At 41.0% G+C, this 144179-nt stretch overlaps 2 protein-coding genes and 1 long non-coding RNA gene across 3 annotated transcripts in view; 2 read left to right on the top strand and 1 right to left on the bottom strand.

The window, feature by feature from the left end:
- The window catches only part of TTL (tubulin tyrosine ligase), a 13628-nt gene extending 4099 nt beyond the window's left edge, over window positions 1–9529 (top strand). Inside the window, exons 3-7 of the mRNA XM_063443679.1 lie at window positions 2046–2278; window positions 4326–4461; window positions 6420–6689; window positions 7476–7619; window positions 8191–9529. Of these exons, the coding sequence (XP_063299749.1) occupies window positions 2046–2278; window positions 4326–4461; window positions 6420–6689; window positions 7476–7619; window positions 8191–8305 (898 nt within the window). The 3' untranslated portion in view covers window positions 8306–9529. The remainder of the gene's footprint in view (window positions 1–2045; window positions 2279–4325; window positions 4462–6419; window positions 6690–7475; window positions 7620–8190) is intronic.
- A 27651-nt stretch (window positions 9530–37180) lies between these two features.
- On the top strand, window positions 37181–52675 carry LOC134585892 (uncharacterized). Its single transcript, XR_010086555.1, has 3 exons — window positions 37181–37269; window positions 47758–47878; window positions 52385–52675. It is a non-coding gene; the product is annotated as an uncharacterized LOC134585892 (long non-coding RNA).
- A 4387-nt stretch (window positions 52676–57062) lies between these two features.
- ZC3H6 (zinc finger CCCH-type containing 6) lies at window positions 57063–109561 on the bottom strand. Its single transcript, XM_063443678.1, has 12 exons — window positions 109299–109561; window positions 100641–100827; window positions 78280–78396; window positions 73385–73598; window positions 70152–70288; window positions 68721–68837; window positions 65702–65813; window positions 64264–64373; window positions 63575–63642; window positions 61931–62322; window positions 60711–60806; window positions 57063–59717 (listed from the first exon to the last, which is right to left on the bottom strand). Exons 1-12 carry the CDS (start codon window positions 109385–109387, stop codon window positions 58198–58200), a joined length of 3159 nt encoding a protein of 1052 aa, XP_063299748.1. The 5' UTR covers window positions 109388–109561; the 3' UTR covers window positions 57063–58197.
- Window positions 109562–144179: the final 34618 nt, after the last annotated feature.

Genomic DNA, 144179 nt, shown 5'->3' with positions numbered 1-144179 from the left:
CTGTACAATGCCATTCAGAGGTATCTTACCTCTTAAATTGAGCTATACAAGTACATTTTTAGATTTAGCAATCTGGGGTGATATAGCTGTCATTTACATATCTATTCCAGTCTAGAGCCATGATTATTAAAGGGACACTGTAGACAATGTAGCTACTTCATCTCATTTAAGTGGTTATAGTGTCTCGAGTCCCCGGCGCTCTCCTTCCATTCAGCATTAAACTGATTTTAATGTTTCAGCGCTAAACATAGTCCAGAGCAGCCCATCCCATCTGTGCTAACTTGGCTAACGAGGAAGCATTAGCCAGAACTGCAATTTGCCAAATACAGAGAGAGTCCAGGCACAGAGATTGCATTTCTCACATCTCTCTCAGCATTTGGAAGTATTCTTGGGGATTTGCCTGATCCTGAAAAATCAGTATATTACTTGGATTAATTACCTCATAGAATGTGTGCAATCCCTGCTGGAAACATATTTGAACAGCAGTGGGCGACTATGATTGTCTCCAAGTGTCAGTTGACCTCGTTCAGTCTATCACAGGGCCATTGCAAGTATGGATTAGTAAGGCTACAAGGAAGTGTGTAATCTCTGCCTTAGTTATACCTCAAGTGGAGGCTGGGTGCCTCTTGGAGGCCAGGAATGCTTATTCTCAAAAATGGTGTAACACTGAATGGAAGGGCAGTACTAAAGAACTCCAGGCACTGTAACCTATTCAGTGAGATGAAATGGTTATAGTGCCTACAGTGTCACTTTGACTAAAATATGAATTCTTTAGAATTCAGAGTAAATTTCATATTGCCTAATAAATAAACCTTCTCCAAGTCAGCTTGATTATTTCGATTTCACCTTAAAGGGCTCTTTGGGAAGAGCATGGAATTCTATCTATACATTGTGCTATGCCTATGATTTGACAGTTGGATCTTCTGCTCTCCTAGTCATAGCAACCAAAGCGCATGTGCTGTGGTTGCTCTGGAAAATCCCTAGCCGACGCTGCTTGCGCTGACTAGGGAGTATAGGAATGGAGTTACTGATATCACGAAGATGCTGACATGCTGGCAACAAAAAAAAAAATAAAAATAAAAGAAGACCAGAGGAGGAGTGGAGGACCGAACGGAGATGGGTGTTGCATGAAGAGGAACACCCACAAAGCTCTGAAGAAGACATAGCTGGGACTGAGGTGAATATATCTCAATATTTTACATTGAATACATAATGTATCTTTACAATGTATGATGTATTCAATTTATTTTGGGGTGATTTAAGGTAAGTTCTTTTTTTCATAACAGGTTCACTTTAATTTCCTGACAGTTCATGAATAACCCTGTATATAGGGCAGTAAAAAAAAGTATTTGCCCCTTTTCTGATTTTCTGCATTGCTGATCATTTTTGGAATAGAATATTATCAGCTCTACAACCAAAACTATATATTGGGTAATATTATTATTTTAATGTGTGTTAATATTTGTGACGAATGGCGTTCAATAAGCGCACGTGCAGTCAGACACAAGGATGAAGGACACGTGTACCTGGTGCAGAGCCACATGTGTAGAGACCATTGATTTCATTTCTAATTACTGAGATTCCCCTCTGTTTACATTTACATAACAAATCTGTATGATGTGTACATAACACAGACGTAAAGGAGCACTCTAGACATTAACGAGGTGTCTGCAGTCTGTCATTTTTTGACCGTTTATAAAAGTAGATCTGCAGCTTTTACAAGTTGTTTATTTCATGCACCCCCCAAGAAAACATGCCAAAACAAATGCTTTATTTTGGGATATATCTACTAAATAGTTAAAAAAAATAAAATTCACTGTAGTGTCCCTTTAACCTTTCAACTTAAACTGCAGTAGATTTCACATTTAAGGGAAGTATCACCTCTATTTTGGGACATACACCTCATTTATACAGAACACATTTACACCCCTACCCACCTTTTTATTAAACAGATTTTATTTTTCATTCAAAATGTTTACATGCCTGCAACAGAAGGAATATAATATCAATGTAATTGATTATTTCTCTCTCACTGTCCGATACAGATTAATAAAGACCAGTCCAGAACTTTCAGAATCTTGCACTTGGTTCCCAGAATCCTATGTGATTTATCCTGTCAAGGAAAAAACACAAGTTGCAAGAGCAAGCAATGGACTTCATGATCTCATCAGCAGCACACGAACGGATGAGCGAGAAGAGTTTTTGACATCTTTCAATGAAAAGAAGGATAATGGAGAGGGAAACGTGTGGATCGCTAAATCCTCCTCAGGCGCCAAAGGTAAGGCCTAGAGCTCACACTTTATGCATTTGTACTTTCAGGGGTTAAGTAATGTATTTGTACTGGTTATGTTCATTATTTGTAACACTAAGCACGATCCATTTTGTTATAAAAAGAGACACTTAAAGGGACACTCCAGGCACCCAGACCACTTCTGCTCATTGGAGTGGTCTGGGTGCCAACTCCCACTACTCTTAACCCTGCAAGTGTAATTATTGCAGTTTTTCATAAACTGCAATAATTACATTGCAGGGTTAACTCCACCTCTAGTGGCTGTCTACTAGACAGCCACTAGAGGTCACTTCCTAGTTCCTAGCACAGGTTTCCTGTGCTAGAGCGTCGCTGAACGTCCTCACGCTGTGTGAGGACCTCCAGCGTCGCTCAAAACCCCATAGGAAAGCATTGAAATGATTTTTCAATGCTTTCCTATGGGGAGACGTAATGCGCATGCGCGGCATTTCCGCGCATGCGCATTAGGTCTCCTCGGCCGGTGGGCGAGGTTAGTCTCGCCCACCGGCCGACGTAATCACAAGGAGGAGCGTCCCGGAGGCGGAGACAGCGGCGAGGGACATCGCCGCTGTCCCAGGTAAGTCACTGAAGGGGTTTTCACCCCTTCAGTAACCGGGGATTGGGGGGTGGGAGGGAGAGGGACCCTCCAGTGCCAGAAAAACGGATCGTTTTTCTGGCACTGGAGTTTCCCTTTAAGATGGCTTATTCTCATTTTGTAACTTTTTTTACAGTGCAGTTAACTGCAGACCCAGGATGGTGGGTTTTGTTTTGTGCTTAGTTATATACATTTCCCGAGACAAAATTTAGATTATATTTCAAATTTGGTGCAACTTCAAAACAAGTGATTTAACTAAAAAGGTGAAGAAGTCCCCGAATGAGCATGCCGAATTACAAGCAAATATTTGCGTCTTACCTGCTTAATATCTGTGTAGCATTTGTGTCACAGATGGTTCCAAGTCCGCTTGTCTCACAACAATACATTTATTGTTCAAGCAGACAACATTCCTTACTAGGAACTGCAATTAATGTAGAGGTATATGGTGAGAACAAAACTAAATGTACATGTGTAAAAACTATTTTCATAAATGAAGAGGAGGATCTTTGTTCAGAAGATATATCTGCCCACCCAGTAATAATAATATCTTCAGAACCAAGATTAGGAACTCTGTCTCCCTGCTGTCAACAAAACATTTGCCAAAAATAAAGAGTATTGTTTGCAAGTGAATGGTAGTGGTTTTTAAGGAAACCTTACAGTTCCTGAGTGTGTGATAATGTTTTACCAGTTTTCTAGATAAACATTTGGGTTACATTGTGTTTCCATTTATAGACATTGATGGGTTTAGGGATCTAAGGCTCTGCTTTCCAGATGATTAAATCTTTACATGGTATTAAACGAAAGAATTAAATCTGGTCCTGTGTGGATTACAATTAGAGCTGGGCTTCTTAGGAAAATGGTTTCTTCTCTGAAAACGTGAATATCTGAGTCTTCATGAGGACAAACTCGGAACACTTTACATTCTGATTTGAGGTGGAGGGAGGGTGAATAAATCGTTTCTATGTACTTCTTTTTTATTCTGAGGTGAAACAATTCACCGGTTCTTCTGTAATTAATTGAAGAATTCTAAAATGATTAGAGCCTCAATATACAAGTAGTAAAAAAGTAGTAAAATTTTAAAATGGCCTGAATACATGCTATAGGAATAGTTTAATTTGTGGTAAGCGCTCAAGAAACCCTGGAAATGGTGCATGTGACTCCAGACGTGCCATCCTGTTTGCACAATAGAAGAAAATAGATTCAAATTTAGAAAATGGTTTTCTCATAATAAGATTAGTGTGCTTTGTCAGTAGAGTACATTTTGCTGAATCTTGCAGGAACATTAATTTCTTTGTTCACTTTACATGTGTTTTTTCTGTGTGCAAAGAGTTTTTGTTTGTTTTTTTGTGTATAATGGCTTCCTTGACCAGGAATTATTATTCTTCCAGAGAAGCCTTATATCCTGTGATATAGGTATTAATGTATATTTTGCTTCTTTGATAGGGGAAGGGATTCTTATATCCTCTGATGCCAGTGAGCTTCTCAATTTCATAGACAATCAAGGCCAAGTGCATGTTATTCAGAAATACTTGGAGCACCCCATGTTGCTGGAACCTGGTCACCGGAAGTTTGATATCAGGTAATATCTTTAATGCATCTCAAGCTGGAACTATTTAGTTTTGCTAGTTCTGCTGTTCCCATGACAACTGCATACTGTGCCTGTGTTAGTGAAGTAGTTAAAATGCACCTGAAAACAGGTATATTAACATATGTATAGAGGAAATCATATCTTTTAAGGGCAGGGCCAGTGCAAGCATTTTTGCCGCCCTATTCAAAAACAAATTTGCTACCCCATTTGCTTCACCCAATCATGCAGACTAACACACACGCTGATTCAAGTAGACACACACTGACCCATGCAAACTGACACACACGCACTAACCCATGCACACTGACCCATATACACACACTGATCCATGCAGACACACACATATAGACACACTGACCCATACAGACACACACTGACCCATGCAGACACACACATATAGACACACTGACCCATGCAGACACACACTGACCCATGCAGACACACACTGACCCATGCAGACACACACACTGACCCATACAGACACACACACACACACATTGACCCCTACAGCCACACTGAGCCATACAGACTGACCTACACAAACATACATTGCTGTTCCTTGCCTGCGCCTGGCTGTCATATTTCTGTTATGTTCCCGCCCACTTCTCCCCACGTACACGGGCAGGGGCGGGAGCGAGGAATTGAAGCGCCCTTGCACTGCGGCCACCGTCGCCACAATGGATGTCTGGGAGTGGGCTCCGGGCTGAGTGGGCTAATGTGTATGCCACTGGACCAATCTTCTACCTGGCACTAGTGAGCAACTGTGGCCAGCAGCCTGCTCAAAATAATCTAACTTGATGGAGGGGCAGCCGTGGAACAAACTATCGTTTAGCCAGGGCGGACGCCCTCTCTTAAGCAGCGCTCTAGGTGGGCACCTAATTTGACTATAGGAAGCGCCGGCCCTGTAAGGGATACTATAAGCACTAAAATAACTTTACCTTAAAGGAACACTCAAAGCAGCTTACCTAATAGAGTGCCCTGGTGTCCCAATGTAAGGAATCAAACCATTTAGTAACAGCTTGAGTTCTTACCTGCCATTCCCTGGACTACACTCCATAGCTCCTCTCTGCCAGAAGGAGCTTCCATTAGCTCTGTTCAGCTCATTGCTGATCACTCTCAGTCAATGAAGAGAGCTTCCGGCAAAGAGGAGGTGTTACTATACGGTTTCACACCTAACACTAGGGTTGAGGGGTTACCAGGGAGTGTTTGGCATCATGACTACCTAGTACCTAGTATGGTATCGTTTTTTTTGTTGATTGAACTTTAATCACACACAGGTGAATGTTGCGTGCTCTAGTAGGCAATTAAAACAGGAGATAAGAAATTCTAAAGTAAACACCCCGCAACTGGGAAGTTCAAAAATTAGACCTCTTTTTCAGGGAGTGTGTAGAGAGGCTGTGTGAATCACAGCCAGGTGAGGGGTGCATAGAGTGTCCCTTTAATCATTTAAGGACCAATGTCCATTTTCGCTTTCTTAACATTCAGTTATTTTAGGATCCTTTTCTAAACTGGAATTTACCACTCAATTTAAACATCCATTTTTCAGAAATTACAATATTGAATGAAACATGGAAAATCACCTGAAACTTGTGTTGCCATTTTGTAATGTCATGCTGTTTTCTTTTAACTGTATATTCAATATTTAGTAATTGACATCACAGGTTAGTTCATCACAGGTCAGTTCAATCACTGCCAGGCCTCACAGTGCATTACAGGATGAGAACCAGAAATATTGTGTTTGCTTCTCCTCTTCCCCCTAAGCTCCCTCTATGATGACTGACAGAAGCAAGGGCACGGTTTTAAACAATGATTGTCAGGAAGTCCGAAAGGCAGTACGCTGTTCCAAAATAGTCAAAAACAACAACACAGAAAGTATTTGAAATTAATATGAAAAAAAAGAAATAAGTTGGTAAAAAAGATGGTAATAGACATTGTTTCCAATTATCTAGGAGCTGGGTTCTTGTAGACAATCAATACAACATTTTTTTGTATAAAGAGGGTGTGCTGAGGACCTCCTCTGAACCCTACAATGACTCTGACTTCCAAGACATGACCTCCCACTTGACCAATCACTGCATCCAGAAGGAACATTCTAAAAACTATGGACGGTATGAGGAGGGGAACGAAATGTTCTTTGAAGAGTTCAATCAGTATCTTGAGACGTCTCATAACACCAATCTTGAAAATGGCATCTTATGGCAGATAAAACAAATAATAAGGTAATTGTTTACTACTGACTCTGGTATTGAAAAGCTGACAAGCTAAAAATTCAATCTGACATGTATTCTTATTAGTAAAAACATTTGTATAAATACAAAGTAGAATGTGCTCAGGCCATTCAAACGTATACAAACCACGCCACTGCACGAAATTACACCATAAATTGTTGCCTTGATTTGAATATTCTCTGTTTGTTTATCCCACTTTATGTGATAACTTGTTACCTTTTTACCTTTCTCCTGTTATGATGCACCAAATGTATGTACTCACCTTGAAAACGCAAAAATAAAGAGTAAAAAAAAAAATGTGGAATGTGATATCTGGTATAGCGTAGTGACTTTCCAAAAAAAAAAAAAAATATTTCAACTTATTTCAGCAAGGTAATTTGCTTAAGAACTGAATAGTGTACCTTTTGCATAACGATGAGGATAAAAAGTTGCCAGGTGGCTATTTGCAGCTGTGAGACTGGTTTCATTCATTATTTTGTAGAAATGAAGCACATTAAGGCTTATCACACTTATGTGTGTGGCATTGGTCGCCATAGGTAATGGGTGTATCCCTTTGACCCCTTAAGGACCAAACTTCTGGAATAAAAGGGAATCATGACATGTCGCACATGTCATGTGTCCTTACGGGGTTAAGCATCACTGCACTTAATTGTGACCCTATACTGGTTTGTAGAATAGAGTCTCACTTGCTTTTTTCATTTCCTGCATGAGATCTGTCTATTTGCATTGACCATTATATAAGATGATGTAGGACTCTCTTGTTCTTTGCCCACACAGAATCTGTCTGACCTGCATCGAACCTGCAATTAGCACCAAGCACCTGCCCTACCACAGTTTCCAGCTGTTTGGTTTTGACTTTATGGTTGATAGGAATCTGAAGGTCTGGCTGATCGAAGTCAACGGTGCCCCGGCCTGCGCTCAGTAAGCCATCTGTTAATTATTAATTTTAGAACAAGGGCAGCAATGGTTAACACCGAACACATATAATACATTCTGACTATAAAGCCAAATCTGTAATATTTATATTTTTGATTGTCCAATTCTCCTCTTGCGAATATGTGAACTAAATTTCCCAATATTTAAAAACACATGTTAGTTGGGCATGAAGTGCCTTCAGCTCTTCAGTTTGTTTGTTTTTAACTTGTCTCTACCTGTGTTTTTTTTCTAATTTGAAAGCCATAAATCATGTAATATTTAAGGTACATTTTTCTGTGTACAATGGTTGTGCTTGCACTTTATCTCCAACGTTTATTCTACTTGATATTCATGAACACAGTCACCATGTGTGTACAACAGTAACCTGCAAGGGGGGTTGTTTAGTTACCATGGCACTGAATATGTTTGCAATCTACATTTCATGTGGTTGCTGAGTATTAATTCACGTTAAACCACAGTGCTATGGTTATCAATCACTGCCCTGTGGTGTATTCGCAAATGTATGTTAAAGATTACTTTGGCTTGACAGACATTTTAATGGTTTTTCTTTTCATAGAAAATTATACTCCGAGCTTTGCCAAGGTATCGTGGATTTAGCCATTTCCTATGTCTTTCCAATGGATGACACTGTTCCGAAGCAGACCCCTGACACAGCTTTCATCAAGCTCTGAAGACAATATGCTATCTACGTACACACACACACAAGCTTGGCTGCCATCTATTTATTGTCCGAGAACTAGATTACAAATATTTCACTTTGTATCATGTCCAAAAAAGGATAAATGAACACATTTTGGGAAATGATATCTACTGCAAAAGACTCAAGGATGACCCAAAGTGAAAAAGACAATGCTTTGCTTACTCATGCCAAACCTTATTTTGTTTTGTATATGATTTTTTTTACACTTATTATCATTGTTTTTATTATTATTATTATTATTATTGTTTTTATTTATAGGTAGAATGAAGGAAATGTTTAGAAAAAACGTACAGTGTTGTAAGATGTGGAGACAGAATGTGAAATTCTTCAATTTTCTGTCTTCAAACCAGTAAAGTTTTATTGACAAGGTTTAGAGAGACTTGTCATGCATTTTATGGTAGAGCCATATTCATGTCCCTTTGTTTCTTTAAAACTATATATTATGCTAGAAAACATCTCTATATAGCAGTTTGATTCATTGAAATATTTATTAATTACCATACCAATACCATTAATATCCTATTTGCTTGTGTGCCTAAAGGGACACTATAGTTACCCCCAGACCACTTAATTGAGGGAATACTATAGCACAAGGAATAGATATGTGCATGCCTTATGCTATAGTGTCCTTGTCACGCTTTAAGTGACCGGGTTCTCTCCCTGCACATCCCCCCTTGGGAAAGTATTGAGAGGCTAGTGCGCATGCACATCAGAATGCCACACTGCAGCAATCATATAGGCTCTACGAAACCGTCTGATTTGAAGTTGCCAAGTTTAACTCCGCTATTTCCGAGGAAGTGCCTTTAAACCCTGCAATGTACGGCAATGTTTTAACTTGCCGGGTTAAAATGAAGGGGGCATGGCACCCAGGCCACATTACTGAGATGAAGAGGTCTGGGTGCCTATAGTGTCCATTCATGTTCATGCTTTCAGTAACTAGAGATACTTCTACTGCACAGACTGAGTAAAACCCGGCCCTGTGATATAGAAGCCCATAGGAAAGCAATGAATACAATGCTTTGCTATAGGGAAGCTGGAATGCGCTTTAGGTCTCCATTACTCCACTATGAGGAGGATTGGATTGGACCATGCTGCAGGATGCCCTGCCTCCTCTGTGTCGTTGCTGGATCAGTGGTGAGCATTGCCCTGGGAGGTTTTCTTTTTCTAAACTGGGGGAATGAGGGTGGTCAATATAGATCTAGGGACAGGGGAACTATAGTGTTAGGAACACAGGTTTATATTCCTAACGTTATAGTATTCTTTTAAGCATACATACCTTGCTCAAGGGTTAAGTTGCAGAGGATTCTGGGTTAGACTCCGGATGAGAAATGGAAGTGGCATGGTACAATAAATATTTAATTCACTCCATATCTATACCTCTGCTATACGTGTGGCTAGCACAATACATGATAGGTAATATAAATGTGGGCGTTTGAACAGGGCTCTTTCATTTTGTACATGGCGTAGTCCTTTTTCAGGATCATAAGTAAGTGTATCAACTGTGATGTCTGTCTTCATGAAAAGGGAAGGCGTGTGAGAATAACCTCTCTAGCTGCATTATAGTGCCTTAGAATTTTAACTCTGAATTGTCCTCCTTTTCTTAATATCTCCTTTAGAATTTGTTCTTGTTGATATTTAATATGATCAATTTTCTAAAGCAAGAGATAACAGGCACATTTGATGCCCTTGTGTCGTGTGCTGAATAACGTACCCCGCTTTGCATTGATGGCCACACCAATGCTGATCCTTGAAGCAGGTTTATTTGCAAGATGTTTACAATCTCTTAAACATTGTTGCTAAGTTGGAGCAGTTTTCCTTGCAGACACATCTCTGCACAAACAGACATTCACCAGGATGTTCATAAAAAAACAACAACCCGCAAACAGTTGCAAATAATATCAAACTGCCGGACGTTAAAAGAAGCATTGTTAGCAACTTCTGACAGCCAAAAGGTCAAAGCTGCATGCTGCTGTGGCCTTTAGATTATTCTATATAAAACCATCTGCAGAATAAAATAATCGACTATTTGGAGGCAGGTGCTATTACTAACAATATTCCTTTTTGTTTTTATTATCAGTATGATAGAATATGTGTTAGATGGAAAGTGATAGTATTCCCAAACTGCAACAGGTGAAAACTTGTGGATATATATTGGTCACAATAGCCTTTTATTTTAATCAATAACACTCTGAGATAGCATGGCAGTTTAAAAAAAGAATATTCGCTCCCCTCACCATATCACTGTACTATTTTAGATTCTCCCATCAATAGCATATTAAAGGAACAGTCTATGTTGAGATAAACAAAAAAAAAACTAGTTATTTTTTTGTTTTTTACGCTATAGTATTAAGATTATTTTTAGCATTAAAGGAACACTATAGTGTCTGCATTACAAACGTAGGTCCTTGACTCTATTAGATTGCTCTGAAAAAAGCGATTTAACTCACCTCTTATGCCGCGGCTGACCCCGCCTGTCTCCACCTCCCTGGCTGAGAACATCAAACTTAATGATTTCAGCCATTGCAGTGGTTTTCCATAGAAAGCATTGGAAGGCCATGCTGCGCCAATCATCATGTCCTCATAGAGATGCATTGAATCAATGCTTATTTGTTGGGAACATTCAGCGCCTCCATGCAGAGCGTGCATACACTAAACGGCAGATTAGGACACCTCTCTAGTGGCTGTCTGAGTGACTGCCAATAGAGGTGTTACTAAGCAGTAATGTAAACACTGCCTTTTCCCTATAAAGGCAGTGTTTACACTGAAAAGCTTGAAGGGGATATAGGCAGATACCCTAGTGACTGAATGACGGCCACTAAAGTAGTGGGCATTACAAAATATAAACCGTGCCATTTCTCAGAATTAACACTGGTTTTATCTCCAAGTCACAGGTGCATCATCTATGCCCCAGGATAAGTGATTTTGATGCTTAGATTTTTATTTTCAATGAATTGCTTTTCTGCTTTAGCATTCAGTATTTTATCTTGAAAAGTATACATGCGCAGATCACAAAGCATACTATATTTTTAGTACATTCCCAAGGAAAATATTTACACACTAATGTTAGCGGGACATAATTGGAAAGGGGCTAAATATGTTGGAATATACTAAGAGGAAAAGTGACACTTCCAGATTACTTAAAAAAAAAAAAAAAAAAAAACTATTTTGAACCACCTTAAAAAAAGATAAACGTCAGAAAACGTTGATAGAAATCCTGCATTGCATGTACAATTCACATCAGGTGAGAAGAAAAAAAATAAAACCTAATGTAACTGGACCTAAAATCCACAATATTGCCCACTTTTACAATATTTTAAATATATTACACTTTCACAAAATACTACATTCTGAAAAGTGTTTTATACCTTGAATTTGTGATTCACACGTTGGGTCATTATACAACAAATGTATCTCACATTATTGTATTCACGGAATATTTGCAAAGCGGCTTTCTTGTTCATTGAGAAAGTGAAACCCTTGAACTGTTAATAATATATTTATAAGAAGTTGTGTGTACTGGACAAACTTAATGGATTTAATAACCCTTTTTTTTTTTTTTTTAGTTTCCTGCATCCTGGCAAAGTTGACTTCACAAAGCCAACATGCTGTGGTGTCCTAATTTGTCCCCACTTTTACAAAAACCTGTGCAACTGAACTTCTGACACTGTCTACATTGTGCATTTTTCCAGTAAGATAAATATTTACAGGGTTATTACCTACCGTGTGAATTGTCCGGAATTCACGGCAAATTTTCAGGAACAGCCAATACAATATTTTGTGTGTCCATTTTCGCCCAAATAAAATTGAAAATTTGTGTTAAATTCCTAATAATTAATTTCTTTAATAATTAAATGCCTATAAGGAACACTTTCAGCCCCACTGAATTCCCAGCAACAGGCATCTCTCTCTCCTGTGAATATATATTGTTATAGAAGAGAATAGCAGGTTGCACATTTGAATGTATGGTTGAGTCACTCACAAACATGTTGAATTTATAAATAAATAGAATGTAATAAAAATCACCAAAATGAATTTTAATACTGAAGTTCACAAGACATGTGAAAAATAAACATTATCATAACTTTATTGTCTTTCTTTTTTTCTTGAACTATGTTTATTTCATGTAATACAATGTAAGTGTCTCTTTAATATAGTTAAGCAAATAACTATGTTGAGGTCATGCAGACATCCTACATTAAAGTTTGAAATGGTGACAACATATTTTAATAAAGACTGCAAGCTTTTAGTGATGACACAGTATCTTGTGTGTGAATCACAAAATATTACTGTCACAGAGCCATAGACTGTGTGGACACTATAAGCACTTTTTTTTTTTTTTTCATTCTTTATTTTTGCTGTGCATGAATAACATCCGCTTGTCAGCAATGCCACAACAGCTTTCTCCAACAGTTTGAACATACAGATTTGTTAACTGTTATATAGCATTTAGATGGATCGTACACATTTTTAGGTTAATAAGGCAGGCTAGGTATACGTTGGTTAGTCTCCTTAGTTATGAGTTACATCTTCGTTTGGTAACAGTAGTTTAGGGTTAACATTTCTATTGCATGTCACCACTTTAGTGTCACACATTATTATAGTTATGCTTAGCTTGGCTTGAATGAGGGATATGCATTCCATACAATATCAGTCTGTAAACAATCATAACAAATGGTAAGCAAGTCATTTAAATCACCCTTCGAGTTTTGTTAGAGCATTCAGTGTAGCTTAGAGAGGGATATGTTGTTCTATTCGCGGTACTGGTGGTATACTAGGTGTCTGTGTTGCCTGTCAGGAAGGTCTTGTATTTGCTAAGCGGTGTTATCCCTCAGTGCAGTTGTGAAATCTCTTCGAGGTGGTGTTTGTTTGGCCCAGAGATTTAAAAGACCACAGGTATCGGCCCATGCTGTGTGTGAGGCCGCCGCACCTGTCGGCAGGTATGCACCATGAGTACAGTGCCGTGGAGTGTGAGTAGTTTTGGGTGCTGCTATTTGTGCCGTCATGTGATTACCTGTGTGTGTTTGACATGTGCCTATTCCGTGTTGTATTGTGTCAGTGGATCAGTGCTTACAGGTGGGTATTTAAGTCCACGGTGGGAAAGTCCCTCTGGCTGCTTTAGGGTGCCGATCTCCGCTCATCCGATACCCCTGCTTGGAAGCTGGTTGGGGGAGTTGCATGTCCGCGGGGTGCAGTGTTCCGGTGTCTCGTCGTTGGTACCTCGTGTATTTGAGGAGTCCTGCTCCCGGAGGCCGTAATAGTGAGCCCACACATGCGGGGTACGGGTCCCCTCCGCTTGGGGGTGGTAGGATGTCCTGGTGTGGTGGTACTGGCTGTGAGGGTGTCTCTGTCGTAGCGATGGCATTCGGGCCAGGTACCTCCCTCCGGTGGTCTGCAGCCTGAGTGGGCCCTGAGAGTACCCCAGTGAGTCACCATTGTGAGGGTTGATCTGTGGGGTCTTGCTTGTTTTGTTCCCCGTTTGTCCTTGTGTGGTGATGGTGATTTGAGCCTTGGGCAGCTCAGAGTTGTCCGCCGGCATCGCCCTGGAGCTTGTTATTGCTATGGGCAGTTGGTACAGGATTGTCTCTGCTGCGTGCAGCCCCTTCATGCTAGCGGGTCATGCACATGGCTGGCGTGTGGCAGCCATCTTGAGGGGCGCTGAACAGCGGGTTATCTGCGGCAGGGCGGCCGTTGGAGCCCAGGTTGGCGCTGCAGTAGCATCCCGTGGAGACCGGGATAACCCGCCGGTCCAGAGGGAAGGGGGGTAAGTGAGACGCCGGTCGGAGACCCGGGAGGGCAACTGTCCCATCCCAGTTCAAGCTCCAGCGAGCCTCGGGCCCTGTCGGGTTACAATTGATGCCAAGCAGGATCTTGGGAGGTATCCCTGTGTACCCCAGCAGCTGGAGATTTGGGTCAGTGGTAGCTTTTGGTTCCTAGTTAGCGCCGATTATCAGGCCCCGAAGCGGGAGCTCAGACAGAGCACATCTGATCCCATGGGCGGTCAGGCCCCGCCCCTATTTTTCATGAGCTGAACTCAAAGATCTAAGACTTTTTCTATGTACACAAAAGGCCTATTTCTCTCAAATATTGTTCACAAATCTGTCTAAATCTGTGTTCGCAAGCACTTCTCATTTGTCCAGATAATCCATCCATCGCACAGGTGTGGCAAATCAAGATGCTGATTAGACAGCATGATTATTGCTCAGGTGTGCCTTAGGCTGGCCACAATAAAAGGCCACACTAAAATGTGCAATTTTACTGGATTGAGGGGTTTCGGGGGGATCGGAAAACCAGTCAGTATCTGGTGTGACCAACATTTGCCTCACACAGTGCAACACATCTCCTTCACATAGAGTTGATCAGGTTGTTGATTGTGGCCTCTTCAGTGGCTGTGCAAAGTTGCTGGATATTGGCAGGACCTGGAACACGCTGTCGAATACGCCGATCCAGAGCACCCCAAACATGCTCAATTGGGTGACATGTCCGGTGAGTATGCTGGCCATGCAAGAACTGGGATGTTTTCAGCTTCCAGGAATTGTGTACAGATCCTTGCAACATGGGGCCATGCATTATCACGCGGCAACATGAGGTGATGGTCGTGGATGAATGGCACAACAATGGGCCTTAAGATCTCATCACGGTCTCTCTGTGCATTCAAAATGTCATCAATAAAATGCACCTGTGTTCGTTTTCCATAACATATGCCTTCCCATACCTTAACCACCATGGGCCACTCAATCCGCAACGTTGACATCAGCAAACCGCTCACCCACACAACGTCATACACACTGTCTGCCACCTGCCTTGTACAGTGAAAACCGGGATTCATCCGTGAAGAGAACACCTCTACAAAATGCCAGATGCCATCGAATGTGAGCATTTGCCCACTCAAGTCGGTTACGATGACAAACTGCAGTCAGGTTGAGACCCTGATGAGGACGACGAGCATGCAGATGAGCTTCCCAGAGATGGTTTCTGACAGTTTGTGCAGAAATTCTTTGGTTATGCAAACCGCGTGTTGCAGCAGCTGTCTGGGTGGCTGGTCTCAGACAATCTTGAAGGTGAAGATGCTGGATGTGGAGGTCCTGGGCTGGTGTGGTTACACATGGTGGTCTCAGACAATCTTGGAAGTGAAGATGCTGGATGTGGAGGCCCTGAGCTGATGTGGTTACACATGGTTGTGAGACTGCCAAATTCTCCGAAATGCCTTTGGAGATGGCTTATGGTGGAAAAATGAACATTCAATTCACGGGCAACAACTCTGGTGGACATTCCTGCAGTCAGCATGCCAATTGCACGCTCCCTCAAAAATTGCAACATCTGTGGCATTGTGCTGTGTGATAAAACTGCCCATTTTAGAGTGGCCTTTTATTGTGGCCAGCCTAAGGCAATAATCATGCTATCTAATCAGCATCTTGATATGCCACACCTGTGAGGTGGATGGATTGTCTCGGCAAAGGAGAAGAGCTCACTAACACAGATTTAGACAGATTTGTGAACAATATTTGAGAGAAATACGCCTTTTGTGTACATAGAAAAAGTCTTAGATCTTTGAGTTCAGCTCATGAAAAATGGGGCAAAAACAAAAAGTGTTGCGTTTCTAATTTTGTTCAGTGTATGTATATACATATATAAATGATATTCACCAAAAATAAAGGGATACATTTGCAAGAATAGATTTGCTTCTCACTGCTTTAACTGCAGGCAATACATATTTCAAGATATTAAAAAAGATAAAAAAGAATACAGTAGTGCAATGCATCACATAATGACAAACCGCAGAACTGAAATAGAAGACTTCAAAGCTCTACGTTTATACCCTACTGCTAAGTGAAATCAATCAGCAAGGTGACATTCCATAATGCAATCCATCTAGAGGAACAGGAAGGCATATTTATCTAAAGACTTGACCTGATTTTAGATGTAGCTCTCCCAAGCTATGTACATCTCCCTACTGTTTATCTGATCACTGTATGTCCTTGAAAGGTTGTTGATTCCATTGGTATAAATCAGTACAAATGCTGCAGAGATCTATATTATAAAACGTGGGTGTTATTGCATGAATACATACAGTTGCAAGAAAAAGTATGTGAACCCTTTGGAATGATATGGATTTCTGCACAAATTGGTCATAAAATGTGATCTGATCACCATCTAAGTCACAACAATAGACAATCACAGTCTGCTTAAACTCAGGGCTGCCATCAGAAATTTTGGGGCCCCTGACAAAGCACAAGGTCTGGGCCCCCCCGACCCCTCCCTCCCGGGCCCGCCCACGCCCAACCTAGTCCGCTGACAATGATGCGGGACTGAATGTGGTGTGTATAGTGGAAGTGAATTAGAATGTGTGTAATGGATGTAGTGTTTGTGTGTATTAGATACTGTTTGTGCAGTGAATGCAGAGTGTGTTAGTGTAGCGGATGCAGTGTGTATAGTGAACGCAGAGTGTGTTTGAGTAGTGGATGTAGTGTGTTTGTGTAGTGGATGTAGTATTTGTATGCACTAGATGAAATGTGTTTAGTGGATGCAGTGTCTGTAGTTGATGTAGTGTGTGTATTAGACGCAGTGTCTGTGTATAGTGAATGCAGAGTGTTTCAATTTGTGGTGGATGTCAGGGCTGCCATCAGAAATTTTGGGGCCCCTGACAAAGCACAAGGTCTGGGCCCCCCCTCCCCCGCCCCCTCCCTCCCGGGCCCGCCCACGCCCTACCTAGTCTGCTGACAATGATGCGGGACTGAATGTGGTGTGTATAGTGGAAGTGAATTAGAATGTGTGTAATGGATGTAGTGTTTGTGTGTATTAGATACTGTTTGTGCAGTGAATGCAGAGTGTGTGTTTGTGTAGCGGATGCAGTGTGTATAGTGAACGCAGAGTGTGTTTGAGTAGTGGATGTAGTGTGTGTACAGTGATGTAGTGTGTGTTTGTGTAGTGAATGTAGTGTTTGTATGTACTAGATGAAATGTGTTTAGTGGATGCAGTGTCTGTAGTGGATGTAGTGTGTGTATTAGACACAGTGTCTGTGTATAGTGAATGCAGAGTGTTTCAATTTGTGGTGGATGTAGTGTGTGTACTGTGAATACAGGATGTTTGTGTAGTGGATGCTGTGTGCACAGTTGATGCAGAGTGTATGTTAGTGTAGTGAATGCAGAGTGTGTGCATAGTTTAGTGAATGCAGAGTGTGTGTTAGTGTGTAATAAATGCAGAGTGTGTGTTAGGGTGTAGTGAATGCAGAGTGTGTCATTGTAATGAATGTAGTGTGTGTGTAAATTTGTAGTGAATGCAGAGTGTGTGTTAATGTGTAGTGAATGCAGAGAGTGTGTTAATGTGTAGTGAATGCAGAGAGTGTGTTAATGTGTAGTGAATGCAGAGAGTGTGTTAATGCGTAGTGAATGCAGAGAGTGTGTTAGTGTAGTGAATGCAGAGAGTGTGTTAGTGTAGTGAATGCAGAAAGTGTGTTAGTGTAGTGAATGCAGAGAGTGTGTTAATGTGTAGTGAATGCAGAGAGTGTGTTAATGTGTAGTGAATGCAGAGAGTGTGTTAATGCGTAGTGAATGCAGAGAGTGTGTTAATGCGTAGTGAATGCAGAGAGTGTGTTAGTGTAGTGAATGCAGAGAGTGTGTTAGTGTAGTGAATGCAGAAAGTGTGTTAGTGTAGTGAATGCAGAGAGTGTGTTAATGTGTAGTGAATACAGAGAGTATGTTAGTGTGTAGCGGATGCAGAGTGTTAATGTGTAGTGAATGCAGAGAGTGTGTTAGTGTGTAGCGGATGCAGAGTGTGTGTTAGTGTAGTGAATGCAGAGTGTGTTAATGTGTAGCGAATGCAGAGAGTGTGTTAGTGTAGTGAATGCAGAAAGTGTGTTAGTGTAGTGAATGCAGAGAGTGTGTTAATGTGTAGTGAATGCAGAGAGTGTGTTAGTGTGTAGCGGATGCAGAGTTTGTGTTAGTGTAGTGAATGCAGAGAGTGTGTTAGTGTGTAGCGGATGCAGAGTGTGTGTTAGTGTAGTGAATGCAGAGTGTTAATGTGTAGTGAATGCAGAGAGTGTGTTAGTGTGTAGCGGATGCAGAGTGTGTGTTAGTGTAGTGAATACAGAGTGTGTTAATGTGTAGCGAATGCAGAGTGTGTGTCAGTATAGTGGATGCAGTGAGTGTGTTAGTGTGTAGTGTATGCAGGGTGCATGTTGTATTAGTGAATGCAGTGTGTGTATTGTATTAGTGTATGCAGTGTGTTTGTTGTGTTAGTGTATGCAGTATGTATGTTGTGTTAGTGTATGCAGTATGTATGTTGTGTTAGTGTATGCAGTGTGTGTGTTAGTGTATGCAGTGTGTGTTGTATTAGTGTATGCAGTGTGTGTTGTGTTGTGTCAGTGTATGCAATGTGTGTGTGTGTGTGTTGTGTCAGTGTATGCAATGTGTGTGTGTTTTGTCAGTGTATGTAGTGTGTGTGTGCTGTGTCAGTGTATGTAGTGTGTGTGTGTGTTGTGTCAGTGTATGCAGTGTGTGTGCTGTGTCAGTGTATGTAGTGTGTGTGTGTGTGTTGTCAGTGTATGCAGTGTGTGTGTGTGTTGTGTCAGTGTATGCAGTGTGTGTGTGTGTGTGTTGTGTCAGTGTATGCAGTGTGTGTGTGTTGTGTCAGTGTATGCAGTGTGTGTGTGTTGTGTCAGTGTATGCAGTGTGTGTGTGTGTTGTGTCAGTGTATGCAGTGTGTGTGTGTTGTGTCAGTGTATGCAGTGTGTGTATGTGTGTGTTGTGTCAGTGTATGCAGTGTGTGTGTGTTGTGTCAGTGTATGCAGTGTGTGTGTGTGTGTGTTGTGTCAGTGTATGCAGTGTGTGTGTGTTGTGTCAGTGTATGCAGTATGTGTGTGTGTTGTGTCAGTGTGTGTGTGTGTGTTGTGTCAGTGTATGCAGTGTGTGTGTGTGTGTGTTGTGTCAGTGTATGCAGTGTGTGTGTGTGTGTGTGTGTGTTGTGTCAGTGTATGCAGTGTGTGTGTGTGTGTGTTGTGTCAGTGTATGCAGTATGTGTGTGTGTTGTGTCAGTGTGTGTGTGTGTTGTGTCAGTGTATGCAGTGTGTGTGTGTGTGTGTTGTGTCAGTGTATGCAGTGTGTGTGTGTGTGTGTGTTGTGTCAGTGTATGCAGTGTGTGTGTGTGTGTGTTGTGTCAGTGTATGCAGTGTGTGTGTGTGTTGTGTCAGTGTATGCAGTGTATGTGTGTGTGTGTTGTGTCAGTGTATGCAGTGTGTGTGTGTAAATGTGCTGGGGTGTGGGGGAGGGGGGGGGCATTTTAACATAATTAAAAAAAATAAAAAAAAATTAAATTGTTTCTCCCCCCTCCCTGCTTACCTGTGTCTAGGGAGGGGGGAGATTCCATCCCTGGTGGTCCGGTGGCATGGTGGGGCCCCCCGGCTTCCCAGTTACCGCAGAGGGGGCCCAGGCAGCACACAGCCTCCTCTCTCCTCCAATAACTCTCGCGAGACCCGCGGAGCGTTGCCATGGCAACCGGGTCTCGCGAGAGTTATTAGCAGAAACGAGAAGAAGAGAAGCTGTGTGCTGCCTGGGCCCCCTCTGCGGTAACTGGGAAGCCGGGGGCCCGGGGCTGCACACATAGATAGCGATATTCGCTATCTATGTGTGCAGAGAGGGAAAGTGGGGCCCAGGACTGCCAGAGCAGTCCGGGCCCCCCAGGGCCGCCGGGCCCGTGACAACTGTCACGGTTGTCACCCCCTGATGGCGGCCCTGGTGGATGTAGTGTGTGTACTGTGAATACAGGATGTTTGTGTAGTGGATGCTGTGTTTACAGTTAATGCAGAGTGTGTGTCAGTATAGTGAATCCAGAGTGTGTGCATAGTTTAGTGAATGCAGAGTGTGTGTTAGTGTGTGTGTTAGTGCAGTGAATGCAGAGTGTTTGTAAATGTGTAGTGAATGCAGAGTGTGTGTTAATGTGTAGTGAATGCAGAGTGTGTGTTCATGTGTAGTGAATGCAGAGGGTGTGTTGATGTGTAGTGAATGCAGAGGGTGGGTTAGTGTGTAGCGGATGCAGAGTGTGTGTTAGTGTAGTGAATGCAGAGTGTTAATGTGTAGTGAATGCAGAGAGTGTTTGAGTAGTGGATGTAGTGTGTGTACAGTGATGTAGTGTGTGTTTGTGTAGTGGATGTAGTGTTTGTATGTACTAGATGAAATGTGTTTAGTGGATGCAGTGTCTGTAGTGGATGTAGATGTGTATTAGACACAGTGTCTGTGTATAGTGAATGCAGAATGTTTCAATTTGTGGTGGATGTAGTGTGTGTACTGTGAATACAGGATGTTTGTGTAGTGGATGCTGTGTGTACAGTTGATGCAGAGTGTATGTTAGTGTAGTGAATGCAGAGTGTGTGTCAGTATAGTGAATCCAGAGTGTGTGCATAGTTTAGTGAATGCAGAGTGTGTGTTAGTGTGTAATAAATGCAGAGTGTGTGTTAGGGTGTAGTGAATGCAGAGTGTGTCAGTGTAATGAATGTAGTGTGTGTGTAAATTTGTAGTGAATGCAGAGTGTGTGTTAATGTGTAGTGAATGCAGAGTGTGTGTTAATGTGTAGTGAATGCAGAGAGTGTCTTAGTGTAGTGAATGCAGAGAGTGTCTTAGTGTAGTGAATGCAGAGAGTGTGTTAATGTGTAGTGAATGCAGAGAGTGTGTTAATGTGTAGTGAATGCAGAGAGTGTGTTGCGGATGCAGAGTCTGTGTTAGTGTAGTGAATGCAGAGTGTTAATGTGTAGTGAATGCAGAGAGTGTGTTAGTGTGTAGCGGATGCAGAGTGTGTGTTAGTGTAGTGAATGCAGAGTGTGTTAGTGTGTAGCGGATGCAGAGTGTGTGTTAGTGTAGTGAATGCAGAGTGTGGTAATGTGTAGCGAATCCAGAGTGTGTGTCAGTATAGTGGATGCAGTGAGTGTGTTAGTGTGTAGTGTATGCAGAGTGCATGTTGTATTAGTGAATGCAGTGTGTGTATTGTATTAGTGTATGCACTGTGTGTGTTAGTGTATGCAGTGTGTGTTGTATTAGTGTATGCAGTGTGTGTGTTTGTGTATGCAGTGTGTGTTGTGTCAGTGTATGCAGAGTGTGCTGTGTTAGTGTATCCAGAGTGTGCTGTGTTAGTGTATGCAGTGTGTGTTGTGTTAGTGTATGCAGTGTGTGTTGTGTTAGTGTATGCAGTGTGTTGTGTTAGTGTATGTAGTGTGTGTGCGTGTGTGTGTTGTGTCAGTGTATGCAGTGTGTGTGTTTTGTCAGTGTATGTAGTGTGTGTGTGTGTGTGTGTGTGTTTTGTGTTAGTGTATATAGTGTGTGTGTTGTGTCAGTGTATGTAGTGTGTGTGTGTGTGTGTGTGTTGTGTTAGTGTATATAGTGTGTGTGTTGTGTCAGTGTATGTAGTGTGTGTGTGTGTGTGTTGTGTTAGTGTATATAGTGTGTGTTGTGTCAGTGTATGTAGTGTGTGTGTGTGTGTGTGTTGTGTTAGTGTATATAGTGTGTGTGTTGTGTCAGTGTATGTAGTGTGTGTGTGTGTTGTGTCAGTGTATGTAGTGTGTGTGTGTGTAAATGTCCAATGAGGAGGGGGAGGGGGGGCATTTTAACATTATAAAAAAAAAAATTAATTTAATTAACTCAATTGTTTCTCCCCCCTCCCTGCTTACCTGTGTCTAGGGAGGGGGGAGATTCCATCCCCGGTGGTCCGGTGGCATGGTGGGGCCCCCGGCTTCCTGTTACCGCAGAGGGGGCCCAGGCAGCACACAGCTTCTCCTCTTCTCTCCTCCAATAACTCTTGCGAGACCAGCGGAGCATTGCCATGGCAACCGGGTCTCGCGAGAGTTATTAGCCGGGAGGAGAACAGGAAGTGTGCTGCGTGGGCCCCTTCTGCGGTAACAGGAAGCTGGGGGGCCCGCGGCTGCACACATAGATCGCGCTATTCGCTATCTATGTGTGCATGGAGGGAAAGTGGGGCCCAGGACTGCCAGAGCAGTCCGGGCCCCCCAGGGCCGCCGGGCCCGTGACAACTGTCACGGTTGTCACCCCCTGATGGCGGCCCTGCTCATTGATAGTATGTAAAATGTGCATTTTTATTTATTAGTTAATACCATAGGCAGTTACAAAGGGTAGATAGTTGCTAAATTAGAAAAATAAAAATAAGTAAATAAAAAAAAGTGAGGGGTATTCAATCAGCAATTAGTGACGGTGTCACTATCTGCATGAAATCTGAAACAGCAGCTTTGGCCTAGTTATAAATAAACCATTGTTCGTGTCGGGTTATAGGACCCCGCAGTGATGTCACGTTATCAGTCATCTGACACAGGTTGCTATGAGACCTCAAGGTTTCTATGGTGCATGACTGGGATGTTACATTTACCCATACTGATGGAATAAAGCAACAAAGAAAATGGTAAGGAAATGCTTTTATTTCTAAATAAACATTCGTTCGTAACCTTTTATTAATTTTAGATACCTGACAAATATTCTGCGTTGATAAGAACAAGTCTTAGTTTGCATCCCGTCCCACCATCCTGCAGAATTTAGCTTTATTCCAGATTATAAGAAGACATTATTTTAAATCATCGTTACGATTTTATATTTTTGATCTCTAAAAACACAAATGATGTTCTTAATTTTGCTTCTTGCTTAGTACAAGGCAGGAGGATGTATATTACACATTACGGATGTTGCTCTTCTATAAATTATATTTATTATATATGTTATATTAAATAAATTACATTATATGGGTTTATGTCAGTTTGTTTCTCATGTTCTAACGTGATTTCATATAATAGTTAGTGCTGCAAATTTCAGTTCTAGAAACAGTATCTGCTTTATGTCATGCCGACGACAGAGTATGCTACCGTTTCTCATCTGCAGCCCATTAACTTTGTTCTAATATTATGGCAATAATTGTGTTTCTAATGATCTACGCAGTTGTTCTAGTGATGAGTTATTTGCACGTAGTAACATAATTAACGCCAACAAGAATAATGAAACAGGAGATGATTAAAAGGAGAGAGAGAGAAAACAGTTCAATTTGGAAATGTGATAGTAAAGGGTCGTAATCCCTGCGTTTTTTTTTTTTTTTTTGTCAATCTTTCTTTTATTGAAGCATATAAGATGGGGTACAGAACGAAAAGGGGAGGGAAATGTAAAAACAATTTACAGTAAAGGATTAGTACATCGATATTTTCAGAAAATTACATTTCCTGGGTGACAATGCTTCATTTTTTAAGTAGGTAAGTTAACTTATAGCGAATCTAAAGCACGTTGTAGCTAGTGGCTGAGCCTATTCTGATAGACTATAGGAAAGTAACCTTAGATTATACAATAGCTTAGGCACACAGTGAATAATAACAATTTGTGCGTGACGTTTCTAGATTAAGTAAGGTAGGTATTTAGATCTACATGACTAGGTTCATGCTAACTGGGTCATCACTAAAATCATTGAAGTAGTTGAAACTCCTATAGGTGCATCTAACATCTGCTCTTAACAGTTGCCTAAAACAGTAGCCTTATCAGCTCCGTATAGTATTTGCGAGAGAATTAGTATGTCGCCTGAGAGCAGGTGAAGCAAAACATAAGGTGAACTATGTGTGGTCGCCGATTAAATCGTAAAACTGTAAAAATTGTTTAGGCACTAAAGTAAATGGAAATCCTACCATTGCATATATCATCTGCCCTCAGCATTGCGTATAACAATAGCTTTATCAGCATCATATAGTATTTGCATGAGAGTTAGTATACAGCCTGAGAGTAGGTAAATCCTATCATGGGACAAAGTATGTGTTAATTAGCTTCTAGAACTGGAAAAACACATATCATGCTTAAATATGACTGGCTGTGCTTAATAATAGTAATCTCTCAAGATATTATGCTCTACAGAGTAAGAGAAGAGAACATGGTAACACCATTAACGACTAAACAGTTCCTAGCCAAGCGTGATGGTAGTGAAACTGTCCATTAGTGGGGCTGGGTCAGCCTATACCGTTGCTGGGTAGATCCTCCGTGCGCGTCTGAGAGGGGAGAAAAATGGCCTCGGCAATTTGAAAGTTCCATAGGGGTGGGACTTGGTACGGGCCTGCGGTAGCCGTCTGCCAGCCCCAGGTTTCCGTGAAGGCCGTCACCTGTGTTCCACTGACTCGGTAGCTCAAAGAGGCCGGGTCTTCCCTATTTCGGGCGCCATGTGGGGCTCGGATGTTTCGCCGCCGCCAGCGGCGGGTGAGCCTCTGACGGTGTGGTCGGTGCCTTGGAGTCAGACTCCATGTGGTCTTCAGCCTGGGAAGGCAGTGTGGGCGGCCCCCAGGACAGCGTCCCTGTCGTTGTAGGTATAGCTTCGGGCCTTGAGGCGCATCTTTAGGCCTGGTAGAGACTCCGTTGCCTGAGTGAAGCGGTCTTAAATGTGTTTTGGGTTTCACACGTCTCCTCCGCCTCTTGTCGGATGGCGTCTCATAAGCCTTCCGACTGATCAAGCTTGGAGCGGAGCGGGGAGGGTGCGGCGGGCCAGGTGGCGGTTTCATGTTTCGCGGTTTGCTTTCAGGCTTCTCCCAAAAGGCTGTGAATAGCTTATCAAGGCGGACCTCCAGCGGCTCCAGTAGGTCCCATGTAGTGGGAGACCATGTGGAGTCCGCCATCTTGTCTGCAGCTGCACAGATTGGCCGTCGTTTTCGGGTTACCCCTTCATCGCTTGGCAGCAGGTATTGGGTCGCTGGGACCGGGATAACCCCCGCCGGTCCATAGGGGGGGGAACATGGACCTAGGCTCTGTTTGTAAGCCGTCGCCGGCAACGGAGGAGCGGCCGCCTCCCCCATGCCGGCCGTGCTTGTAGGCCTCAGGTTACTTTGCCGGGTGTTCTGTCGTCAGTACCTGGTATTTGGCACCAACGCGTAGCCCTTGTCAGCAGCTTTCAGTTGGTGTCTCGTTTGACGGGTTTTGGAGTCGTTTAGTGGCATTTTCCCCCGACTGATTCAGCATTTGGAGCGGGAGCAGCTTCGTCCTGCGTCCGCTCAGCTCAGCGTCCAGGCCACGCCCCCTATCCCTGCGGTTTTATGATGTCTTTCAGATTGGATTGATGTAAAGATGTCTCATTGGTGTCTATTTCTGACAGGAGTGTTTAATTAAAATTTAGAGGTGGAGAGGCTCTGAGTCACAGATATCTGTATGGATGTTCTTCTCATTCTGTATGTGTGATATACAGGCCTGACAGATGCATTCATTAGATGGAGCGTTGTATATCCCAGCAGGTTGCATCACTAAGCCTTGTTCAATGCAAAGACGTTACAGATATCTATGTGTGCCTAAAAGATGTCGACTATGTTTTCTGCACCTCTTCTGACATCAATGAGAACCAGAGTATGAGTGCATAACACAGATTGCAGCTGGATGTGTATACATTTGCAGACAGCACATGTGCATTTTATTGCTCCCTCCCTCCACATGGCACCATGGGGTGTATTTAATAACACCAAACTTTATTAAACTAAAAAACAATTGCAAATTATAGGCAAAAAGTGATAATTTGGAAACATTTTCAACTCAGCTATAGACATAGCTTGGCTATTTTAGTTAAAATTTTGCAATATGATTTCCACTACAGTTTAGTGAAAAAAAATCCCCTATAGCAGAAAAGGTAGATGAATATGGATCCTAATGAAGGTCCCCAATGAAGATATATTGCTTATGTTAAATATTTGTTGCAACCTTAATTAGGATTGAAGGTCGCTGAACTAATTTTACAGCCTGAATTTGCGGACATTCTATCTGATTTTTTTTAAAATTGCAATCCAGGATTCCACAGATCCCTTTTCCTACTGCGACATCAGTTCGGTGTTTGTCACCAAAACCATCGAGCGAGTCATTTCACCAATGGCCGTGCAGCTTTGTCACTTGATCATTTCCCTGGAATGTGACAGAGCTAACTACAGTGGAATACAGTGGGATTTAGAGCAAATTGCAGACAATCTATCCAAATCGACCGAACATTTTGCACACGTAGCTATCAGGTAAAGTACGTTAGGATTCTTTATACCATGCGGTGTGTATAATACTGCACAGACATCTTTATTGTTACACGTAGAATCATTTACCTGCAAAAGTAAAGGTCTTTTTCTGTCCGCTAGCTTGCCTTTTTGGTTAGTTCTGTTAGTATTGTATTATTTGTATTCTCTATTGAAGAATAAATAACTATTTCACAAAATGGTTCCCGTATGGTATTAGTTATGTATTGGAATATAAACAACCAGAGCTTAAATCAAGACATATTGCCACTACCCCACATGATAGCCAAGGATGTAAGTATAACATGGATGAAGGGCACCCTGGGTGGGCCAACCTTTGCCCATCCTATGCCAGTCCTCATTGCTTATTTCCCAGTAAGTATGCTCTTTGTGATAGAGATCTGTATTCCTGAAGGCACATATTAATGTACCTCAGGTTTTAGTATTATTTACTGTACGTCTGTTCTCAGAAATTCATTTTAGAATGGGAATTAACTACTTCAACCATTAAAGAGACACCATGGTCACCAAAACAACTTTAGCTTAATGAAGCAGTTTTGGTGTGTGTAGATCATGCACCTGCAGTCTCGGTGCTCAATTCTCTGCCATGCAAATCACTTTGTTTATATAGCTCTAGTCACACGTGTGTAACTTACAGCCTTTCTAAACACTTCATGTAAAGAGAGATCTAATGTTTAAGATTCCTTTATTGTACATTTTGTTTCATTTATAGTTTATTATCTCCTGCACTGTTAATAGCCTTCTAGACCATGTCAGAGCCTATTGTGTGTGATTAAAGTTAAATTTACAGAGCAGGATATTAAAAAAACACTTCTAAAGTAAGTTAATATCTGATTGAAAATGAAACCTTTTTTTTCATGCAGGCTGTGTGAGTCACAGCCAGGGGAGGTGTGGCTAGGGTCGCATAGAAAAAAACAAAAATAATTTAACTCCTAAATGGCAGAGAATTTAGCAATGAGACTTCAGATGCATGATCTATACAACAGAACTGCTTTATTAAACTAAAGTTGTTTTGGTGACGAGAGTGTCCGTTTAACCCCTTAAGGACACATGACGTGTGTGACACGTCATAATTCCCTTTTATTCCAGAAGTTTGGTCCTTAAGGGGTTAAGGACCAATAATATTAATTGAAGAAAAAACAAAACAAAAAAAAAAACATTCCCTCCACACAGGCTGCAAGCTCAAGACTGAAGCATTCTTCAAGCAACATAGAACTTCATAAGCCCCTGCTGCTTCCCCGAGGCCTGCCTGGTAAAGATATTACATACATTACCGGGCAAACCTCATGGGACTTTGTTCGAGTAAATTAACCTGTTTATGTGCAAGTGGCATTGAACCCTAGTATATAAAATAGAAAAAGTAAAAATTATTTTTAACTTTGAAAGAGTAGATTATCAGCAGAATTGTCATAAAAAAGTGCAGATATTAATGTTCTGTTTTCTTGGTTCCTATTTTGCAATGTTTTCGAAGAAGGAATCTTGTTTTCTTATTCACATATGTTTATATGTTTTTATTTTAAAAGTAAAAGACATAACAATGTAGGTTTTCTACGCAGGCTAAATGCTCAGTGTGATGACAAATGTCTTAAAGAAGAAATGGAACAAGCTGCAAACGCAGTTCTCATCATCGGAAAAAACATGTTACTGGCCGTCCAGAAACTGTGCATCCAGCCCAGTGTTCCGAAGCATCACGAGGAGCTGATCATTGCAGCCCAGAGCATCTTGCTAGGAACCCTAAAGGTGTGATGGTTGCTGGGCCCTGTATCCAGACATTTGCTAAAGCAGGAATCATGGGGAACGTATCCATTTTCACCTTACCTTTTGCTACTCTATATTTTGTCATGTCTCATCAATTCTCACATAGCAAGTAACTTATATTGTTGCAAAAACACTCATTCACTTTGCATTGGAAGTCAAAATTGCTAACTTTTTCCAGTTTAGTAGGTTTGCCATCTTGGCTATTTTAGCCTACAATATGATATTCTGTTTTCACGTCACCACAGTTCACTGTTTAGTGAGTAACCCCTTAATATTTCTGGAGAAGTAAGTGCAATACATATAGTGAACTGGTATTCAATCATTATTACAATCAGCACAGCACATCAAAAATCCTCTCCAAATGGCATTAAAAAAAAAAAAAAAAAACATTTCTCAAGCCTACATTCTACATTATCATACATTAGAAATGTTTATTGATCTAATAACATTTTCCTGGCTAACCCTGACAACATGAACAACCGGGTTTGCTCTGCCCGGTCGATGCCAATAGGAATGGAAAACATAAATAAATAAATAAAAAATAAGAAGGCCTGTTTGCCACAGAACCACCAGGATTTTTTTTTTCTGTCCCACAGTCCAAAAGTAAGAAAGAAGCCTGCTTTTGCAGGTAAAGATATTTAAGGCCCAGCCAAAGCCCAGACTCTTCACTGAAGACAATGTAAACATTACTTAAGCAGAGGTGATCACCTTTTTTAGTGACTGGTGTTCTGACCTTATCTCTCTCCTTGAGGATATGACAATGACAGGGGCGGATCCAGAACCTAATCTCGGGAGGGGCACTGGTAGGAACAATACTGGCACAATAACCACTACAGCTCTTTGTAGTGGTTATGGTGCCAGGAGTACCGTGGCACACTCCCAGAGTAAATAGTCAAACCGTTTAAGAACAGTTTGCCACCTTACCTAGCCCTCGGTCAGGCGCAACTGATCCAACAGGAACAGCCAATGTTGTTGTTTTGTCCTACCAAGTGTAAACGTGCATTATGTATGGAACATGCTACTTCTTATTGTAATAAATGCTCAGAAATTGCTTTCGCCAATGTTGTACAGCAAATGGAATAATAAACATGTTTTTATTTGAGTAAAAAGTTTGTTTTGTAAAAGTGGCCTATTAGGCACAATGCGCCCGATCCTGTTCTTACTCACATTGTGCCTGACCGAGGCCTAGGGTCTGCCAGGATAGGAGCTGTAGTAAGGGAAAGGGACTATAGTAGGGAATATGGGTAGTAGTGTGTGTGTGTGTGTGTGTGTGTGTGAGGGGTGTTGTGTGTGTGAGGGATGCAGTGTGTGTGTCTGTGTGTTTGTAAGAAGGATGCAGTGTGTATGTGTGAGGGGTGCAGTGTATGTGTGTATGTGAGGGGTGCAGTGAGTATGTGCGCAGGGTTAAGTGTGTGAGTGAATGGTGCAGTTTGTGTGAGTGAAGGGTGCAGTGTGTGTGAGTGAGGGGTGCAGTGTGTGTGTGTGTAGGATGCTGTGTGTGTGAGGGGTGCAGTGTGTGTAGGGTGCAGTGTGTGTGAGGGTTGCAATGTGTGAAGGGTGTAGTGTGTGTGCAGGGTGCAGTGTGTGTGAGAGGTGCAGTGTTTGTGTGTGTGAAGGGTGTAGTGTATGAATGGGGGTGCAGTGTGTGTATATAGGTGCAGTGTGTGTATGGGGGTGCAGTGCGTGTGTATGGGGTGCAGTGTGTGTGTATGGGGGTGCAGTGCATGTGTATGTGGGTGCAGTGTGTGTATGGGGGTGCAGTGTGTGTGTATTGGGGTGCAGTATGCGTGTATGGGGTGCAGTGTGTGTATGGGGTGCAGTGTGTTCATGGGGTGCAGTTTGTGTGTATGGTGGTGCAGTGTGTGTGTATGGGGGTGCAGTGTGTAAATGTGTATAGAGTTATTGTGTGGGGTGGGCAGATCCATAAAATATATGTAAAGGTTTAGATTTTTTGTATTAAAAATAAATATACTTTATATCCTCCCTCCCTTCTTCCCTTTGCTGAGGGAGAGGGGATATTTTAGCTGGGGCTAGAGTTCACTCTCGCAAGATCTGGAGCGGTGCCATGGTAACCACGGCAACGCTCCGTTCTCGCGAGAGGAGGACCCGAAGGAGCTACAGGCTGAGCTCCCGGATCCTCTCTTCCTCCCCCGCCGGGTGACAGCAAAGTGCTCTCTGATCTCTGATCTCCCCTCCGGTCCATGAAGGTACACAGCAAGGTAGGGGCAGAGCTTCGGCTCTTTACAATTTTCTCGGGGGGGAGAGGGGGAGGAAGGGCAATTGCCTTGTTGCCCCCCCGGATCCGCCAGTGGACAATGATACTGGTAATGCATAAAATAACCCACAACACTGGTGTCCTGTGAAGGATGCCGCTGGGTGGGGTAAAAAGGAACAGGCCACTGACGCATATTGCCTCACTGGTGCTGCCCAAAGGGGGTGGACTCACTCAGCTAGGGGTAGGTCATACTGAAAAATTGCCAGGCTACCTGCCAATCACACAGTCTGGCCCAGTATGTGTGGACTATGCAAGGAGCACTGTTTCAACACTCTCTGCAGGGTCCTAGTGCCACAAAAGCAGTTTGTTTGCATGTTCTTATATATTTCTATGCCAGATAACAAACTTTCCCTTTTAACAAATGCCTCACTGTAATTTACAAATGCAATCTTGGGGAAGATAGCAGTGGTCTATACAAGATGCAAGATTACTAAAATATCCAGTCAATGTACATAACAATTTGCTTTTTCAATAGATCCTCCAAATTCAAGATGATGCAGACGTACGAAAAATTTGTCAAGCTGCAGATTGGGTCCTGGACTGCCTGATATTTTTACAGACAGCAGAAAGTATGTCACACTTATTAACATGTTTCCGTGAATTTTCAGAGGCTTTGCTTTTATTGAACAGTTTAACACAAAGACGGATAATGGACCTCAAAGATTCCCTACATCAGGAGAATTTGTCAGGAACACTGCAAATTCTCCGAAAGTGTGTCCCAATGCTACATACAGCAACGCAGGGTAATATAACACACAAACAAAATGAGCAAATGATCGCTTCAAAAAAATATGTGTTTGATCTAGCTGCAAAAACAGTACAGGAGTTAAAGCTTTTGTTGACTAATGGAATAATCAAACAGAGTCAAGTTACCCAAAGGACAACATTTTCTCAACAGATACACCATTTAACTGAGATACTCACCAATACAAGACCTTCTGAGCTGCACAGGAATGACATTGACTTCAACTTTGGGACCATAGTTTTCTACTCCATGTTTGTAGCTGATTTTTCAAGACCGAAGGTAAAGTCAAGGCTCGTAAGCCACTGTCAACATATTTTAGAATTTCGGAAAAAAATATTTGACCACTTAATAGCAACAAGTGATAGGTCACCGCAGGCAAAAAATTATTTTGAATTAGAAAATGTGTGCTACTCTATGAAAGATGAGTTGAACTGTCTCAATGAAACTTTGGTCTCTGCTATATTTTATCTCATCCTAGATACATTTTCAGACGCCAAAGATCCTTTGAAAAGATTATTGAAAAATTCACTAAAGACAGGCAGGAAAACAGACCATCATATTCAAAACCCCTTTGCTTCAAAGTCATTCCCACCTCTTCTCCAAGAATTTCACAGTCACGCAAACCAGCTATTAAAGGTAGCAAGCCTTGTCTCAGCTCATTGTGCTGAGGAGAAGACCAAAGAGAAAATTCAAAACTCTGCTGACTACTTATGCAGAGTTCGAGATGACCTGGTTGCCCTCTTTGTAGGAATTAGTAAGACTCATTGTGTAAGTAAAAACTTGGAATGGTCTCAATCCATCTATCATAGATGGGCTCACACGATAGACAATTTGCTGATGAGTTTTGATGGGATGGTGTCTGTGAATACATTTGTACAACTGTCTGTTAAGGAAATTGAGCAGAACAAACGTAGCTGTGAAGAGTTGTTGGGAAGTCAGGACTATGAAACATTTAAGCAACATGCAGCTGATCTATGTGGTTTGGTAGTACGTGTTATACAAGTTGTTAGCCGATATGTTGATCAAAGCAAAGACCCCATTTTTAGAAATGGTTTGCGTGTCTTAGTTAGGCAACTGGATAACTCCTTGACTGAAACCAAATCAACCATAGCAAAATGCTCAGAATTAATCTCACGTGCTACAGCTCAGAAGTTTTTCTTGGAGAAAACAAAATGTTTGTTTGAAATGTTATATAATGTACTAGAGGGAGTAAATGGCTATAAGCATCCAGACTTAATGAGCCCTTTAAGGACTGAAGTACATCCCAATCTTCAAAAACCATTGTTTATTGATTTTTGTGAATCTAAAGAGCCACCAGACAGCCAAGAAAAGACATACAAGGACTTTAATACATGTTTATGTTCACATGAAGGGTTTTTAAGCAAGCCTCTTCCTTTATCCTCCTCTCCAAGCAGTGACTCAACGAGGAGCTCAAGTACCATAAACAACATGGAGCTTACAGACCTAAAGCTGATGGTTGATAACCTAACCATGGCAGCACAGACACTAGATAACAAAGAAGTCTACACATATTGTTCTTCTCTTGTTGAAATTGCCAAAACGTATATTGATACATCCAAAGAGCTACTCTCTCTTGATGAGCTAACGAACTCTGAGACACTGAACTATAATGATATTGAGGCCCTGGTCTCACATCTTGTCCAGTTTGGTAAGAATGGGAATATTAACTCGGTTTCAAACATGGGTAGCCTAATTCAAGCTGCTGTTTTCCTTTCACATCGTATTGAAGAAACAAAACAGAATCTTGTATCCAAGGTAAGGTTTTGGTACGATTTGTCTTACCAAGTGTTCTGTTCTCCTGATAGAAGTGATGTAGCTAGAAATGTTCAATTATTTAGCAGAACTATGCAAAGCTTAGAAGCAATTATTAAGATATTAAGTGAATCTTTTAATAGCTCTCACCATGATGAAGAACCTGCACTGTTCTCTGGAAATCAAGAATCCCATGATAAAATTAAATCTGGATGGACAAAGTTGCAGGTTATAGCCAAGTATTTGTTATCAAAAGGAAGCTCCACCAGACTTCAAGCAGACAAAGCAAAACTGGACGCCAAGTGTGTGCTCTGGTCAGCTATTCTACAACAACTATTAAAATCTGCAGATGAGTTCACTGGAGTCACTACTTTATTTGTTCTTGGGACAATACATTTAACCAATTTAAACATTATTGAGAGTAATAGCCTTGCTCTTTTGTGTGAAACATCGTTATGGCTGCAAGAAGCAACAACTTTATTGACTGCCAACTGTACTGAAGAAGGAGAACGTAACAATATTGTCTGTCTAAAAAAACAGGTTGAATTATTGACTGAAGCTATTTTGAAAGCTAGGGACGATACTCATACTTCTACATTTTCATCTATATTCTTAACAGCAGTGATTGTGCTTCAACAAAGAGAGCTTACAGTCAAGTTGAAATTACTTATGTACCATCTGAAGACAATTTACAAAAGATATCATAATTCAATGCATAAAGTGGTGGGTATTGCCATCTCATCGGTGAACATTTCATCTGGCGACAAGATAAGCATAACAGAGACTTTTGAGAGGGAAGCAAGTTTACTGGTTGATAATATAAAATTAACAAAACAAATACTTGAAGACCTTCTTCCTTTAGGAAAGCACAAAGACTTAATTTTTCTGTCGGAACACCTATTTTTTTTGACTATCCATATTCTGGCGAGGGCAAGGGCTCTTATTAAAACCCAATTAAGTTGGGAAATGTTTATGCTAGAGGCGATTTCACTAAATTGGTCAGCCAAAGCCCACCAATTAATTTTACACCTTAAATTGTACACTGACTTAGATGATACAACATTGGTTCTAATAAAACAAAGTTTGCAAATGGATGAGCCTTCTGGAATGAAAGACAATCACAGTTCAGACTCATGCAGTAGTAGGAGTCTAAAAGACTCTTTAGTTGAAAGAAATGTAAGTGAACAGAAAAAGGTTGTAGAGAATGAGCAGAACCATTTCAACAAGAAAGAAGAAAAGTCCATTCATAGGCATAGCAATAATGTGGTTTATGAGCAAAATGCCTCCTGTGGAGACAAACTAATAGAAATACATTCCATAAAATTCAACAGTGTTTGTCAAGAAAAGCAATCAATCAAAATACAACAAAGTGAAGAAATACAGCAAAAGCAATTGAATGACCCGAATTCAAATGTAATACAAATATATGAGACGTTTAACAGGATGCTTAAGACGGATGATAATAATCAAGAGCAGCCAACAAGTGACGGGAAAATTCTATCGAACAAAGAACTCGTGCAAACAATCAATGAGCAGTCAAATGTAACCTTTATTAAGGATATGGGAAATCCACAAAAGGAATTAAATAATCAGAAAACAGAGATCATCTCTATACAAGAAATTACCAATAAACAAACTGAAGGTTTAAACAAGGAACCAAGAATAGAAGACCATATAGTGCAAGATCAAGCCAATTTTAAACAAGAAACGACATTTAATGTGACAAAACAAGAATTAACACCTATTAAAATGCATGCAACCTTAAAAACGAACAAAAACATAAAAGGACAAATACAAAAAGTCAAAAAGGAATCAAACATTACTCTCATTGTACAGGAAATAGAAAACTCACTGAAAGCATCAGGAATTGAGAAACTGGAGACGGCGCCAGAGAAAGAACCCACTAATGAATCAATAGGAATTTTCAAAGAGCAATATGAAGATGAAACACAAAGAGAACAAGAAACAGACGAGATGGAAAGGAAAAACACACATAATAAGGTACAGCAAAATTTGGTATTTGCAAAAACTCAAACAGCTATTAAAAGAGATAGACAAGTGAGTGAAATGAAGGAAATTGCTCATAAGGAATCAAATTTAACTTTAATTGAAAATGAAATCGAAAGCTCACTGCAAACATCAACCAATCAAACGGCAGAGATATTCCTTCAGAATGAAAATGTCAGTGCACCAATCAGAGTTTTCATTGAGAAACCTAGAAATAGTATGTGCAGAGAACAAGAACTGGACAATTCAAAAACACAAAAGAAACCCAATAGGGTACAAAGACATTCAACATTTGCAAGACCACACACAGCACCAAAAAAAGGTTTGCATGAACAAGTTTGTTGGTTGAAATCAGCATTGGTTAAAGAAAATCAGCAAAATACAGACCGTGGAAAACCTCAAATTACTTATTCTGGGGTAAAGAAAAAAGGCACAATCATTGGTGAACAGAAAAAGGTATCTCTTATTGTATTTTTTGATAGTGAAACCGAATTAGGAAGAAATATGTGCTAAACCTCCAAATATAAAATATGTTTTATGAATATTTGCTCAGCATAGTTCAAACGCAAAAGCAATCAGCACGATAAAAAAGTTTACCATAAATTGTAAGTGATTTTCAATGTTCTTCAGTGGCAGAATTTGCAGGGAAGTGATACTTTCAGTATATGAATGAGCTGAAAAGTTTAATTTAATTGACATTGCGATAGTGGAATGAAAACAACACTATGAAGAACGGAAGCAGTATGGGGGCGATTCTGGAAAGTGTCAAACCATTCACAAATAAGTGATGAGATTGTGCCAGAGCACCCTTAGCACCACTATAACCATAACCAGTATATCAAACTCTGGGTTTCTTTAAGTACATGAGTAGTCTGGTACAATATTTTTGTTTTTTGACTCAGGCGTGTACCAAATGGATTTCTTATAATATAGATTATGAAAGGATCCAGATTGAGATATTACACAAGTGTATGGTGACGTCCTAATAAGATGACAGCGGCTGAAGATCTGCTTAAAGGTCTTAAAGGGAGACTATAGTAACCCAGACCACTTCATCTCAATACCATGTCCACCCTATTTTAACCCTGCAAGTTAAAGGAACACTATAGGGTCAGGAACACAAACATGTATTTCTGATGCTTTAGTGTTAAAACCATTATCTAGCCTGACCTCCCCTTCCGCCTAAATATAGTAAATTCTTGCTTTTGTTCAAGTCTGCAGCTGCTGGCTCTGCCCCTGATTTGCCTGCTTGGCTGACATCATCAGAAGTGATTCTCTGAGCCAATCACAATGCTTTCCTATAGGATTGGCTGAGACGGTCAAAGAGACAGATCAGGGGCAGAGCCAGCACAAGCCAAACACAGCACTGGCCAATCAGCATATCCTCATAGAGATGTATTGAATCAATACATCTCTATGAGGAAAGTTCAGTGTCTCCATGCAGGGGGTGGAGGCACTGAATGGCAGTGTAGCACCCTTCCAGGAAGCACCTCTAGGAGCCATCTAAGGAGTGGCCAGTTGAATTATCCCTAGGCTGTAATGCAAAACTGCATTTTCTCTGAAAAGACAGTGTTTATAGCAAAAAACCTGAAGGTAATGATTCTACTCACCAGAACAAATACATTAAGCTGTAGTTATTCTGGTGACTATAGTGCCCCTTTAAAGCATTGCCATTCTGTAGAATAGCAATGTTTTCCTTGCAGGGTTTAAATGTCTCTGCTCGCTGTCACTCAGTCAGTCACTAGAAGCGCTTCCTCCAAAAAATCGGAGTAAAACTCTGCTATTAGAATCGTATGGTCTCATAGAGACTGATTGACATTTGGCCATGCATGCCCACTAGCCTCCCAATGCTTTTCTATGGGAAAGCATTGTATTGGCTGAGATAATCAATATCGATGATCCAGTGCTGTGAGGGGGAAAAGGTAAGTAATATACTTTTTTAATCCATAGAGGTGGGCGCTGGTAAAATAAATGACCACCGGGGCACTATAGTTCTAGTAATACACATTTTAATTCTAAATGCTACAATTTTTCTTTAAACAAGAAGCTTAAAAGTACCTCATAGACTCTAACAAGATTATTTACTAAAGTGAGAGTTCAAATAGAATTCAAGGTAAATGTTAAACTTAAGGCCAGAGTAGTAGAACTGAAAGCATAACTTACTTAGAGATTTTTTTCAGATTGGCTATTTTGACCTTACATTTGAAATCCACCGCAAATTGACTTTGACTTTTTAATTAAATATATTGATGTCACATTGTTCTTTTTTTTTTTTCACCCAACAGTTAAACTGTAGACCACGTGAAGAAACCCATGCACACACCCAAATGATGGCTAAATATCCTCTGGCTGATAAGCTGGAGACTTGGGAGGGTGAGAACAATGTAGTTGTACAAGTCACCAGAGAAATGGCATCACACATGTCTTTCATGATACAGTATCTTAATAGAAAAGGACCTATTAAGGTATTTCTAATGGTAACCTGACAGAGGCACCAGTGACTTTATGAAGACAAGGTCCCTCTGTTTCTCTCCAGCTGTGTTTAGGCTAGAGCAGGGGTAGGCAACCTTTTAGCAGCACTGTGCCGATATAGGAATGTGATGTCCCGTAGCGTGCCGGTCTTATTTATTTTTTTTTTTTTAATTGAGGTGTGTATGCTGCCGTATTCTGCTTGTGTTATTTTTACTGTAATTGCTTTGTATCGTTGTATTTGTGCGTATATGCAGGGCCGTCTTTAATAGTAACTGGACCCTGGGCAAAGCATTTGCTTGGGGCCCCCTGGACCCTGTCCCCCCTCCCCAGGCATGCAATCACGTCCACCACCTCAATGCAGTGGCGGACCTAAAGTAGAGAGGTGCGAGAATTTTTGGGGGTCTCCCTGTTGCCCGGGTGATTAAAAAGGTAGATCCCCATCTGTCGTGCAACTCCAGAAATGCATTGACAGCTAGGGCTCTACCATTTACCCATGTTTGCAGGTCTGTATTTAGCACTAAGCAGTTTTTGTGTGTTTTAATGTAAACAGGTTTTTGTATGGAATATGTTTGTATGTGGTGTTGGCGTGATTGCAAGCATGTATTTGCGTAGTGTTGTTTTTTGAATGCAGGGGTGTATTTACATATAATTTTGGTGTGTAACACAGACATGTGTTTGTAGTAAGTGTTGAAATTTGAATGCAGGGGTGTATTTGTGTGTAGTGTTAGTGTGTGAATGCTGAGATGTATGCACATATACACACACACAGAGATATATACACACTGAAATTTGCATACACACACACATACTGACACACACTAAGACATACTGACACACACTAAGACATACTGACACACAGACATGCTGACACACACACACAGATATACTGACACACAAAGACATACTGACACACACACTGACAGACATACTGACACAGACATACACTTTAAAACCCACCCTCCAGTTTCCTACCTTTCCTGCTGGTGGCTGAAGGTGTTGGGAGTTGGGGTCTAGCGCTCTTGGTCAGTCCCCCTCCAATATGCCTACTCTTCTTTCCCGCGCGCTCCTCTCTTTGTGGGAGGAAGTGATGCGCGGCCGTCACTTCCTCCCAGCCTGCTGCCGAAAAGGGCCCGCTTGCGCTGTTAAAGTGCCTCAGCGTGCAACCGGGCCCCGGCTGACAGAAGCCCACCGGGTGGTCCTTTGTGCATGGGCCACCCGGTGGGCCTCCTTAGCGTGCAGATTACCGGCCAGAGGGTTAGAAATAGTTGAGGCCAGCAGAGCTCACGGAGCAGCTGGCCAGTTTGCCCCGCGTTAAAGGGCGGCCGTCACTTCCTCCCAGCCTGCTGCCGAAAAGCAAAGGGCCCGCTTGCGCTGTTAAAGTGCCTCAGCGTGCAACCGGGCCCCTGCTGACAGAAGCCCACCGGGTGGTCCTTTGTGCATGGGCCACCCGGTGGGCCGCCTTAGCGTGCAGATTACCGGCCAGAGGGTTAGAAATAGTTGAGGCCAGCAGAGCTCACGGAGCAGCTGGCCAGTTTGCCCCGCGTTAAAGACGGCCCTGCGTATATGAGCTATTATATTGTATATGTTCATGAGTAGTTTATGGTATTGTGTATAATACATATGTATGGGGGCTGCTTGTGGAATTGTGTGTGTGGGGATGGATATGTCACAGTGTGTGTTTGGTAGTGTGTGGGGGCTGTTTGGGGTATTGCATGTGGGGTTGTGTGCATGTATGTGGATTGTTAGTGGTGTTTCGTTTGTGCGGATTGTGTGTGTTTGTTTGTGGGCTGTCCGTATTATTTGTATGAGGGGAGGGTTATTCTGCATTTTTGTGTATATCTAGCAGTGTGGGTGGCTTCCAGTGGAGACTAGGCCGGCCAGGTACATGTCAAGGACAGGAGCTGCAACAGCAACTGCGAGCTGCTCTACTACAGTGTGGATTCCCATTCACAAGTGCTGGGAGGAGGTGATCTGAGGTCACTTCCTCTATGTGCTGCAATGCATAAACTGAGGATTGCCCTTCACCACCTTTTCGGATTAGCAGATATCTGAAGTTTTACTGGGACTCCTGATAGGCCAGAGCCTGTTTGGCTCTAGCAGCCTTGAGTGCCGTGCAAAGACACCTCGAGTGCCGTGCATGGCACTAGTGCCGTAGGTTGCCTACCCCTGGGCTAGAGCATTCATTGATTGTGATAGGATCATGACTACACATAATGTCACAGATAGCTGGAGAGAGGCAGATTGGACAAAATGTGCTTTATGATAGTGAATTGTCCTGATTTGATGACAAAACTATTTATCGTTCAGTTCTAGAATTGTCACATAATGATTATGCTGTAGGTAAGACTATATATTGCGCATTACCTGCATATCACTCCAATTATCTAATATTAATATTTCAATTGAAAGATTTCAATTTTGACAGAGTAATGTGCACTGTATATTCACTTTTTAAAGATACATGTTTTTTTTACGTTCTATAGATTTTATTGTCTAAAATGTTGACCTTGGTTATTAAAGGGTATATTAGATTAGATTTAAGTAGAGGGTATATACACTTAGAACAGTGTTTCTAAACCTTTTATGGAGAAGTAGCCCGGAAAAGTCTAAAAAAAATCATAAGTAAAGTACCTCTGCCTTGAGAAAGTAATTTTGAAATGTGTAGACATTAATGTTTAAGTTAATCCCATATTGGAGAAAAAATGTGATTAAAGGTAGTAAAGAATATTTCTAAAATAAATAGGACATAGTCTAAAAATTGCGAATCCATGGAGGAGTGTATGAAATATTAATCTGAAGTATAAACATCCCAAAATGAAAATATAATACACACATAATAGTTACACACAGAGAACACAGAAAGAAACACAGTTACACACAAAAGGACACTGTCACACAAACAAATTTACACACAGAGGAAACTGACACACACATGCTCACTGACAGACTGTCACGAGTACTTTACGACTCAACACGCAAACTATGTAACACAAAATGAACAAGGACAACGTATACCGGGCCTTAGAATGGCCGGACTTAAAGTAATAGACATGTGCAATTTGTTTCGGTGCGAATACGAACTTGGACGAATTTCAGACAATTCGGACATTCGGGTACTTCCGAATGACCGAATTTCCAAAGTGTCGAAGTGCCGAAGCGGTGGGTGGGGGCCCTAAATCAGAATAAGGGGGGGGACCTAATGTCCTCCCCCCTGGCCCCCACCCGGGAGTGGTGGATGGGGGCCCTAAACTATAATAAGGGGGGGACCCAATGTCCTTCCCCCTGGCCCCCACCCCTGAGCGGTGGGTGGGGGCCCTAAATTATAATAAGGGGGGACCTAATGTCCTCCCCCCTGGCCCCCACCCCTGAGAAGTGGATGGGGGCCCTACAGTAAAATAAGGGGGGGACCTAATGTCCTCCCCCCTGGCTCCCACCCCTGAGCGGTGGGTGGGGGCCCTACAGTAAAATAAGGGGGGGACCTAATGTCCTCCCCCCTGGCCCCCACCCCAGAGCGGCGGGTGGGGGCCCTAAATTGGAATAAGGGGGGGGACCTAGTGTCCTCCCCCTGGCAGGTGGGGGCCCAAAAAACAATGTCCCCCCAGGTGACTAGGGGTCCCCAAACCCCTAGTCACCTCTCACCCCCCCCCAATAAAAATGATCCCCCTACCTACCCCCCTCACCCTAAAAATAATGAGGGGGGACCTTTAACTAAGAACCTGTAAAAAAAAAAACTTACCATTCAATGTTTTCTTTCTTCTAAAATCTTCTTTTTTCAGCCCCAAAAAAGGGCAAATAAAAACCCCATAAGAACCGACGCAATTATAAAAACAAAAACAAAAAAAACGAGCGCAAAAAAAAAAAATCCATCTTCACCCATGGAGGGCTCCGCGCAGACTGAGCTCTGCAGGGCGGGGGAAGGCCTTATAAATCCTTGCCCCGCCCTGGAATTAGGCTCAGAGCACTCTGATTGGTGGGTTTAATCAGAGAGTTTTGAGTCAAATTACACAGCGTGGGAAAATTCCAAAGAACTTTCCCACGTGTAAAATGACACAGAGCACTCTGATTGGTGGATTTCAAATCAACCAATAAGAGTGCTGTGACAGGTAAATGTAGAGACTTACCTGTCTAAACCCACCAATCAGAGTCCTCTGAGCCTAATTGCAGGGCGGGGCAAGGCTTTATAAGCCTTCCCCCGCCCTGCAGAGCTCAGTCTGCGCGGAGCCCTCCATGGGTAAAGAAGGATTTTTTTTTGCGCTCGTTTTTTTTTTTATAATTGCGTCGGTTATTATGGTTTTTTTTTGGCCTTTTTTTGGGCTGAAAAAATAAGATTTTAGAAGAAAGAAAACATCGAATGGTAAGTTTTTTTTTTTTTATAGGTACTTAGTTAAATGTCCCCCCCTCATTAGTTTTTAGGGTGAGGGGGGTAGGTAGGATACTTTTTATTTGGGGGGAGGGGATGACTAGGGGTTTGGGGTCCCCTAGTCACCTGGGTGGGAGGGGGCATTTTTTTTAGGGCCCCCACCCGCTGCTCAGGGGTGGGGGCCAGGGGTGAGGACTGTAGGTCCCCCCCCTTATTAGTATTTAGGGCCCCCACCTGCCGCTGAGGGGTGGGGGCCAGGGGGGAGGACATTAGGTCCCCCCCTTATTAGTATTTAGGGCCCCCACCCGCCGCTCAGGGGTGGGGGCCAGGGGGGAGGACATTAGGTCCCCCCCCCTTATTAGTATATAGGGTCCCCACCTGCCGCTGAGGGGTGGGGGCCAGATGGGAGGACACTAGGTCCCCCCTTATTACAATTTAGGGCCCCCCCCGCCGCTCAGGGGTGAGGGCCGGGGGAGGAAATTAGGTCCACCCCCTTATTAGTATTTAGGGCCCCCACTCACCGCTGAGGGGTGGGGACCAGGGGGAGGACACTAGGTCCCCCCTCTTATTCTTGTTTAGGGCCCCCACCCACCGCTCAGGGGTGGGGGCCAGGGTGGAGGACATAAGGCCCCCCCTTATTCTAGTTTAGGTCCCCCACCCACCGCTGAGGGGTGGGAGTCAGGGAGGACATTAGGTCCCCCCTTATTCTTGTTTAGGGCCCCCACCCACTGCTCAGGGGTGGGGGCCAGGGGAGAGGACATTCGGTCCCCCCCCTTATTAGTATTTAGGGCCCCCACCCGCCACTCAGGGGTGGGGGCCAGGGGGGAGGACAATAGGTCCTCCCGCCCCCATAATTTTACTTTAGTGCCCCCACCCGCCGCACAGGGGGGGTCCTATTTTTTTTTTTTTTACAGTGAGCAGTCATAGGCTGCTCACTGTTTACTAGACATGCCCCTACTCGCGGTATAGCGAGTAGGGGCATAATTTACTAATACTAAGTAATTTTTACTTAGTATTAGTAAATTTGGCTGAAAGACCAATTTAGGTCTTTCAGCCTTTTGGTAGATAACTCCCTAATACCGTGGGAATTAGGGAGTTATCTACCAAGCGGCTGCAAGAGAAGTCCCAAGGTGCCGAAGTCCCGAAGTTCCGAAATTCCGAAGTGTCGAAGTTGCCGAATTTCTGAAGTGTCGAAGTGCCGAAGTTCCGAAGTGCTGAAGTTGCCAAATTTCCGAAGTGCCGAAGTTCCGAATTGCAAAAATCCCAAATTTCGGAATGCTGAACCGAACTGAAAATTTTCCCCATGCACATGCCTATAAAGTAATAAATAATGGTCAAAATACTAGCCGAGGTCAGGGACATAGAAAGAGACACAACGAGGAAGCAAGCCAAAAGTCAAGGATACCAGAAATAAGGGAAAGTCAAAATACAAGCCAAAGTCAAATACCAAAAAGAACTAGAACGCACTCTCTGACAACCAACCAGTGGAAACCATGACAGGGCACTGACCAAATGCTATTTTGAGTTTAAATAACTCTTCTAAGATTATGATTGGTTGTATATAGCCTTTGACCCCAAAACGTGCGTGCATGTCGTTTGCGTGACATCACATGCACGTTGGCGCCATCTTTGTTGAGGACGGAGACGGGGCTATATTGCTTTGTGGGACCGCAGCGGCCGGCATTCATTATAACACTGCACCGGTCGGGGATAGCTCCACGAGGGTGCTGAATGGCAAGCTGACTTGCCTCAGGTAAGTTATTATTTTAACAGCATGACCACAGCGATTGGATGTGACTACGCTGTGTTGAGGCGAAGGGAACGTGACACAGACACTCTCTCTGATCTGACTGACACACACTCACTGATTTCACACACACATTCTCTCACACACACTCTCAAATACATTTTTAAAAATTATTCTTATTTAAGTCCATCCAGCCTCCCTTTCTTTGGGACAACAGGAGTGGATCCTTTCTGTGGGGTCCAGTGTGACTTGTATAATCTTTGTGCTCTTCCAGCACTGCTCCCTCTCACGCTATTTAGTGATGTCGGTGCTGTAGTGATGTCATAACCCATTTCCCAGCATTGCTGTAGGGTATGCGAGGGAGTAGTGCGGGAAGAGCACAGACATCAGCGTTCCCTCGCCGCCCACCTCATTCCCTCCTCCGCAAACAGCACATTCGGGCATAGTAGGTACTTGCCATCTGCCACCTGCTTGTGGTGCGCATACCCTGGGGGTACATGTACCACAGGTTGAGAACCTGTGATTTACAAGGAAATAAAACCTGAATTGCAATATATAAGCCAATAATTCAGGGTGAATTATTGAGTTTTTCCTCTCCTTTGACTCAACTTTTGCAATTCAAATTTTTTTCTAATGGATGTCAAACATATGTAATACATCATGTATAATATAATTTTTTTTTAAATTACGAGTAAAGAGCAGCAATTCAGATTTTTATTTCAACATCATGCAATTTGTTTTTGTTTTTTTAATTCACTATAGATTTCTGTTTACCTCCTTGTAGATTTAATATAATGAAATAAAATAAAACAAATAATGAACACTACTGTTTTTGAAAGATGATGGTAAAATATGGATTTTGCAGAGCCATTACCAATTCTAAGTAACAATAAGTCTAAACCAAACTTGTTTTATATAACATTAAAAACCTATAATTATACCTATATAAAACACATTTAAAAGGTGATAACATCCCATAGGGATATCATGTAGGAAAAACTTGATATAGTTATATTATGACAATTACCACCACTGAACGGTAACAGTTTCTGTATTCTGTGTGTGTCTTGAATCTTTTGCTTTTATAGAGATCATCACTGATATTGAGAAAGCAACAATTTGATGATCATTCAGTTACCAGAAGTATGATATTCCTGCTAGGATGTGTGATCGGCTGCCAAATTGTTAATTTATCTATTTGACTGCAACACGAGCACTCTTTTCTATACACCTATGTTACTTGCCTACATTTTCAGATTTCGATATGATTGGCCATTAATTATCATGTTCTGCCATGAGTTTATCATTATAGCAATAATACTTATTTAGTGAAAATTATTTGCAACAGTGTTGATGATTCTTTAGAAAGGAAGTAATTGTCTGGGATTCTAACTCCACGGTCGGTTGTCTTTTGGTACATATGAACAGGTGCTTTAATATGCAGCACCTTAATAATGCCTGAGCAGGAAAGGGATGGGGAATCGTGCTTCCTAGCATATAAAATGGTGTGCTAAAATCATTTGGGATGGCTCCCATAGGGACTCTTTGCATCTATACTGAGCTGTAGTGGTTATGGTTCTTAGAGTGCAGAAGTATTTAGAGTGCAGGGTATTTACATGCCCGGAATAATGGATTTGGCTTTTGTTCCAGCTTAGTGATTGTCTACAAACTGAGCCAGTCATAAACCCCACAGGAACGTCTATTGATGTCCATTTCGGATACACGTTTTGGGATACATTTAGACAAACATTTTGCAATGATAATCTTAAGATGATATAAGGCAGCTTACGTTCCAAAAATCCTTACTATACTTTTTACCTTCTTTAACATTAAATATGAATACTTATATCCTTTAACTTCACCTCCAACTCAATACATACTACTTTATCTGATCCAATGAAAGATACGTGTCCAATATGGAAACAAGAACATGTTTTTTTCCATTGATACGTGGTCTTTACTAGACTAGAGGATTAATTTAATGAGTTCTATTTTATGTTGGAGAAGGAGTTGTCCCTGATGAGATATGTTGGCTCAACATGGCGAGACTACCCTTTCCTGAACCCATGATGGAACTCTAATTGGATATGTTGAATCCAAATGAAATTCTAAAATGCCATGAAGTATTATAGCTATCAATTCCACTAATCCCAATAGGTATATGACTATTTCTTCTTGCATGCTTTGAAGTGAATAGCATGCATTGAAGTGATCCACTTTCTTAAAACTGGTTTATATTACTGGAGTTAAGGAACATTAATATTATTTGCAATACTTTCTCAATGTAGACCACAGACCAGCTCATTGCTTCTGCTAAATGTATAGCTTCAAATGGGCAAAATTTTGTAAAATTTGTTCGGATAATGGCTAAAAACTGCATAGACAAGAGGAGTTCAGCAGAGCTGCAGTGTGGTATGGAACAAATTCAAACAATTAGCAATCAACTGAACATCGTTTCCAGGTAAATATTGATAGAAGAAGACCCTTTTGCAAGTTTTTGTATCACAAAAGTATTGATTGAGTTATACACGGGGATATTAAATGGGACGGTCGTTACTTTCGGTATAGAACACATTTGCAGAACTTGTGTGGAACCGATACTTGAGAACAGACTGGAACCAAATATGGAATAAATGCCTTACTTTTACATTTAACAGTTAAATCACTTTTATTACCGTGTATGCAGCTGTCGCCACAACTGCCCAGGCTGTGACTTACACAACCTGCATGAAAAATATATGGTTTCATTTTTAGTCAGATGTAACTGAACTGAACTTTAATTACATGCAGGAGGCTACTGCAGTCTAGCAAGCTAATAATAGAGCAGGATAAGACATTAAACAGAATTTGCATTAACCCCTTAAGGACCAAACTTCTGGAATAAAAGGGAATCATGACATGTCACACATGTCATGTGTCCTTAAGGGGTTAAGGGAAGTGTAAATATTAGATGACTCTTTACAGGAAGTGCTTAGGAAGGCTGTGTAAGTCACATGCAGGGACTAGGACAGCAGAAACAAAGTGATTAAACTCCTAAATGGTAGAGAATTGAGCAGTGAGACTGCAGGGGCAAGATCTATACACTAAAACGGCTTTATTAAGCTAAAGTTGTTTTAGTGACTACAGTGTCATTTTAGGTTCAATCCAGAGATTCGATTCCTTGAAGATTAAAACTGACTGTGTGCCTAACCAAGTTGTCCTTCACTTAACTAGAAATGGTGATTCATTTGAATACACATATTCCAATGGCTAGAAAATACCAAGCCTTCCTAGTGTTCTAATACTTGATACAGGACGATATTTATTAAACGAGTAATGCTACATTGAAAAAGTACACTCAAAAATATATCTAGGATGCTTGACCCTGGGGTATCATGCACATTTTCCAGAAGCAAATTCAGGTAGTGTTGATTAGTAAAGAAGCTTTATCCACCAGGGAGCTTAGAACAAATTGGAATTATTTTTTTTAAAGATTGGATATAAAATACTTGCTTCCTCTCTGATACACGTCACTAGTTAGAAATTACATGACAGCATTTATAAACCCTTACAATTAATTCCACATCATACAATATTTAAATTTGTGTTTTCACTTTTGGATAATATTTTAAGGTCCCAAAAATTGCACTATGTGTAGTTATTATATCCATGATGTGGCTTTGAAAGAGCATTTTCAAAACTATATATTTACTGCCAAAATGCGAAGTATGTGCACTATATTCATTAAAGGGACATTCCAGATCACTAATACACTTTAGTTTCCTGAGGTGCTTTATGTGTGATAAGTGTGTCCTCTTTTTTTTTTTTTTTCTCAGTTTACAAAAAGTGATTTCAATAAAAATTGGTACTTTTAAATAAACCTTGTTATATCACCCTGGCTAAAAGTCAGGCAAAAGTTCCTGATACGTCCTGGTTTGGTTAGCTCAGTAGAGCTAAATTTAAGAGGCATCAATTGCTGAGAGCACCTGTCTTCTCCTTGAACTGCATTGACAAGTCTCTATTTTGACAGCCACTAAATGTTTGGCCCGAGGAAGAAGAGGTCCTGAAAAAGGCTGCAGACAAGAGATCTGCAGCTTTTGCAAGATGTGTTTAAATATAGCACCAATAAAAAAAATCATAATACATGCATGCATATTTTCATTGGTGATATCTACTATATAGTGATTAGTAATTTATTTTATATATTGGCAGTGTAGTCTCCCTTAAAGTGCTAGAATGTAATAATTATTCTGAAAAGCATGAAGTATGAAACTCATTCTTGTTTTTTTCATCTCCTGTACAGTGTAAAAGCAGCTACAGGATGTGATGATTCCACCGGGGAGGATGTTTTGGTGAAAAACGCACAGAACCTGATTCATAGTGTTCTGCAAACTTGGAAGGCTGCAGAAGCCGCTTGTCTTACGGTGAGCAAACCCCGATGGTCAAAAAAATAAAACGTACAAAAATAATATATGAAAAGAAAGGTTCTAACGTTTTCTATAGTGCCAAAAACTGATTTTCAACTGCTGTAGGTACAATAATAAAGCCCTTTACTGCACTGATGAAGAAAAAAAAAAGTACATTTTTTAAAATGCCTGTTCACGCATCAGCGTAAATGTCTCTTTAACCTGTGATCACTGCATTAATTTAAGATTTGCTCATGTTCTTAAAAGTAAACTATACCTTATGTGATATTGCTTGATATTTTCATACATACATACAGCATTTCATGGTTCACTCATGACAATCTACCTGCGAATAAACCTATATTTGGAAAATTCCAAGGATAGAACTGATTTTCAGTTAATTGGCAGCGATTCAAAGGGTTTATTCACAAAATGCCATGCTGATCAAAGAGGACCCAAGTAGTACTGAGTCTGTGAAAAATTTACTAGGCTAATTATGCCAGATAAACTCTGTCTTGCATCATTTTGGGCATTGCAGAGAGGGCCGGATTAACATAGGGGCTGATGGAGCTGCAGCTCCAGGCCCAGGCCCAGGCCCATTGAATAGGCCCATTTAAAAAAAAAAAAATATATATATATATATTTTTTTAACACACTACGCTTAGGTTTGCCACCTGACTGGTATTTTAAGGCACAGCTGGTATTTGAGGCTGCCTGGCCGTGCCGGTATTGCAGTAATACCGGCAATACAAATGCAAATATTTTTCTTAGTATAAACAGAGATTACTCTGCAATACCAGCACCGCCAGTAGGGGTCACTGTGTATGCAGAGAGGCAGGGATAGGAAGTTACAGCATCTCCCTCCCTGCCTCTCTCTAATCACTGATCCGCAGGGGAGCAGCTACACAACACAGAGAGTCCAGACAGCAGCTCCCAGCCTGCAGATACAGACTACAGCTCAGGTATGTGAAGGAGGGGGGAAAGGCAGCAGGGAGACATGGGGACACTGAGAAACATGGGAACGCTGTGAGACATAGGTAGACACATTAGGACATGGAGACACTAGGGACACCGTGTCTCCATGTCTCCCAGCCAGTGTCCCTAGTCTCCTAGTGTCCCCTAGTCTCCCAGTGTCCCCAAATTGCTGTGCCCCCACGTCTCCCAGCCAGTGTCTGTGTACCCATGTCTCCCAGTGTCCCCAAGTGTCTTAGTGTCCCCAGGTCTCTCAGTGTCCCCTAGTAGCCTAGTGACATGGGACACACTGAGACATGGGGACATTGGGAGAAATGGGGACCCAGACACTGGGAGAATAGGGGGCTGGGTGACATGGGGACACGGACACTGTGATACATAGGGACACTGATGACAGGCTGGCCTTCCAATTATTTGGACAGACATGCCCCCTTTTTGGGCATGTTCACCCCTGTTGGCAGATTTGGTCAGTGGCCCATTCTTTTACCCTACCCATTGACATCCTGCTTCACTGGACACTGCTGTTAGGGGGTATGGATTTACTTGAAAGATGAAAGCATAAGTTATATAAAGAGATTAGCATAGAGTATGTGTTTACTTATAGCTGCATCCTTTGAGTTTCCCTCCAACACCAACTCCATTAGATACATGATGCTTGAGAGGTATGACTGTTTTAGTGTTTTTGGTTGATAAGATTCTGTAATTAGGCCCCATCATAATTGTCAGCACCAGGCCCACGGGGCTCTTAATCTGGCCCTGATTGCAGATACGAGTGGAAATCATATTGAAAGACTGTAAATTGGCTAAACTTAGGGAATAGGTCCAAATTTGGAAGCAGCAGAGTTCTGTCAAATACTAAATTTTCCATTGAAAATTGATCCATCAAGACCATTTTGTGTAAAGAAGTCTGCAGCAATGACATTTCACCCCTATATGGCAGAGCTACTCTTTATAGAGCCCCATATAATTACTGCATTACAAAGAATTTAGGAACAACAAAGTTTGTAGAATGCAGATGTGAGTTTCTTATATTATATTACACATCACACCCCATTGCAGCTGAAATTTCAGTGAGTTATTATTAACGGGACACTATAGTTCCCAGAACTGCTACTGCTTAATGTAATGGTTCTGGTGTCTATATCATGTCCCTGCAGGCTGAGCCTTTGAAATGCTGAATTTTAGGAGAAAAGGCAGTGTTTACATTGCTACCTAGTAACACCTCTAGTGGAAGTCACACAGATTTTTTTTTTTTCATGCTGACTGTGTCAGTCACAGCAAGGGGAGGTGTGGCTAGGGCTGCACAGAAAGAAACAAAAGTGACCTAACACCTAAATGGCAGATAATTGAGCAGACTTGCAGGTCAGACAAGGCACACCAAGGCAAACTCTGCAATTGTGGAGAAGCACAAGCAAGGAGAAGATAACAAATGCCTCCATCCCACCCACATTGCACTCCTTCCATTACCTTCAGTGCATTTATTTTCTATTAGAAAAAACAGGAAAAAGAACGAAGCCTCCCTCGCTAGCCCAGAGCCAGCACGTGCTCTGAGCCGGCAAAACAGACCAATCACAGGCTTATTTATGAGAAACCGGTGATTGGTATGTGACCGGTCTCTGTGACATTGAAGGGGGCGTGGAATTCAGCGTCGGGCACGTAATCCAGCATTGGATTCCACTGGAGTAAAACTATTCCGGCCCAATAGGGCGTTTTATACCAAAAAAGGTCCGCTTTTTGGAGTAACCCTTTAATCTCCAGTGGTAGTATGGAACCAAGAAGTAGTATGGTTACCATAAGCAACAATCATTAAACAAGTTTGAAATCAGTATCAGATAAACTCATAGTCACAGCCCCAGTCCTGCAGATTGAAGCTTCACAACTTTTCAACTAGTCACATCATGAGTGTTTCAGGTCCCGGCTGTAGAGTGACTGAACACACAAATTTTTTTTTTTTTTTAAAAATGTGTACGTGCATTAGGAGTTACTAAAACTCCTGCACACAAAAATGTTAACAGAAGAGTGGCTACTAATATAACAAGTACAATATATTTGTGCCTATATGTGTCTGCCAGTTTATGTTTGTGCGCATGTATATTTGTTTGGACAAGGTTTGTATTTGTGTCAGGGGCATTGTAGGCGTCAGTATATTTATATGTGTGTGTTGATGTTTTTGTATATCTGTGTAAGTATGTGTGTGGCAGTGTATGTTTGAATTAGCATACATCCTCGCAAACACCAACGCAATATGCAGACACACCCCATGTAATCAAACATTACAAACACACACCCCTGCATTCAAACTCCAAAATTATATACAAAAACCCTTCATTCTAACACCAACAAAACACACAAAAGCACACCTGTCTATAATAGTCCACATTACATGCAAACATAAACACAACACACAATTACACCACTGCATTCCAATGGCAACAGTACATACAAATATGCCCTTTCATGCACACACATAATCTATGTAAACACATGCTTACATTCAATCACACCAACACTGCTTACAAGTTCAACACTGGAAGGATGTGCAAATGGTATAGCCCCACCTGGTATATCACCATGATAGTTTGACAGATGGGAATCTACCTTTTGGCCACCCTTGTGTTCGAGGGAACACAAACATTTTCTTGCACTAGGGCACTCTCTACATATGTTCTGCCACTGCTTACTTTGTATATAGTAATTACATATTTGAGCAAATTATCTTGCGTAATCAGCAGGCAGTCACTGGGTATAAAGATAATATACACTTCCACTAGGCAGGGACCAGGAGATGCTGCTGTTCTGCTCTGCCTGTGCTGCTTCCAAGTTGGCTTCTTGCTTCTCTCTCCTGTGGGCACTGGAATCCCACCTCTTGGTGCTAAGAGCCAATGGTGGCCCCTGAATAGAGAGGCCAATAGCACTCACGGGCAGCTGACGCTGCTCCCTGAATCACAACTCAATGGAAATCCCTACTTCCTCACAAGAAGGGCCCTGCAGAACTGAACCCTATCACAGAAATAAAGAAACATATCCCCATATTTGGCTGACCACCCTCCCCTCTAGAAAAATAATCTTAGTGTTTCTAAAGTACCGCAAATATTTCTTCCCCACATACAAAAGAGCCTCCACTGGTGTGCAGTGAAGGGTGCTGGGACTATGTATCATTTCTCTTTCTCTCTGGTTACTTACTGCACCCTGCTCAGAGCTCCACTGTCTCCCATACTGCATTCATTTACAGCCAAACTACAAAACTGGTAGATGGTTGAGGGGGATTCACAACATGTAAGGGAAAGATGTGTTTAAAAAAAAAAGTGTGAGTGAGGTGGGTGCAAAAAAAATAACATATGTATTTGAAGACTTTTTGTTTTGTTTTTGGTTCCCCAATCCCAATTTGTTTTTCTTTTTTCATTTTCCATACAGTACACAGAAAAATATATAGAAGGAAAAATATAAACAAACAATATTGCATTGCAACACATTAAGACAAACACCTATGGTTTCTACCATTGTTTTACTTTTTTTCCTTACAAATTTTTATATTTCTCACTTATACAACAGGGCACTGGAAATCCAGCATGTAATAAAGAAGAGGCAGATGTCGCGGTTTTCTGTTCTTATTTACGAAAGAAACTGGGTGAAAGAAGTAAAGAGTTTTCAATCTTCAATATGTGAACTTTAATTTTACATATGTATGCAGCTTTAGGAAACAGATACCACTCATTGTTTTACATACAACAATCCATGCTACCTGTCTATGTAGTAATCTTTTCTTTTATAGTGTTAATGTTTTTCATAACATTTGCCTAGCATTAACGACTACTTGGCACTTTCCTTACATGTCTCCTTCAATAAAATGCAAGAAACTTGCTTTGAAACTGTATTTACTTGAAAGCATGTCCAGTATTCATTTAACATTTTTTATTTAAAATATTTAAACATGTAGGACTTTATCCTTCACGTGGTCCAAAAATCACCAAGTTTAAGGAAGCCACAATATTTCACTTTACATTTAACCACTTTAAATTCAATGTAATATTCTATTTACTGAAGCAGATTTAACAAACATGTGTTATGGACAATCAAGCAAAAAGTGTTAGAAGTTTGACTTCCAAAGACTTTCACTGCAATTTAGGGGATAGGATTAAAAAAACAAAACAAAAGCACAACTTTGATGAATGCCAATGCAAGGTGTGAAATGAAAACAAGCAGAAACAAATATTTTGGTGTGAGGGGTCTCTCTCTCACAAAGCTCAGCGTGGTGTAATCTTTTTCTTGTGTGTATTGTAGATTGACACCAGAGCTGGTATTATGGGACGATTCGGAGAGTAGTATTTTTACAGTGTGAAAACCATTAGCTGGTTCTTAAAGACCCGACAAAAGGGAGCTAAGCAACCAAGCAGCCCAGACGTGTCTGGCGAGAGCTCCCACGTCTGGGGACAATAAAACGGGGAATTCTACCTGAAAATCGTGGCTGACAGCCGGCAACCCACGACGACTGCGACTAGGAGAGGCTGCTGCATCGATCGGTGCCTCTCCCAAGCTCCGGCACAGCCAAACGGACACACCGAGGCTTGCGGCCTACCAGGAACTGAGCCACGGGGAGACGGCCGCTCTCCAGGCACAGGTACGGCGACTGCAGCCTAATACACACACCTCCCCCCCCCCCCCCGGTCCAGTGGGGGTTATCCTGGACCACACAGAACCGCAGTGGAGAACCTCTACCACCAGCGTACAGCAAGGCACTAAACAAGCTCGCCTCGTGGCACGTCCAAGATGGCGGCTATAGATTCACCACACACTCGCAGCCAGCCTCAACACTACATGCCCAGCCAAAGTAATCCCACAGACATCCTGCAACGCCTTGAGGAAATCTTTCTCCGGTTCTGGGAGAAGCTGGACCAGCGCATGCAGTCAGCCCAGTTCATCTCACAAACCAAGCCACACGCCGGTGAGTCGGGGCACACGCGACAGGGAGTGAGGAGGGTGTCCTCGGGCACAGCGGTCACACAGCCGAACATCCCTACTCCACGTAGCCCACCTGGGCTGAAGGCCATCAGGGCTAAAGCCCGAAAGCATCTTCCACATCGGCGGAGGTCCCAGCGCCGTAAGCGGCAGCAAAACACCAGACCCCCCCAGCTCTCCCACAAGAGGAGTAAACTCGGACTCTGGCAGTCACCGGGTTTGTGGCACAGTGATGCAGGCCTGCTCACCAGCCTGGGGCTGGAGGATCACCTCTTCCCGCACCCGCACAGCAGTGGCCCTATACAGCCCGCCAGCGTGGGCCAGCGCCCCACCGGAGGCGAAAGTCAACAGCAAGAGGCAAACTCCTGCACTGGGTATAGGCTGAAGCCGACTACTGTACTAAGGACAGGCCGTATCTACATTCAGAAGGTACATTTACTGCCGCCGCGGCATAGACTCTTAACCCAACAACCACACGGAGATACATCTTTTGCGAGCAAACAAAGGTTTTGGAGTGTTTATCTCCCTAAGCACACTCGGACTGGTATACAGCTAATGTTATGTCTTCATTGGACTTGATCGCTTAAACTTGGTATCCTATGTGATCAGACGGCCTAGCCTGTAACAATGGCGACACTGACACTTTTCAGATTAAGCATGCTCAAAAGCATTATAATGCCCGACCTGCATAGCTAGTACTGCAAGGTTAAACTGTTTATTTCGTTTATGCTGTTTATCTCTCCCTGACGCCAGCTGAAATTCATATGTCCTTGCTAGCTTAAGTTTCATCTGTCATTTATTTCATGTTACATAACTTAAGCCGACATTGAGTTTTCCATGCCCGCAACAATATCATAAGGCTGTATCGTCAATAACGTTGCATACCCGCAGCCGCACTTAGTAAGCTTGTGTCATTTAAGTTTATTCATGCATGCTATGAGGCTCTGATTATCCGTACTACCTGGCGGGCACTGTAAGTGAGGAGCTATATATTACTACTCAGAATGAACAGTATGTTTTGCTTTACGTGTATGATCACAGTTAATCTAGCAATGTTTTTGTTTTTCTCCTTTTCTCACTCACTCTAGCTAGTGAATTGAATACAGTTATGATTTATGCTTACAGTTAATACGTGCCTATCCTTAAAACTGGCCCATCCCGTACCAAAAGCGCCAGTGTTACCACCACTCTAAACCTTACCATTACATTAAGCCTTCTTACGTGTGGTGATGCTTCAGTCGGCAATAGCCATACATTGAGAGATTATGCCAATATAACACTCTGATGAATCTTAGCTACGGCTACTTGAGTGTCACAAGTATAACTGGAACTCCGTTACAGACCAATCAACAAGGTTTAATAGCCTGCTCTCCTCTTGTTACATATGTACGAACACTTACTCATGTTTTATGTTTAGTTCAGATAAATGTACGTTAAGCGACTCTTAAAAGATAAAAATGAGGCATTGAAAATAATGTGGAAATGTAATTAACGTTGCTATCGTTGTATCGACCCTACACTGTGAAAACCTTTGCATTTCCCTCTCTTTATTTTGTACCCTTCATCCGTGCCTTAATAAAAGAAAGATTGACAAAAAAAAAAAAAAAGACCCGACAAAAGAACAATCAACTTAAATTTGGATACATGTAATAAACCTGTTAAAATGCAGTATTTTTGGTGTGTCCATTTAAAATGATACCAATACTACACATCAGACTAAGATACTGAGATGTATTTTAACCGCAAAGATTGTTTGGCAAAGTAGACCAGTTTCCATAGTCCAGAGAAGATTTTGCCCAATTTATAGAAAGGCAATACTCTGCTATTCTTGGTGTAGAATCCTGAATGCAAAAGGAATTACAACGCATGTCTGTGGAAGCAATCCCCCTCCCCCTATTTTTTTTGCATACAAAAATTTGATATATGTCAATTATCTAGCACAATATTAAACAAAACAAAAGGCATTGATCAGATAGTACACAGTTGTCAGTTATAAGTAACTGTAAAAGTAGGAACAGCCTGTAAACCGTGATTTAGACAAGTCATTTAGTGATATATTATAGGGTTATTCACTAAAGGGAGAATTGTTAGGAATTCAGAGTGAATTTTAAATTTAAGCTTAGAGTAGCCAAACTGTAAAAATTCTCTAGATCAACTATGCTTTCAGTTTGGGTAAAATTGTAAAATTCACTTTGAATTCTTACTTTAGTAAATGACCCTTTTAAAAAGACATGGGGTTAAAGGATCACTATAGGGCCAGGAACACAAACATGTATTCCTGACCCTATAGTGTTTAACCCACCATTTAGGTGGCTTGCCATTCCTTAGCCCCGCTATAAAAGTTTAAAACTCACCTTATTTCCAGCGCCGTGCGGTTCCGCAGGCACTGGCTCCGCCCCCTTTGTGACATCAAAACGACCGATTTTTAGTCAATCCAATGGGAAAGCATTGGATTGGCTAAAATCGGCACAGGGCGGGACCAAATGCCATTTTTTCCAGTCAGGACCTCCTCATAGAGATGCTTTGAATCACTGCATCTCTATGAGGAAAATTCAGCGTCTCCATGCTGAACGTCAGGGCTGCTTTTTCGGCAGCATTGACCCAGGAAGCCCCTCCAGTGGCCATCTAAGGGGTGGCCACTTGGAGGTGTCCCTAGAAGCAATGTAAACACTGCATTTTCTCTGAAAAGGTAGTGTTTTCCTGAAAAAAGCCTGAAGGGAACTATTATACTCACCAGAACAACTACATTAAGCTGTAGTTCTGGTTTTCCCTTTAACATTTTTTAGGTCTGGGTTGGAGTGAATATTATTTAAAACTACTCTCCTAATGCTTTTGTTTTGCAATGCAGATTGTTCAGTGCTGTTAGTGATAGATTTATGTACATATATTCATAAGGAAGACTAAGGAGGCAGGATTATGTTGCCACATTCTGAAAAACATGACTTTTTTTGTGCAAAAACTATAACAATTTGAACATGCAAAAAAATACAGCATATTAGTGAGACCAAATCAGATGCATTAAAGATGTATTGGTGCCCAGAGTATCCATTTTAAATATGCTTTGCAGGCCAGCTTAATAATTATTATAACTGGTGAGCCTGCGGCTTCATACCCACCTCTTTACACATTCCACATTGTTCAAAAATATCCATTATTCCCGCAACTCAAGTAAGATCTATTTTAATTTTTTTTAAATTTAATATATTTAAATCATAGCCTTATAGTACATGGGTACTAAAAACAGAATTGCAATGTTTTTGTATTTTTTAAATATTTAGTTAAAATGGTATAAACAATACATGTACTGAAATTACATGAACAAAAAATAAAATAAAGAAAATAGTGGAGTACAAAATCATCATGCAATACAGTGACACCATCAAGTAAACTACAGTACTAGCTAGTAACCGTGTTCCTGTGTGTAGGGGGAGAGGGGGAAGGATAATTAGACCCTTAAAGATGAGATATCAGGACTGCCCATATAAGTATGGTTCCAACTAACGCTTGACGTGAAAAGGTTAAAGAAAATGTTTGGACAATTCATGTTTATTGTACATTAATATTCTAGAGTTCTGTACTATGCCTTTATTCTATGTACAGTGCTTGATAAAAATGATTTAAAACATAATTTAAACTACAAGAATACATGAATGTGATCTGTTTATACATTACATTTATCAACAGCAATGAAATGTGACTGACACTAAAGTGTTGTTTTGGAAAATGAGAATGCAAAGTGATTTTCAATTTAAGGTCAAAATAAAGCAACTGGAAAAATTCTCAGATATTTTTCAGCTTGGCCACCAAGCCTTAAAATGTTAAATTCCTTTTAAATCTATACTTTAGTAAATAATCGTTTAAAGATTAGATTTGTCTGAAATGCAAGCTTAAAGCTAGCTTATTATACGCTTCTGTTGTTAAAGTTAGTTCCCTATACTTCCTGCATTTGCTATTGATGTTCTTATCCATAATTTACACAATATTGCTTAATACCATATAGCCATACAAATGTGTAAACATTTATCAATAAAGATAATGAACAAAGACAGTTTTAGAATAATATATAAACACACATACACACCAATATCTATATATACACATATATACATTGAAATATGATACAAGCACACACTTGTCTATTGTTGCATTATGTTCTATGTACAATGAAAGTGCTTTATGTAATCTACATCTTGTGTTTTTAACACAACTACCAAAATACACAAGGTTGGTAAAATACCACAGATTTGCAATCAGCATAACATACATCTGTATGCATTTCAAAATGAGGTGTAGCAGCTTACAGGTGTTTGTTTATAATTTACAAATAAATAATAAAAATACAGAAGTGAGCCTGCTCCAGACTAGCAAGAAAAATAAAAATCGAATGTACCCAAGCTACTTAAGCAACGCTAACAAAATGGTGAAGCTGTGGGGTCAAATGTCTTAAAGACCTCTTTTAAGGACTTGTCTTCTGGCTCCATTTCTGCATTGTCATCTTGCACTTGATTTGTCTGTCCTGTTTTTACTTGCCTTGGCTCATTGTAATGTGATCGCATGAGTCCAGTTAAAGCCTGAATTGGCAGGTTATGCACTGCTGGTGTGGTGGCTGCTTGTGAAAGGACAGGCAGTGCAGGAACAATTTTTTCAGTTGCATCATCAGATTCTTTCTCTTTACTTTCCTCTGAAACCTGGGTGTTTGATTGCAATGGTATTTCGACATCTTTACATTGTTGCAAATTGTCTATCTGTTCAGCGTCATTTTTGCACGGCTTGTCAGAATGTACAGTGGTTTTCTGGTAATCGCCATTTTCTCCTGCACTGACTGGACCAGAATCTAAATTAGGTGTATTATCCCTTGGATCATACAAACTGATATTTTTCAGGATGGAGACTGGAGCTCCTACTCGAACATTTGAAGAAGATAGTTTGGAGGCATAAGGAGGTAAGCTGGGGAACTCATGTTCCGATTTAATTGGAACAGGTGGTGGTGACAAACCAGTTCCTGATCGAGCAGCCCCGTGAGTATATACTTTCACTGAACCAGAATCTTTCAGATTACCAGGTTGGCTATCTGTGCTGGATGTTCTGTGTAGCCTCGTATTAAGATTTTTTTGCAGCCGAGGATCCCCCAGTTTGTTACTGATAACATGTGATTCTGTTTGTTCTGGAAAACTACTTCTAACAGGGACACCTGTCTGCTTAACTTTTGTTTCTAGTCTTGGATCTAGCCGTTCTAATCTTGGATCGACAGCAGAGTGATGCAATTCACTTGCTAGATTTCTTGATTTATTAAGCCTTTGGTCGGCTATAAGTGGAGGCAATGGTAAGTTGATGGATGAAACCGGATCTGGTTTAGGTGGAGGTACTGGTAATAAATCTTCAGGTGCCCACACAATCAGTTTTGCAAAGTTTGGCTTGGCCAGTAAAACATCCATTTTAATGTGACTAAATTGTCGAAGTTTACATCGGGGGTCTCTTAAACTTATGCCAGGTGGCATTTCTAAAGGTATTAGAACAGCTTTCTCCCTCAGTTCTCTTTCTAAATCTTCTTCCTCGTCATCAACTCCTTTTTGCTTTACTTTTCCTGCAGGTTGTGCAAGAGGAGTATCAGATCTCACACTACTACTACATGGTGAGATCTCAACAGGTTTAATTTTTCTAGGGTCACGGACAACTCTTGGATCAGTGCTAACTATTTCTCCAGGACTCCTAAGATTTTGTGTTTGAGGGGGTTTTATTCTGGGATCAGTAGTTTGCATTCCTGTAACCCTATCTTTTGCTAGTCTGGGATCAAATTGTGGAGCACTAACTTGCTGTTCAGTTGAATTATTTCTTGCAAGTTTTGCTTGATTTCGTAATGTTTTTAAGATTGAAGACACACCACTCCCATCTTCTTCCTCACTGCTTGTGTACCAGTTTGCAATATCATCTAGAAAAAAAAGGAAAAAAAAGTCAGATTCTCAAAACAAAAAAAACTTCAAAACACTAAACCACAAAGAACATTACTCCGTTCACACATTAAAGCTATTGAAGCCTCAATAAGAAGAGTCCATGGTATTTAAAAGATTTAAAACTAACAAGACAGACACACCACACTGATACTGATACATTCACACACATTTTCTTATTTTAGTTTAGGTCCACTTAGCCTCCCCACACCTTTGCGGCTGCTGACATTTTCAAACTCTTCTTGCTCTGCTATCTTGCATGCTGTTTATTGATGCCTGGACCGGAGTGATGTTGTATTCAGTCTTCCGGCATCATTGCCGCATGCACGAGGGAGCAGAGGAAGATTACATCAACCTCGCCGTCCGCCTCCATCATGTGGTTGCCGATTCCACAGCCACTGACTGGGCTGACAAACAGCAAGACGCCAGGAGAAAATTCCTAGTCCCAATGGTGGCCTGGGATTTTTTTGTGCCCTGCATAGTTGCTATCAATGTAAAGAGCAGCTAAACTCATCCTGTGGAGCTGCGGCTAACAGATAAACAACTTCTCGAAAACACATGCTGGAGAGGAGTTTATGAGTTAAGATTAAGACCCCGGATCAGAGTTAGAGGTTCTTAGAGAAGACTTTCCTGATCACAGAGGGGTCTGTCCTCATCTGCAGAGTATCTCTTTAAGCTTTGCTGATGCACAATTTTGGTGGAGAGCAAATTTACTTTCTATTTTCTTTCCCCATTTTAATGCATTATCTATAAAGTGCATAAAAAAACCAAGGTAACCAATCCTTACTTATTATTCCCCTTGAGAATTTTAACGCCTAATATATCAAACCTTTAAAAGCAAATTATTTACGTACTTTGCATCTCACTTCAATTAATAAACCTTTACAACATACTACAGGTTCAGTTAAAAAAAACAAAATTCCCTTTATGAAGAAAAGGTTAAAAGTCTAGAGATGCAAATAAGTGATACATACCTTCCTCCTTGCTTGTAGACCTTGGCAGTGGATTCATATTAGCTTCTCCCATGTCAAGATTTTTTCCAATTCTTGAAAATAAAACATTATGCATTGCTGAAAGAAGAAGGAAGAAAAAAAAAGAAAAAAGGTTACATTGGCAGATAACACAAATTATTATTCACTCAAGGTTCACTGCCCTACACAAATTCATTTTTTTACCACCATAGACTGTGTGGTGTATAATTATGCACCGATGACACTCCAGATTTGCTCATCTCACCTTGTGCAAGCATTTACATGGTACATGCATTTTTAACTGGATTTTATTTGAGGAAAAAAAACAAAAAAACCAAATATAGAGATTTAGATTTTCCCTACTAAACAACAAATAAACATACAGTTTTGTGACCAAACAACTGACCGATCATGCCCAAGCTACGTCAACTCCTGTTAAGAAGTGTACTCCTTTATCTAGATTACAGCCTATTAAACAAGACATAAGCCATTTGGCTGCAATTTGATTATACTTATGTGATTCAAGTCTAATGAGCACATAACTAATTTGTCAACTGGTACACAGATAACTGTGTATTAGTTTAAATAAGCTATGTGCAACAGGGAAGGGTAAAAATATATCCTAAACAGAATATGTCCTAAAATATTTGAAAGATGCATGTAATGGGCACGTCACTCTAAGGAAGAGCAATTTCTAACAGAATGATGCCAATGTCTTCAGCACAAGACACGTGATACTGGTGTGGAACATGTTATGTAATTTGGAACATGTTATGTAATTTCAAAAAAGTCTGTTAGCACAACCAAGGTTTTACTGGTTATGATGCTGTAGAAGCTGTCCCTGCAAATCTTTCAAATGTTTACAATTTTCTAATACAGGGCTGGCACCCATATTTTACCTGTCTTCCCAATTCATGAGGAAGAACTTGTTCCATGGAAGTCAACCTTTTGAACCTGAAGAAGCTATGTTGTGAGCACTCTGCTTTGAACCTATCTTAGAGCACTGTGCATGCATGAACTCAAAGCAACCAGCACCGGCCATGCAGGGAACAGTGCCGCTTGTGTATGAACTCGCTCACAGCTCAGCTCTTAAAGTTTCAGGAACAACTTGCACAGAATTTAGTCTACGCACCAGAGATTTAATAAAGAAGAAAGAAAAAAATGCCTCACAGCTTCTTAGATTTATAAAAGAAAACAAAACAAAAAAGCACATCACTACTTACATTCAGCAGGGTTCGAGGGTTGAACATTATGAACGGCTTGCTGTGAATAATAGTTATCATAGAATGCAGGTTGATTCTGCATAGTCTGATAGCTGTTCTGAGATTGCATAACATGCTGTGGGTCATCTGCATTCTGAAGAAAGGGAGGGCATGGCAAACTGTGACCATCTCTGTGGTTGTTTCCCATATGGCCTGGCATTCCAGAAGTACCAAATGGTGCATTCATTACCGGCATATTTGGGCTACAATACCCAGCAGCAGTTTGTATTGGTGGACTTGTAGTCACAGGCAAAACATTGGATGGTGGTTCTGGAAGTGGTTCAGAGTTGTACATTGATGGAGGATTGCCTTGGAATTGCATTCCCATGTATGGAGAGTTGTAAAACTTTGCTCTGCATGAAAGTGACAAAATACAGGCGATATTAAAGATATTTTTAAGTTTTAGCCAATCATCCTACATTAACCTTTATTTTATATTAAAACCGTAAAATATGACAAGATAATGTTTTCAAATCCTTTGATGCAAACTGGATTCCATCATACAAAAATATAAAAAAAAATGTACTGCATGATGTGACTGACATTGTGTGGTACAATTCTCTCCTAAAATATCTCCAAATGGGCTGAATTTAGGACAGCAACCAATAATAGAAGTAGCTGCCCTACAGTGCCAACAGTGTAGCATTAGCTATAATACAAACCAAAGAAGCATTTATAAAAAGGTACAATCATGTCATCTCAGGGTTCTGATAACATTCTAAAACCACTCTAGAGCTTTGGCTTCTGGTTTATTATGATGCCTCCAGGACCTTTTGCTGACATTACACACACATTCATACATATCTATGTTCTTCCTTCACTTAGATGTACATTACATGTAAGTACGTGAAGACTCTGCTTGCCATAACAAGTAAATAACTGATATACCATGATCCTGGCATTCCATCACAGCAAGGTTGTACTGGAAGCCAACACCCAGATGTGCGGTGGTGGAAAATTACTTCAGCGTTTATTGAAATAAACGAAAACATAGATATCGCCAGTTAAATTATGAAAGTTCCTTTTTACATTATGTACATTTTATCCATCTATAGAGAAGACCATACAACAGTGGTTGCCAATCCAGTTCCTGAAGGAATACCGAATGTCCTTGTTTGTCAGTGTCCTCAGTGGAAAAGAATTTGAAAATCCCTAAATCCTCAGCTGCTGTTGTGGCTTGATGACTGGATAGGGAATCAATTATTGTAAGCCCGTATGTTAGCTGAAATGTTACTTGTTGCAGGCTTTTGTAAATCCTTATCCAGGGTGCACACATACCTGCATTTTGATCATCATGTCGGTGTTGGTCATTGAAGCAACTGAAGTACATGGGTTTAATAAAACACTGAGTTTGTTTGCATCCTATATATTGCCCAATGACATTTGCACTGTAGCAGTAATTTAATTTTCTGTAGCTTACTTTAAGAGTGCAGAGTGGCAACAGAAGCCCATACAGGCAAATTATGCAGTACAAATAATTTCCACTTGTAAAAAGATATACTGGATACATCCACCATATAGAAGGATTATATACTGGATATATTGGAATATCGCTCCCAGGAGAAAATTATGTTGTAGCATTACTGGAAATAAAAAGGCACCTACCCATGTCGTCGCATGTTGTCCATGTCGTTTTCTTCTTCATGCTGTGGCTCTTCTTCCATTTTTAAATGCTGCATTAAGACATATATAAAGGCATGTATTAAACATAATTGGATTTTATTAGCAATTAAAGAAGTGCTTATACTGGTTACTTAATAAAAATACCAAAATGCTTAAAAGGAACACATACGTTAGGAAAACAAAAAAGTTAGAGTGATGTTAGGGCTACTTTTTTATTTCATTATTAAAAACACAACCAGGAAGCACATCTTGGGTCTGTCAAGAGTGAAAGCCACTACGGGTGGCATTAGGTAGCAATGTAATCACTGCCCTTTCTCGGAAAAGGCAGTGTATACACTGCTGAGACTATAGGGGCAGTCACTTTAAAACACCCGAACCACTGCAGCTTAATGTAATGGTTCTTGAGCCTTTAAAGTTTTACAGCATTTTGTTCAGTTTTATATATATACACACACACATATATATATATATATATATATATATATATATATATAAATAATAGTTTACAATTGGACATATGGAAATTATAAAATTGTGATAATAAAAAGTGATAATATATGCAAGATAAAACGCACAAAACATTAATAAGCATTATAAATGCTATTATGTTACTTTTCATGTCAGATGTTACCATACAAGTTCCACCAGAGCAGTAAACATTAAAAGATTACCTTATGCAGTAATTCCCTCATGTCGTCAGTCAATTGTTCATGTGAAAACTTGCAGTTATCTCCTTGGTAGCATTTTACTCCTGTATGGAAAAACTTGCATGGAAATTCATGTATATAGCCATTAAGGATTTAAGAAACCATAGCAACTCATAACCATTTGTAAAACAGGACAAAATGCACTGATACAAAGTAGCTTGTTTTAGCTCATTTCAGACACATAACAAATGTGCAGTCAGGTGTGGAGTATGCTTAGGACAACTTTCAGGTTCTTGAAGGCTAACGCTATATTGATAGATTATGCCCTATCCAGGAGTCCAATCACTACAGTGTAGTAAAGCTGTACCAATAGATACTAGCAGTGGCAGAGCCTGTATTTAGAAGATATCAATATTAAACATAAAAAGGACACTACAAGCACCAAAACAACTTTAGTTTAACCCCTTAAGGACATGTGACATGTCATGATTGTCTTTTATTCCAGATGTTTTGTCCTTAAGGGGTTGATGGAGTGTTTTTTTTGTGCATAGATCATGCCCCCCTGCAATCTCTGCTCAATTCTCTGCCATTTACCAATCCATTCATTTTGTTTATGAATCCTTAGTCACACTTCCCTTACATGTGACCTACACAGTCTCACTACATATTTCCTATAAATAGGGATGCCTGCACGTTCTGTTGCACTACTTTCTATCTACCTGTTCTGTTTTCTCTATAAATAGGGTTAAATTGTTTAAAATTTCCTTTATAGCGCATTGTGTTTAATGTAGAATTGCTTATCATTGCGTGATTACAGTTTACTTACCAGAGTAGGAGTTAAAACTTCTAAAGTGAACACACTTTGACAATTCTTTTTCATTCTGGCTGTACAAGTCATTGGGGGTGTGGCTAGTGATATATAAACAGGAACAAAAGTGATTTAATTGCTAAATGACAAAATGGAGTAGTGGAACGGCAGGGGCATAATTTATACACTAAATCTGCTTAATTATGCTAAAGTTGTGTTGATGCATAGAGTATCCCTTTAAAGGGAAATTCTAAATACTCCCTTTTAACCCCTTAAGGACCAAACATCTGGAATAAAAGGGAATCATGACATGTCACACGTCATGTGTCCTTAAGGGGTTAATGGCAAACAAAATGTAGATAATCTGGTCATAAAGGTGCCCATCTTGGTTTTCACAAAAGGTAATATTTAATAATATTTAAAAATGTTGCTCTATTTTCTTGACCAATACTTTCAGTTTCCAATTACTACTGTGTCTAACCAGTATATACTTAGAGCTTTACCAGCAAAGAGCAAGTTTCATTCATTTCATTAAAGCTGCTACAGATAAAAGCAGCCATTTTGTGATAAAGCATTTATTCTTAAGGGCTTGAATAGGGTGTTTCAATTTCATTAAATTAACAATCGAAAATAGGAACCCTAGTAAAAGGATATTGTGCATGTAAAGGCAGTTCTCTCCTTTGGTACAGTATCCCAATATATAAAACTTGCAGATTTCTTTTTTCTTTTCAATCTCTGCGTCGTGATCAAATTTACACTGGTCTCCCTGGAGAAAGAGAAGAGGATTAAAACACTAGCAGTCCTGGGCCCCAGCTGTTGCAGAACTGCAATGCCCATGACATTCACAGTCTTAAATTAGGAGTTTTTAACCAACATCTGCTGTGTGTAAAGTGGAATACCCTGTACACACGGTTTGGCCGAAACCCCTCAAAAAGAATAAACACATTGTTCTGGTAAATTTTGCCACAGCAACAAATTAAAATCCAGTATCCCTTAGGTATACCATGTCTATAAAGAAGATACAGAAATGGTACAATGTAGTTAAAATATCACATGTCCTTATATTTTTTTACTAAGACAGTAGTAATAGTTGCAACCGGTAAATAAAAAAAAAAATGTATCCAGTCACAACTATGACTAAAATACAAAATTATACCGGTAATAGAAAAACAACTTGCGAAGTAAAGTCCTTCATAAAAACTCCAAAGGAAACCTAATGTGATCAGACAGATACACTATACGCGTAGTATGCAGTACCAAGGTAACGCGAACAATCAATCCCAAAGCTACTAGTTTCAGGTCTTATAACATCATGAGTGTGTGTCCTTCCTTACAGTTTGTTAGGGACCCAAAGCATGCTGCACTCACCATACAAGGAGTATTTGAGGTGGGAAGGTTTGGTAAGGAATGCTCTAAAGCACCAAATAAACCTGCTTAATAAAAAGGAGTTTATGTGTACTGATGAAAAACAAAATGCCTTTCTAGGCAAAATACTGCTACCGGTGGTTATGTCTATCAGACGGGACTAAAGTTAGAACTCAAAGTGAATTTCAAATGCAAGGCCAAAGTAGCCAAACTGGGAGCATAACCGACTTCGAGAATGCTTGAAATTCACTTTCAATTCTCACCTTGTGAATAACCCCGAAACCTAAATCTTCCTGGATTCAGTGAGTAGGTGTTAAGGATTTCCCCCCCAAGTAACCAAACCCAAACGTTTAATCAACAGCAATAGGTTGCTGTGTTTTTTTTCTTTTCTGTGTGACAAGATTTAGAAGTGCAATGTGTTTGATAGGTTTAAAAAAAAATTAAATTAAGTGTTATGAAAGAATTAAAGCTACAGTGATGGAAAGCAAAGTAAAAGTGTACAATTATGCAGGCTATATAAATAGCTAGAACCGAAATAATGGTGGTTATTACTATTTTACACTACATTAGGGGGTCTCGTATGTATTAAACCTTCAACTGGCTAACCATGGTCGGACCAGACTAAGTAGCACAGCCAAGCACATAGAATACAGTATTTCCCCCAGACTGCTGACACATGGGGGCAATGGTTTGGGTATGATATCCATTAATACTTGCAAAAACAGAATATTCAATTATATAATTTTTCAATGTAGTGTAATAGCTTCTTGATCCAAGGATTAATCGGACTGCCATTCTGGGGTCAAGGAAGAATTTTTTCCTAGTTTGTTGCAAAATTGGAAGTGCTTCAAACTGGGTTTTTTTGCCTTCTTTTGGATCAACAGCAAAAACAAACGTGAGGAAGGCTGAACTTGATGGACGCAAGTCTCTTTTCAGCTTTGTAACTATGTAATTAATGAATATAAGTTTAGCTATTGTTTGCCCCAATTAAATGATCAGCAAATGCAATAAATAATTACATTTAATGGATGGACACAAATAACCAAAATGGGTATTTGTTTTAATGGATTCAAACATGGAGAAAAAGAAGAAAACAAATAAATAAATCTCAGGGAGAGCAAGCAAATTCCTATTAAAACGTAACTTTTAATATAGTAGGTTTAAAAATAAGTATAAAGCGTATAGCAAAAATATTAAAAACATATAGTGAAAACAGATAGGTTTTCCTATGTGTAAATCTGTAGAGGGCTATGGTCTAGAGAAATCGATCATGATACAGTTTGTAAAATAGGAGTGAACTGCAGTATGGTCCCCGTTATTTCACTATAATTCGGTTGAATTACCTATATATCGTTTGGTATATTCCTGCAGCTCCTATTGCTTATCAGACAAAGGAGAGATGTGTAGTTCATATGTGTAGAATAAGAAGTAGTGTAGCCTGTTCTCCTATAAGTGGAGGCAACTGTGCCTTCGAGGGCACCTCTTACCCCAAATTTTACTCTTTTAGTTATAACGAGTACCCAGACCACCCAGAATTAAAAGTCTTAATAAGAATTTGCTTGCTCTCCCTTTGACAGATTACAATCTGAGATTTGTTTTCTTTTTCTCTGTTTTTTGAACTTATCAAATCAGGGGTTACCCCCCAACCACCGTTATAAATCTCTAGTAATCGGTTTCCATTTACATTCTGGCTCAACTATTTATTTTCGTTTCGTTTCTTTTTCCTTGATGATTTGTTTTAATGGATAATTAAACTGCAATACATTTTAAAAATAAATATGCCAAGCAATTAAGAAAACATAGGCATGAGCTTGGTAAGTTAGTATACAGGGTGTCCAGTGTGCATTATGGGTCCACTCACATTTTCAACTGGAAAATATACATCATAGCATCCAAAACAAGTCTCAGGATACAAGGACAACAGTAATCGTCAACCTGACTCAAGCAATGGTTTATGTAAATAAAGAATTTCAGTGTCTGGCCTGTAATTGGCTTCAACACACAAATAAATTAACATAGTACAGCCATCTGAAGCTCACCACTACTGTTCCAGTTATTTTGGAGATTTTTGTTGTTTAGGTCTGTGATGAGACATATGCATTGTGAAATACAAAGACTATTTACAAGTGACATTCCTCTCTCAACATATGGGACTTTCTCTAAAATCTTTTCTTCCAAGATGACTTTTGCTTTACATACATATACATATATACATATATATATATATATATAGCTTACAATCACCCTTTGATATCTTGTGTTTTGGCCTAGGCTAGTAGTAGTAATACAATTCATATTATTAGTTTACCTTAATACACCTCTTCTCCAAGAAGTATTTGCAGATTTGTTTTCCCTTGTGTTCCACTGTATGCTGATTAATAAACTCTTGACTCATAGTAACCCATTTTTTAACAGGTTTATTGTCCTATAATACAAAATAGAAATAGATTAGTTAGGTACCAAACACATCTCTAAATTTAGGGTACATATAAATATATTTTTTAATATTATATACACTGAACAAAATTATAAACGCAACACTTTTATTGCATTAGAGTGGCCTTTTATTGTGGCCAGCCTAAGGAACACCTGTGCAATAATCATGCTGTCTAATCAGCATCTTGATATGCCACACCTGTGAGGTGGATGGCTTATCTCGGCAAAGGAGAAGGGCTTACTAACAGATTTGTGAACAATATTTGAGAGAAATAGGCCTTTTGTGTACATAGAAAAAGTCTTAGATCTTTGAGTTCAAGAGGCTGCACTCACCTGAATATACATACATTATATACAAGCTCCAGCGCACTCGTGAGTGCACTGGATCTTGTATGTTATATTTTCTCTCACACAAATTCATTGCCCCTTTAATTTCCCCCTTCACTTTATCTGACCCTTCCTACCATCTAGTTCTGTTCCTTTCCACACACTCATCAATCTTCATGAGTAATGGCGGTCAGATACTAAAGACAACTGGTAAGAAACTTTTTTTGGCCAAGGCAAACTTGAACAAGCAAACTTTAAGGCAAAACTATTTATTTATTGTACATTCATCATCACCAAACGTCTTGTGTACTGCTCTATTAATTAGGTCTTATTTCAGTCTTCATGGCTCACAGTTTTTTTTGCCAAATAAAACCAGTACCATGAACAAACCGAATATTGCGGCTAAAGACAATCCACCTATTATGGGGCATTAATCATTCAAACTATCTAAAAGAGGACACAGGAAAGGGCAAAAAAACAACAACATTTTTTAATAATAATAGTTAAAAGCAGCACTGTCACCCCATCTATGAAAAAAGGAGCTTTTCAAAAAGATAGAATCACTGAAATTTCAACCAGTCAAGAGATACAGAGACAAAGTAGGGACCTTTGTCTCCGCCTGACTTTCTTAGACTCTGAGTCTAAGTGTCAATCCCGACAGCAGTCACTAGTGACAGCTGCAGGGAATTGGCTGAGTCTATGGAGTATCCCACAGTCTCATGGGATCCTGCATATACCTCCATGCTGCAGTCGAACGCATGCAAAAGAGTACAGCAGTGATGTAGGAGCAGCCCGAACAAGATGGCTGCGCCTTAAAAAATGTGTATCTTTAACAAGATGGCTGTGCTTTAAGACTGATCTTGTACACAGAGTTAAATATATAAATAAAAAAAATACAAATAATTTGCTTTGAACCTGTGGTGATGCCTAAATAAAAACATATGTTTCTTCAGCATTTAAAGGCCAGTGTGCCCACCTCTTGAAATCCATCTTGATAGTAAGTGTTTGGTCCCTTATGAGCACCTCTTTCTCTTCCACGATCCTTCATATTCATCTTCTTCTGTGCGCCACGACCTCTCCCATAGTAAAAGCCCTTACCTTGCTGATCAGGTCCTAAAATAATAAATCACTACATTTAACATATGGTCACCATTTAAGACACTCAGAGTATTAAGAACATTTAAATTCCCCCATCATGCAGGCTGGCCAGGTTGCTAGAATTCACTTAATTTCAGAATTTAGAGCTTTTTGACATAAAATAAATAATCAAATAGCAAACTCAGTTTCACCAGGAACAATCCGGAATAACATCCTTTAAACATATATAAGATGACACTAGTAATCAAGAAATTAGACCTGTGTTAATATTGGTCTACAAAATATAGCAAAAAGAGCTAAGCTGGCTTACACTTGGCATCAACTCTTCCAGGAGTCTTCAGATTTCAGTCAGCAAACTACTTTGTCTTATTTAGCATATAGTGCCTACCATTCTGAGAATGATCCTTCACCAATGACAATCACGGTCTCAATGTACAATTCCTTTTTAGATTGTAAACAATCAACAACCCTAACTGCTCTGATACCTCTCTAGAACCTCCTCCATTGGACTCACACAGTGGTCTAATTCATCCACTCATCGAGCAGGAAACACTCTTCACCTCCAATCTCCAAACCACCTCTAATCTCTCCAATGTTCCATTTCTTCTACCTGACCACCATCTGCTGTCCATTGACATCTGCATACCCCGTACCCAAAGTACACCACCCTCACCACATCAGTCTTGCAGAAACCTCCATTGTCTTGACCTACAGCAATTCTCCACCAACCTCCAAAGTCTCCTTTCACCTACTCCAACTCCACCAAGCTGATCCGATACCTCCAAAAATGTTCTAGAACTGCTGATCGCTGCTGGAGAAAGTCTCACTCTGTGTCTAACTTCCTCCACTATAAATTTATGCTGCGCTTCTCCAGTCTGGCTCTTTCCTCTACAAAAGAGAACTACTTCAATACACTCATAACCACACTCTCCCGCAAGCCCAAAATGTTTCATGCTTTCAACTCTCTTCTGCGCCCGGTCTTGCCTCCTCCTCCTACCAACTTGACAGCCACAAACTTTGCAACCCATTTCACTGAGAATATTTCTGCAATCAGGGAAGAGATTTCCCATCTCTCTCCATCCACTACCAACTTTTCCCCTAATCACACTCCCTCAGCTGTCCTATTTGCACCAGCTACAGTAGAAGAGGTTTCTGCTCGGCTCCGTTCCTCCCATCCCACCATCTGTTCCCTTGAATCTCATACGCACTTTGTCTCCTTCTCTTGTTCTGCCTCTCACTAAAAAAATTAAATCTCTCCCTCTCCTCTGGCACATTTTCTCTACCCTTCAAACATGTAACCCTGATTCTGAAAAAGCCCAACCTTAACCCTAATTCCCCGTCCAACTACTGCCGTTTGTTTTCAAGATCCTTGAGAGAGTTGTGTATGCGAGATTGACAGACTTCCTTGAGTCCAACTCTCTGCTTGACCCGCTTCAATCTGGATTCCACTCTCGTCACTCTTTTGAATCAGCTGTGACCAAAGTATCCAATGATCTTATCACTGCAAAATCCCATGGCCAATACTCTATCCTAATTCTCCTCGGCCTTTCTGCTGCTTTTTACACTGATCATCAACAGCTTCTTCTCATCCTCCGTAATCTCGGTCTACAAGATACCGCTCTCTCCTGGTGCTCTTTCCAACTGAATGTCTGCTCATTTCCTTAAACTGAACCTGTCCAAAACAGAACTTCTGGTCTTCCCTCCCTCAAGTGTTGCTACTCCCTTGTCTGTGTCCCTCCAAGTCGATGGTGCTACCATCCGCTCTACCTCTAAGGCTCGCTGCCTAGGTGTTCTCTTTGATTCCGACCTCTCCTTCACCCCTCATGTCCAATCAATTGCCAAATCCTGCCGCTTCCATCACTCAAATATCGTGTGCATCTGTCTATTAAACGCCTGATACGGCAATGGTGCTTCTCCATGCCGCTGTCCTCTCTCGCCTTGACTACTGTAATCTGCTTCTCAGTGGTCTTACAAATCTCTACACAATGCTGCTCCGACCTACTTAGCCTCACGAATACTCAAATATATGTCCCGTGTAGGCCCCTACGCTCTGATGGAGACCTACATCTGTTTGTACTCCTACCTCTGATGCTCACCTTAAAGACTTCTCTAGGGCTGCACCGTTCCTATGGAATGCTCTTCCCCTCTCTGTTAGACTTTCACCCAATCTCCACTACTTCAAAAATATAATATATTTGAAAATGTACTTCTTTAGGAAAGCATATTAAACTGATCAGCTTTCCCTCCTGATTCCTCTCCTGAAACGATTCCTCTCATAAAAACAAAACACTAAGCCCTCAATGAACAATATCCTAGCAACCTACTTTTCTACCCTATCCTTACCTTTTGTGTCACTTTACCCCACTCTCTCTAGCATGTAAGCTCATGGAGCAGGGCCCTCAATCCCTCTGTTCCTGTGTGTCTAACTCATCTGGTTACAAATACTTGGCTGTTAGTCCACACATCGTACAACACTACGGAACTTGTTGGCGCTTTATAAATAATAATAAAAAACTCACAACGGCCATCTCCTACTTTTGTTTCAGTTTGTCTAATTAACCCGTTTATATACGTACCAGTTATTTCTGCATGAATTGTAAAGTGCTCTGGTTAAGAGCACTATATAAGCACAATATAAGAACTACAGTATAATAATGCCTTTATATGAAACTTCACCTTTAGCAATCATTCCCTGGCGCTGTTCCACGTTACAGTACTGTAGGCCTTTATTCACACTGTGGAGATAACCTTCCTCTGTATCCTAGTTGCCATTACTTCAGTGTGTAATAAAGTGTTCATAAATGTTTTTTTTTAAAGTGCATATGACAGACCTATTAAATTTAATTTGTGGCACAAAGTCATCACTTACGCTAGCATGTGTATAAAGTTTGTATTTTACACTGCTCTTAAATTTTTTTTATATTTACTACGAATTGATATACAAAGTCCGATTTGTGGAAATCCATACTCCTGTAGCTAAAAATACACCTTACACCTTGCCATTAATATATTCTATTTATTTCACTTTTATATGTTAACTTTTGAAAGACCAAAAGGATTTTTTTTTTTTTTAAAGAATCACGTTTTACGGTCCAATTATTAAACAGTTACCTTGCTGAATTCCTTTTGTACAAGGGTTCTTAAAAGGGGGTTCAGAGGTATTTGAACTTTCCTTAGCTTGTCGATAGTGTTTAAGCTGTTCAGCGAAATCATCCTCTTCATCGTTATAGTCGTCATCACTATAGTTTCCATAATCATCATACTCATTCATAATCTTCTTCCTCTTTGCTTTTGGAGACGTGTAGTTTCCTAAAAAAGGTGGAGGCTAAAAATAAAAATATTCATAAATATATATATATTAAAAAGGAAAAAAAAAACTAAAAACTAAAATGATGTAAAAAAATGCAGACTGCTAAATGCATATAATTTCAGATGAAATGCATAATACACATTGTACATTTAAGTTTAACAAATCAGCAGCTGATTAATAAAGGTTATAGCCATTCTAACATCATGGAAGTACAAAAGACCTGAATAAAAATGTTTCCTTTTTTGCATGAGGACTTTCAGCGTCAGCTAGAACTCAATAGGAAAGCATTGGTTCAGTGCCATCCTATGGGGAAGTCATAATACGATTGCCACTATGTGCATTGGGCCCTACCCCCATCTTGTGGAGGAGGAGGAGCCGGACCTAGCGCAGGTGAAATCAAGTAAGTGACAAAAGGGTTTTTAACCCATTCAGTACTGGGAGAGAGGGGTCTGCACCCAGACCACTTCACTGATATAAAGTGGTCTAGATGACTTAAGTGACCCTTTAAGGACACAAGCAATTTTGGAATTTTGCCGTGTGTGTGTTCAACGGCAATGTCCTTCGTTCTCATTTATTGCACCAACACATATCATGCACTGTTTTCTAAAGGTCTATAGTTAGATCATGGTGTAAGCAGGATTTTATCCTTGCTAAAACTGGGGTGATCCGGGTATCACTCAATAGCTAGCGCTCCACTCTGTAAGCTTGGGTCATGTTTTGAAGACGCTAGATTGACCAATTAGCTGAAGTAGCGCTGTAGAGAGCCCTTTAAATTCATTCAGAACACCATGGCTGAACAATGGCACTGCGTGGCCGTCAAATAAAATTTTCCAAAGTAAGATCATTTAACTTATTTTTCAGCTTATCTGTATTTCTGCATTATTTGGAGCTTAAAAAAAAAATAAAAAAATAAAAAAAAAAGAGTAAACCTGCCACTGGAATATAGACAAAAATCTGTTTTATAGTAATAGAGGGACATAAAGGGTCTCCCTGTATGTCCCTAAGACAACTATGATTGGTGCTGGGCTTTGCCAGCTGCCTAGCAACGGTCAAAGCACGAAATCGTGCTTCATTCAGTAATACAGGAAAATCATCCGGTAATACTGAAAAAAGTCAGTAGATGGCTGCAGTACAATTAATTAGAATTACTTTAGGTATTTTACAATCAGGACTGATATATTAATCTACTTTAAGTTCTTTTTATTTACCGTATATACTCGAGTATAAGCAGAGTTTTTCAGCACATTTTTTGTGCTGAAAACCCCCAACTCGGCTTATACTCGAGTCAATTGTCTGTATTATGGCAATTTGCATTGCCATAATACAGACAGGGGCTGTGGGGGCTGCAGAGAGATGTTACTTACCTTTCCTGCAGCTCCTGTCAGCTCTCTCCTCCTCCGCCGGTCCGTTCAGCTCTTCTGTCAGCTCACAGTGTAAATTTCGCGAGAGCCGCGGCTCTCGCGAGATTTACACTGGGAGCTTACCGAGGTGCTGAACGGACGGCGCGGAGGAGGAGAGAGCTGACAGGAGCTGCAGGAAAGGTAAGTAACCTGTCTCTGCAGCCCCCATAGCCCCCTCCTACACAGTGCCCATCCACTGGACCACCAGGGAAGGAGAGCCCCCCTCCCTGGCCAGCTAGCAAGCAGGGAGGGGGGGACGAAAAAATGTATATATATTAATAAAAAAATTAAAATAATAAAATAAAAATAATTAAATAAAAAATAATAAAATAAAATAAAAAAATGTAATGAAACAAAAAAAAATTAAAATAATAATAAAAAAATAAAAAATGCCCACCCCCCACCAAGGCTCTGCATCACACTCTGCATTACACACACACATACACACACTGCATTCATACACACACACTGCATTCATACACACACACTGCATTCATACACACACACAGCATTCATACACACACACAGCATTCATACACACACACAGCCTTCATACACACACACAGCATTCATACACACACACAGCATTCATACACACACAGCATTCTCATACACACAGCATTCTCATACACACACTGCATTCATTATATACACACACTGTAAATAAATATTCAATTAATATAATTTTTTAAGGATCTAATTTTATTTAGAAATTTACCAGCAGCTGCTGCATTTCCCACCCTAGTCTTATACTCGAGTCAATACGTTTTCCCAGTTTTTTGGGGTAAAATTAGGGGCCTCGGCTTATATTCGGGTCGGCTTATACTCGAGTATATACGGTAATTGCATTTGATATGTAAAAGGTATAAGCAAAATGTGAAAAATTAATGTGTTTTCCTCCATACCCCCATTTTTAAACATTTTATTTCTACATAATGTTTTGTTTAAGCCCTTCTTGTCCTTTAAAAAAAAAAAATAATAATAATAATAATATGCGTAATTAATCCAAGAGGCACTTCAGTGGGTTAACAAACGTTATTCAAAATAAATGTATTCATCCTGATTTACAGAACCTATCATAGGTCTAGGATTTCAATTTATTTTTGGTAGTTACTTGTCACAGTATACATTTTCAATGTGAGGCGATTTTTAGACGTTGGTATGTTTGTATTGTAAGTTTATTAGCCATCACAGAAAACAAACTTGCCACACAAAATTATATATTAATATAAAGTAGACATGACAGGCTCTTTAATTAAGGGTACTTTGTTAAATGGCTATGTAACAAGTTTTAGTCATTCCTGGCTAAAATGTCTACTTTTAAAATGTATTTTATAAACCTGATGTGTGCTAGGCCTACACAATCATATTGTGTTTAGGTACATCTTCGGAGTACAACCAATCTCCCAATGTATGCTTTTACCACTATCCTGTAATGCTACAGTGCCATATAAGAGAACAAACCGTGCTATTTATTTTTAAAGTTAGGATTGTGATGGATGGATTTGATGGGGCTTTTTGGGGGGCATCATAGCAGTTTGACTGTTTAAATTAGTCCAATCCATTTGTGAAAGTATACACTCCAGGGTATCTCATATGGTGAATATTGTCCCTTAATGTGCGAGCATTTTTTAGTAGTTTAGGTCAAAGTTTGTGGTAAAAACTATTTGCTATGCATGTTTTTTTAATTTATTTATTTTACATACACACATTACATCTTTGCTGGGCATTTTTTAAATCTCGTGTGTGTCTATGATTAAACCCTCAATTTATGCGCAGGAAGTTGTCTGGAGTAAAACAATATCTCCAACGTATGCCTTTGTCCCTATCCTGCAAAGGTAAAGCGAAGGTAGAGTAACATAAGAGTCTACATCTCTGACTAGTTCGTTTTTTGCAGATTTCCAAATTTGCAGCATTTTGAATGATGGATTTCACGGGCCTATGTCTTATTTTGGAGCAATGTATAGGTTTAACAGTTCAAATGATCTCATAAATGCGTGCAGTTACGAGTAGACACCACCGAGTATGCATATTGCAATCAGTAATTTGTTCTCAGCTATATATCGTGAGTACAGAATGACCCCCCTTAGCATACCCATGTCAAGGTTTTGTAAAAATACAGGGCTAAATTAATAACTGACCAGTGCAGTTTTTGATGGTGCTTTTTTGTTTTGTTTTTTTTAAGTGGCAAACTCAATTACTCCATAAATGCATACCAATATGGAAACTATGGGGACTCTCACATGATATGGTAAGTTTTATTGAGGTGCTATATTTTCAAAGTTTGTGGTATTAATGTATATTTTACAATTCTTACATACGCATTTATATTTTAACTCTAGTTCTCCAAAATATAGGGAGGCTGGGTGGAGTTATTTTAAAATAAAGAATAACAATTTTGTAAGTGTTTACGAAAATGTGTATGTCTGTTTAGGTTACCAACCCCCTGCGATCACATGGGAAAGGTGTTTTTTTTAAATGTATGCCACTGTAAAACAATTCACTGAACTGTACTTAGAAACATCTTCTGAGTACAACATTACCCCCTATGCACATCTTTGCCAAGTATCAATCTGAACCCAACTCGAATTCTAACACAACTAATAAAGCTGGAAGGGTTCCCCTCTGCCAATGTCAGCAAATGAATCCCCTAAAACAGGGTTAGTTATCCATAGTGTGTCTGATTATTAAAAAAAAACAAAAAAAAAACAACATAACCAGGATTCTGGTGGGCTTATATTTTTAGGCATGCAGAAAATGGGGAACATTGGATTGATATTTTATAAAATTAATGGGACACGAGGTGGGTGTCCATATTGAACACTAAGCCCTGGGGGGACTAAATGTTGATTTTTTATTTTATTTTAAGATTAATACGTATGTATGCTTTTATAAATATTTTACAATTTTAATATTATGAATTATATTCTTTATAAAATACATATTTTTTTATGAGGCTTTATCTTTATTTTTCTTCAGGGTTCATCCCTTTAACTCATTTACATAAAGAACAAATATTTAAGTTTTTAAAGTTAAGTGGGGTAAGACACTATTAGCGCCAATTTGGTCACTTTGTTTGAGGTTTATATATACACATGCATGCAACTAGTATAGGAATAATTAATGAAGGGAAAAGGAAGAAAAAAAATAATAATCCAACAACCCCGTCTGAGCTTTATAAGTATAAAACATGGTTTACTTCATTAACAAGGGAAAAAAAGTCACAAATGGGTTAAGAAGATGGATACTTTTGAGTCCAAAAACAGGATTTATAAATAAAACCAGTTTAAACATACCTGAGCAAACATGGAATCAAAATCTTTGTGTATCAATTCTTTGTGCGGTCTTTCTGCATGATCAGTGTCAGAATCATAGCTGTAGTCTGAACTGTTATCACTGACGGGAAAATTATGCTGTAAAAAAAAAAAAAAAAAAAAAAAAAAAAAAAAAACATTTATAATTATATACCACTTTGAAAATAAAATCTGACTTACCCCAGTAGTAAAAACTCACAAATATGATTTTTTTGCACTAGTAACGGTGCACAAAATGCCTGTACATACTAGACTTTGTGTTCCATTCCTGGCATCATCTGTTTGCAATTAGAAGTGCCAATACAATAACATGTCAGTGCAAATCAATATATAAACCAACCAAGAGAACACACTGAAACAGAAGCCACAACAAATCAAGATAATGGGAGAAAACAAGGAGCGAGAAACATGTAATTCTAGGAGATAGAGAACTGGAACATTTCAGTGATACATGACGCAAAGGTCTCCAGTAATTTAACAAGTAACTCAATCGATTTCAACAAGGGGTCAAATTATGTACATGTAACATAATACGGCATTAGGATAGTGATCAGTTTTTTGATTGGAAAATTGGCTCAGAAAGTCAATCTTAAGATTTAACTCAAGTAGAAAAATATGGATAAAACCTTGAGAAAGTCTCTTTGCAAAATGGAAGTGTTGGCATGTGGCTCTCTTCGAGTGTCTTTTAAAGTATGTGTGTGAGCCTTTCTAGCAGGTGGTCAGGTAGAACAGGGTCATAAAGAATTTTAATGGGAAGGACAAAGGCTTTGTCCCGGTCTTCAAAAAGGGGTTCCCGGACGTCTGGGGAAAGGAGTGCTCTTAAGATCTAGAAATCCTTAGGAGCAAGTTTGTTTTAAAACTAAGGTTTATTTTCAATAACAAAACTAAAATTCTTAAAGGGACACTATACTCATTAGAACCAGAACAACTCAATGTAGTGGCTCTGGTGTATATATTCTGTCCTCGTAGTAATTTTTATGTAAACACTGCCTTTTTAGAGAAAGGGTAGTGTTTGCATTACTGCCTACTAACACCTCTAGTGTCCCTCAGATGGCAACTTGAGGGGATTCCTAGACCAGTGCTGCACAGCGTGGAGAAAAAAGGAGAGTATAAAAACAAAACAAAAAAAAACCCACACCTTTCCCATGTGATCGCAGGGGGTTGGTAACCTAAACAGACACACACATTTTCGTAAACACTTACAAAATTGTTATTCTTTATTTTAAAATAACTCCACCCAGCCTCCCTATATTTTGGAGAACTAGAATGGATCCTTTCCCTAGGGTCCAGTGTGACTGCTGTAATCTTCCAGCAGCTCTTGCTCTGCTCTCTCGTAAGTAGTTAAGTGACACAGGGGCTGGAGTGATGTTATATTCCAGATCCCGGCATCACTAAACAGCATGCGAGGGACCAGAGCAATATCTGCTCCTCAATGCCTTCTTGCTCCCTCGGGCATTTCCATCTGCTGAATTGGGCTGACAAACACCCAGGCACGAGGACAAAATTCGGATTTGCGAAGCCCTGAGATAACATAATCAAGTCCCCAGACAGAGTGTGTGTGTGTGTGTATATACATACATACATACATACGTACGTATATATATATATATATATATATATATATATATATATATATATATATATATATATATATATATATATTATAAAAAAATAAAAAATAAAAAGAAAATGGAAAGCACAATAAGTACCACCCAAACACAGTGTAATACTTTCATACAGTAAAGGAATAACACACGAGTTCCCAGACAGAGTGGTGCCAGGAGAGACAATTGTACTGTCCATTTCATTGTATGGAGAAACCCCTACACGGAGAGTCACCAATGCGGTGTATAAACAGCTGTGTTCTGCACAAAAAAGGTGATTCTATCCACTACATTTAGACTAGTCTAATGTGTGCGGGAAAAATTATAGTCTCTGCTTTACAGGAGCTATATTCACTGCAGCCTATTACGGTAGAGGAGGACCTTAGAGACCATAGTCAAGCTTTGGCGACTGTCACTCCAAATTCCCCGGTAATAGCAAGGAAGTTGACCAGGCGGAGGAACTCAGTCAGAGTACAGGAACTTCATCACAATTCCAAACTAATTTTTAGGCAGGTGACAAAACCAGAAACATAGGGTGCACAGTGAAGGTTTTGGAGATCAGTGAAATCGAGCTAATTACGTTTGATATTTTTCTTGAAGACTGTATAAAAAAAAAATCTTTTCCCTTATCATTTGCCTCGGACATCATCCTCCTAACATTTTGAGTGATCCTGGGTAAGAATCAACTGTTATTTGATACATCTAAACTCTCCTCACTGGCTGCTGTGTACTCACAGAGCAGTGCACATCCAGCCACCTTTCACAACAGGCTTCATTTCTTCTGTGAACTGAGCGCATGAGAATCGTCTTGGCTCGAATAATGCCTGATTCCAACCAACTTAGCATGGCAGTGAGGGCAGGGGGCAAGTGTCAGAGGCAAACCATAAACAAAAAATAATTTACATGGTTATAGGGAGTTCCTCAAACTGGAATACAAACAAAAAAATACACAAAACCACCCACAATGCTGAAACATGTAATAGGGGAATACCACATGGTATCTAAACTTTTGCAGTAACGCATAAAAGAAAAAAATATAACGTCGACAACCGCAATGTGTATCAATGTACAATCAGGTATCAAAGTTACAACACAGTCAGTGCCCAGTTCCCCAGGATGACAAGAGAAAGAACTAGAAATATACATGGGTCTAAAGATGACTAACACTGCGTAGACATTTAAAGGACAGGTTGAAATGGGTCTGGAATGAGCACCTTCTGGGTGAGCAAGTGTCAGGGTTACCCTTGCCGTTTTAAACAGCAACCCTTTCTTACACTGTGTCTGGGCTGTTCAGCTGTTTAACGATCAGTTCCTTTTATTACGGTTACTCACCTGGTTGCTATTAGCCAGCCCCTTTTGCTAATCAGTGCAGGGTATTTAACCCCTTAAGGACGGCGTGCGTCCTATGCCGTCTTTTTCGGGGTGGCTCTAAATGTCAGGGTGGCATAGAACGTCCCCACCATTCCCCCGATGGAGGTCTCGATGCTCTGCCCGATCCGGTCCTCCCGGGCCATGTGATCGCAAGGTCCTCGCGATCACATGGCCGGAATAGCCGGCCTATGCAGTGCCTACAGGGGGACTGCCTGAAGCTCTCAAGCGGTCACCCTAAAGCCTGTAAAAGTTTTAATTTAAAAAAGAGTTTTAAAATACTTTAGAAATGTAATAAAAGTACTTCTAATCCAAGTACTTTTATATGTACATACATATACATAAACTATTATTCTAAGTGTATATAATACTAAACACACATAGAATGATGTTAATTACATATATAATTATATAAAATCAAAGTAATAAATACATAAAAAAAAATCAGATACCGTTTTAATTTTTTCCTCCACCTCTATTTTGATATTCATATACATTTAGAAAGACGTTATCAATGCATAATATTATATATATATATATATATATATATTTGTGGTCGGTTAATATCGTATTGTGAAATACCTTGTGATTGGAATTAGGCGTGGTGTGCCGGAACCGACGTAGGGGGTAGGCCTGTAAAAGAGGGCCTCCCCGAATGAATTGTATAAGAGGGAGAGGTGGGTGGGGTGAACAGCGTGCGTACGGCAAGGTAGGAAGGGGGGAGTAGCGTTTATATAGGAATGCTAACTCCTCCCACAAATACAGGCCTTAAACTTGTGGTCGGTTAATATCGTATTATGACCTTGTGATTGGAATTGTGTGTGTGTGTGTGTGTGTGTGTATATATATATATACACACATATAATATATATATATATATATATATATATATATATATATATATATATATTATATATACACACACATATATATGCGCGCAAACGCGCGCACACACACACACACACACACACACACACACACACACACACACACACACCTTCTGAGGCCACAAGTGTGTCTATAAATAGGAGGAGTTTTATAGTCATGTCACTTTTATTATTTTCTTCTTGCCGCACAGATATTATCTGCAAATGTGAGTATACTCATTCAAGCACCAACACTTTAATTGTTTAGTTGCTACACTGTTTTTAATTGCTTTTATCACTCTTTATTTTTGTATACTCACTTTGCTCTTACAAATAAATTAATTTAATACACTGTAGCTTGTTTTTAGCACCAGTACTATTTAGTTAGTCTCCCACATTTTGTAATTAGTGTAGGACCGACTAACATTGGGGTACTTTGAAGCAGTGGTGGGCTTAACATCATATGGCCATATGGTGGAACCAAATCCCCATATTTATTCTCTTAGATAGGCGTTTTATAGTAGCCTTCTTAGTTATGTATTTTTAGAAGTCTGAGTGCGCCTTCACTAATATTTTTCCCCACCATAACCTATTTGGATTTTGATTCCCAAGCACTACCAAGCCTCAATAAGCAAACCAGTAACCAACCTCATGCTGATGATTTGCATTAACAACGAAACAGCTGTCCATGAGTGGTTCACTGGATTTGCATCTTTTCCTAAGTTGTGTTCCAAGCTGTTGTATACAACAAACACAGACTAAAAGGAATCCATGTTTAAAATGGAATGAGGCAAAAATGTGATTCTTTGTTAAACTAATTTGCATATGCCCACCCAGAATCCTTTGCGGTAGTAATATCACTGCAGATTTGTGATTTCTGTGGGAAAAGCAAGTTTTATGGCTTGACTGGTGTGCAGATTTTTGTTTAACATTGTATTATATACATATATATATGTACACACACAAGCCACATATAACTACACATAAAAAATAAAATAAAAATGTATATATATATATATATATATATATATATATATATATATATATATATATATATATATATATATAACCGCACTCCAAGGTGTGTGTGTGTGTGTGTAATATATATATATATATATATATATATAAAAAATACCTTGTTGGAAGTGCACTCACAGGACTCTATACGGTTGCCAAAAATGTGCCATTTATTCAAGCGTCAAAAGTTGATTATATATATATATATACACACACACACACACACGTATATACTCTAGTATAAGCCGACCCGAATATAAGCCGAGGCCCCTAATTTTACCCCCAAAAAATGGGAAAACGTATTGACTCGAGTATAAGACTAGGGTGGGTGGGAAATGCAGCAGCTACTGGTAAAATTAGACCCTAAAAAAAATTATATTAACCCCTTCCCGCCGTTACGACGTTCTATGCCGTCACGCATTTAGTGGGCTTTAAAGCCGTTGCGACGGCATAGAACGCCGTAACGGCTTTAAACCCTGGAGCGCCCGGGATACTTACCTTCCCGGCGCTCCGCTTCGGGAGGACTGCCTCACAGCCCAGGCAGCCCCCGCACGGCAAATCAGGCAAAGAGCGATCACATGGCCCCCTATAGCTGGCTGTGGATCTGCCAGCAGGGGGACTGTCTAAAATATTAGACAGTCCCCTGCTGGTAGGAAAGTATAAAAAAAAAAATTCAACATGTTATAAAATAAAATAAATATTTTTTTATATAATATATATGTATATTATATATATTTAACGTCATACATAGTGTATTTTAATACTAATATAATATACATATATTAGTATTAAAATACACTTAGAATGACGTTACATATATATAATTTACATATATATAATATACATATAATATACATATAATATACATATATATATATATATATATATATATATATATATATATATATATATATATATATATATATATATATATATATTTGTGTACGGTACATACCGAGGACGTACGGAACAATAATAATTGAAGCAGAAGTAGTTAGAGCAAAGTCAGTTGAGGTGTGCCGAAACTGACGTGAGGTTAGACCTGTAAAAGAGGGCCCACCTAGGTGATATGAGAATAAATAGAGGGTGCGGTGGGAGGGTCACTTCCGAGATTGTCAACGACAGGTAAGCAGGGGCTCACTGGGTTTAAATAGGGATGACAGTGCCTCCCACAATTACAGGCCAAGCCTTCTATTTGTGTACGGCACATACCGAGGACGTACGGAACAATAATAATTGAAGCAGAAGTAGTAAGAGCAAAGTCAGTTCAGGTGTGCCGAAACTGACGTGAGGTTAGACCTGTAAAAGAGGGCAAAAATATAAGAAGCGATTCTTAAAAGACAGATACATTTATAAATCAGAACATTATATAGACATTACACAGAAAACCAGTGTTACTTCTATCTCATGAGTGGGTATGAATCTGTTGTATGCGGATGATTTCCACCGACCCATATTTTTTGTAATGATGTGAGTAGGTGCACGACTTGCAGAGGCAGCTGTGTCCGCTCCAAATGCGGAATGAACGACCCGAGAAGGAATGTGGGTTATGTCCTAGTCATGTAAAGGATGAAATGTATAGTGGTTAGGGGTTTCCCTTGAATAGCTAATAGTGGGGAATCAGGGATGGAAGTGAGTTGAGATTCCACTAGATTATCTAAAACGTAGATATGACAAGATTTGGTAGAGGTAGGCTAATATTTAATCTGTACTGTTGGACCAGCTATGCTCGTTTTGGTATAAGAATAGATAAACGTGTATGCCTGTCAAGTAAGGCTTCATAGTATTGTAAACTAATTTAAGAGAAAAGTGGCAAAAGTTGTGAATGCGACCAGTTTAAAAAATGGAAAGCATTAATTACGCAATAATTACAAACAAAACTTTAAACTCATACGTTCTCTGGACTCAATTGGCCAAGAGACGTGTATCCATAAGTTACCAAAATCGCTGCATAATCTACGGTACCTAATGCGTCAGTCTGAACCACAGGGGAATTGTTATAAATGGGGGGAAGAAATAGCGACCTGCCATTCCAAAAACAGGAAGAGAAGCCACATTTAAGATCAGCTCTAGCTGGATGGAGTACGAGAGCTGTGGGGTCGTCATCTGGGAGACCATGCAAGAGAGAGAGGAATCTGGAAATTAAAACCTGCCTTGTGGAATTATTCTCATCACAAAATTGAGTGAAGCAAGTAGTGACTGTAGCTGATTCCTGGTGTAAGTGCCTTGTGACGTGCAGATGTTGAAGTAAGAAATAAACGTATCTGTCTCTTGTGGCAGGCTGGCCTGCATAGAAATGTATTAGGGCATTTTGGTCGCATGCATTTTGGTCGAGACAATCTGGTCGCCATGCATTTTGGTCGCATGGCATTGTGATTGCATGGATTTTTGTCGCCATTTTTACCATAACAAAAAATATTTTTTTTTATTGGTTTTGAACATATTTTAATGAGCGCACAATTGTAACCCGTAACCCGGAACCCACTACCCCTAACCCTATCCCTAACCCTAACCCTAACCCTCTAACCCTAACCCTCTAACCCTAACCCTCTAACCCTAACCCTTACCCTAAGATAGTGACACCTTATATTACCCAAATCTGGCCCCTACCCTAAGATATTGACACCTTATATTACCCAAATGACACCTTATATCAAAATGCGGCCAAAATGAATGGCGACCAAATTGCATGCGATCAAAATGCACAAACAGTGTAATTCGACCAATTTGTCACGACCAAATTGCATGCGATCAAAATGGTTGATATGCATAGAAATAGAACTGAGTGTAATCCCCAGGAATGTAATGTCGGTGTTGGGACCTACTGTTTTGTCCGGGAACTTCTAAATCTTTGAACAGAGTGAACATGTGATTAAGGCTGTGTGGCGTGGTATGGTGCGATGGTGAGGAAGTTGTCTAAGTAGTGTATGACTATTGGACATCTGCATATGTTCCATCTGACGTTGTACTGATAATCCGCGTTAGCGTTATTGGTAGAGGGAATTTGCTACGTTTCCCGTACAAAATTTGATCGTATGAGCTGCTGTTGAGCATACGGTGCAGGAAGGTGTTTTGAGACCCAAAAAATGCGCTAGAAACGGTTCTGTGTGTAACTGACCTCAAACGTTGTTTGTATTGTATTCTCTCCGAGCCTGACCTGAGAGGGGTGCTAGTAACTGACAGAACATCTCCTAGTATAGAAGCATTAAACATGCTAAGGACGTGAAGCAGATGCTTGGTTAGTATAGTACCATACAGACCTGCAGAGACCCAGCTTACTAGAGTAGTGCCTACAGGCGAAATTGTATTAACTAGCTAATGTTGGTGACAGGTGACGCCCTGACTACTTGCCAAGTGGCTTTGAGAGGCTCTACCTATGATTTGGCTAGTGGGGCCTTTGTGCCACTGAGGTGGGTGGCGGGGTGTTGGCCTCTCGGTGACCGTAACAGAATGTAATATCGATTGGCCGTGACGGGTGAGGCCCTAACTATGATTTGATGCAAGGCTATAACTATGCGTTGGGCACGAACCTCTGAACGGAAGGGCTGATTGTATGCCTTGCGGGACCACTGTCTAATAGGCGTAGAGGCCCACGGGACCATACCTAATTTGGCGAGAGTTTAAACTTACTCCTGATCCCACCTGGTTTATTAGTTACCGCACCTGCTGATTGTCTTGAGCTACGTATACTGTAGTTGAAAATGAACCTACAAGACCCGTATATGTAGACTAATTGTTTAGAAGATTTAAGACTTATCCTGGTAGGGTGATAACTAGAACTCTTTAACTGCTGCATTTGCGTTTTAACCAAAAAGGAAGGAATATCTTATAACCGGAGAAAATAAAACATAATTGTCAACTTAATTATATAGCGTAGTTTAGTTAGCAACAAGTAATGCCCCAGACATAAGCTGAGCATGATATTAACCATAGTTTAACACACTTATATACTCAAAAACACACAATTGCTTTAAGGAAAAATACTTTAGTAAATTAATGACCCTGTCGTTGTATATGTTAACTTTGTGTATGTATATGGACAAAAGTACGGGAAAAGAACATAATGCAGGATTATATCAGCGCTGTTTAAACTGAATAAACTACTAGTGTTATGACAGAGCGAAAACCAGCGTGGTACTACTTGATAGATTATATGATACCACAAGAAACATAACGATGAAGGTTCATTTGAAAATAAACGACAGTTTGCATAAAATAAACGAAAAAGATTGTATGAGAGTGTCTCCATTACCGGCTGCTGTAAGCGTTCAAATGGTTAAATATATGACTTTAAGTGAACGGATACTAGACGTTGAAAGAATGTAACTGCCGGTACTCCCCGTAACTAGTAATGTGCGCTGGGGAACCACATTAGCGTTTAAACAGAAATGTTCATGAAAATGTATAACAACACGCTATAAAGGGCCAACGATAGACTATCTGCCCGGCAAATGCTAAAAAATGGGAATACAGCAGGCTTAATTGGCACCCTAATCATTACGGCGTTTTTAGAAGAAGCCAACTATAACTGAGCGCACAATGTAGTATAATAAATAACTGAGACCTCTTTAAATGAAGTGGTGTATTTAACCAAGAAGGCACCGTTGCAATGAGTGACAGTAATAGTATGAATTTTAACCAGAGGGAAGATAAACTAACTTAAATTGACATTTAATTTAAATACAGCCTAGTGTAATTAGGAACATGAGATGCAGGAGACAGACGTGGGCTTATTTACCATGCTTACATATACCAAAAACACCTTAGCTATGGTTTAAGAAAAATAATACACCGAGATTGTATGACCTTAATTGCCCTAAAACCTCCTGATTATGATATTGCTGTTCGTTTTTTAATATAGACATGAATACAAGGAAAAGGCTGATTTTAAAGAAAGACTCATATGTATAGGAATAGTAAGCATAGAAATTTAGGCAAACGGACAACTAAACATACATAAATGGTACTGTGCTGACGACAGTTAACCGAAAGCCGGACCATACGAATAGCAGTGGTACATAACGACCAATTAACGTGAGTGTAATAGCATTGAATGAAAGTTTAGACGAAGACGTGAATGAAGATAAGTACAGGGGAACGTGCGAATGACAGAGTATAACTAATGGTGTAGCCGTACGATTGCTGGCTGTTTAGTCATACTCCCCAGACAGATTAGTGTCTATTAAAGGGCGTATACATAAAACTGTACTAAAAAAAAAACAGTAGATGACAATAGTACAAAACCTTATTGACGCCAAATGAAGTAACTTGACAATTATATACTATAAGATAATATCAAAGCAGACAGCTGCTGCTGAATAAATGTACATAAGAGCATGGAGAGCGTGTGTGCATGCTTTCATTACCACAACTAATTTGTATGGGGATACAGTTGCAAATAATTGCCACACCATAAAAAAGACTAAATTCAACCAGAACCGTATAAATACCATGAAACTTAACTTTAATGTATACAGAGCGTGTGAGCCAGCTTAAGAAGAATGTTATAAAAACCTTAGTTGCCCTTGTGCCCTTCTGATTAAGGCAGTTAGTTTATTTAGAAAATCGAAAGACAAAGACGTTTTAATGAAAGACATAACTCTTGACATTAATGTAGTTTAACATGAACAAGCTTCACCAGCGCTTGTTATCACAGTAGGTTCAATAACTACTGCAAAGTGTGCGGGAAAGCCAGCGTTGCAACAGAATGACAGATTACCCGAAACGGAAGGAAAGTTTGTACTGACAGAGGTTTCAATATTAGATAGACGGAATCTGCATAAAATAAACGACAGATATATATGAAAGTGACTACCATGCCCAGCTGTAGTATGTGTCTAATCGAAATCTATGAGAACGGACACCTGATATAACGTAGAATGAGGCTGTGTAGGTGAAGGTTACACACGTTGTCAGCTGACAATGATAGACTGGATAGTGAATAAACCCCACGTAGCCACGGTCGGAGGCCCTGTAACGATATCTATAAATAGGTGGACCTAGAGAGGCCGGTGCTCAGTACCCGGTTTAAAAAATGACAGCGGGTGAGGGTCTAATGGCACTGCCTTGGATCCTCCTGGGCACGGCATACTGGCATAGAGCGGATACAAAGTTGCAAACAAACACTTATTTAGTCAGCCTACGCTAATGAATGAGGGGGAAATGGGCATGGCTCAAATGCCATCTGTGCCCAGCAATGGACCGTGTGTACGATGGGTGCGCACGAATGAAGGAGCATAACTTACGGTTAGCCGTTGGAACGCTGGCTTTCTAAGTTATACTCACGAACTCTGTGTCAGAGAGAGTTTTGAAAACTGACTGCCGGCGGGCGGGAAAATGACGTCAGGAGCTGTGTACCGGAAGTAAACAGAATCACTTCCGAGATCGTCGACGACAGGTAAGCAGGGGCTCACTGGGTTTAAATAGGGATGACAGTGCCTCCCACAATTACAGGCCAAGCCATATTATATATATATATATATATATATATATATATATATATATATATATATATATATATATACGTATAATTACAATAATAAATAAAATAATAAAATATTGAAACAAAATTTAATATAAATTATATATCCATATGTAATTTCATTCTAACTGTATTTTGTTATTAATATATATATATATTGGTAACAAAACCGCAAATATATATATGGATAGATACATGTAATTACATAAAAAGATTACATTAGTATACACGTACAATTTAAATACCTATAAATGCATATATATTAAAATTCTACGTGTATATTTAAGTAATCTTTTAACATAATTAGGTGATTTGATTAATTAAAATTTGATTGACATACCTGACAACACAGGGAGAAAGTGCAGAGAATTTAATTCGCAAGCACTATATTTGACCCTGTAACTCTCCAAGACAACATAAAACCTGTACATGGGGGGTACTGTTTTACTCGGGAGACTTCGCTGAACTCACATATTAGTGTTTCAAATTGGTAAATTGTATTACAACGATGATATTTTAAGTAAAAGTGACGTTTTTTGCATTTTTTACAAACGAACGGCACTTTCACTGACAATATCATTGTTGTGATATGTTTTACTGTTTTAAAACACTAATATTTGTGTTTAGTGAAGTCTCCCGAGAATAACAGTACCCCCCATGTACAGGTTTCATGGTGTTTTGGAAAGTTAGAGAGTCACATATACGACTTGCATTTCATTTTTTTGACATTGAAATTTGCCAGATTGGTTATGTTGCCTTTGAGAGCGCATGGTAGCCCAGGAATGAGAATTACCCCCATGATGGCATACCATTTGCGAAAGTAGACAACCCAAGGTATTGCAAGTGGGGTATGTCCAGTCTCTTAGTAGCCACTTAGTCACAAACACTGGCCAAATATTAGTTTTTTGCTTTTTTTTTGTAGTGCATATATTAATCACAGGCATACATATGGTACCCCAACGGCATTCCATATGCAGGTTTCAAGACATTAGTTACAGTAGGGGGTAGTTAGACAATGCACTTTTTTTCTTTTGTACATATATTACTGAACGCATTACTGGAATCAAGATTATATAAACATGCCTAAAGTACACATCTAAGCTATGCTTCCGACATAAGTTTGCAAAGGATTAACGCTCTAGATATGCATATAAACAGGTTAAAGTAAATAATTAAAGCAAGTTTCACAAATCTGACACAGAATAGGCTATAATAGCTGAGTTGCAGCAGGGTATTGAAGCAAGGCTTAAGTGGTAGGCCAAGGTTAAAGGCTGTGTGTAGTTTTAAGCCATACACTGCAATATTGTGGACTAGATTTAACATTGAGTCACTTGAGATACAGTGAAAGAGAGTGTCCGTGGGTGCTTGCCTTGCCTTAACCGATGCCTCTTCTTAGCTGGGTGCCCCCTTCCAGTGTGTGTGGGCTCAGGGCTCCTGTGTTGTGCGGCGATGTGGCTGCTTGTTGCGCTGGTTTCTCATGCCTGGAGCTGGAGCAAAGCCCTGTGCTTTTGGGTGCAGGTGCTTTCTTGGGTCTCTCGCCCCTCAGTCTCGCCTGTCGGGTCGTTCGCCTAGGCTGTGTGCGTGTGTGGAGGGGCTCCTCTGTCGGCGCCATCTTGTGGTCACTGTCGGGCGGGAGTCGTTGCGGCCGCGACAGGTATGTGCGGAATGCTTGCTGTGTGTACCGGTAATTCGGGCTGCCGTCCTGTCCGTGCCTTTGGCAACTCCCAGCTGCTCGGCATTCTGCTTTTGCCAGGAAGCGTCCTGTGGAGGCACTGGCCGTATCGCCTGTGCATGTGGCCTCCGCCATCTTGGTGGCTGCGTCTGGGGTTTGAGTCTTGGCGGCCCTTTAGATTCGCCTGCCGTGCTTGTGGCGGTTGGGTCTTGAGAGTGGGGACCCGGATCACCCCCCCGGTCCAGAGGGTGGGGGGGGGGTACGGGGCCGGTTCCCCGCGGGTCCGACTGAGCGCTGAACGGCGTGCGGCAGGGCAGCGGCCGTCCGCCCCGCTCGCCTCCGGAGTAGGCCTCAAACGTGTCGGGTTGGATTCCTCCCCCAGGGGACTGAAGCCTGTTGGGCCAGCCTCACCCTGGGTCCAGGGCTCTCTGTCCGTTGGGGGCCGCCGTTGCCGGTCAGTTTTGTGCCAGGGAAGCTTAAATATAGTGCCTGTCAGGCCTCAGGTTGCAGGAGCTGGTCTCACTTGCGGCCATCCAGCTCGGCGGTCCGGCCCCGCCCCCCAGTTTTTTGCTTTTTTAACACAAAAACAAATATGAACGCTAACTTTGGCCAGTGTTTGTGACTACGTGGCTACTAAAAAAGACTAAACATACCCCACTTTCAATACCTTTGGTTGTCTACTTTTTCAAATGGTATGCCATTATGGGGGTAATTCTCAATCCTGGGCTACCACACCGTCTCAAAGGTAACATTACCAATCTGGCAAATTTCTATTTGAAAATGGAACGTTCTATATTTGACACTGTAGCTTTCCAAAACACCATAAAACCTGAATGTTATTATGTATTCAGTTACATCTTCTGAGTAAAATGACACCCCTATTGTATGTCTTTTGCACTATTTTGTGAAGCTACAGTGCCATATAGGAGACCTGTCCTTTTCAGTATTCACAGTCGAATTTTGAGAGACGGATTTAATGAGCCTATGCTTCCATTTGGGGTATTATAGTAGTTTGACTGTTCAAAAAAAAAACCACAAAGGCCTACCATTTGTAAAAGTAGACACTGCAGGGTATCTCAGAAGGTGCATATTGAGCCTTAGCATGCCCCCATTTTTCCACCAATATATGCCAAAGTATGTGGTAAAAAATTATTTTGGGCATTTTTTTTTTTTACATACGGATTGCATTTTTGCTGGGCATTTTGTATATTTTATATGTGCCACTAAGTTCAAAACCCCCAAATTATGCTCAGCTAAGTCTTCTGAGTAAAAAATACACCCCCAATGAATGTCTTTGGCACTATTTCGTGAAGCTACAGTGCCATATAGGAGACCAAGCCCTATCAGTTTTTACCGAACATTAAATTTTGAAGCTGGGCCTATGTGCAATTTCCAAGCATCTTCGCAGGTTTTAAATTCAAACTACCCCACAAAGGCCTACCATTTCTTCAAGTAGACACCCCAGGGTATTTCAAAAGGCATATTTTGAACCTTAGCGTGGGATCATTTTTCCGCTAGCGTGTACCAAGTGTAGTGGTAATAAGCGTTTCTTTCTGCCTTTTTGACACACAAAGTGAGTTTGCACAGTATATTTTGCAAACCTTATGTGTACTACCACTGTATAATACTTCATATGTTGCTCAGCTATATCTGCCGAGTACAAAAATACCCCCGTACGTACCTTTGCCAGGTATATGTGTATGTTGAAGGGGCACATTTGAGACGCAGCCATTCAGTTTTTTTCTAACTATGAAGTTTTACGCTGTGTCCATGTTCCAATTTGGAGTAGTTTAGATGGTTGGTTATTGAAACTTCCCCACAAACACATACTATTTATTAAAGAATACACCATGGGGTAATTCAAAAGGCATATTTTGAACCTTGGCGTGGGATCATTTTTTATCTAGTTTGTTCCAGGTGTAGTGGTAATGAGCGTCTTTAAATTTATTTTTTAACTTTTTAAAACTATTTTTTAAACTTTTGTTTTGCTTATTAATTTTTTTAAAGTTTCCTAAACTTTCGTAAAACTTTTTTTTTTTTACAGATTTAACATTTTTCTAAGCTTTTTTTTTTCCGTTAACCCCTAACTAGCAGTAAGCAGCACTAACAGTAAATTCCCCATTTTCCCATAACTCCCACCCACCCCAGCTAGCAAAATATTTAATTATACAATATTTGAATTAGTTAATTAAATAAATGTAACCCCTGAGGGTTAAAAAATAAATAAAAGTCAGGGGTTATAAAAAATTAGATCACAGTATAATACTGTGATCTGTATTTTGATCACTGTAGGCAGTGATCGACTGGCAGGGAAGGGGCTAATTTTTATTTGGACTGGGTAAAGGGTTTATTTTTTTAAATTTTTTACTTAAACGTTATTAAAACTTTTTTTTAACTTAATTTTTTAACTTTTTAAAGCTCGTTTTAAAACTTTAACGTTAACCCCTAGTTAGCCTAACACTAAATCCCCCAATTCCCCACTAACTTCCACCCTCCCCAGCTAGCTAAATTTATAATTTTAAAATATTTAAATTAATTAATAAAATAAATTTAACCCCTGAGGGTTAAAAAAAAAAGAAAAGAAAAGAAAAAAAAAAAATCAGATCATAGTAAAATGTAATCCCTGCCAATTGATCACTGTAGTCAGTGATCAATTGGCAGGGAACGGGTTAATTTTTTACTAAAATGGGTAAAGGGGGGTGGGATTTTAATTTAACTTTATTTATTTTTTGACAGGGGGCAAGATCACTGATGATCCGTCTCCCTGCACTTCACAGTGAACCCGGAAGTGCAGGGAGGCGCAAAGTAAGTATACACAGCACATGTGCTCGCTCTGACATGCTGTCAGAGCGGGCACATGTGCTGGGACAGCGCAAGTCGGTGCTCCCGGTCTGCCTCTAATACAGAGGCAGACCGGAGCACCATTAACCCCGTGATCGCGGCGATCTGGGGTTAATTTTAACGGGTGACGGACAAAGTCCGTCACTCGTCGTTATGGCAATCCCCTGAGTGACGGACCTCGTCCGTCACTCGTCATTAAAGGGTTAAGGGTTAAGCAGCAAGTCTCAGTACCGCCTTGCCCTTGCGTTGTTTCTGGTTTTCTAGAGCAATTCCTGTGTTTACCTGGTTTGGCTGACTTCCCTTCTGGTCCCTGACTTTGATGATCTCCATTCTTCTGATTCCAGCTCACTTAACTACCCGCTTTGATTCCTGAAGCCAGCTAGCTTCCTGGACTTCAAGTATAGACTATTTTTTTTTACCATTTTTCTATTTATTATTAATAAAGATTTTTTGCAGCTTACGTTCTGTCTCTGTCCGGTTCCTGGTCCCTAACAGCAAGATATTTTTGATTAAGTGTGAGACTTAATGTGGCAAATTAGTGGTTTCAGTGTTAGGGCAAAGATAAGAGGAGATAAAGGATACACCAGGTGCGTGCCATTAGTGATAGGGAGAGACTTGGACACAAAGCCAGCATTGGCAACCTTAACTGAAGGCTGCAAATATATATGCTGGGAAGCATTAATTTGCAGAGCATGGCAGCATGTATGTCCAGCTGAGTCGGTCAAACGCATTTTCGAATGCCAAAATTAACCCCTGTGTGCGCAAGATATATTTGCCAATTAAACTTACATTATCCCTGCTTGTTCTTATGACACCAATTAGGCTAGAAGGGGTTTTAGACTACTCACCAATAATTTGGCGTATAATTTTGTACCTATATTTAATAAGGAAATAAGCCTGAAATTGGCACTTGTATTTGGTGGTTTTCCTAATATGGAAAGTATAATTATGTGTGCTTCAAGCATTTCAGAAGGGATTTCGTCTGTTAGTATATGGTTGAATAATTTAGTTAGGTGTGGGGTCAGAAGCAGTGCATACTTCATGTTATATTGTGAAGGGAAGCAGTGGGGCCTGGAGCTTTGTGGCATGGCATGGAGAATATGGCTTTATAATCCTACTCCTTAGTGAATGAGACATCCAGTGCCACCTTTTGGTCCATGGAGAGGGGAGGCTAATAGCATCTAGGAACTTGTGTCTTTGAGTGGTTGGAACCCAGCCTCTGAAGCAAAGTTGTATAGGGAGACAAAATGTTGTTAGTTTGTCTACTGTATTTGCCAATCTAGTGCCCTCTGAAGACAATAAATATGCCATTTTGGAAGTTTTTGAGGTGTCTTCAATATGGCTACAGGCATATACCCTGAGCTTTGTAGCCTTACCTCACACACTTCATTATTCAGCTTGTGATCTCGAGCTGTCGACAGACCGAAAGACTGCAAGTGCACAGCTGAAGATCTAGGCAAATTTTAGTTTTGCAAGCTTCTGTAGGAGCTAAGATTGAGTCTGATCCACTCCCCATTTGTTGTGAGTTGCCAATTTAGTCAGTTTTGTGAGCCAAACACTCTAGAGGGAGGTGGGCCCATGGATATTATGACGGTAGTCACCATCACTGGGGGCTGAAGAGGGACACTTTATGTAGGTCTTAGGTTTTAGTCACCCTGTACCCATTATAGGTACAGGGTGTTGTCCCATTTTTCCCCAGAGACACTTCCAGGCGTGTTCTGTCACGCCCTTAAATCTCCCATGTGGTCCTCAACCCTTTTTATTGATTTAAAATATATATTTTCAACGCTTATGAATATAACAAGGTGTTGCTAGTTGGAGACCTCAGAAGGGGAGTGTAGGTTGTCAACTCCAGTGTACCCTGGACAAGTTGCGGCAAGAAAACTGTGACGGTAGTCACCATCAACTGGGATTTCATACTGACATTTTATGTAGGGCCCTGAACTAATCCGATGTTTAAGTCACCCTGTGTACATTGTTGATGCAGGGTATGTGTGTAATGTGGTTAAATGTCGGTATGCTCTCCTGTCTTGCTAATCCTTGCAATTAACTAGGTGGATTAGGCTATGGAACCTGTACAGCACCATCTGTTGGTTGCAAGGATCTAGCAACAGCAATTTGCACTAACTGAATAGCAAGACTTGGTAAACTGCATGTTCGGGTAGATTTCCATATTGCAAATTCTGGTCTTTCCCACCCCTTTATAAATATGTTATTGTGTTATAATAAGTTACTTTAGGTTTTCTGCTATGATTTGACAGTTTGTATTTTTTTGCGTAGTCACAGCAATCTTTATGTAATAATCATATGGGCTAATCTCAAGTAAAAATAAAGCTTTGTATGTTGTTAGCTCCTATTAGAACTTATGTCCTATGTGGATTTTTTGGGATCCCAGTGATAGAGCCTTCGGACCTTTTTGCTGACTGAAGAATCCTTCTAGCCCTGGGATAAGTCAAGACTCTAGGACGGAGAGCCGCAAGTGCCTTTGTAAAGGCTATAGTTAGCACTATAAGCAGAGCTCCAGACGATCCCTGCCTGGAAGAAGAGATCCGGAGAGAGACCCCAGTCAAGCTTCAGCGACTTCAATTGGCTAAGAAGCAGACTGGGCGCAGGTGCTCGGTCAGAGTACAGGAGCTCGGTCACAAAAACTTAGCCTTTCGAACAGCAAGTTCACTTCAGTGATCTCTTCCGCCTCCATTCAGGGACAGTCGGGTTGAACTTTCTGCCAATCTGCTTGGGAACACAGTTGGGGCTGACAGATTCCAGTACCGTAGGACCCTTTCACCATCTTCTGGGGTGTTCACCTTTAGGGCTTCATTCCACACCAATATCTTAGGGATAGGGAAGCCCCATTGATAGGCTACTTTATGATGCCTTAGGATTTTCATGACAGAAAATTCATGTCACCTTGCTATCGTGGCCATGGTAGGTCTGCAAAAAGATATAAAGCGATGTCCCTGTATGGGTCTGGCAAGGTCACTTGCTTTCGGGCTGTAGCCATGGCTGCCTCTTTGGCCTGAGAGCAGTGGTATTGCACCATAGTAAGCAGGAGATTTTTTGGGTCTTGGCAGTCTGTTTCTGGTCTACAGCTAGTTGTTCCTCAGCTATTAAAGGCAAATTGGCTCTGCAAAAAATCAAATAGCTCTTCAGGGTAACCGAATCTGGAACATTGTTGCAGCATCAGCAGTCATCTAGGTATGCCAATCTGATCATCAGAACAATGTATTGGCCTCCATTGTCTGCAGATTCTCCATCAGTTTGTTGTGGGCAATACACAACTCATCAGTGTTCGCCTTCAAGTGTGTCAGTTCGGACCCCAAGTGCACCGATGTCTTTATGTAGCTTCGCCGCTATCCTTTTAAAGTCTTCTTGTAAGGTGTTGCAGAGGTAGTGAAGAAGTAGAGAGTCAGCATTTTTCACTCCATGATGGGGGAATCTTCCAAACCGGAGGGTAGAGGCTCTGAATCTGACGCTCAATCAGATGTCAGAGACAGAGCAGCCGAGTAGGCCCTATCTTGCTCTCTTCTGTGACTCTGTTTTCTCTGTCAAGGATCTAGGGGCTTCTCCCGGTCTTGAGAGCAACATATGTGACCTTCCAATCATTAGTCTGTCCGTTATGTCAGTATTCACCGTGATGGATGCTCGATTGTATGCTATAGGCAGTGGTTCCCAAACCAGTCCTCATGGTCCACCAACAGTCCAGGATTTATGTATTTCCCTGTTTTAATACAATGGAGATACTAACAAAACCTGGACTGTTGTTGAGTCTTGAGGACTGGTTTGGGAAACGCTGCTATAGGGCTACCACGACCAGAGCCACAAAACCATGCGCCCGCTCGCTCAGTCAGCCACACCCCCTAGTCTCTGAACTTTTAGAAGTTCTGTAATATCCTTCAAAACTAAAAATATATTACTGCAAATTTAATTTGACAAAAGAGGATTTTTTACCATTGACTTAAACCACAAAAATGAATACTCCTTTTTTTCCATACATAACAGTATCTTGCTGGTATTTGCAGCTTAAGACTGAAAGAATTTTGCGACCTATTCTGTTTACATTTATTCTCAACTCCTTGCCATTTAACTATATCCCTAACAAAATATCATCATAATATCATATGTTGCAATTTGAACCTCATCCCAAAATGCACATATTTATTATTACCAACTTTGGATCTAATTTTCCACTTGCCTGCCTAGTTCACCAATTTATCAAATTATCTTCTGCATTATCCTGCTCTGAGTGCATTAGCTTAACCTAGTTTTGGGTTATTAAAGCAAATACGGATATAAACTATTTGCATTGAAAGGCTATTCATTTACAAATTACAAAGAGGATGGCCAAGGGTACTCCAATTACAACTTCTGTTCATCTTGAAATTTTACTAGCAACTTTATTCTGCCCACCATCTTTAAGCCATGTATCAATAAAATAACAAGCAAGCATTTTCCTCAAAACCAGTGACTTTCAATTTAGAAAAACAAATAAATGGAAGATCTCATTTACTGCTCATTTTACTTCTAAAGGATCTTAAAATGGGATGCACGGAACTTCATTTTACATGATCATCTAGTCTTTTATTTCATTAAGAAACATGAATGTAAATACCAAATATACCAAAGACTTATTTAGATTGTAGAATAGCCACACTCCGTAATAACTCCAGCACAACTAGCAATACATGAAAACTGCAAGTGTACTGTCAGATGGGCAACCTGTAAAGAATTTTATTTTTTTTTTTTAATCTAGTTTATCTAGTGTTTGTTGTTTATGACAGCAAGGAAGAAAATGCGAATGTACATTTGCAAGCGTTAAGTAGCCATGTGAATACAACTACACAGGCACACACAATGTTTTAACCAATATAATAAAAAGAGTCAGGCTTTACAAAAAAGATCTTAAAATGAAGTGGTCTGGGTGACTTTAGTGTCCATTTAATCCTATTAGGCCAGCAGAGACATGCAGTTGGAGATGTAATTTTGAATCCTTACTTAAACATACAGCACCGCTTGCAGTACAGGGCATATTTTAGTCATTAAAGGGTTACTCTGACCCCTTCAGTGATTTGAAGTGGTCATGGTGGTAAGAGTCAGTATGTGCAGTGTTTCTACCTGAAATACTGCACATACAAAAATATTAGTAATTGTGTTCTGGGGGCAAGTTGCACCCCCAGCACACATAACATTGCCAGCCCAGAGCGCTGTTCCGGACTGGCAATGGCAATTCTGTGCATAAATTACACGTTTAAAAAAAAAAAGAAAAAAAAAAGAGGGGAGCGCAAGCGCTGCTCTTAAAAGAGCATTTAAGTGAGCGCCATAAATCTAATTGCAGCGCCCTGTTTGTGTTCCCGGCGGCGGCATATTAAACCTTGTGGTCGCAGCAGGGCCCTTGTCACTCTGTCTCCCTAGCAGGTCGCAGCCGGGCTCTTTTCTCTGTGTTCCACAGCTGCCCGCGTTAAACATGGCCCCTGTCTGTGTTCCCCCGTGGCCTGCTGGGAGGAAGTGATATTAGTGAGGTCACTTCCTCACGGCCAGCTAACAGGGAGCAGCATGGGTAGGAGGCAGCAGCAGCATACAGAGAACAGAGGTGCTGAGAAAGCTTGGTGCCTTCGGCTCCAACTCCCATCAACCTGTGTGTACCCGTGTGTCTGTGTGTGTATATCTGAGTATGTGCTCCTATGTGTCAGTTTATGTGTACCTGTGTATTTGTGTGTTTGAGTGTGTGTGCCACTTCTAACTTCACTTTACTACCTTGCACTATTTATACTGCCACTTTACACACACTACACAAACACACACACACACACACTCTGCATCCATTACTCAAACATACAATCTGCATCCACCATATAAACACACACTGCATCCACTATACACTTACACCTCATCCATTATACGCACCCTCCTGCACACACTGCAGGAGGGGGCAGAGTCAAGGGCAGAGCCAATTGGGGCGGCAAAATGAGGCTTTGCCTAGGGTGGCAAAAATCCTTGCAGTAGCCCTGGCTCTCCCTTCACACACCTTCACTCTGTGCTCTATCCCGCATCCCTCATTGGTGTTTTTATTTTTATTTTAAAAACACCCCTTCTCTATGAGAAGACTGATTGGACTGTGTGCAGACCCACTGACACTTTAGAATGGGGCGTAAAAAAGCAACGCCGGGAGCTTCGCCCTGAGCTGTATATTAGGTAAGTAAAACCTTTTATTTTTATGTATTACAGCGAATTGTGAGGGGCACGTTCTCTACAATACCCAAAAGGGAGAATTAAATCAGTGCCCTCTTTTAAAAGCTTTATAATAACCCTTTAACCTCCTCTCAACAGTCACAAAAAATAAGTGAACAAATTAAAAGCATCCTTAGAACCAAATATATTGTTAAATAAAGCCTATTTTTAAAGTACAAGATACTGATGTTCCCTTTAGTGTCAGATTACAAGCTACTCTCCAAGAAAGATGTTACAGTCTTGAGTTAAATTAATCAAAGAAATTTCACCTTTTGTTTTTCACGTCTGCGACGTTTTTCTTTCTTTTTTTCCTTCTCTCTCTCTTTCTTCCTCCTCTTTTTAGATTTTTTGTGAACTTTTTCACTGACTGGCTTTTCAGACTCAATTGCTTTTGGTTCTTTTTCTTCTTCAAAGCCTCCATCATCTATTTCACCATCTTCCAGTTCCCCATCCTCTCTGTGAAAACACGTTACAGAATATTAAAATTAAGCCCTTAACTTCTTTATGACGTTAATCCAGGCAGAACAGAGAATTTAATTTGCATGCCCGATATTTGACCCTTCAACTTTTTAAAAACCCCCAAAACCTGTACAGCGGGGAACTGATGCATTTGAGAGACATCAATGAACACAAATATTATTTTAGAGCAGTAAACTGTATAATGACGATATCATTCCTCAGTGAAAGTTCAGTTTTTGTGCCAAAAATGCAAAAAAACACATGAACTAACTTTGGCCAGGGTTTGTGTCTAAGTGGCTACTAAAAGAAAAGTCTAGATATACTCCATATTACCTGGGTTAATCTCATTCTTGGGCTGTCATACAGTTTTAAAGGCAACATAGGCAGAGAGAATAAATCTGGCAGATTTCAATGTGTAAAAACAGAAATGGGCAAACCCTATTTTTGACCCAAATTTTCCAAAACACCATGAAACCTGTATATGGGGGCATTGTTGGAACATCACAGCATACAAAATATATATTGCAGTAAAAGTGATTATTATTGCTGACACTCTAAGGCACTCAGTAGCTCGCATTGATGCGTTTTGTTTTTATCAATGGGGAGATGCTGATTGGCTTAGAGTGTCAGCTGACCGCTCAAGACAATCAGCGGCACTCCTCGCTACCTGTAACACAGATTCAAAAAGCCGGATACCGCATGAGGGACCTGGAAGCAACAACTGTGAACAGTTTAATCCCTTAAGGTAAGAGTGTACAAATGGGCTTCCAGGAACCATAACAACTTCATTTAGATGAAGTTGTTATGGTGACTAGTGTGTCACTTTAAATTATGTTTCATGTATAAATATGTGACATGAAATGACAGCCCTATTTCTCCAGAACAAGATGATATAAAATAAGTGTGGGTGCAATTAATATGAAAGAGGTAACTTATGGGTGGAACAGCTATCTAAATCAAACTCTAGGTTTTGTTTTGGTTCAGAACATGGACAATTTCCTCCATCCTTAAAGGACCACTATAGTGCCAGGAAAACATACTAGTTTTCCTGGCACTATAGTGCCCTGAGGGTGCCCTCACCCTCAGGGTCCCCATCCCGTGGCACTGAAGGGGGAGGAAGGGGTTAATCCCTTACCTTTTTTCCAGCGCCGGGCTCCCTCGGTGCTGGAACTCCCCTCCCTCTTCTGACGTCCCTGGCTGAATGCGCATGTGCGGCAAGAGCCGCGTGCGCATTCAGCAAGTCCATAGGAAAGCATTCTCAATGCTTTCCTATGGACACTGGCGTCTTCTCACTGTGAAAATCACAGTGAGAAGCGCGGAAGCGCCTTTTGCGGCTGTCAATGAGACAGCCACTAGAGGCTGGATTAACCCACAGGTAAACATAGCAGTTTCTCTGAAACTGCTATGTTTACAGCAAAAAGGGTTAAACCTAGCTGGACCTGGCACCCAGACCACTTCATTAAGCTGAAGTGGTCTGGGTGCCTATAGTGGTCCTTTAAGGGGGTTAGGAGCGAACCTTATTACAATTAATTTGTTCCCAAAAGAATGAGAATTTTGTTGACAATTTCCCACTTTTTAAATTCAATCCCCATCAAAGTGTACAAGTAGACAACCAAGTATATTTCATGTTGTGACTGCAACGAGGAGAACAAGGCACCATTTTTAAAAATATGTAAAAAAAAAGTTGTTACCTCATGTCAATACAGCAAGATTAAAAGGATTTAGAAACAACATGTCTTCAAAATTCTTTGTATTGCAACTATGATTTTCCTATCTCAAAGTCAGTTCTCACCAGTGTTCATTTTGGCAGCAAATACAAACACTGCATCCCCACAACAGTCTCCAAACTCGCCCCACAAATTTCTTAGCCCACCTCTGCACAGCAAGAATTTGGCACTTGCACACCTAACTCCCAGCAGTTCTTTCATCATCTGCAAATGGCAAGGCTGACCATGAACAATGCAATAGTAGAGAATGCTTATGGGATCTCCTGCCTCCTTGTTCTCGGTGCTGAAATGGATATGATAATATGCAAGACTGATAAGAACCCTTACACGTTGTCTGTTTTTATAGTGTGCAGAGACAACTTGGTACACCATTAAATCCCAGACTGAATGATATATATCATAATCTCCTCTCTCTCCACACTTCCAACAGGGGTAAGCAGTAGAGTAATTTGACAATGTTTAACTTACTATCCCAACATTAGCTAGGAATTCCACAGTCAGTGCCATATTGCAGGTCGACCCCAAGTACCATTGAATATTTATTGTAAATCTATCAAAATGTTTGAAACCGTTGTCTGTATAGGCACCCAGACCACTTCAGCTCAATGAAGTGGTCTGGGTGCCTGGTACCCCTAGTTTTAACCCTGCAGCTGAAAACATAGCACTTTCAGAGAAATGTTTACACTGCAGGGTTAATCCAGCCTCTAGTGGCTGTCTCACTGAAAGCCACTAGAGGCCGCTTCCGCGATTTACATGAAGTAAATCACACCTATTTGATGCCGGACGTCCTCACGGAGTCCAGCATCAAAAAAGATCCCCATAGGAAACCACCGAGTAATGCTTTCCTATGGGCGGGTTGAATGCGCGTGCTCCTGTAGCCGCGTATGCGCATTTGGCTCCACTCAGAAGCTGATGTTGATGGAGGAGGAGAGGTCACCAGTGCCAAGGGAGCCCGGCACTGGATTAAGGTAAGTAAATAAATGGTTAATTAACCATTTATTCGCCGCAGAACGGGGTCCCACGTTTGTATTCCTAACACTATAGTGTTCCTTTAACCACCAAGATTGCACAAATACTATGCCCCCCCGCGCTTTAGAGATCATAAATCACATTAACCCGTTAAAGCCGTTACGGCGTTCCATGCCGTCCCCATTATAATGGGCTTTAAAGCCGTTGCGGCAGCATGGAACGCTGTAACGGCTTTGAGCCCCAGGAGGTAAGTTATTCTTACCTCCGCCGCGATCCTCTTCTGGGGGGCTGCCTGACAGCCCAGGCAGCCCTCCCACGGCAAATGAGGCCCCCGGGGGCCATGTGATCGCTCTCAAAGAGCGTTCACATGGCCCCCTATAGCTGGCTATGGATCTGTCAGCAGGGGGACTGTCTAAAATATCAGACAGTCCCCCTGCTGGTAAGAAAGTATAAAAAAAGAAATTAAACATGTTAAAAAATAAATTGAAAATATTTACATATACATACATACATACATACATACATACATACATACACACACACATATTATATATATGTAACGTCATACAAAGTGTATTTTAATACTAATATAAGTATATATATTAGCATTAAAATACACTTAGAATGATGTTACATATATATAATATATATATATATATATATATAATAGATGTACATATATATTATATATACGTATAATTAAAATAATAAAAAATAATAAAATAAATAAAATATTGAAACAAAATTTAATATAAATTATATATTCATATGTAATTTCTTTCTAACTGTATTTTGTTATTAATATATATTGGTAACAAAATACACTTAGAATGACATTCTATATATATCTATCTATATATAAAATCCAAATAACCGCAAATAAATATATATATATATATACACACATATATATACATAAAAGATTACATTAGTATACACGTAGAATTTAAATACCTATATATGTATATATATTAAAATTCTACATGTATATTTAAGTAATCTTTTAACATAATTATGTGATTTGATTAATTAAAATTTGATTGACATGCCTGACTACACAGGGAGAAAGTGCAGAGAATTTAATTCGCAAGCACTATATTTGACCCTGTAATTCTCCACGACACCATAAAACCTGTACATAGGGGGTACTGTTTTACTCGGGAGACTTCGCTGAACTCACATATTAGTGTTTCAAACTGGTAAATTGTATTACAACGATGATATTTTAAGTAAAAGTGATGTTTTTTGCATTTTTTACAAACGAACTGCACTTTTATGGACTATATTATTGTTGTAATATGTTTTACTGTTTTAAAACACTAATATTTGTGTTTAGTGAAATCTCCCGAGAATAACAGTACCCCCCATGTACAGGGTTCATGGTGTTTTGGAAAGTTAGAGAGTCACATATAAGACTTGCATTTCATTTTTTTGACATTGAAATTTGCCAGATTGGTTATGTTGCCTTTGAGAGCGTATGGTAGCCCAGGAATGAGAACTACCCCCATGATGGCATACCATTTGCAAAAGTAGACAACCCAAGGTATTGCAAATGGGGTATGTCCAGTCATTTTTAGTAGCCACTTAGTCACAAACACTGGCCAAATATTCGTTTTTTGCTTTTTTAACACAAAAACAAATATGAACGCTAACTTTGGCCAGTGTTTGTGACTACGTGGCTACTAAAAAAGACTAAACATACCCCACTTTCAATACCTTTGGTTGTCTACTTTTTCAAATGGTATGCCATTATGGGGGTAATTCTCATTCCTGGGCTACCACACCGTCTCAAAGGTAACATTACTAATCTGGCAAATTTCAATTTGAAAATGGAACGTTCTATATTTGACCCTGTAACTTTCCAAAACACCATAAAACTGTTAATGGGGGGTACTGTTGTACTCGTGAGACATCGCTGATTACAAATATGTGCATTTTGTTGCAGTAAAACTTAACAGTATTATGACATTTACAGCTGAAATGTGAGGCGGAACTACACATTTTTAAAAAATAAATAAATTTCTCACAGTTTTTTTTATTTTATTCATAATAAATTATATTCCATATATGAATAGTTAATGGTAAATTAAAGCCCTGTTTCTCCCGAACAAAATGATATATAATAAGTGTGGGTGCATTTAATATGAAAGAGGTGAATTACGGTTGAACAGATATATAGCGCAAATTCCAGTTTTTGTTTACGTTTTGTTTTGATCAGAACGTGCACTATTGACTCCGTCCTGAAGGGGTTAAGAAAACTACAAATGACTGCTCAAAACATGCATGCAATTCATGAGTTATGAAGTGATTAAAGGACCACTCTAGTGCCAGGAAAGCATACTCGTTTTCCTGGCACTAGAGTGCCCTGAGGGTGCCCCCACCCTCAGGGACCCCCTCCCGCCCGGCTCTGGAAAGGGGAAAAGGGGTAAAACTTACCTTTTTCCAGCGCTGGGGCGGGGAGCTCTCCTCCTCCTCTCCGCCTCCGTTCCTCCCCGTCGGCTGAATGCGCACGCGCGGCAAGAGCTGCGCGCGCATTCAGCCGGTCACATAGGAAAGCATTCATAATGCTTTCCTATGGATGCTTGCGTGCTCTCACTGTGATTTTCACAGTGAGAATCACGCAAGCGCCTCTAGCGGCTGTCAGCCGCTAGAGGCTTTGGGGGAAGGCTTAACTAATTGATAAACATAGCAGTTTCTCTGAAACTGCTATGTTTATAAAACAATTAGTTAACCCCAGCTGGACCTGGCACCCAGACCACTTCATTAAGCTGAAGTGGTCTGGGTGCCTAGAGTGGTCCTTTAAGAGCGATTATCCTTATATGCTCACTACTTTAAATTTGTTCCTCTTGATAAGTTTACTCGAGGCTCATAAATAAAATGTAGGTTTTTGATTGTCATTACAGTTGCAGAAAATCTAAATAAACAGGTTTTCCCCTCAAAAATTTGTACTTATTCCACAGTGCTGTTAAAAAGCCAATTTTAGCTGTCAGATACAAGGTCACCATCCTTATAACCACATTTGTAGACTCAAACTCTGCAGACAACTTGCGGTTTCACAGGTGATACATAAAATGGAAACCCAGGTTTGCAAATTGGGATAAGAATCTCATAATTTAGAGAGCTACATAGGATGAAAGACCTAAATACTGAAGTCTACAATAGTGGCCATCCAGGTTCTATCAAAAACATAAAAATGTATTCAACAGGATGCCTAGATTTGATGAAAAATTATCGTTTTGTATCAGGGCTTTCCGTTTGCCTTTTGAAGCACACAGGGCAAAGTGTAAGTTAGTGTTTGTTCCTTTAAAGGAACACACCAGACACGTGCAGTGCTTTAACTTGCTAAAGTGCTTTATGTGTTTGGAGACTGACATATTTCCAACAGTTTCAACTAAGTTCAATAGAAATTGTCACTGTTAAAATTGGGGCATAAACACCTCCCTTTCTATCATTGAAACACCCTGGGATGTTTTCTTCAGCTTCTTTTAGTTCCACAGAGCTGTGCTAGAGCGTGCCTGTCTTCCCCCTTATTTAAAAGGATCACTATAGGGTCAGGAACACAAACATGTATTCCTGACCCAATAGTGTTAACACCACTATCTAGCCCCCCTGGGCCCCTCATGCCTCCATAAATATAGCAACATTTTACTGTATTCATGCCTGAAGCTGTAACTCTGCATGCGGTTTGCCTAAAAAAAAACAAGCAGTCTGCTGACCTCATCAGAAGTGGTAGCCTGATCCAATCACAGTGCTTCCCCATAGGATTGGCTGAGACTGACAAAGAGGCAGTTCAGGGGCAGAGCCAGCATGAATCAAACACAGCCCTGGCCAATCAGTATCTCCTCATAGAGATGAATTGAATCAATGAATCTCTATGAGGAAAAGTTCAGTGTCTGCATGCAGAGGGAGGAGATACTGAATGTTTGGATGCATTTTAGGCAGCCATGACCCAGGAAGGATCTCTAACAGCCATCTGAGGAGTGGCCAGTGAAGTTATCCCTAGGCTGTAATGTAAACACTGCATTTTCTCTGAAAAGACAGTGTTTACAACAAAAAGCCTGAATGTAATGATTCTACTCACCAGAACAAATTCAATAAGCTGTAGTTGTTCTGGTGACTATAGTGCCCCTTTAAGGCAGCTCATTGAGAAGCATTGGAAAGCAATCACATACGTGCTCGCGCCTCCAACACAGAGGCTTCTTAATGAGAAGCCTACTTTTGATGAATTCACCAGTACAAACTGAAAGCTTGTTTCAAGGATGGCTTGCAAGTGGCAAAGGCTGCAGGACAGCATAGCTGGAGCTTTTGCAAGTTGTTTTTTCATGTACTGACAAAGAAAATGCAGGCATGTTTTCTTTGAAGTATATCTACTAAACAATGGAGAAAACAACAACCCAAAAAACCCAACAGTGGAGTGTTCCTTTAAGAGAACACTACAAGTACCATAACCACTACACAGTGCTGTAGTTGTTATGGTGAAGGAGTATCCAGTCTAAAATGTAAGTAGTCAAACCACTTTAGGCTAGTATGAATTATCTTGGGTCCTGCAAAGAATTGGAGCGGTGCACGGTAAACCCCATTGTCTGACAACTTAACTTACATATGGGGGAGTTATGGTGTTAGGAGTGTTCCGTTAATATATAAGAATACACGGCCTCCATTTTTTCTCCTTCAATATAAAAACAATTAACCTTGCAGTTGTCCTACCACCAGGACTAATTCCTCACTGTAGCCCAATCCTCACCATGGTGAATTCAACAAGATTGATGACTTCTGTCCAAGCAAATGCTTCTCGTAAAGAAGTATTCTGGACATACATTGCTGCGATCCACCAATCTAATGCTTCTCATGGAAATGCAGTGGATGTACATCCAACATCTGGCATACATACTCAAAATAGATTCAATTATTGAATCTTAGTCCAAGGTCCCTAGTGACTGTCTGCATGACCGTTATAAAATCAGCTATGCTTCTACTAAAGAACGTGACACACATTGCGTCCATTGACGTGCACATTGGGTCTCCTATATTTAGGTTTTGAGCATTCACTCCGGATTAACACTGCCCAGCAGTATGTCATACTCATGAGCATGAGTTCCCAGATGTGAAACTGTTGTAACTATGGTGGTTCAAAATATCCCTCAAATTTAAGGCAAATCGGTCAACACGCGATTAACCTGCAGGATCAGAGGGTTCCAGCCATTTTGTCAAGTAGTGAATTGTAGGGCAATAGTGGTACGGTGATGCTAAACCTAAATCTGGGACAGTTTGGAGGTACCAAGCAGGGGAGGAGCTCTCTCTGCTGGGTTCTACCATGGAATCTATTAGAATGCACAGGCTAGAATGTACTGGGAGGGTGCAGCAAATATCACTGCAAGCATGCAAGACCTATCCAACAAATAATACTGCATGAGCTGGCCAAGAGGGGAAAAAATATATATATATATCCTGTTCTTTTAGAACTACAACTCCCATGATCCTCTGCCAGCCTAGCAAAAGGGGTAGTAATTCTACAATTACTGCTGGGATCCTCTACCCTCTTTGCCAGCCCTGATTCACAGCATAACATTGCACGGAGCCATTTTTATCATCATCTCCAGTTCTTTTCCATCACAACACATTTTTTTTTCTCTTTTCTTTTTACAACAGACCTTTCTTTACCTTAGACAGGATACCATGCATTCTCCCCCCCATACCAATCCCCACCACCACCACTTTCCCCATACAGTTAGACACAATGATAGAATACATATATACATAATATTACTCGACCTTTCATCCCCTGCATGCTCAGAGTCTGTCATGTTTTTGTCAAGGGCTGGGTTTGGGGGTCTTGAGAACAAGCTTTCAAAAGAAGCCATGTCTGATGAATGATGAGGATAACTCCCACTTTTTTTTCGTATTTTTCCTTGCTGCAGACTATTTATATATCTATATAGAGAGAGAGAGGGCTTGGGCAGCGCAAAAGGAAACGTGAACCCGCGACTACACGCCAACTGCGCAGGCGCCCCGGGAGCCCGCCATTACAGGCCGATTGCGCGTGTGCACCGGAGGGCCGCCATTACGCGCGCACCGCGCATGCGCCAAACCGACAGTATGCGGGCGGGCGTGTGTGTGTGTGTTTCGTGCCGTGTGCGCGCGGCCGTGAGCCGTAATTGCGCATTGCGAGACGCGGTCTTCCTGCCTTTCCAGGTCGCCGCAGATTGCGCTTTTAGCGACACCTAGTGTTCTCTGTCTGTACTGTCAAAACCCAGCTTCAGGAATGGGCTGGCTCAAGATGGACGCAGGGCTAATAAACACTGGCTCAAGATGGATGCAATGCCAATAAAATACAAAAAAATAGGAATACACCCACACATTTTTTATTTACCTATTTTTTTATTTTTTTTTTGCATATTATATATTATTTAGCTCAGCCTAGTAGAGTGGGTTAACTTGGATCCAGCACTGATTGATCTCATTGATAGTACTGGGGAGTGCAGTTTAGTGTATACATTTAATGCTATTAAATGCAGGCTCATGATGGAGGCAATGTTAATACACTGTGCGAGTAGTACCACGCTCTGGGTTGCCGTCATGAAGAAGCCAGTTTGTGAAGTTCCCGGTCACTTGCCTTGGGCTAGTAGGAGTTTTAAGGCCACCCTTATCGCTCACACGTAGGGTTGTTCAATGAAGTGAGAATTGAAAGGGAATTTAAAGTAAATTTCAAAATTTGAGATTAAAATAGCCACATTTGGAAACATTTACAAAGTCACTTTTGTCTTCTGTTCTGCCCTTTTGCGCTTATATGTAAGTGATGCTATGTCCAACATCCTGCAGGAGGAAAAGGGTTACCTTTTGTAATCCTTGTTTAACCCCTTAAGGACCAAACTTCTGGAATAAAATGGAATCATGACATGTCACACACGTCATGTGTCCTTAAGGGGTTAAAGGAAAATAATATGATTACATTACCCCTAGTTTTATTTAATGACATATTTGTAATGAAAAAAGTGGGCACTGCTCATAGCTCTTAAGGGGGTGCGGTGTGTGTGTGTAGGGGTTCAGTGTGTGTGAAGGGGGTCAGTGTGTGTGGGGGGATAAGGGACCACATTTATATTTATATATATATATATATATATATATATTTATATATATATATATATATTAAAAAACAACACGTTATATTCCCCCCTTCTTCTTACATTTGACCTGTGTGGGAGGAGGGGACATTTCAAGCAAGCACTGGTGGTCCAGTGGTGTCGCATGTAGTTCAGCCTGCAGCTCCTCTTACTGACTATTCTCTTCTCCCGCGAGTACAGTGCTGTGTCGGAGCATGGTAATGCGCAGCAACGCTCCAAGCTGCCTGCTCGCGGGAGGAGCATTCTGTTTCCCAGCTCCCTTCCTCCCTCTGCAGTGGCAAACTGCCTTTGGGCCGGTAAAGGAGATCTTTGATCTTCCTCACTGGCCCAATAAGGCAGATAACAGGAGGGCAAATACCGGAACATTCATGTGTCCTGAGAAAGTGTCGAGGGACAATTCTGCGCAAACCGGGACTATCCCGGTAAAACCGGGACGTCTGGTCACCCTGCTCTTAACCCTCCCTTTTGTGTCTTACCCCCTTTAGTGTATCTTATTCCCTATTATTCCCCATTTTGTGTCTTACACTTAAATTAAATGTCTTACCCCCTTTATTGTATACTATCCTTTTTTCCCCACTGTGTGTCTTACCCTTCCCTTGTGTATATCTTACAACCCCCCTTTGTGTGTCTTGCTCCCCCAGCTCCTTTGTGTGTCTCCTTCTCTCTCAGCCCCTTTGTGTCTTTTACTCTTCCCAGCTTCTTTGTGTGTTTCTCTTTCACCTCCAACCCATTTGTCTGTCTTGTTTTCCAGCCCCTCTGTGTGTATCTTAACATCTAGCCCCTCTGTGTGGCTCCCCCCATCTCCTGTGCATGTCTTCTCTCCCCCCAGGCCCCTTTGTGTCTCTTTCACTCTCTACCCCCCTGTGTGCCCCGTCCCCCAAACCCACACAGAGGTGTGTCTTTCTCCCCCAGGTCCTTCTTGGTGTTTTTCTCACCCCCAGGCACATCTGTTGACTTTCTCCCCATCATGTTCCTCTGGGTGTCTTTCTCCCCACTTAAGCCCCCCTGTGTGCTTCTTTTGCCATTCCCCACCAGGTGTTCTCTACATAGTGGTTTGGCATGCTGAATTTATTATTAGACCCAGGTCCCCCTATTCTGTGCCTGCCCATGCATACAACAGGGGGCCCAGATCTAACAATAATACATTAGAAATTTAGACCTGAAGCTTTTTGGGGCACCACTGTGCTCTAGCTCGGGTCAGCCATCCATGCGGACGCCTCTAAATAAAGGATAGTTACACACACTCTTCTGTAACTCAGAATAGTGAAGGAAGGGATAGAGGCCATTTAAAAAAAATATATAGTCCATCAAGTAAATTAAAATTGATTTATTTATGCTGTTCATCCATAAAAGGACTAAAAACACAAATTGTAGTCATTTCCAATTATGCCACAAAAAAGGAAAAGATCCTCCTTGATTCGATAATGGCAATCAAATTTCTCATTGGATCAATTACCTGTTCACATATATGTTAATTTTATCCTTTACCATTCTATTTTTGAAACAAACATCCAGTCCTTTTAGCAAAAATCTATAGAATCTGATAAGACAAAAATTTTACTTAGAAATTCCACATCCTTATTATTTTACTGTTAAGAACCCTTTCCTCTGCTGTAAGTGAAAACACCTTTCTTCCAGTCTAAATGCATGACCTAAACTTGAAAATCTCAATGAGAAAAAAAAAGCCCCTGTATTGTCTTATGACATCTTTTGATTGCACAGGAATTGCAATGTAATTCTAATGCTCTTAACATGAGATTATTTCTTTAAGACATGATGAAAAGGGCAGTGCCACTTTAAAAAGTCAACTGCTCGTGAAGTAGAAACTTTAAGAAATAAGAGAATGAAAATAACTGGTTGCAGCAATTTACCACATCCACAAGGTGGAGATAGTGATCTGTAAACCGAAGGCTTTATTCTAGAGAAAAAAAATCACTTTCTCCATCATTAGAAGTAAATAAATAGTAGCAAGAATGAATGTATTATGTCTCAAAAAAAAAAATATATATATATATAAATAAAATATAACTTTAAATGGACTGCCAAGAAAAGCTCGCAATCTAATTTTGAAGTTCAAGTTTAAAATCTGGAATAGTGGCAATAAATGATCAATGAGGCTTTTGTCCAAGTCACTTAACTATGACTGCCCTTTTAAATGTTTGCAGTGACATCCAAACCGGCATGGAAAAAGGAGATTTAACTGGAGCTATTTTCTTTGATTTTGCCAATAGACCATGAAATTCTTTTACAAAAAACGTAAAAACTCAGAGATTGGTGGTGGTCGGCTAACCTGGTTTTGATTATATATATGAGACCGATCGCAATATGTGACCATTTCTGATAGCGCCTCCCTCCCTCTCCCGGTCACGTGTGTTTTTCCCCAATACTCTGCCCCATAATATTTACCTTATTTTGAAATGTTGTACCTTAGGTTTGCAAGCCTCAACAGTACACATGTATGCACAGAACACTGTAATCTACGCTAGTAAACCCAATCTACCACAACTTGAGGCTGTGCTCCAAGACCAGTTCACAGAGGTAGAAAAGTGGATTGCGATTAACAAACAATTCCTAAACACTGACAAAACGGTCACAATGATCGTTGGAACTGTACCTAAATTACATAAACTACAAAATCCACAACTATGTATCAGAACAAATTCAAATACCACACGGACAGAAGTCTGTTCTTTCAAATATCTAGGTAGTAGGTACAGTATCTCACAAAAGTGAATACACCCCTCACATTTTTGTAAATATTTTATTATATCTTTTTATGTGACAACACTGAAGAAATGAAACTCTGTTACAATGTAAAGTAGTAAGTGTACAGCCTGTATAACAGTGTAAGTTTGCTGTCCCCTCAAAATAACTCAACACACAGCCATTAATGTCTAAACCGTTGGCAACAAAAGTAAGTACACTCCTAAGTGCAGGGCCGGACTGGCCCACCGGGATACCGGGAAATTTCCCGGTGGGCCGTCGCACCTGGGGCCGGGCAGACACCTGGGTGTGCTGGCGGCCGCAGGGGGAGGTCTGCTTGCGGCCGCAGGGGGAGCTGTTCTGTCTCTGCTCCCCAGCGCGCAGCTTAATGAGATCGGGGCCGGAATATGACGTCATTTTCTGGCCCCGGTCTCATTAAGCTGCGCGCGAGGGCAGGGGAGCAGAGACAGAATAGCCAGCAGACCTCCCGCTGCGGCCGCCAGCAGACCTCCCCCTGCAGCCGCCAGCAGACCTACCCCTGAAGCTATCAGACCTCCTCAGCGGCTGCCAGCAGACCTCCCTATGCAGCCATCAGAGCTCCCCCCCCTGGGGTCACTAGCACACCCAGCCGGTCACCCACAGGTAATATGTGTCATTCTGTCAGTGTGAGTGTATGTGTGTGTGTGTGTCTGTGTCATGGTGTGTCTGTGTCATGGTGTGTCTGTGTCTGTGTCATGGTGTGTGTGTCTGTGTCATGGTGTGTCTGTGTCATGGTGTGTGTGTGTCTCTGCCATGGTGTGTCTGTGTCATGGTGTGTGTCTGTGTCATGGTGTGTCTGTGTCATGGTGTGTGTGTCTCTGTCATGGTGTGTCTGTGTCATGGTGTGTGTCTGTGTCATGGTGTGTCTGTGTCATGGTGGGTGTCTGTGTCATGGTGTGTCTGTGTCATGGAGTGTCTGTGTCATGGTGTGTGTCTGTGTCATGGTGTGTCTGTGTCATGGTGTGTGTGTCTGTGTCATGGTGTGTCTGTGTCTGTGTCATGGTGTGTGCCTGTGTTATGGTGTGTGTGTGTCTGTGTCATGGTGTGTGTGTGTCTGTGTCATGGTGTGTCTGTGTCATGGTGTGTGTGTGTCTGTGTCATGGTGTGTGTGTCATGGTGTGTCTGTATCATGGTGTGTGTGTCTGTGTCATGATGTGTCTGTGTCATCGTGTGTCTGTGTCAGGGTGTGTGTCTGTGTCATGGGGTGTGTGTTTATGTGTCATGGTGTATATGTGTGTCTGTGTCTGTCCTGGTCTATGTGTGTGTCTGTGTGTATTTGAAAAGTGTTTTTTTTCTTTTTATTTCTCCCCATGCCGTGCTGGTCTCTCCTCGACTGGTCCTGCCTCTTAATGCTTGATGATCTCAGCCAATCCAATGCTCTGCCATAGGATTGGCTGCAAAGGCCCACACACTGTGCAGCACTGACACAGGAAGCACCTCTAGTGACTATCTGAGTGACTGTTACTATCTGAGGTGTTACTAGGAAGCAATGTAAATACTGCCATTTCTCGGAAAAATCTGTGTTTACATTGAAAAGCCTGCAGGGACAGGCTATAGACACCAGAACCACTACATTAAGCTGTGTGTGTGCGTGTGTGCGCCTGCTAGTGAGTGAGCTTGCTTGCGTGTGTGTGTGCCTGGTAGTGAGTGAGTGAGCTTGTGTTTTTATGCCAATGAGTTTATGTATATCAGTGACATTGTTTGTCTATGAGGCTGTGTATCAGTGAGCTTGTGTGTGTCAGTGAGATTGTCTGTGTCTGCATGTGTGTATGCTTACTGTATAATTAAAAGTTTTACTCTGAAAGGACCAATATTATATATTAGAAAAAGCAATATATATTCGATATATATATATATATAAAGTAGAATTACCTTGCACTCAGGCTTCAAACTTGCCACACCGGGTGCAATACCAAGGCTTAAATATCCAAATGGTAAAGTAATATGGCTGCACTCACGGATTTCCAATAACATTTTACTTTTATTCCTGTTCTTTAAAATAGATCAACGTTTCAGTCCATCTTGTGGACTTTCATCCAGGGCTGCTTTGTATCCCCAGTCCGGCCCTGCCTAAGTGGAAATGTCCAAACTGGGCCCAAAGTGTCAATATTTTGTGTGGCCACCATTTTTTTCCAGCACTGCCTTAACCCTCATGGGCATGGAGTTCACCAGAGCTTCACAGGTTGCCACTGGACTCCTCTTCCACTCCTCCATGACGACATCACGGAGCTGCTGGATGTTAGACACCTTGCGCTCCCCCACTTTCCGTTTGAGGATGCCCCACAGATGCTCAATAAGGTTTAGGTATGGAAACATGCTTGGCCAGTCCATCACCTTTATTTTCAGCTTCTTTAGCAAGGCAGTGGTCGTTTTGGATGTGTGTTTGGCGTCGTTATCATGTTGGAATACTGCCCTGCAGCCCAGTCTCCGAAGGGGGGGGATTGTGGACTTTCTTTTGCATCATCTTTAAAAGAGGCTTCCTTCTGGGATGACAGCAATGCAGACCAATTTGATGCAGTGTCCGGCGTATGGTCTGAGCACTGACAGGCTGACCCCCCCATTCTTCAACCTTTGCAGCAATGCTTGCAGCACTCATACATCTATTTCCGAAAGATAACCTCTGGATATGACACTGAGCACGTGCACTCAACTTCTTTGGTCAACAATGGCAAGGCCTGTTCTGAGTGGAACCTGTCCTGTGAAACAGCTGTATGGTCCTGCCCACCGTGATGCAGCTCAGTTTCAGGGTCTTGGCAATCTTCTTATAGCCTAGCCCATCTTTATTTATTTATAAAATATTTTACCAGGAAAGATACATTGAGATTTCTCTCGTTTTCAAGTATGTCCTGGGTATGTAGAGCAACAATTCTTTTTTTCAGATCCTCAGAGAGTTTTTTACCATGAGGTGCCATGTTGAACTTCCAGTGACCAATATGAGAGAGTGTGAGAGCGATAACACCAAATTTAACACACCTACTCCCCATTCACACCTGAGACCTTGTAACACTAACAAGTCACAGGACACCAGGAGGGAAAAAGGCTAATTAGGCCCAATTTGGACATTTCCACTTGGCAACGGTTTAGACATTAATGACTGTGTGTTATTTTGAGGGGACAGCAAATTTACACTGGTATACAGGCTGTACACTTATTACTTTACATTGTAGCAGAGTGTCATTTCTTCAATGTTGTCACATGAAAAGATATAATAAAATATTTTTAAAAATGTGAGGTGTGTACTCACTTTTGTGAGATACTGTATGTTTCTAGACCCCAATCTATCCTTTGGCCTCACATTAAAAAAAATCTCAAAACGTTATCTAAAACTAGGTGCCCTGTACAGAAACAAATCCTGCCTAAGCCCTACAGTAAGGAAGCAGATAGTGCAACAAATGCTAATGCCGTTAATTGATTATGGGGATGTAGTATATGCACCTGCGCCGCAAACCCACCTTTAATAATACATTGTATAATTTGTTCTGCCACTTTGAATTAGAATATAATTACTTGACCCACGATTGTGACATGTTAAAAGAGCTAAATTGGCCATCGCCAGTACCAGCACTTTATTTAGCATACCACAATACAAAAATAAAGTGGCTCGATCCACATTTTCCTACAGAGCACTGCAATTATGGAATAACCTCAGGGACTCAGTCAAATCTTTATTCAATCTAAAATCCTTGAAGAGGTCTATGGCAACATACCTCAATACAGAATGCACTTGTCATGGTTGACTATATATATTAACTATTATGTGGTAAATTTATATATGTATGTATGTATATATATAACACATATATATATATATTGTATGTATTGTATTATTATTGTTTTTTTAATATTATATTGTACTATATTGTATTATAATTGTAATTGGTTAACTCAAGACAATGTGCTGCAGCAACTAAAGAAAGTTAATATAAACAAAGCTCCAGGGCCTGACGGTATCCATCCACGTGTACTTAAGGAACTAAGTGTAGAAATAAGTGAACCTCTGTTTTTAATCTTTCAAGATTCTTTTCTTTCAGGAAGTGTTCCGGAGGATTGGAGGAAGGCAGATGTGGTTCCTATATTCAAAAAGGGTTCAAAATCCTTGCCTGGAAATTATAGACCTGTGAGCTTAACTTCTGTGGCTGGTAAAATATTTGAAAGGTTATTAAGGGATAATATTCAAGAATTCCTTGAGAAGAATATGGTTATCAGCAAAAATCAGCACGGTTTTATGAAGCACAGGTCATGTCAAACTAACTTGATTGCGTTCTACGAAGAAGTAAGTAGAAGTATAGATCAGGGTGTTGCAGTGGATGTGATCTATTTGGATTTTGCCAAGGCATTTGATACAGTTCCACACAAAAGATTAGTGTTCAAACTCAAGGAAATCGGTCTCGATGAAAATGCTTGTTCTTGGGTAGAACATTGGCTTAAAAACAGAATACAAAGAGTTGTCGTTAATGGTAAATTTTCAAGCTGGACAGAGGTGGCAAGTGGTGTCCCTCAGGGGTCTGTTCTGGGACCCCTTCTATTTAACATTTTTATAAATGATCTTGAAGACAGCATTGAAAGTCATGTTTCAGTGTTTGCAGATGACACAAAACTTTGTAAAATAATACAATGTGAGCAAGATATTACTTTGCTGCAGAAGGATTTAGATAGACTGGAGGACTGGGCACTCAAATGGCAGATGAAATTTAATGTTGAAAAATGCAAAGTTATGCACTTCGGCGTAAAGAATACACAAGCAACGTATACCCTTAATGGAAGCGAATTAGGGGTAACAACACACGAAAAGGACTTGGGAATTGTTATAGACAACAAACTATGCAACAATGTGCAATGTCAATCAGCAGTGGCCAAGGCCAGTAAGGTATTGTCATGCATGAAAAAGGGCATTCATTCTCGGGACGAGAATATCATTTTGCCTCTCTATAAATCACTGGTAAGACCACATATTGAATATGCTGTGCAATTTTGGGCACCTGTTCTAAAGAAGGATATCATGGCACTAGAAAAAGTGCAGAGGCGGGCTACAAAATTAATAAAAGGAATGGAACATATCAGCTATGAAGAAAGGTTAACAAATTTAAACCTATTTAGTTTAGAAAAACGTCGCCTGAGAGGGGATATGATAACATTATACAAATATATTCGGGGCCAATACAAACCATTGTGTGGAAATCTATTCACAAACCGGACTTTACATAGGACACGAGGCCATGCGTTTAGACTGGAAGAAAGAAGATTTCGTCTAAGGCAAAGGAAAGGTTTTTTTACTGTAAGAACAATCAGGATGTGGAATTCTCTGCCTGAAGAAGTGGTTTTATCAGAGTCCATACAGATGTTCAAACAGCTACTAGATGCATACTTGCAAAGACAGAATATTCAAGGATATAATCTTTCAATGTAGGGTAATAACTGCTTGATTCAAGGATAAATCTGACTGCCATTCTGGGGTCAATAAGGAATTTTTTGTCCTAGCTTGTTGCAAAATTGTGCTTCAAACTGGGTTTTTTTTTTTTTTTTTTTCTCTTTTGGATCAAAAGCAAAAAACAGGTGTGAGGAAGGCTGAACTTGATGGACGCAAGTCTCTTTTCAGCTATCTAACTATGTAACTATGTACACTTTTGTAACAATGCAGTGTTTGTGGACCCAGGTCATACTTGAAAACAAGAGAAATTTCAATGTATCCTTCCTGGTAAAATATTTTATAAATAAATAGGCAGCAAGAACAATATGAGACATCATTTCATTGTGAGGAAAAAATACTGTAAAATGTGCTAACACAAATAAATATAATGCTAAGAATTTTTTATCCGTTCTTATATAGCACTATTATACAGAAAGAGCGAGATAAACTGACATTCTAACATAAAGGAATGAGACTATCAGAAACTAGTGATGTCGCGAACATGAAATTTTCCGTTCGCGAATGGCGAACGCAAACTTCTGCAAATGTTCGCGAACGGGCGAACCCAGCGAACCGCGATAGACTTCAATAGGCAGGCGAATTTTAAAACCCACAGGGACTCTTTCTGGCCACAATAGTGATGGAAAAGTTGTTTCAAAAGTTGTCCAGGGACTAACACCTGGACTGTGGCATGCCGGAGGGGGATCCATGGCAAAACTCCCATGGAAAATTACATAGTTGATGCAGAGTCTGGTTTTAATCCACCATAAATCACCTAACATTCCTAAATTGTTTGGAATAACGTGCTTTAAAACATCAGGTATGATGTTGTATCGATCAGGTAGTGTAAGGGTTACGCCTGCTTCACAGTGACAGACCAAACTCCCCGTTTAACGCACCGCAAACAACCACAAACAGTCCATTTGCACAACCGCAAACTCCCCATTTGCACAAGGTTGGATACCAAGCTAGCCATGTCCCGTTCCTGGTCCTCACTGATGTCATTGAAGGTCTCTTCCTCCACCCAGCCACGTACAACACCAGGGGTCCCCGAAAGGTGACAACAAGCCCCCTGAATTTTTTTTTGTAAATGTACACTACTGTTACACCAGATATGAGTTGCACTGGTGTGACACTGTACCCTGGCAGGCCCTGAAACGCACACGTGAAGGAAACTGACTGCTATTATTTCACAGTCAAATTTCTAGTTTTTTTTTAATGTACACTACTGTTACACCAGATATGAGTTGCACTGGTGTGACACTGTACCCTGGCAGGCCCTGAAACGCACACGTGAAGGAAACTGATTGCTATTATTTCACAGTCAAATTTCTAGTTTTTTTTTAATGTACACTACTGTTACACCAGATATGAGTTGCACTGGTGTGACACTGTGCTCTGGCAGGCCCTGAAACGCACACGTGTGAAGGAAACTGACTGCTATTATATTGCAGTCAAAAAAGTTTTTTTTTTTTTTTTAAATGCAAGTTATTGTGACACCAGATATGAGTGGTGGCACTGGGACCACCTTAAAAATATTGGATATCGCTAAAAATCATGATCACTGTAACAGACCGTTTCAGCAGACAAGGGGTTAAAATCCGTTTAGGCGATATTCCCCTTTCAGATATAAAGGTAGCTTCAGTAAAACACCAAACTCCCGAATTGAATACAAGTGAATGCACCAAACTCCCGAACTGCATACAAGGGAATAAGGTAGCACTCCAAACTCCCGAACCGGAACCTCACGAATAGCTGCTAGCAGACGAACAGGAAAAGCTCCCAAGCGGCTTACACTCCTGGCAATCAGTCTCTATCAGCATACAGTGAATCCCCCCAAAGACGAGACAAGGCTCCGTGTTGAGGGTCAAGCAGTGGTCTGGTTTATTATGGGCTACCCGCCCAGTATTTATGCAGGTCTCCCACTTGGTGGACACTCCCCTAGGGCAGGGATAGGCAACCTTCGGCTCTCCAGATGTTGTGGACTACACCTCCCATGATGCTTTGCCAGCATTATGTGTGTAAGACCAAATGGGAGACTGTAACAAAAGACAGACGGGTATCAATTTAGGACATACAGTCACAATCTTTCCCACAATGCATCCTGGCTTCCTCTCCTCTGCCCTGGAGATAATTGAGAAGTAATTCAATTATCTCCCAGGACAAAGGCAAATCGCCATTATGCACATGGTGAGCACAAAAACATAAAAACACTTTAAAATACACAAAGTCATATTTTATACATAAAACACAGACATGTTACACATCCCCAGATAGCTGGGATCTGAGCGCACAAAACTACCGAATAGCGCTCAGATCCTATTCACACAGTTCAATTGCCATGGAGCCAAAGTCTTTAATTACACGAATAGGCTCCATGGCATAGCTATCTGGGTTAACACATTCACATAACAAAAGTACCGGATGAACATGTATTCGTTAGAGCTGTACGAATAAGAACCAGGCGGCGGACGGCTCAGCGGTGTTCGTGCAAATAAGTGTACGTTTTTAGATCCATGGTGTAAGCGCTGAACACCGCTGGCCGCTCGGGACTTTTAAAATAGCCACCGCCACGTGTTCGGTAAACAAACAAAGACCACCCTGTATTCGTCAACCGCAGTTTCAGGGAGGTAAATTGGAGGCACACTCCAGCTCCCAGGTGGTCGCTCCTTCGGCAGTTTGTTCGGTAGATAAAATCTACCGAACACCCCGGCAGAAAGGCACGAATAAGTCGTTCTGCAGGGAAAATAAAGTCTGGTCCATAGTCCAAAGGCAGCAGGCGGGCAACCAGGCTTCTCCAATGCAATGTGGCGAGATTGCTCTCGTCACAATCACTATATACTTTCTCTACAAACCTCTAAAACTAACCAAACTACTCATCCATCCGCTATACCACTTTATCCCACCTAGAACTAATGCCCAGTTAAAATACTTGACTCTTACTTACCCACACTCAGTCATGCCACACACATTTCACCACTACTCTCACTGAATCCCTCTGACTACGGCTAAATTCATCTTCTACATCAGAGCCCTACTCCTAAGATTGGGTTGTATCCATGTCTTGGGTCTTCCATTTAGAATAGGGGCAGCTTCGGTCTCCTTCAACACTGACACTCCAGTGCATATTATTAAAAGATTGGGCAGATGGAAATCCTCAGTCTACAACCGATATATTCCTCATCCCGAGAAAGAAATGAGGAAAGCTTTTAAAAGTTTGGCTTTGTAAATTTGATGCAATAAGTTTGTTTTTCTTTACTACCTTTTCAACCTCTTTGCATGAACCCGATTTACATATATTACTAATATGTTTCTGAACATATATATTATATTATTCACTCACTCACTCACTCTCTGGGCCGGCTTAAGACATCATGCTGCCTAGGTCCAACCAGGGCCGGTGCTTGGATTTTTAGGTACATAGGCAAAGATGCATTTTTCCACCCCCCCCCCCCAAAAATCTTCATCTATGTGCCTCTTAACCAGCCCCTCTCCCCTCCCTGACCATTAGTGGTCCCTTCCCTGTCCCTTAGTGTTCTTCTCCCCTCCGTGCACCCCCACACTTAGTGGTCACACTCCCCTTCCCGGTGTGCCTCCTACCTCTATTGTTGCATTGCCAAGTGGAGCAGATCCCCTAAAGGAGCTTTAGTTTTCTGTACCCGGACGGACTGACAGGGAGTGCTCTCTCTGTGAGCACCTCCTGTCAGTCTGGCCAGGTACAGGAAACAGAAGCTCCTGTACTGCGCTCCGCTCCACTACACTCTGTACACACTGACAGTCACACACTCAATGACAAACACACAGACGTCACTGACAGACACAGACTCATTGATCTGACACACACTCATTCATTGACACTGACAGACCCACACTGATTGACACTCATTGACAGACACACTGATAGTCACACACAGACTCAATGACAAACATACTCTCACTGATTTGACAGACACACACTCATCATACACTGACAGACACACTCATACACTCACATGCACACACCCTCATACAATCACTCACAGACACACACAGATGCACTCACTCACACACACACTCAGTCATTCACAGACAGACGCTGTCACTCACAGACAGACGCTGTCACTCACAGACACACACGCTGTCACTCACAGACAGACTCTGTCACTCATAGACACACACGCTGTCACTCACAGACACACGCTGTCACTCACAGACACACACTCTGTCACTCACAGACACACACACTGTCACTCACAGACAGACACTCACACACAGACACACGCTGTCACTCACAGACACACACGCTGTCACTCACAGACACATGCTGTCACTCACAGACACACACACTGTCACTCACAGACACACACACTGTCACTCACAGACACACACGCTGTCACTCACAGACACACACGCTGTCACTCACAGACAAACGCTGTCACTCACAGACACACACACTGTCACTCACAGACACACACACTGTCACTCACAGACACAGACACTCACACACAGACACATGACATACATTCACTAATTATTTTAATAAATAACATTTTTCCACCCAGCCTCCCTACCTGGAGAGCTGGTGGGGATGATGGATCATTCCCTGTGGTCCAGTGGGGCTGCTGGGCGGCGTGCGGAAGTGCTATGATCAGGCACGGCGAGGGGGCTCTAATCTCAACGCTTTGCTCCCTTGCGGGCTGTCTGCTGATACCGCGGGAGCCGGAATATGACGTCATATTCCAGCTTCCGCGGCATCAGCAGACAGCGCGCGAGGGAGCAGAGCGGTGAGATTAGAGCTCCCCCGCCGCGCCTTATCACATCACAGCACTGCCGCGCCGGGGTCCAGATGGTGGCCGGCAGGAGGGAGAGCTTCCCTCCTGCCGGCCACTGAAATATTGCGCCCCCAGAGCCCGTGCGCCCTAAGGCGGCTGCCTGTGCCGCCTTATGGACGCGCCTTCCCTGGGTCCAACGATAAATTACTATGGGGATAATGTATAATAAACACAGGTTACTGGCTATGGGGGGATAATGTATAATAAACACAGGTTACTGGCTATGGGAGGGATAATGTATAATAAACACAGGTTACTGGTAGTGATGTCACAAACACGACATTTTCGGTTCGCGAACGGCGGACGCGAATTTCCGCAAACGTTCACGAACCGGCGAACCTGGCGAACCGCCATTGACTTCAATGGGCAGGCGAATTTTAAAACCCACAGGGACTCTTTCTGGCCAAAAAGGTGATGGAAAAGTTGTTTCAAGGGGACTAACACTTGGACTGTGGCATGCCGGAGGGGGATCCATGGCAAAACTCCCATGGAAAATTACACAGTTGATGCAGAGTCTGGTTTTAATCCATAAAGGGCATAAATCACCTAACATTCCTAAATCACAATGGATATGGATTGACACCTGACAAATGACATATTGACACCTTGACATATGGATTGACACCTGTCCTCAGAGACCCTGATACACACTGACACAGAGCAGAATAGGGACTGTTCCCCCTACATAGGGTCACTTGGCAGATATGGATTAATACCTATCCTAAGGATCCCTGATACACACTGACACAGAGCAGAATAGGGACTGTTCCCCCTACATAGGGTCACTTGGCAGATATAGATTGACACCTGTCCTCAGGGCCGGTGCAAGGATTTTTGCCGCCCTAGGCAAAAATATTTTTACCGCCCCCCCATATGTCCTGCCCACCATGTGACATCACAATGCCCCGCCCATATGCTCTGACATATGGGCCAACGCCAGTCTTCACAAAGTGTCTTTTATCTGAAAAGACAGTGTGTTTACATTAAAAAGCCTACAGGCACAGGCTATAGACACCAGAACCACTACATTATGCTGTAGTGCTTCTGGTGACTATAGTATCCATTTAATGTGAGGTAAATTAGAGATTAGTGGCACTAATAATATATTGGATTGCCTACTTACCACCAGATGAGGACAAGAGGCTGATGATGGGCTCAGTCTGGCTCCACAGGTCTGGTGTAGAAGAGGCTCTCTAACAGTGCTCACAACAATTAACGAACAGGAAGCAGCTCCATTTTTTAGGGCCCCTTACACTGCTCAAGGTCTGGGCCCCCAGGGGGCATACGCCTACAATGCCCACCCATAAATCCACCTACATGGCCCATCCATGAGTTGGGGATGTTTTATGTGTGCAATTTGTGTAAGGGATGTAGTGTGTTTATAGGGGATGTAGTGTGTGTTTGCGTGTAAGGAATGCATTGTATGTTTATGTGTGTGTGTGTGTGTGTAAGGGGTGCAAGGTTTGTTTCTGTGTATGTAATTGAATGCAGTGTGTGTCTGTAAGGGGTGCATTAATTATGTAAGAGAACATAAGGGATGCATTGTGTGTTTCAGGTGTGTCTGTGTGTGAGTAGAAATGCATTGTATGTTTCTGTGTGTGTGTGTGGGGGGGGGGATGCATTGTGTATGTGTGTAGTGTAAAAGAGAGGGTTTGTGGGGTAGGATAGGGACTGAGAGGGGAACAGCTCTTTATTTTTTAAAAAAAAATTCATAGTGCTCTCCCCTCCGGTCAATTATTGATTTCCCCTTCAATCCTGTCCCTCCGTGTTCTCCCCTTCTGTCACTTAGTGCTCTCCCTTGGCCCCCTGTCCCTCTGCAGTCCCCCCTTGGTGGTCTTCTCCCTCCCCCTCCCCCTTAGTGGTCCTCCCTCTCCCAAACCCCTTAGTGGTCCTCCCTCTCCCAATCCCCTTAGTAGACCTTCCCCTACTCCCCCCCACCCCCTTAGTGGTAAGCCCCCCCCCTTAGTGGTCCTTACCCTCCTCCCCTCTCCTTAGTAGTCCTCCCTCCTTATCCCCCTTTGGTGGTCCTTCCCCCCCCTTAGTGGTCCTCCCTCTCCCAAACCCCTAGTGGACCTCCCCACCCCCGTTCCCCCTGTGTTCCTTCACCCCCCTCCCCCAGTGGTCCTGACTCACCCCTCCCCTAGTGGTCCTTACCCTCCCCTCCCCTAGTGGTCCTTACCCTCCCCTCCCCTAGTGGTCCTTGCTCCCCCCTCCCCACCCCTACTGGTCCTTACCTTCCCCTTCCCTAGTGGTCCTTACTCCCCCCTCCCCTCCCCTAGTGGTCCTTATCCCCCCCTCCCTCCCCTAGTGGTCCTTATCCGCCCCCAACCTCCCATAGTGGTCCTTATGCCCCCTCCCTTCCCTAGTGGTCCTTAACCCCCCTCCCTCCCCTAGTGGTCCTTAACCCCCCCTCCCTCCCCTAGTGGTCCTTATCCCCCCTCCCTCCCATAGTGGTCCTTAACCCCCCCCTCCCTTCCGTAGTGGTCCTTAACGCCCCCTCCCTCCCATAGTGGTCCTTATCCCCCCCACCCCTCCCCTAGTGGTCCTTATACCCCCCTCCCTTCCCTAGTGGTCCTTATACCCCCCTCCCTCCCCTAGTGGTCCTTATACCCCCCCATCCCTCCCCTAGTGGTCCTTATACCCCCCTCCCTCCCCTAGTGGTCCTTATACCCCCCTCCCTCCCCTAGTGGTCCTTATACCCTCCCCCCCTCGTGGTCCTTATACCCCCCTCCCTCCCCTAGTGGTCCTTACCCTCCCCTCCTGGCCATGTAGCGTGGCCGGCGGCGCGGAACACGGGACAGGAACCTCTGTTTCCTGTACCCGGCCGCCGGCGGAATGACAGGAAGTGCTCACGCTACATGGAAAGACCGGCAGGAGGGAGCGCTGCTCATGTCGGTCACTCAAACCCGGCCGCCCTCCATGCAGCAGTGCTGCGCGGCCTGGGGCTTGTTAAAGCGCTCAGGCGGCGCAGCATGAGGAGGCGCAGCGGGGACAGGGATCCGGCGCCCCCTGGTAAGTTGCGCCCTAGGCGGCTGCCTAGGTCGCCTTACAGGTGGCGCCGGCCCTGCCTGTCCTCAGAGCCCCTGATACACACTGACACAGAGCAGAATAGGCACTGTTCCCCCTACATAGGGTCACTTGGCAGATATGGATTGACACCTGTCCTCAGAGATCATGATACACACTGACACAGAGCAGAATAGAGACTGTTCCCCCTACATAGGGTCACTTGGCAGGTATGGATTGACACCTGTCCTCAGAGACCCTGATACACACTGACACAGAGCAGAATAGGAACTGTTACCCCTACATAGGGTCACTTGGCAGGTATGGATTGACACCTATCCTAAGGATCCCTGATGTAACGGAGCTCCGTGTACTCCGACCGAGTACCCTCCGTTGATGGACGCTTCCTAGCTTGCGCCGAGGACCACAAGCACCGCACTGGACACCACAACCACCGCACACTCCACAACCGCCGTAGCTTAACTGGAGCCGCGCCGTCTTCCTTCCACCCTGGATCAGCTTCTGTCCTCCAGGACCGTGTGGGGAGGACCTCTCCTCCAGGAGAGCGTATCCGGAACAAGCTCTTAAAAGAGCTAAGTGATTAAAGCTCAGGGGAATATGCAGAGCATAGCAATCCCCAGTGTGATACAGCAATTCCCTCCAATAACGAGACAAGGCTACGTTTTGAAGGGTCAAGAAGAACTGAGGACTGGAACACCCAGCCTGCTTTTTATTACAAAAAGGTACAAACAGAACACACCCAGGGGGAGGTTGAAAATAACCAATCATATACATGGTACCACCCCCACGTCTCCTCCCCTCAGATAAACATAAAACATAATTATAGCATACAGTAAAAATACAGTTTTCATACATACACTGTAACTTTAAAACTATACATTCAATATACTCCATAAAAATTACACATTTGAACTCAGCACACTTAAAACATAAACACTTCCAAAAATCAGCCAAATCCCTCCAGCGGGATCAGCCAAAATCAGCCAAATCCCTCCCAAGTTAGCTGGAGGTCCCTTTATGACCGACCGCAAGCACAATTTCCTGCCCAAAACAGTTCCATAGATTTGGGCTGTGTGGTCGGTCAATTTCATTTCGAACGGGACTTAGTCTCTGGAGCTGAAAAACGAAGTGTAGGAGAAGGTAAAGGTCAGCGGTGTTCGGTAAAATGTGTAGCCGATTTCAGTTCCACAGAATCTTTAGCATACACCGCTGACCGCGTTCGACTGAACAAAGATGGCCGCCGCCACGTGTTCGTTTGCACGAACTGCGGCCACCCAGTGGTCGGCAATTAAACTGTAGTAACCTCACAGCCTGGGAGGTAAATTGCCTGCACACTTTAACTTCTGGGTGGTCTGCCTGTGTGGTACTTGGTTCAGTAAGCCTTATTTACTTAACCAAGTGGGAGAAAGCCAGGAACAAGTTATTTTACAGGTCTGGGGACATAGTCTTAAAGGGGCATTGTTCACCAAAGTCACAACATGTCCCCAGACGGTTCTTAAAGGGCCATACACACCCAATAAAAGTTCATCAGTTTTCAGGGGCACAATCTTCCAGGGGCCATAGTCATGAGGAAGGTAGCAGGGCAATTTTCCATTTAAAGGGCCAGTTACAAATAGCGATTTGTAACACCTGATACACACTGACACAGAGCAGAATAGGGACTGTTCCCCCTACATAGGGTCACTTGGCAGATATGGATTGACACCTGTCCTCAGAGACCTAATTGTGTAATAATGGTAATACTATTACCTATTATATAAAATTGGCAGGGGCAAGGAAATTCCCTCTAAATAGATGGGCATAGGCAGAGAGTATGGAGACCGGAGTGATAAAGTGTCAATAAGGTGATATAAAGTTAAATGTATCACAGACACACAGCCACCCTTTCTCTTAGCTAGTTTCCAGAAATGCTGGATAGGTAGAAGGGCTATAAAGACCAAGAGAGGTCTAAGTAGAATCCTCTAAACTAATCTCCTTAAACACCTTCAAGGGTGTTCTATGCTAATGCTCAATCTAAACGTTTAGATGACTGCCTGATTTCCCATCACAGATGCTGGCTAGGAATAACAGTGTGCACTTGCAGAGGTTGGCAGAGTACACGCTGAAGGCCTGACACCCAGACGCTTGCAGACAACTAACTGCTATTAGCTTACAGTGAAAACCTTTTTTTCTTTTTAAAGGCACGCTATAGAGACACCAGATATGAGTGGCAAAGTACCCTGGCAGAGGTTGGCAGAGTACACGCTGAAGGCCTGACACCCAGACTCTTGCAGACAACTAACTGCTATTAGCTTACAGTGAAAAACGTTTTTCTTTTTAAAGGCACGCTATTGTGACACCAGATATGAGTGGCAAAGTACACTGGCAGAGGTTGGCAGAGCACACGCTGAAGGCCTGACACCCGCTTTAAGGACACTGACTGCTATTAGCTTACAGTGAAAAACTTTTTTTCTTTTTAAAAGGCACGCTATTGTGACACCAGATATGAGTGGCAAAGTACACTGGCAGAGTACACGCTGAAGGCCTGACACCCAGACGCTTGCAGACAACTAACTGCTATTAGCTTACAGTGAAAAACTTTTTTTTATTTTTAAAGGCACGCTATTGTGACACCAGATATGAGTGGCAAAGTACACTGGCAGAGGTTGGCAGAGTGCACGCTGAAGGCCTGACACCCAGACGCTTGCAGACAACTAACTGCTATTAGCTTACAGTGAAAACCTTTTTTTCTTTTTAAAGGCACGCTATAGAGACACCAGATATGAGTGGCAAAGTACACTGGCAGAGGTTGGCAGAGTACATGCTGAAGGCCTGACACCCAGACGCTTGCAGACAACTAACTGCTATTAGCTTACAGTGAAAAACTTTTTTTTATTTTTAAAGGCACGCTATTGTGACACCAGATATGAGTGGCAAAGTACACTGGCAGAGGTTGGCAGAGTGCACGCTGAAGGCCTGACACCCAGATGCTCGCAGACAACTAACTGCTATTCAATCTATTACAGTGAAAACTTTTTTTTGTTTTTAAATGCAAGCTTAAGTTATTGTGACACCAGATATGAGTGGTGGCACTGGGCAAGTGGGCACAGTATCCACTGTGAGCCTGACACAGAAGCTGGCAGGCAGGCAACTGCAATTACATTACACAGAAAAAAAAATAATCAAAAAAAGCAGACTGATGTTCTAGCTCTAAAAAGGGCTTTTTGGGGTGCTGTCCTTACAACAGAGATCAGATGAGTCCTTTAGGACTGTAGTGGACACTGAATACCCTAGCCTAGCTATCAATTTCCCTATCAAATGAGCAGCAGCTACACTTTCCCTCCTCTATCTAAGAATGCAGCTTCACAATGAATCTAAAATGGATGCTGTACAGGAGGTGGGAGGTCTGGAAGGGAGGGTCTGCTGCTAATTTGCTGGAATGTGTCTGCTGACCGTGAGGCACAGGGTCAAAGTTTACTCAATGATGACGAATAGGGGGCGTATCGAACCGCGCATGTGTTCGCCCGCCGTGGCGAACGCGAACAAGCTATGTTCGCCGGGAACTATTCGCCAGCCAACAGTTCAGTACATCACTAGTTACTGGCTATGGGAGGATAATGTATAATAAACACAGGTTACTAGCTATGGGAGGATAATGTATAATAAACACAGGTTACTGGCTATGGGGGAGATAATGTATAATAAGCACAGGTTACTGGCTATGGGGGGGATAATGTATAATAAACACAGGTTACTGGCTATGGGAGGATAATGTATAATAAACACAGGTTACTGGCTATGGGGGGATAATGTATAATAAACACAGGTTACTGGCTATGGGGGGATAATGTATAATAAACACAGGTTACTGGCAATGGGGGATAATGTATAATAAACACAGGTTACTGGCTATGGAGGATAATGTATAATAAACACAAAGACAGAAAAAAAAATAATACAAACAAAAAATGAATGCGGCTTCAGAATTAATCTAACTTGTATGCTGTCTAGGAGGTGGGAGGGTCTGGGAGGGAGGGTCTGCTGCTGATTGGCTGGAATGTGTCTGCTGACTGTGAGGTACAGGGTCAAAGTTTACTCAATGATGACGAATAGGGGGCGGACCGAACATCGCATATGTTCGCCATCCGTGGCGAACGCGAACACGCTATGTTCGCCAGGAACTATTCGCCAGCGAACCGTTCGGGACATCAATATCAAAAAACACTTACACATAAGGTGTAACTTGATATTGTTGTTGAATCTTACATAAGACAAAGTCCTATACATCGCCTCATGTATATAACTGCACAAAAATGAAACTTGGCCGAACCATTTTTTTTCATTGTTTCATTTTTATTAAAGGTTTTAGACAGGTTACATAGCATAGATTGACATATCACAATGTTACACATGTGTCATGATGATATTTCAATGTCTACCTTGAGTCTGCCCTGAGAACCTTGAGGATGTTCTGAACATCAGCTGTCTCTCTACCATGTAACTCTAATTTATAACTCTAACGAAAAAAGGTTGGGAGGACAGAGTGGGGTGGCATCCACGACCTGCTTTACAGTACACTATTTTCTATTCATTTCTATGGTAATCATCCCCATTTCTCCCAGACCGATTTAAACTTCTTCAATGTGCCTTGTAATCTGTGTGCCATTTCTTTGAAAGTTCCTTGTGGAGGCTATATAGTTTGTCACCAATTTAAGTGGTGGTTTTGTTGTTATTTTCCAGTGTCTGGCTATAGATACTTTGTCGTTTTTGTTATGTGGAGGATTTACTGCTGTAGGCATTGAGAAATGGAGCTCGGGAACATGTCAAGGATGAGGCATCGTGGCATAAAAGGTAGCTGCTGTACTGTGACATTTGCTATGAGGTCTGTGACCTCCGCCCAGATTCGTTTTACTAGAGAATAACTCCTAAATATGTTGAGCATGGTCCCTTTATGCTCCCCGCATCTCCAATAGACGTCAGATGTTCCCGGGTATATGTGGGTCAGTTTGGCAGGCACAAGGTACCAGTGGTATAACACTTTTCTACTTATTTCCCAGTACTTTGTGCATTTGGAAACACCTGGAATGTTGGTGGCTGCTCTTTGCCATTCTTGCTATATTAACTGTATGGTAAGCTCCTTCTCCCATTGGTGCGGCGGTATTCCCACACGTCAAGGGGAATGCCGCCGGATCCTTACCTGTCCTGCAGCCACCAGGCATGAGCAGACCCGCCAGGCACATCTTGGTCTAGCGGCATTCCCACGTGGTAATGGAAATGCTACCCATAATTCACCTAAGCTCCTGATGGTAGCTTCTCCCCTCACACAGCGCCGGGTCTGCAATCATTAGAGACACCAGCCGCTGCAGCTTTGATGCTTTTAAGGGTTTGTAATTTAACCCTTAGAGTGCCATTCCATTTTGAACGTGTGGGTGTGTCACACACACACGCCCACTATCACATGCTTCCCTGCAGCCAATCAGGGAGCACCTTAGGCTATATAAACCTTTTTTGTCCATTTCTCTGTGCCTTGTCGTGGTTTCATATTGGTTATCCGAGAGTGCGTTTCTTGTATTAATTCTAGTGTATTTGACCTTGGCTTTCCTTCCGACTATCCGATCTCTATATTCCTTGACCTTTGGCTCAGCTCCTGACTATCCTGACTTCTATATTCCTTGACCCGTGGCTTGTTCATTGTTTCGTGATTTCTGCGTTCTTGTCTTGTTCTCGTATCCTGTCTTGTGGTTTTTTCTTTTATACGTTAAATCCGGCCATTCTAAGGCCCAGTAATACGTCTTATGGTTTTCTTTAAACTTTACTTAAGTTCTGCATGTTGGGCATCAGCTATTCCTGACAGGCACATCCTCTGTATAATGGCTAGGGTGATTGTGGTGGGTGTAACCACTCTGTTGGTTTGTATTATATGTTTAATCCATAGGTATGTGAATAGCTCTCTTGATGGCAAGCTACATGTGGTCACCAGGGATTGGTATGATTTAAAAGAGTTTCTCTGGAACAGCTGTGCTATATGACTGATCTTTGCATTAACTGATTTCTGTAAGGGCAATTCTGGTGTCAGGTACTGGAGCACTTTAAGAGGGGCCTAAAAAAGTAGGGAGGAGTGTGACAGTAGGCTTCTGGTCCATGTGTCCCATGACTTGAGGTAGATTTTGGGCAACGTCAGTGCCTTGTTAGTAGGTGGTTTGTACAGGCCACATCAGCTCCTTTACAGAGTATGGGTGTATGGACACATCCTGTAGAGCAGCACATTGGGGTGAACCATTGTGGGACAGGTTCTGGATCATGTGGGTGGCCAGTATAATACATCTGGAAGTCAGGGACACTCAACTCTCCCTGCTTAGGATGTAGTCTGAGTAGACTGTGTTTCACCCTAGGTGGACTCCACTTCCAGATAAACAAGTGCGCCTGGCTCTGAAATCATTTCAGTAGTAAATTTGGGATCAGAATAGGCAGATAGAGGACAAGGGAGAGTGTGTTTATTATAATAGTGTGGATTCTCCCTATCCAAGAGAGCTCTACTTTAGTCCAATGCTCATGCAGTGATACCGACTGAGTGAGTTGTTTGCAGTGGTTTTCTCGGATTAGCGAATTACAAGATTTAGTGAGGTTTACCCCTAAGTAATTTAGTGTGGTCTTTTGCCACTCAAAGGGAAATTCAGCTGGGAGTGTCTGAACTCTACACTGGAGAATGTGGCTGAACCATTTTTTCTGAAAATATTATTATTTTCTGGACACCTGAATTTCGCCCGAATGTCAATTCAGTTTGGCTGTTTGGCACAACGTGAATCTCCAAGTCTAGTTTTTCATAAAAACTCACAAGAGGCAGATGTGCTTTCAAATGGCAATACTTATAAAATCTATTATTGAGAGCAGTAATTGATTCAATATATATTTGTGTTCCCAGAAACCCATAACATCTAGTTCTATCAGCTATGTAATACACAGCTCTCACCAGTAGGCCCATCATTGATTGTTTGGAACAATCAGTTGATGTCAGCGCATTCGTTACATGCACTATTATACAGCTTTATTAATAAAAATAAGCACTGACACATTCTTGTAAATAAAATTTCTCACTAATCAACTGAATTGTTTGAAATTTGTTATAAGTAACACCAAATATTAAAATGTAAAACAAAACAGGTAAATTACAGTTAGAGGTAATATAAATAAAATCACTGTACCTACTGTTATACAGCTTCAAGGGCAAATTGTTACTTTGAAAAATGTAATATATTGAATTACTACCAGGTTTTCCTAAAAAGAACACCGACAATTTAACAGTAAGCAGTGGAGTAATACCCTCGTTAAGTTACATTTTTACCGGCCAGATGGTGTCCCTGGTTGTATATAAAAAAAAATAATTTATTTTTTAGAGGCAATAAATCCTGTATCTGTAACGGCTTTTTAGGATAACCACAGCCATTTTTTTCCAGCGTTTGAAATACTGAAATTTGGGACTCTAACCTACACAGCTATAAAAACCTACTAAAAATAATCAGAACTTACTTTCACTGTCACGTTCAGAGAGGAATGGCAAAAATACCGATATATACACAGTGAGAATGAAAGTAAGACACACAGATGGAGGAAAGTTTATTTAGAAAGGCACACATATCCAACACATAGAGCTACACACAGACACGCAGTTCAAAGCATTTGTAAATGTATGATACAATACAAAACAATAGAATAATCAGACTTAAAATATACCACTTCAGGTGCCCCAGGTAATCCAATATTACATGTTAAGCATTTATGGAGTAATTGGAATTTGTGAGTTTCTCTAATGTCCAAGAATGAGACATGGGCAAGACATATCAATAAAAAAAATCTACGTTTGAAAACTTAAATGCGTAGGGCTCTAATTTGGCCTATAACTCCACAAATATATGAATGGGTGCATTGAAATATTTGGAATGTTTCTGAAATACAGATTTGGATATTTTACTACATTGGTTCACATTCTGGAAAAATTCTCATATGCAATGCAATGTGTGCATGCAAAATGCAGGAAAATCTGACTATAAGTTATCTGCTTTTGAAAAATATATATACATTTTTTTGGGGTGGTTGGAGTATTTCTACCGATGGGCTGCTTAACTGCCCATAATGAGACATACCCCAGCAAAAAGCAAGCTGTCATAATTCTAAGCTGAAAACTGAAATAGATGCCTTCAGAGTTTTGACCTGTAAGTCTAAAAATGCCCAATCAGCCTCTGAAAAGGGGGGATTGCCATTGTTGGAGGATGTAGCTGAGCACAAGTGATTAATATTTTCTGAAGTGATATATTCCAGGTTTACAAAATCCCCATCTGTGTGATGCACTCTGTGCATGAAAGAGAAATGCAAAAATACCACAAATGTTGGAGGAGATTGGTGATACAATTGCTATGTGAAAAGTGTCAAAATGTCTGTAGAGTTTTTATATTCTAATATATGTACCTTTGTGTAGAGATTTTACAGTCCATGGCTACTAAAAGTAACCCAATTTTTAAACACTTAATTAGAGGCAGTTAAGCATTCCTTGTTTATGTGAGCTATAACTCCAAATTATAAGTAAAATATATGCTTATTCCCCAAATTTAGACAACTTGTTGTTTGTGCTTTAAATTACTTGACTTTAGTTGCATTATATTTATTATATGCAAGTCTCTGAATTATTTGTTTTGCCCTTCAAAATTAAATTAACTTTTTTTTTCCATACCAGATGAAGTATAATTTATATAAGTAGGGTCTATTTGTTCTTTAAAATTAATACATCGGTTTCTTTAAGTAAATAGCAAACTCTCTTTTTTTTTTTTTAAACTATGCTGTAAAGTAAAATGCTCAAAAGTGACCTGGGCAAAAATAAATCAAATCAGCAGTCAAAGGGTTAAACTTATAGCATGTCTGCCCAATGTTGCAGCACTCTGTAGAGCCTGGTGCTCGGCAAGCAATTCATGTGTGCCATGTCTGTACAGACAGTACTTGGAATGTCACTTTAACTTTTGTTTTGTTTTTTTAATTCTTGACAGGTCAGACTCTAAAACCAGAGAACATTAGGATAAATTAAAGATTTGTTTTATAATGCTTATACCAAGATGCTGAGAATGTGTTTCAGCCATAGCAACATAACAGCAAAAAAACACACATAAAGCCTTGTGTCTCAGGGCTCGCTGAACATTTAATAGGATTAATGGATGTTTAGTACTTTTTTGGATTTAATATGACATAGCACAGAATCTAATGACAAAGAAAGTTCTCATAGGATTTAATGATTAAAATCCATCTACCAGTGGGATATAATTATTTGAAAGAGATGCCAAGCTGCCAACGAGACCTCTGAGATTTCCCTTCGTTAAAAGCAGGATAAAACCACATGGAAGAAAAATGTAATTTGCAATATTATTTACTTATTAGGTAAAAAAAATAATAATTTAAGAATGGTAATTGAATATGGAGTGAAGATTTTTGTTTTGGATAAGATCACGTGACAAAAATAAAATATATACACAAATCTTTCCCTACATTACAATTATATACATGGATGCCAACATACCAGGGTATTGCAGTATGCAATAATACCTTATTTATTGAACTAACATAATACTTAAAGGGACACTATAGTCACCAGAACCACTACAGCCTATTGTATTTGTTCTGGTGAGTATAATCAGTGCCTGCAGGCTTTTTGAAGTGAACACTGTCTTTTCAGAACCTAGGGATAGCTCCACTGGCCACTCCTCAGATGGCTATTAGAGGTGCTTCCAGGGGCAGCACTGCCATTCAGTGTCTCCACTCTCTGCATGGAGACACTGACCTTTTTTCTTAAAGAGATGCATTGATTCAATTCATCTCTATGAGGTAAAGGTTATTGGCCAGGGCTGTGTTTGACTTGCTTTGACTCTGATCTGCCTCCTTGACAGTCTCAGCCAATCGTATTGGAAAGCATTGTGATTGGCTCACAGAATCACTTCTGATTATGTCATCCAAGCAGGCAGATCAGGGGATGAGGCAGCAGCTGAAGACTTCAATACAAGTAAGATTTTACTATATTTAGGGAGCCAAGGTGGGGTGGGGGGGCTAGATGGTGGTTTTAACACTATGGGGTGAGGAATGCATGTTTGTATTCCTGACTATATAGTGTTCCTTTAAAAGACAATCTTTCAAGAGTTTTCCTCACTTCCTCTCTTGAAAAAGGCCCTATAGGGTCGAAACGTCGATCGCACAGATTGTTTTGCACATGTAAACTGCAACTTTGAATAAATAGAATTATTTTACAAGACCTGAGAGTGCACCTTTTATACAACTTTGGATCTATACACAACGCTGAGGTTTGCACCCAGGCAAGGAGAAATATAGAAATATATACAGTCAGTAAAAGAGTGAGTGCCAAGATTATCTTCTTTTTATATATATATATATATATATGTATGTATGTATGTATATATGTATGTATATGTATATATATATATATATATATATATATATATATATATGTAAAAAATAGATAAAATTCGTATCTTGTAATACCTTTTTTATTGGACTAACAGAATTTTTTAGTGACAAGCTTTCGGGATAACCTCCCTTTCTCAAGTCTGAAGCATTTCTGAGCAAGACGACACATAGAATTCAAAGTTGAGTTGTGATATAGGGGTTAAAGCGACATGAGTGTAGATAAGACACAGGTTTGGTAGAAAATAGACACCATCTTTGTAGAGGGTCATAAATATCTTTCTGAAGAGCAGAGTGAGGGGGGAGAGAGGGAAAATAAAAACAAACAAGCAGACAGTGCAGAGGATGGTACACTTTATACATGCACACACACATAAATGTGTATATGTGAACGCATAAACACATGTACATATACATAAACACATATACATACATGCACATGAACTCATATACACAAATATAAATGCACAGAAATATATATATATATAAATAAAAGCATACATGCATATGAGTATGGGAAAGCATAGGTTAACACATAGTACTTGGTATACAGATAGAATAAACATATAGGAATGCATTTTAAAGTGTTGGTACATATGACAGAATAGTAAGATAATGCTGGGAGAGTGTTCATGTAAAGTGTTGGTAGTGGGACAGGAATCCCAAATCAATATTTAGTCCTCTATTCTTGCTGTTAAACCATTTAATCATTCTGGCTTCAAAGGCTTTTCTTTCCTGGGTATTTTTAAAACCCCCCTTCAGTACTTTGATTTTTAGGTCCTTCAGTGAGTGGCCAGGCTGGGTAAAGTGGTGTCCCACAGGAGTGCAGTATGATTCTTCTTTGTGGTGTTTAATAGAGTGTCTGTGCATATTCATTCTGCCATTTAATGGCTGGGTGGTTTCCCCAATGTAGCATCCTAGGTGGCATTTTATGCATTGAATCATGTATACCACATTGCTGGATGTGCAGGAGTATGAACCTTTAATGCTGTGGGTTTTATTGTTGTGTGTGGCTATGTTGTCTGTGCATATGTGCTGACACAGTTTGCAGCGAGGTTTTTTGCATTGACTGGTCCCATTTTCTTCATTCTTACCATCAGTGGGCAGCTTCCTGTTGATTATTTTTTGTTGGAGGTTTGGTGGTTGTCTGAAGGCCAAAATGGGTGTTTCAGGGAAAATGTTTTTCAGAGTCTCATCTTCTGTTAATATTGGTTGTAGGTCTCTGATGATTTTCCGTATTTCCTCAAGAGCTGGGTTGTAGGTGACCACAAGTGGCACTCGTGTGGATATTTTTTTCTCTCTGTACTGTAGCAGGTGCGTGCGTGGTGTTTTTACAGCAGAGTTGATTTGTTTGGTAATAATCTTTGGTTTGTAGCCTTTCTGTCTCATAGATTGGGAGAGTACATTTAGATGGGAATTACGGTCACTAGGATCAGAGCATATGCGATGGTACCTAGTGGCTTGGCTGTAGATGATGCCCTGTTTAGTGTGGGAGGGGTGGAAGCTGGAGCTGTGTAGGTAACTGCACCTGTCTGTGGGTTTTCTGTAAACCGAGGTGTGGATTGTGCCATTGTTACATGTCACAGTGGTGTCCAGAAAATTCACAGATCTAGTGGAGTATTCCATTTTTAGTTTGATTGATGGATGGAGTGTGTTGAAAGAGTCATGGAACTGTATCAGTTTTTCTTCACTTTCAGTCCAAATTATGAAGATATCATCGATATAGCGATAATATTTGTATGGTTTGGTGTGTTGAATTTCTAGGAATCTCTGTTCAAGATCTGCCATAAACAGATTAGCATATTGGGGTGCCATCTTAGTGCCCATAGCAGTGCCCATGGTTTGTAGGTAAACCTCATTGTTAAAACTGAAGTAGTTATGTGTGAGGATAAATAGTGCCAGTTCTGTGATAATTCGGGGGCTGTATTTTTGGTTGTTGACATGAGAGAGAAAATGGAAGCAAGCATTGATGCCATCTGTATGTGGAATGTTGCTGTATAGAGATTCCACATCCATGGTTACAAGGATTGTGTTAGCAGGGAGATTGGTGATTTGGCTGAGTTTGTTGAGGAAGTCGGTTGTGTCTTTTATGAAGCTGTTAGTGTTGGTGACTAGAGGTTTTAGTGTATTTTCTACCAGTCCTGAGACCTGTTCTGTGAGAGTTCCCATTCCTGTAATTATGGGTCTTCCAGGATTACCTGCTTTGTGGATTTTGGGAAGCATATAGAAAGTGCCCATGCAGGGACTAGTTGGTATGAGTGATTGCAGTTCCTGGTGTAAGTTCTCAGGGAAGGATTTAATGAGCTCCCTAAGTTGTGATGTATATTCCTTGGTGGGGTCTTCATTTAGTTTTCTATAGTATTTGTCATCTGACAATTGCCTGTCCCCCTCTTTTATGTAGTCCTGGGTGTTCATTATCACTACTGCTCCTCCCTTGTCTGCTGGTTTGATGGTGATAGCAGGATTATTTTTCAGGTCATTTATAGCTATTTGTTCCTGTACTGAGAGATTATGAAACATTTTCTTTTGGTTTTGCTTGGTTGTCAAGGATACTGTTCTTAGACGGAAACTTTCAATGTAACTGTCCAGTTTGGCATTTCGTCCTGGTGCTGGAGTGAAATTTGTGGTTTTTTTCCTGTTGTAATCCATTGTGGTTTCAGTGCTCTCTTTGTCATGGAAGTATTCCTTAAGTCGCATCCTTCTGAAAAATTCTTCCACGTCAGAGTAGAGCCCAATGTCATCAAGTTTTGTGCTAGGGCAAAATGATAATCCTTTGGAGAGAACTGATGCTTCTGGGTCAGATAGTTTGTAATCTGAAATGTTAACAATACCAGATTTCTCTTGCCATTTCTCTTTCTCTGCCAAATGTTTGTGATAATCCTGCTGTAGTCTGATGAGTTTATTATTTTTCTTCTTAAAAAGGTCCCTTTGTTGCTTTTTGTAAAAATATTGTAGATCATGTTCTAGTTGTTTAGCAATATATGTATTCTCCTCATGTAGATTTTGGAGTAGATATTGTTTCTTATGTTGTATGCTATGTTTCTTGTTGTAGAGCTGGTGGATGAGATGGTTCCTTAGTTTCTCACTAGTGCGTTTACACAGGTTTTCAGTATACTGTGTTTTGTGCGTGTTAGCCAGTGGATTTTTGATTTTTAGGCCTTTGGGGATCAGCTGTCTTTTCTTGCAGATGGATAGAAAGTGTATGTCGCTGTTGAGCTGTACTTCTTTTGTGGTCATCTTGTAGATTTGCTTTTTTAGGCGGCTGTACATCTACATCACTGGACTAATACGGCTACAATTTCTACTTATATATATATATATATATATATATATATATATATATATATATATATATATAATTATGCCAGCTATTAAGGAATTCTGGAGATATTAGATTTCTCTTGTATTCAAGTATGACATGCAGTTAAGTAGTACACGCAATATGGAATCTTCCCAATATTTTGTTATTACTCATTTATAGAGTATATTGCTATTTACAGATGTTTCCAAGACCCATGGAGAGCAATTTGGGTAAGTGTCTTTTTTTAATAGACAACACTTGCTGAAGATGCATGCCACAGCAGTAAAGTGGTTTGCATCAAATTGCATTGTTTATGGATCCAGCAATAAAGGAGCGGTGTAACCACTTTAAATTTCCTCACCATTTTCATCTAGTAAAGTCAACAAGGAATTATTGTGACACTTCTTGGAATCATTATGAGCAGCCTTGGTTTTTTTTTAGTTTTTTTCTTTTTCTGAAGATTTACAGATTTAAGTCATAAAATGCAGATGTCCAGCAGTAACTAATATTATTCTTCCTTTAATATTTTAAGCCCATTGGGAAGTTCTGAGCTAGCTTACACATTTAGAAGTTTGTTTTTATTTCTGAAAATATAAATCCGCTCAAGACATTTTATTTCCAAGTAACGGACAAACTTCCCTCTAAAGATGCCTTCTATTTATTGAATTGCTTTTTGGCAAGTGGTCTTCTACATCCATCTTAGGAATTAAGCTGCGTGACACACAGTTGCAGCTTGTTGGCCTCAAAAATGATTGGGTAACATGATAGATCTTGGACAAGCTCAAGAGTTCTTGCTGATTCCATCAACTTTTCATTGATAAAAAAAAAAAAAAGCTGCTCATGGGGGTATTTGTTAACTTCATGTTTTACTATCTTCACAACTTTATAACAATGTTTCAGGTAAAAAAAAAAAAAAAATGAAGAAAAATCTGGTGGAGGTGCTACCAGATTACAATGACCACTTCAAACACTACAGAGCAGTGTAGTGGTTATGGTACCAGGAGTGTTGTTATGTTCCCTCATTTCTTCCCTTAGCTCTCCTGAGCGTCAGCTGGTCACTCTTAGCCAATATGCTAAGTCCTGCATTGTTGAGCTCAGCCCAACCAGAGAGCTTCCAGCTTCCTGTAGACCGTAGATGAGTCAGGGAGTGGCACAATTTTAAAATGGTTTGACTAGTTATATAGAGTACGCCAGGGCCATTAACCAGTACAAAATACACAAATAGGTATCATATCATGTCTTCCAGTGCTACTTAACATTACTTGACACAAGTACAAATTATGGAAATGTGGTCACACCGTAAGGCTGTACTTAACTGTGTATAGCCTACCATTACGCCAAAGTAACCCAATATCCCGGCTAGCCAACATGAACCTAAATCTACCCTACAATGTATCCTACCACTAACACAAACAATCTTTGTCTGGTAACTTGTGCTATGCTTCTGCTGGTTCATAAATAAAGTAAACTTTTTTTAAAAATCCATGCAGTATAATATTCATAATAAACAAATATTTATTTTTATATGACAGTATATTGCGGGCTTTGCAAAGGCTGACTGGCATTGCACACTGTTGTCTTTACTAATTTACCATTACATGTAATTCAATCCATTTAGGTTATAAATTGCACATGGGTTCCATATGGGTTCCGAAACAAAAATGCCCATTTAGTCCCCTAGTCTATCCAAATCCTTTTGTAATGAAGTGATACTATGCTCAGACTTTATTACCTAGTATCATGTCATCTGCAAACACTGCCATATTACCGGTACTTTTGATGCCCATTGTAAGAGCTTTAATAAACAAGAAGTTAAAGACAAGTGAACTCAAGACATGCATTTTTACTTTTATATCTTGTATAACTCTCCTACTAAGTCACATTTGTTTTTCTTATACTTGTTTCTTAATGGCATATTTTGAAAAGGGTACTTTTGTAGCATTTTGTAAAGATATTGCATTTATGCGTTTTTGTTTTTATTTTAAGAATAACTCCTGACAGTTAATGGGTTGTAAAGATGCCTTTATGCTGAAATTGGTCATTTTTAAAAAATAATTCTCATATTGACAGGGGTGAGCTAAGGGTCAGTGATACCTGGGTTTAGGATTTTTGGTGCTCCCCAAAATGAGTGTGGTCAATGTAGTCCCTAACTAAACCCCCTTTTTACACCTACTCATTTGCAAACAAAGGTGTTGAGGCTTGTGAACTAAATTTTGGATAATACTCAGCCAAACCTAGAGTTGGCTGATAGTTTGGGAGCAGGGGAGGGCTGGCAGCCTTAGGCCTGGGGGGCAAATCCAGTCAAGTGGCCCATTGCACCAAGAGGAGAGTAAAAACACCTTTCCCATGTGATTGAAAGTGTGTGTGTGTGGGGGGGAGGGGGGGAAGCAGTCACCTAAACAGACAATCAATGACAGGCACACACACTTGCTGATTTGGCACACACTAAAAAACACACACTCACTGACAGGCACACTGACACACACAGAAAGACACATTGTTGCATGCATACTGACTCAGACAGACAGACATACTTGCACACAGACATACTGACACACACATAGAGATACATACTGGTACTCACACAGACACACACAGAAAGACACACTGTTACAGGCATACTGACTCAGACAGACAGACATACTGACACAAACACACACACACACAGGCATACTGGCTGACACACACACAGACAGACATACTGACACACACACAGACAGACATACTGGCACACACATAGACAGACATACTGGCACACACATAGACAGACATACTGGCACACACACAGACAGACATACTGATGCGCACACACAGACAGACATACTGATGCGCACACACAGACAGACATACTGATGCGCACACACAGCCAGACATACTGATGCGCACACACAGCCAGACATACTGATGCGCACACACAGCCATACTGATGCGCACACACAGCCATACTGATGCGCACACACACACAGCCATACTGACGCACACACACACACAGCCATAGTGACACACACAGCCATACTCACACACACAGCCATACTCACACACACAGCCATACTCACACACACAGCCATACTCACACACACAGCCATACTCATACACACAGCCATACTCATACACACACACCCAAACTTTACACTTTTAAAACCAGTGGACAGGGGCTGAGTAAGGGGACAGGGCTGTAGTGGGGGACAGGGCTGTAGTGGGGGACAGGGGGTGGTAGTGGAGGGTATAAGCTGTAATTGGGGGTTTAGGAAATGTACGGGGGGATAGGGGCTGAAGCAAGTTGATGGCTACAATTTGGGGAAAGGGGCTGTGGTGTGGGTAATATAGGTTGCAATTGGGGGAGAGGAGCTGTAGTGGGGATGTTATGGGGCTGTGGTGGGGGGGCATGGGCTGAGGAAGGGGGCAGGAGCTGAGAGGGGGGAAAGGAGCAGGGAAAGGGTGGGGCAGGGGCTGACCAAGGGGACAGGGGCTGACCAAGGGGACAGGGGCTGAGGTAGGAGCTGACTAAGGGGACAGGTGTGGACAGGGGCTGAGGTGTGGACAGGGGCTGAGGTGTGGACAGGGGCTGAGGTGTGGACAGGGGCTGAGGAAGGGGTACAGGGGCTGAGGAGAGGGTACAGGGGCTGAGGAGAGGGTACAGGAGCTGAGGAGAGGGTACAGGGGCTGAGGAAAGGGTACAGGGGCTGAGGAAAGGGTACAGGGGCTGAGGAGGGGGGACAGGGGCTGAGGAGGGGACAGGGGCTGAGGATGGGACAGGGGCTGAGGAGGAGGCAGGGGCTGAGGAGGGGGCAGGGGCTGAGGAGGGGGCAG

This window comes from Pelobates fuscus, chromosome 2, assembly GCF_036172605.1.
Source record: "Pelobates fuscus isolate aPelFus1 chromosome 2, aPelFus1.pri, whole genome shotgun sequence".
NCBI classification, from domain to species: Eukaryota; Metazoa; Chordata; class Amphibia; order Anura; family Pelobatidae; genus Pelobates; species Pelobates fuscus.
Note: the sequence above shows the minus strand (reverse complement) of the source record. Positions and strands in the feature narration are given on the sequence as shown.

Coding starts and splice junctions, on each gene's coding strand:
- ZC3H6 (XM_063443678.1), bottom strand. CDS start 109,387: ATGGCTTCTTTTGAAAGCTTGTTCTCAAGACCCCCAAACCCAGCCCTT. Junction 78,397..100,640: donor GCAGACGTGAAAAACAAAAG/GTGAAATTTCTT, acceptor TTTTTTTTACAG/CATAATTTTCCCGTCAGTGA. Junction 68,838..70,151: donor ATCAAGATGGATTTCAAGAG/GTGGGCACACTG, acceptor TTTGTATTATAG/GACAATAAACCTGTTAAAAA.